The 144,179-nt window shown below is 33.3% G+C and overlaps 2 protein-coding genes across 2 annotated transcripts; both read right to left on the bottom strand.

Moving 5' to 3' along the window:
* Nucleotides 1-52,633: 52,633 nt before the first annotated feature.
* Nucleotides 52,634-107,042, bottom strand: LOC134691297 (uncharacterized). The gene is made up of 11 exons (XM_063551751.1): nt 106,762-107,042; nt 101,256-101,307; nt 88,111-88,368; nt 81,519-81,968; nt 78,600-78,757; nt 76,930-78,153; nt 73,824-73,908; nt 66,572-66,765; nt 60,686-60,770; nt 58,735-59,034; nt 52,634-53,976 (listed from the first exon to the last, which is right to left on the bottom strand). Exons 1-11 carry the CDS (start codon nt 106,774-106,776, stop codon nt 53,753-53,755), a joined length of 3,045 nt encoding a protein of 1,014 aa, XP_063407821.1. The 5' UTR covers nt 106,777-107,042; the 3' UTR covers nt 52,634-53,752.
* A 267-nt stretch (nt 107,043-107,309) lies between these two features.
* Nucleotides 107,310-116,366, bottom strand: LOC134690150 (inversin-like). The gene is made up of 7 exons (XM_063550126.1): nt 116,361-116,366; nt 116,018-116,041; nt 115,035-115,115; nt 109,911-110,009; nt 109,477-109,575; nt 108,446-108,553; nt 107,310-107,351 (listed from the first exon to the last, which is right to left on the bottom strand). The coding sequence occupies exons 1-7, from the start codon at nt 116,364-116,366 to the stop codon at nt 107,310-107,312; spliced, it is 459 nt and encodes a 152-aa protein (XP_063406196.1).
* Between the last annotated feature and the right edge of the window lie 27,813 nt (nt 116,367-144,179).

Below are 144,179 nucleotides of genomic sequence, written 5' to 3'. Positions count from 1 at the left end.
ATCGAACTAACAAAGACGTCTGTCCACCAGAGACATCTGTCCAACAAAGACATCTGACCAACAAAAGAATCTTTCCAACAATGACATCTGTCCTACAAATACATCTGAATAACAAAAACTGAGACATCTGTCCACCAAAGACATGTCCAACTAAGACATGTTCACCAAAACATTCTTACCAACACAGACAAATATCTAATATGACCAACAAAAGACAGCTGTCCAATTGGGTATACACGTAGGTCCATCAAAGACGACATCTGTTCAACAAAATTCTTTTTCTACCAAAGACGTCTGTCTGTCTTAGAAAAATATCTAGTCTGTTCAACAATGACATCTCTTCAACAAAGATATCTGACCAACAAAGATATCTGTCTTACAAAGGCAGCTGACCAACAACAACTTGTAAATCGTAATGTAAACAAGTTGCTTTCTTAAAAAGAAAAAAAATGAAATCATGAATATTAATGCGTCTTTATGAAATTTAAAGATCAGATAATTGTTATACATAAGGATCCATGATTTCACCTGATTTTTGTTTATATAAGATGTATGAAAACTGACGATTCTTAATGAAACTGCTGTCCATCGTTGGGCATAATTGTCTTGTTAAAGTAATCATTTCTCTCTCTCTCAGCCTTCTCTCTTCCGATAAATAACATTACAACATGCTAAATAGGAGGCAACCATGTACTGAAAACAGTCTTTGTTTTGAAGAAGATACATAAAATGAATCATGATTAATATTTGTTTTTGTAGCCGGTTTAAAAATAGTTCAAAACCCTAAGCTATATTCTTATTTGTTTATATAATCCTGAACTAAAACCGTTTTGGAAAACCAATTACACTGGTTTACATGGTTTGGTCATTGACTATCGTATCCAAAATATGTTTGATCTCAATTTATTTTTACCCAAGGCAACAAACTCCAATCGACTTTAACATGTTTAAGAGTAGGAACAGTTTGAGCCTAAACTTAAATCAATTTGTTTAAAAAAATCTCATTTTTTCATTCCATATCTTAACCTTTTGTTAATAAGCCAAAATATAATGACGTGCTGATTTGTTGATTTCTACGATTGTGTGACAGGGTGACCAGGAATGACAGTGAGAATTCAGTCCAGCTCATGTCCTGTTTTTGCAATCGCATGTCCGTTGAATACGGGTGTTTCCTGTTTGAATTGTTTTACACTAGTCATTTTGGGGCCCTTTAGAGCTTGCTGCTCGGTGTGAGCTAATGCTCCGTGTTGAAGGTCGTACTTTGACCTATAATTGTTTTACTTTTTATACATTGTGACTTGGATGAAGAGTTGTCTCATTGGCACTCATACCACATCTTCTTATTTATGTTGATTTTAAGAAAAATAATGTGTTACTAAGTGGTGCTTTTATTTGTTTATGCATACAAACGTTTTTGTGTCGCCTAATTTGTAAAGATATCGTCCTATTTTGTCACAAAAACGCTCTAGGTCTCTGTCAACGGGTGCATTCCATTTGCGCCAATTTTTGAAAAGTGCAATATATTTTTATCTGCATCATTGGCACGCATGAAATGCATCATCGTGGTGTAAATTAAATATGGTTTATGGCACAAATAAAAGATGTTTTTGGTGCAAATAAAATGCCAATTGGCGCAAAAGCAACGCACCGCTGTCAACTAGACCTTCTGAATTAGCTAACGAACTCCTCAAAAACAAAGCGACGTAATGCCCATAAACTATCACTGATTCTTCTTTAGGGGGGACACGAAGTTGTGCACCTGCTACTTCAACTTTTAGTCTGATTGTGTGTGTGTGTACGTTTGGGGAAAGAGAGGGTGGGGTCCACATACCGCGAAGAATAGCACTCAGTTTCATATCTTTATAACTATTTTAAGGACTCAAACGCGTATCGTTATGAAATGGCAACACCCGAAAACTCTTCGGACAATAGATACCAGGATTTACCATAAACAACAAACTTCCCACACCCGATTCTTCAGACAATAGATAACAGGATTAACCATAAACACCCAACTTCCAACACCAAACTTTTCGGACAATAGATAACAAAATTTACAATAAACACCCAACTTCCAAACCCAACTCTTCATACAATAGATACCATGATTTACCATAAACACCCAACTTCCAACATCCAACTCTTTAGACAATATGTAACAGGATTTACCATAAACACCCAACTTCCAACATCTGACTCTTTAGACAAAAGATAACAGGATTTACACGAAACACCCAACTTCCTACACCCGACTCTTTAGACAATATATAACAGGATTTACAATAAACACCCAACTTCCTACACCCGACTCTGTGGACAATAGATAACAGGATTTTCCAGAAACACCCAACTTCCTACACCCGACTCTTTGTACAATAGATAACAGAATTTACCATAAACACTTAACTTCCAACATCAGACTCTTAAGACAATAGCTTACAGGATTTACCATAAACACCCAACTTCCTACATCCGACTCTTTGTACAATAGATAACAGGATTTACCATAAACACCCAACTTCCTACATCCGACTCTTTGTACAATAGATAACAGGATTTATCATAAATACCCAACTTCTAACACCCAACTCTTCATACAATAGATAACAGGATTTACCATAAACACCCAACTTCCAACATCAGACTCTTTAGACAAAAGATAACAGGATTTACCATAAACTACCAACTTCAAACACACGACTCTTAGGACAATAGATAACAGGATTTACCATAAACACCCAACTTCCAACATCCAACTTTTCAAAAAATATGTAACAGGATTGACCATAAACACCCAACCTCCAAATTCTGACTCTTCGGACAATAAATAACAGGATTTACCATAAACACCCAACTTCCAACATCCAACTTTTCAAAAAATATGTAACAGGATTGACCATAAACACCCAACCTCCAAATTCTGACTCTTCGGACAATAAATAACAGGATTTACCATAAACACCCAACTTCCAACATCCAGCTTTTCAAAAAATATGTAACAGGATTGACCATAAACACCCAACCTCCAAATTCTGACTCTTCGGACAATAAATAACAGGATTTACCATAAACACCCAACTTCCAACATCCAACTTTTCAAAAAATATGTAACAGGATTGACCATAAACACCCAACCTCCAAATTCTGACTCTTCGGACAATAGATAACATGATTTACCATAAACACCAAACTTCCTACATCCAACTCTGTAGACATTTAATAGAGGGGGCCTCAGTGGCCGAGTGGTCTAAGTAGTTACTATACTGTAATCACTAGCCAGTCAACACTGAGGTTGTATGTTCGAATCCCGCTCGTGCGCTCGTTCGGATGCACTCGATTCTAATCTTAATTGACTAGGATTGTCAGTTTATTATCGAAGGTCCGTGGTTTTCTCCGGACACTCCGTCTTCCTCCATCAATAAAAACTGGCCGCCATGAAATAGCCCAAAAGCGGTGCTTAAAAGAGACGTTAAACACAAAAAATCAAAAATCAAATCAAATTAGACAATAGATACTAGTAACAGGATTTACCATAAACACCCAACGTCAAACATCCAACTCTTTAGACAATATGTAGCAGGATTTCCCATAAACATCAACCTTCTAACACCCGAATCTTCAGACAATAGATAACATGATTTACCATAAACACTTCAGACAATAGATAACAGAATTTACCATAAACACCCAACTTCCTACACCCAACTCTTCATACAATAGATAACAGGATTTACCATAAACACTAAACTTCCAACATCAGACTCTTCTGACAATAGATAACAGGATTTACCATAAACACCAAACTTCCAACACCCGACTCTTTGTGCAATAGATAACAGGATTTACCATAAACACCCAACTTTCAACACCCGACACTTCAAACAATAGATAACAGGATTTACTATATACACCGAACTTCCTACACCAGTCTCTTCGGGCAATAGATAACAGGATTTCGCATTAACACAAAACTTCCTACACCAGTCTCTTCGGACAATAGATGACAGGATTTTCCATTAACACCAAACTTCCAACAGCCTACTCTTCGGACAAAAGACAACAGGATTTACCATAAACACCTAACTTCCAACACCTGATTCTTCGGACAATAGATAACAGGATTTACCATTAATACACACAAAGATAGCAAACAACGAACAACATATGGTTAACATAGTCTGACTTGGTACAGTAACAACATGTAGTGGGGGTTAAACCAGTTATACAAACAAAGATAAACAACAACGAACAACACATGGTTAACATAGTCTGACTTGGTACAGTAACAACATGTAGTGGGGGTTAAACCAGTTATACAAACAAAGATAAACAACAACGAACAACACATGGTTAACATAGTCTGACTTGGTACAGTAACAACATGTAGTGGGGGTTAAACCAGTTATACAAACAAAGATAAACAACAACGAACAACACATGGTTAACATAGTCTGACTTGGTACAGTAACAACATGTAGTGGGGGTTAAACCAGTTATACAAACAAAGATAAACAACAACGAGCAACACATGGTTAACATAGTCTGACTTGGTACAGTAACAACATGTAGTGGGGGTTAAACCAGTTATACAAACAAAGATAAACAACAACGAACAACACATGGTTAACATAGTCTGACTTGGTACAGTAACAACATGTAGTGGGGGTTAAACTAGTTATACAAACAAAGATAAACAACAACGAACAACACATGGTTAACATAGTCTGACTTTGTACAGAAACATATATGGCAAGCCGCTTTTTCCTTCTATTCTTACTTCAAGATATCTTATATAATATAATATATAAGATATCTTATATAATCTAGCTTTGATAAGATATCATAAGACATCTTCTAAAGTTTAAAAGTTATCTTATAAAGTATTTTAAATATCTTATAAATATTTTTGATATAAGATATCTTATAAATATTTTTGATATAAGATATCTTATAAAGTATTTTAAATATCTTATAAATATTTTTGATATAACATTTCTTATAAATATTTTTGATATAAGATATCTTATAAATATTTTTGATATAAGATATGTAATAAATATTTTTTTTAAAAGTTGGTCTAGTTCTAATCAGAATAATGTGTCAAGATAGCTTGACATGTCTTCCAGTAGACTGTTACCTTGTGAACTACCACTTTAAATGTATGCTTGTCGGTCTATTACTTATCAGAATAATGTGTTCTTATATTAGGACATGTCTACCAGCAGACTGTGAACTAGCACGTAAAAGGTCTGTGCGTGTCGGTCAAGCATTACTCAGTATAATGTTCCAAGAAAGGATAACATGTCTGCCTGCAGACTGTAACCTTGGTAACTAATACGTAAAAAGTATGTGTGTCAGTATAGTACTCATCAGAATAATGTGTTATTATATGATTACATGTCTACCTGCAGACTGTTGCCTTGTGAACTAACATGTTAAAATTCTGTATCTTAGTTCAATATTTATACCAATAAAAATAATTTTCAAAGGTTTAATTGCATTGTTGAATAAGTAACCTTTTAGAATAAGTTTATTTAAAGGATTGATAAGTTAACCGAGATCGTATCTTAATTTCCGGTCTCGGTTAACAACATCGCTTTAAAATTTAAGATGTGCTATTCCGTTTGAAATAAGTTTTCTACAGGTACAGTCAGACTTCTTCTGTTCTTCATTAAACTTTCATAAGACGAAAACAAAATCATCTAAATCGCAACAGAATACTTAGTTGGATATTAACTTTTAGAAATTCTTCAAGGTATGTAAAACTATAGATTTGTTTTTTAAATCATTTTTCGCCTTATCGTAACTGATTGTATCGACAAGTGTTACATTCGTTGTCTGATACACATAAAACCACGTAAGTTAAGATACGTAGTAATCGTAGTACTTATTTGTCGTCGGACATGTAGACAAATCCCTCCGTTCGGAACAAATCTTAACTTAAGCAGCTTTATGCATACGGGCCCAGATCTTTATGAATGGATGATTAATGTCTAATTATCGCCCAGTGGCAAATAGTGCATGCATATTTTGGACTAGCTATATATACGTGAACATGTGAATGAAAAGAGATGAACGCTGAACAATGACCCTTTATCGGTAAAATTCTCTGCAATAGGACAAACTATGTAATATTTGTTAGAATTTAAAAAAAAAAAATGAAAATGGGGAATGTGTCCATGGGACACAGATTGAAGCCCCCGCTTGCATATCATATAAAGTTATAAAGGGACATAACTGAAGAACGGTAAAAGTGACGCTACCCAAATTTGTACTTGATCTGAGTTTTGTGGTAATTAGTATATTGTATAAGTTTCATAAAATTTGGTTGAGGCAAACTTAAGTTAGAGAACGGAAACGAAAAATTCAGCATTTTTTTCATTTGTTAAGGAGCATAACTCTAGGAACAGTAAGAGTGATACCACCAAAATTCAAACTTGATCTGTATTTTGTGGTAATAGGTAATGTGTATAAGTTTCATAACATTTGGTTGAGGCAAACTTAAGTTAGAGAACCGATACGAAAAAATTTAGCAATTTTTCCATTTGTTAAGGGGCATAACTCTAGAACGGTTAAAGTGACGCCACCAAAATTCAAACTTGATCTGTATTTTGGGGTTATAAGCATTGTGTATAAGTTTCACAACAATTGTTTGAGGCAAATTAAAGTTTGAGAACGGAAACGAAAAATTTAGCATTTTTTCCATTTGTAAAGGGGCATAACTCTAGAACGGTTAAAGTGATACCACCAAAATTCAAATTTGATCTGTATTTTGTGGTAATAAGCATTGTGTATAAGTTTCATAACATTTGGTTGAGGCAAACTAAAGTTAAAGAACGGAAACAAAAAATTCAGCAATTTTTCCATTTGTAAAGGGGCATAACTCTAGAACAGTTACGCCACCAAAATTCTAACTTGATCTGTGTGTTATGGTAATAAGAATTGTGTATAAGTTTCATAACATTTGGTTGAGGCAAACTAAAGTTAGAAAACGGAAAACAACTTTGGGACGTACGTACAGACGGACAAGGGTAAAACTGTATGTCCCCTCCGCTACGGCGAGGGTCATAAAAAGTAGGAATAACAACTCTTTTATTTTCTCTTTTGCTGTAAAACTTTTAGTTTTATTATTTTGAAATGTAACGACTATTGTGTTTTGGTTTACTAACGTGAAAAGTCTCAGAACGAATAATGTAAAAGATATCTCAAATTGTAAATGACCATCTGTATGACGGGGCTTCTTACACTTAAACTTCGATTGTTTCTGATAATAAATAGAACTATACATTTTAATTATAGTAAGTGATTCGTAAAATATTATCATTAGCCAAGAGTGCAGTAAGTATAACTATCTTTATCAAATATATCTCCAGTATCAACCATATTATTTGAATAGAACACAGCACATGCCCCTTCTTTAATTGAAATGTGTATTTTATATGCTTAGCTTGGCCTATTAATCATTGTTTTATGAGTTAGTCTGAATTATGGCTTCGTTTGGTCTTCAATTACAGAAGCATGCTTGGCCATTTATAGTTAACGTCTGCATGATTTTTATAATGACTTGTCATTTTATCATTGTTGCCATACGTTTATGTCTCGATTAATTTTATTTCATTTAAGAATTCCATATTTCTTTTGAATACACCCCTCCTTAAAAATGATAATGATAATAGATTACCATCAGTTAGTCCACATTATTCATGAAGAAGTCCCCCCCCCCAACCACCACCACCACCACCCCCTGCCCCTCCTCACCCCCCAAAAAAAATGGTTACATTGACTGAATACATTTGAAACTCGTTAAAGAAACAAAACATTACATTTGAGTAGCAGGTCTTCTGTGGGCTTTATATCAAGGAATTTACTCATCCAGTATTAAGAAGTTTCAACTCTCTGGATTTATTTTCCTTTGACTTTTTAAACATAATATGTTAATAAACATATTAATATAATAAACACAAGAATAACATGTAATATGGAAAGAACTCTTTGATCTAACAAATATTACGGTAGGGGAGACAATACATTTGTGTAAGTGTGAAACGAGTAAAAACCTAAAGTAATCCTGTTAGAAGTCAACGACACTTATATTGTTACTGAAATTACACAGAGATATATAATATTACGCCCATTAAGTAAGCTTTAACATAAACAGAAGTGCTAAGTGGTGTGACATTAATTATACACGAACATGTAACTTAAATCATTCCGTCAGTTTTCACGCTTGAATTGTTTTTTTATTTCTATGTCGGTGCCTGTTAAAGCTTACCATGCGGTATGGCATTTGCTCATTGTTGAAGGCCGTAATATGACCCATACCAGTTGCTAACTTCTACGTCATATGATCTCTTGTGAAGAGTTGTCTCATTGGCAATCATATACCATATCTTCTTATTTTTCTATTACGACTACTATCTTGCGTAAATTTCAATTCGACATTAAGGCTAAGCATACGAGCAATCTGTGTGTGTTCCTTAATCAAAATCAGTTAGAAATAAGAGCTGTAAGATAATTTTATGCGCTTTTGTGTCATATTCATATTTACTGGGATCTTCTGTAACATTTTATGATTTATTAGTTTTTACCTACAAACACATGTGCAGTTAGGTAAATTATTAGTTTTTACCTACAAACACATGTGCAGTTAGGTAAATTATTAGTTTTTACCTACAAACACATGTTCAGTAAGGTAAATTATTAGTTTTTACCTACAAACACATGTGCAGTTAGGTAAATTATTAGTTTTTACCTACAAACACATGTTCAGTAAGGTAAATTATTAGTTTTTACCTACAAACACTTGTGCAGTTAGGTAATTTATTACAAACACGTGACTGTACAGTTAGGTAATTTATTACAAACACGTGACTGTACAGTTAGGTAATTTATTACAAACACGTGACTGTACAGTTAGGTAATTTATTATGTATTTGTCGACATCAATCACAACGATATTGGTTTGTAGTTTTTCTTGCACATCACTTTGATTGATCGTTGTTGGTTAACTAATGCAGTATCGTTGATTAGGGTGTTCGCTGCAAGTGAAAAAAAAGGGGGGGGGGGGTGCACGATGATAGAGAAAGTGATAGAAACTCTTTCTTTATTAATTCATTTATTTTGAAAATAAAAAGGAACATGGTTTCACAAAGTATGCAGTATTTTATATAACTGCAATTAAAGCAAATTATGGAGCATGGTTTCACACAGTATGCCGTATTTTATATAGATGCAATTGTAGCAAATTAGGGAACATGGTTTCACACAGTATGCCGTATTTTATATAACTGCAATCAAAGAAAATTAGGGAACATGGTTTCACACAGTATGTAGTATTTTATATAACTGCAATTACAGCAAATTAGGGAACATGGTTTCACACAGTATGCAGTATTTTATATAACTGCAATGAAAACAAATGAGGGAACATGGTTTCACATAGTATGCAGTATTTTATATAACTGCAATTGAAGCAAATTAGAGAACATGGCTTCACACATTATGCAGTATTTTATATAACTGCAATTAAAGAAAATAAGGGAATATGGTTTAACACAGTAGGCAGTATTTTATATAACTGCAATTGAAGCAAATTAGGGAACATGGTTTCACACAGTATGCAGTATTTTATATAACTGCAATTAAAACAAATGAGGGAACATGGTTTCACATAGTATGCAGTATTGTATATAACTGCAATTAAAGCAAATTAGGAAACATGGTTTCACACAGTATGTAGTATTTTATATAACTGCAATTAAAGCAAATTAGGGAACATGGTTTCACAAAGTATGCAGTATTTTATATAACTGCACTTAAAGCAAATTAGGGAACATGGTTTCACACAGTATGTAGTATTTTATATAACTGCAATTAAAGCAAATTAGGGAACATGGTTTCACACAGTATGTAGTATTTTATATAACTGCAATTGAAGCAAATTAGGGAACATGGTTTCACACAGTATGTAGTATTTTATATAACTGCAATTGAAGCAAATTAGGGAACATGGTTTCACAAAGTATGCCGTATTTTATATAACTGCAATTAAAGCAAATTAGGGAACATGGTTTCACATAGTATGCAGTATTTTATATAACTACAATTAAAGCAAATTAGGGAACATGGTTTCACACAGTATGCAGTATTTTATATAAGTTATAGTTATTGACCAAGCAAGTCGGTATGTGTCATTTAATCTGCACAGCTCAGGTGACCCTTATTAATCCGAACGACGTAGGAGTTCGGGTTAAAGGGTTATCCTGAGCGTGCAGATTAAATTATATATACCGATTTTATTGGCCAATAACTGTTTTAACACATGACGTTATCAATTTACGTGAACATTTGGGGAATATGCAGACGATATTCCGCAATCCACGGCTCGTAGAGAAGTTTCTTGTAGGGTAAAGAAATACGCATTTATGTAGTTAAAGGTTGATACGTATTAAGATATTTTAACCTTTTTTTACATTATTTGTACATGATGTAGAATTGCGATTTAATGGTAGATTTTTTTAATCGTTTCTGTTAAATTTATTCACAATTTTATATAAATTAGTAACGATTTAGAAATTGCCATATTGTGTAGACACCTATCTTTTGTTGAAAAACTATACAACATGTATATGACATATATGTTTCCCTCTAGTAGTCATTAGTTTGTTTGATTGTTGTCTTACATCTCCTTGTTCAGTTTGATGTACTTTTAAATCGGTGTTTGAAAAATCATAACTGAAAGGGTTATTGAATATATATCAATTGCCTTTCTTTCCCTCAATAATATGCTTAGAGGAAGATGAACCGAGGAGAGATGTACCTTAATTTAAAATATGAAGTAAACAGAAAAAATAATGTTTCATTTTTTAATCTTTGACTTCCCCCTTCCTCTCTATTTTTTTCTACTGTAATGATTTTTGAAGACATGTCGCATCTAAACAAATGATCTGCAACTTTTTCCCCCTCTCCCCGCTGTTTTGGTACAAACTTAAATATGATCCTCATTACATTCGATCCCAAATAGTCACTGAAAAGGCATACATATCAAATTAGTCGTAAGACAGTCCAATGAGCACACAACTAATTCAAATCAAATTTTATTTGTTTTGATATTCTAAAATACATTTCTTTTTTGGCAGAAATTACAAAAAATAATCATTATCTGATTTGACCGTGAAACACTGATTTGAGATTTACATTAATGCATTATACACAAAATATTATAATTTTTTTTGCGTCCAACCATTAGATTGGAAAACACATATCATGTTTAGCATAAAATCGTCAAAAATTGTTATAATTGTCGCTATACTCGGTGATATTTTTGTAATTTTAAAGAATAACACCCCTTTCAAAATCCAGGAACCGCCCCTAAAGGTCAGAGTACTGTTGAACTGTGCAGTATAGCTGAGGTAGTTAATGCATACCTTTGCTGTGCAGTATCCAGATTATAGCACAGTAAGAACAAAGAGAATGATTTTACCTGTGTCATGTGTTAACTGCAATTAAAGCAAATTAGCGACAAATCATACATTACTAATCACAGTGACACCTGTCTGTGTTGACATTGTAAGACATAATAGTGTCCTGTGAAGAAGTGTCCACCTGGACAGTTTTTCATAGAATTTTGGTATTTAATAATGTCCATTGCAATGAAATATTGTCCCTCAAGTGGACAGATTTTTACTGCAAAAGTTATGAAATAATGTCCATCCACAGGACAAGTTTTCATAGTAGTTGCTATTAAATTGTGTCTTCCAAGGGAAGTAATATAAAGTCATTAAAAAGTTTTATTATCCTTGAATTTTAATAAAATCTGAACGATTGATTAGAAATTGATTAATATACAAATGTAAACAAACAAATAATGGATGGAAGTGAATATAGAGACAGTTAAGTTCTAAGAAATATCCAGTTATAATGCTAATGACATTGAAAGACGAACACTAAGAAGGAAGTGTGTAAATGTATAAAATCAAATGTGAAGACTTTTACTATATATATTATGAGAAGAAGGGTAACAGAATTGTGGTACTAAATAATGTCCAATTGCCATGAAATATTGTCCCCTAAGTGGACAGCATTTTACAGAAATAGTTATGAAATAAAGTGCACCTACAGGACAATTTTTCGTAGTAATTGTTATTAAAAATTGTGTCCCCCAAGTAAAATAATGCTGAACAGCATCTGTTACTTATTTGAATTTAAATCATTATACATGTATATATATAAAAAATATATATAAATAAGAAGATAAAGATGGTATGAGCGCCAATGAGACAACTCTAGATCAAAGTACAATGTAACAATGTATGCAAGTTCGCAATTATAGGTAAAAACACGTCAAGTAATAACAAGGCAATGGATATCATTTAATACTTTAATCATATCAAAAAAATGTCCTGTGAAAAAATGTCCACCTGGACAGAAGTATGGTATTGAATAATTTCCATGTCCATGGAAACTTTTTTTTTTTTTATAGCTGAGGACATATTTTCATAGGAAATTCTGTCCGGGACACATTTAAATAAGTAAATATTGTCCATGGACAGTATTTAATATGAAATAATGTCCGGTGGACATTATTTCATGGGAGACATTATTTAATCATACAACATCACTAACAATACTGTTATTCTAGTGATTTGTTTGCAGCAGTAAATCAACGACATCCATATTGTCTTAATGTGACACATTTGCAGGATTTCATGTTTCGCCTATATTAAACATGACTTTTCTGTATGCATCAATGTTTACTATATATTTCCATAACATATATAATTTTATAATCGCAGGATTTCGAATTGATAGATTCTTCTAAACTTGAGGCAGATTTTCGCTTATCAAGGATGAAGTTACGTCTAATTAGTTTCAAGTCGTTCCAGAAGTCTAAAAGTAAAAAGAAAAAGACAAAGGAAGCTTCAATTGAGCAACACACTACACCTGTCGATGCCAATGACAACCTCGTAACAGCCGCCGACAGCTGCAAATATTTCGACGTCGCCCAGGACGTATCTCTTCGCTGCTCACTTCGTAGGTATAAGGTAGCACTCCACAGTTAGATGTGTAGTTTCGCATTTTGGCCCCTGTGAATTTTTCAAATATGAGAGCTAGTGTGCAATAAAATTCATTTTTGGATAGCTGAGTATTAAAATAACCTTTGTATTGGGTTTATATGAACATCAAGGTTATGTAATGTATGTAATATAGGCTGTTTTCTGTATGACAGTCCGTATTTGCATGTCCCTACCATACACTGGTGCGGCAATTATTGCAATGTTTTTTTCCAACTTTTTATCGCACCAACTTTGTGATTGGATTTTACGAAAAAATGAGGCGAAAGACACCCATTTTTTATTTGATCATTAGGAAGATTTAGGGAAACAGTTTCTGAAAAGGTATCACTCAAAGGCATTGAAAGTTTAGTTTGATCCAAATTTTTGGGTGAAATGTGACATGTTCACCCCCCTTTTTGCAATATTTTATGGGAAATAAATGCAGAATGTTGCCATGGATACACATAAAAGGAATTAATTTTCACCCTTTTCACTTTTGAAAATCAAATCTATGGAAGATACTGATTACATACATATGCACATGTACAACACAAACAGTTAGGTTAATGTATTAGAAATCCAGGAATAGGAGATGATAAAACATTTTGTGGCTCATTTTTAATTTTATTTTCTAACTGTGGAGTGCTACCTTATGGCACATCAGAAAGTACAGAAATGCACTTTTAAAGATAAAAATTACCACAAATCTTTAGTCTGTTATGTTCTTGTTTTAGTTCTGAAGGTAAAATATCTGCTAGGGAAGCAATTTATGTTTATTTTATTGTTTACTCTCCTTAGCAACCAAATATACACATTTTGACACTTAGACATGTTGCGGTCTTAAATTTGTACTCCATTAGCTTTGCCCTTGTAACCAAAGATTGCGCTTTATATGATATCCTCAGAATGTATCGCTTTATATTTTTGAATGCGAATAAGTCAAATAAACATTTTTAGCAGGATTTTATATAATAATTTGGCATTAATTACATTTAATGATGCCAGTATGGCTAGAAATTTATACCCTGCTTGAGAGCTTCTAAACCACGGTTAGGTATGCTATTTACAGCAAAATTGACCTATAAGTACTTTTAAATACCTAAAAATTGTACACTTTGTCCTCTTTTAAGGTAATTTTATGATTTTAAATAAGATAAAGGGGAAGTTTTTAGAAATTTACCCTAAAATTGAGACAGACTTGCAGTTTTTCACTATGATCCATCATTTATTTTCAAATCACTTTTTGTCGCGTTTCAACATCAACTGCTTACCTTCATAAAATCTTTATTACTGATCCAATTTTTAAAACTAAGGTACCATTTTCATCGTAACAGCTACTAGAACACAGAAAATATAACAAAAATTGAGGCAGGAGGGGAAAAATTTCACCTTAAGGTAGCACTCCACAGTTAGATGTGTAGTTTCGCATTTTGGCCCCTGTGAATTTTTCAAATATGAGAGCTAGTGTGCAATAAAATTCATTTTTGGATAGCTGAGTATTAAAATAACCTTTGTATTGGGTTTATATGAACATCAAGGTTATGTAATGTATGTAATATAGGCTGTTTTCTGTATGACAGTCCGTATTTGCATGTCCCTACCATACACTGGTGCGGCAATTATTGCAATGTTTTTTTCCAACTTTTTATCGCACCAACTTTGTGATTGGATTTTACGAAAAAATGAGGCGAAAGACACCCATTTTTTATTTGATCATTAGGAAGATTTAGGGAAACAGTTTCTGAAAAGGTATCACTCAAAGGCATTGAAAGTTTAGTTTGATCCAAATTTTTGGGTGAAATGTGACATGTTCACCCCCCTTTTTGCAATATTTTATGGGAAATAAATGCAGAATGTTGCCATGGATACACATAAAAGGAATTAATTTTCACCCTTTTCACTTTTGAAAATCAAATCTATGGAAGATACTGATTACATACATATGCACATGTACAACACAAACAGTTAGGTTAATGTATTAGAAATCCAGGAATAGGAGATGATAAAACATTTTGTGGCTCATTTTTAATTTTATTTTCTAACTGTGGAGTGCTACCTTATGGCACATCAGAAAGTACAGAAATGCACTTTTAAAGATAAAAATTACCACAAATCTTTAGTCTGTTATGTTCTTGTTTTAGTTCTGAAGGTAAAATATCTGCTAGGGAAGCAATTTATGTTTATTTTATTGTTTACTCTCCTTAGCAACCAAATATACACATTTTGACACTTAGACATGTTGCGGTCTTAAATTTGTACTCCATTAGCTTTGCCCTTGTAACCAAAGATTGCGCTTTATATGATATCCTCAGAATGTATCGCTTTATATTTTTGAATGCGAATAAGTCAAATAAACATTTTTAGCAGGATTTTATATAATAATTTGGCATTAATTACATTTAATGATGCCAGTATGGCTAGAAATTTATACCCTGCTTGAGAGCTTCTAAACCACGGTTAGGTATGCTATTTACAGCAAAATTGACCTATAAGTACTTTTAAATACCTAAAAATTGTACACTTTGTCCTCTTTTAAGGTAATTTTATGATTTTAAATAAGATAAAGGGGAAGTTTTTAGAAATTTACCCTAAAATTGAGACAGACTTGCAGTTTTTCACTATGATCCATCATTTATTTTCAAATCACTTTTTGTCGCGTTTCAACATCAACTGCTTACCTTCATAAAATCTTTATTACTGATCCAATTTTTAAAACTAAGGTACCATTTTCATCGTAACAGCTACTAGAACACAGAAAATATAACAAAAATTGAGGCAGGAGGGGAAAAATTTCACCTTAAGGTAGCACTCCACAGTTAGATGTGTAGTTTCGCATTTTGGCCCCTGTGAATTTTTCAAATATGAGAGCTAGTGTGCAATAAAATTCATTTTTGGATAGCTGAGTATTAAAATAACCTTTGTATTGGGTTTATATGAACATCAAGGTTATGTAATGTATGTAATATAGGCTGTTTTCTGTATGACAGTCCGTATTTGCATGTCCCTACCATACACTGGTGCGGCAATTATTGCAATGTTTTTTTCCAACTTTTTATCGCACCAACTTTGTGATTGGATTTTACGAAAAAATGAGGCGAAAGACACCCATTTTTTATTTGATCATTAGGAAGATTTAGGGAAACAGTTTCTGAAAAGGTATCACTCAAAGGCATTGAAAGTTTAGTTTGATCCAAATTTTTGGGTGAAATGTGACATGTTCACCCCCCTTTTTGCAATATTTTATGGGAAATAAATGCAGAATGTTGCCATGGATACACATAAAAGGAATTAATTTTCACCCTTTTCACTTTTGAAAATCAAATCTATGGAAGATACTGATTACATACATATGCACATGTACAACACAAACAGTTAGGTTAATGTATTAGAAATCCAGGAATAGGAGATGATAAAACATTTTGTGGCTCATTTTTAATTTTATTTTCTAACTGTGGAGTGCTACCTTATGGCACATCAGAAAGTACAGAAATGCACTTTTAAAGATAAAAATTACCACAAATCTTTAGTCTGTTATGTTCTTGTTTTAGTTCTGAAGGTAAAATATCTGCTAGGGAAGCAATTTATGTTTATTTTATTGTTTACTCTCCTTAGCAACCAAATATACACATTTTGACACTTAGACATGTTGCGGTCTTAAATTTGTACTCCATTAGCTTTGCCCTTGTAACCAAAGATTGCGCTTTATATGATATCCTCAGAATGTATCGCTTTATATTTTTGAATGCGAATAAGTCAAATAAACATTTTTAGCAGGATTTTATATAATAATTTGGCATTAATTACATTTAATGATGCCAGTATGGCTAGAAATTTATACCCTGCTTGAGAGCTTCTAAACCACGGTTAGGTATGCTATTTACAGCAAAATTGACCTATAAGTACTTTTAAATACCTAAAAATTGTACACTTTGTCCTCTTTTAAGGTAATTTTATGATTTTAAATAAGATAAAGGGGAAGTTTTTAGAAATTTACCCTAAAATTGAGACAGACTTGCAGTTTTTCACTATGATCCATCATTTATTTTCAAATCACTTTTTGTCGCGTTTCAACATCAACTGCTTACCTTCATAAAATCTTTATTACTGATCCAATTTTTAAAACTAAGGTACCATTTTCATCGTAACAGCTACTAGAACACAGAAAATATAACAAAAATTGAGGCAGGAGGGGAAAAATTTCACCTTAAGGTAGCACTCCACAGTTAGATGTGTAGTTTCGCATTTTGGCCCCTGTGAATTTTTCAAATATGAGAGCTAGTGTGCAATAAAATTCATTTTTGGATAGCTGAGTATTAAAATAACCTTTGTATTGGGTTTATATGAACATCAAGGTTATGTAATGTATGTAATATAGGCTGTTTTCTGTATGACAGTCCGTATTTGCATGTCCCTACCATACACTGGTGCGGCAATTATTGCAATGTTTTTTTCCAACTTTTTATCGCACCAACTTTGTGATTGGATTTTACGAAAAAATGAGGCGAAAGACACCCATTTTTTATTTGATCATTAGGAAGATTTAGGGAAACAGTTTCTGAAAAGGTATCACTCAAAGGCATTGAAAGTTTAGTTTGATCCAAATTTTTGGGTGAAATGTGACATGTTCACCCCCCTTTTTGCAATATTTTATGGGAAATAAATGCAGAATGTTGCCATGGATACACATAAAAGGAATTAATTTTCACCCTTTTCACTTTTGAAAATCAAATCTATGGAAGATACTGATTACATACATATGCACATGTACAACACAAACAGTTAGGTTAATGTATTAGAAATCCAGGAATAGGAGATGATAAAACATTTTGTGGCTCATTTTTAATTTTATTTTCTAACTGTGGAGTGCTACCTTATGGCACATCAGAAAGTACAGAAATGCACTTTTAAAGATAAAAATTACCACAAATCTTTAGTCTGTTATGTTCTTGTTTTAGTTCTGAAGGTAAAATATCTGCTAGGGAAGCAATTTATGTTTATTTTATTGTTTACTCTCCTTAGCAACCAAATATACACATTTTGACACTTAGACATGTTGCGGTCTTAAATTTGTACTCCATTAGCTTTGCCCTTGTAACCAAAGATTGCGCTTTATATGATATCCTCAGAATGTATCGCTTTATATTTTTGAATGCGAATAAGTCAAATAAACATTTTTAGCAGGATTTTATATAATAATTTGGCATTAATTACATTTAATGATGCCAGTATGGCTAGAAATTTATACCCTGCTTGAGAGCTTCTAAACCACGGTTAGGTATGCTATTTACAGCAAAATTGACCTATAAGTACTTTTAAATACCTAAAAATTGTACACTTTGTCCTCTTTTAAGGTAATTTTATGATTTTAAATAAGATAAAGGGGAAGTTTTTAGAAATTTACCCTAAAATTGAGACAGACTTGCAGTTTTTCACTATGATCCATCATTTATTTTCAAATCACTTTTTGTCGCGTTTCAACATCAACTGCTTACCTTCATAAAATCTTTATTACTGATCCAATTTTTAAAACTAAGGTACCATTTTCATCGTAACAGCTACTAGAACACAGAAAATATAACAAAAATTGAGGCAGGAGGGGAAAAATTTCACCTTAAGGTAGCACTCCACAGTTAGATGTGTAGTTTCGCATTTTGGCCCCTGTGAATTTTTCAAATATGAGAGCTAGTGTGCAATAAAATTCATTTTTGGATAGCTGAGTATTAAAATAACCTTTGTATTGGGTTTATATGAACATCAAGGTTATGTAATGTATGTAATATAGGCTGTTTTCTGTATGACAGTCCGTATTTGCATGTCCCTACCATACACTGGTGCGGCAATTATTGCAATGTTTTTTTCCAACTTTTTATCGCACCAACTTTGTGATTGGATTTTACGAAAAAATGAGGCGAAAGACACCCATTTTTTATTTGATCATTAGGAAGATTTAGGGAAACAGTTTCTGAAAAGGTATCACTCAAAGGCATTGAAAGTTTAGTTTGATCCAAATTTTTGGGTGAAATGTGACATGTTCACCCCCCTTTTTGCAATATTTTATGGGAAATAAATGCAGAATGTTGCCATGGATACACATAAAAGGAATTAATTTTCACCCTTTTCACTTTTGAAAATCAAATCTATGGAAGATACTGATTACATACATATGCACATGTACAACACAAACAGTTAGGTTAATGTATTAGAAATCCAGGAATAGGAGATGATAAAACATTTTGTGGCTCATTTTTAATTTTATTTTCTAACTGTGGAGTGCTACCTTATGGCACATCAGAAAGTACAGAAATGCACTTTTAAAGATAAAAATTACCACAAATCTTTAGTCTGTTATGTTCTTGTTTTAGTTCTGAAGGTAAAATATCTGCTAGGGAAGCAATTTATGTTTATTTTATTGTTTACTCTCCTTAGCAACCAAATATACACATTTTGACACTTAGACATGTTGCGGTCTTAAATTTGTACTCCATTAGCTTTGCCCTTGTAACCAAAGATTGCGCTTTATATGATATCCTCAGAATGTATCGCTTTATATTTTTGAATGCGAATAAGTCAAATAAACATTTTTAGCAGGATTTTATATAATAATTTGGCATTAATTACATTTAATGATGCCAGTATGGCTAGAAATTTATACCCTGCTTGAGAGCTTCTAAACCACGGTTAGGTATGCTATTTACAGCAAAATTGACCTATAAGTACTTTTAAATACCTAAAAATTGTACACTTTGTCCTCTTTTAAGGTAATTTTATGATTTTAAATAAGATAAAGGGGAAGTTTTTAGAAATTTACCCTAAAATTGAGACAGACTTGCAGTTTTTCACTATGATCCATCATTTATTTTCAAATCACTTTTTGTCGCGTTTCAACATCAACTGCTTACCTTCATAAAATCTTTATTACTGATCCAATTTTTAAAACTAAGGTACCATTTTCATCGTAACAGCTACTAGAACACAGAAAATATAACAAAAATTGAGGCAGGAGGGGGAAAATTTCACCTTAAGGTAGCACTCCACAGTTAGATGTGTAGTTTCGCATTTTGGCCCCTGTGAATTTTTCAAATATGAGAGCTAGTGTGCAATAAAATTCATTTTTGGATAGCTGTGTATTAAAATAACCTTTGTATTGGGTTTATATGAACATCAAGGTTATGTAATGTATGTAATATAGGCTGTTTTCTGTATGACAGTCCGTATTTGCATGTCCCTACCATACACTGGTGCGGCAATTATTGCAATGTTTTTTTCCAACTTTTTATCGCACCAACTTTGTGATTGGATTTTACGAAAAAATGAGGCGAAAGACACCCATTTTTTATTTGATCATTAGGAAGATTTAGGGAAACAGTTTCTGAAAAGGTATCACTCAAAGGCATTGAAAGTTTAGTTTGATCCAAATTTTTGGGTGAAATGTGACATGTTCACCCCCCTTTTTGCAATATTTTATGGGAAATAAATGCAGAATGTTGCCATGGATACACATAAAAGGAATTAATTTTCACCCTTTTCACTTTTGAAAATCAAATCTATGGAAGATACTGATTACATACATATGCACATGTACAACACAAACAGTTAGGTTAATGTATTAGAAATCCAGGAATAGGAGATGATAAAACATTTTGTGGCTCATTTTTAATTTTATTTTCTAACTGTGGAGTGCTACCTTATGGCACATCAGAAAGTACAGAAATGCACTTTTAAAGATAAAAATTACCACAAATCTTTAGTCTGTTATGTTCTTGTTTTAGTTCTGAAGGTAAAATATCTGCTAGGGAAGCAATTTATGTTTATTTTATTGTTTACTCTCCTTAGCAACCAAATATACACATTTTGACACTTAGACATGTTGCGGTCTTAAATTTGTACTCCATTAGCTTTGCCCTTGTAACCAAAGATTGCGCTTTATATGATATCCTCAGAATGTATCGCTTTATATTTTTGAATGCGAATAAGTCAAATAAACATTTTTAGCAGGATTTTATATAATAATTTGGCATTAATTACATTTAATGATGCCAGTATGGCTAGAAATTTATACCCTGCTTGAGAGCTTCTAAACCACGGTTAGGTATGCTATTTACAGCAAAATTGACCTATAAGTACTTTTAAATACCTAAAAATTGTACACTTTGTCCTCTTTTAAGGTAATTTTATGATTTTAAATAAGATAAAGGGGAAGTTTTTAGAAATTTACCCTAAAATTGAGACAGACTTGCAGTTTTTCACTATGATCCATCATTTATTTTCAAATCACTTTTTGTCGCGTTTCAACATCAACTGCTTACCTTCATAAAATCTTTATTACTGATCCAATTTTTAAAACTAAGGTACCATTTTCATCGTAACAGCTACTAGAACACAGAAAATATAACAAAAATTGAGGCAGGAGGGGAAAAATTTCACCTTAAGGTAGCACTCCACAGTTAGATGTGTAGTTTCGCATTTTGGCCCCTGTGAATTTTTCAAATATGAGAGCTAGTGTGCAATAAAATTCATTTTTGGATAGCTGAGTATTAAAATAACCTTTGTATTGGGTTTATATGAACATCAAGGTTATGTAATGTATGTAATATAGGCTGTTTTCTGTATGACAGTCCGTATTTGCATGTCCCTACCATACACTGGTGCGGCAATTATTGCAATGTTTTTTTCCAACTTTTTATCGCACCAACTTTGTGATTGGATTTTACGAAAAAATGAGGCGAAAGACACCCATTTTTTATTTGATCATTAGGAAGATTTAGGGAAACAGTTTCTGAAAAGGTATCACTCAAAGGCATTGAAAGTTTAGTTTGATCCAAATTTTTGGGTGAAATGTGACATGTTCACCCCCCTTTTTGCAATATTTTATGGGAAATAAATGCAGAATGTTGCCATGGATACACATAAAAGGAATTAATTTTCACCCTTTTCACTTTTGAAAATCAAATCTATGGAAGATACTGATTACATACATATGCACATGTACAACACAAACAGTTAGGTTAATGTATTAGAAATCCAGGAATAGGAGATGATAAAACATTTTGTGGCTCATTTTTAATTTTATTTTCTAACTGTGGAGTGCTACCTTATGGCACATCAGAAAGTACAGAAATGCACTTTTAAAGATAAAAATTACCACAAATCTTTAGTCTGTTATGTTCTTGTTTTAGTTCTGAAGGTAAAATATCTGCTAGGGAAGCAATTTATGTTTATTTTATTGTTTACTCTCCTTAGCAACCAAATATACACATTTTGACACTTAGACATGTTGCGGTCTTAAATTTGTACTCCATTAGCTTTGCCCTTGTAACCAAAGATTGCGCTTTATATGATATCCTCAGAATGTATCGCTTTATATTTTTGAATGCGAATAAGTCAAATAAACATTTTTAGCAGGATTTTATATAATAATTTGGCATTAATTACATTTAATGATGCCAGTATGGCTAGAAATTTATACCCTGCTTGAGAGCTTCTAAACCACGGTTAGGTATGCTATTTACAGCAAAATTGACCTATAAGTACTTTTAAATACCTAAAAATTGTACACTTTGTCCTCTTTTAAGGTAATTTTATGATTTTAAATAAGATAAAGGGGAAGTTTTTAGAAATTTACCCTAAAATTGAGACAGACTTGCAGTTTTTCACTATGATCCATCATTTATTTTCAAATCACTTTTTGTCGCGTTTCAACATCAACTGCTTACCTTCATAAAATCTTTATTACTGATCCAATTTTTAAAACTAAGGTACCATTTTCATCGTAACAGCTACTAGAACACAGAAAATATAACAAAAATTGAGGCAGGAGGGGAAAAATTTCACCTTAAGGTAGCACTCCACAGTTAGATGTGTAGTTTCGCATTTTGGCCCCTGTGAATTTTTCAAATATGAGAGCTAGTGTGCAATAAAATTCATTTTTGGATAGCTGAGTATTAAAATAACCTTTGTATTGGGTTTATATGAACATCAAGGTTATGTAATGTATGTAATATAGGCTGTTTTCTGTATGACAGTCCGTATTTGCATGTCCCTACCATACACTGGTGCGGCAATTATTGCAATGTTTTTTTCCAACTTTTTATCGCACCAACTTTGTGATTGGATTTTACGAAAAAATGAGGCGAAAGACACCCATTTTTTATTTGATCATTAGGAAGATTTAGGGAAACAGTTTCTGAAAAGGTATCACTCAAAGGCATTGAAAGTTTAGTTTGATCCAAATTTTTGGGTGAAATGTGACATGTTCACCCCCCTTTTTGCAATATTTTATGGGAAATAAATGCAGAATGTTGCCATGGATACACATAAAAGGAATTAATTTTCACCCTTTTCACTTTTGAAAATCAAATCTATGGAAGATACTGATTACATACATATGCACATGTACAACACAAACAGTTAGGTTAATGTATTAGAAATCCAGGAATAGGAGATGATAAAACATTTTGTGGCTCATTTTTAATTTTATTTTCTAACTGTGGAGTGCTACCTTATGGCACATCAGAAAGTACAGAAATGCACTTTTAAAGATAAAAATTACCACAAATCTTTAGTCTGTTATGTTCTTGTTTTAGTTCTGAAGGTAAAATATCTGCTAGGGAAGCAATTTATGTTTATTTTATTGTTTACTCTCCTTAGCAACCAAATATACACATTTTGACACTTAGACATGTTGCGGTCTTAAATTTGTACTCCATTAGCTTTGCCCTTGTAACCAAAGATTGCGCTTTATATGATATCCTCAGAATGTATCGCTTTATATTTTTGAATGCGAATAAGTCAAATAAACATTTTTAGCAGGATTTTATATAATAATTTGGCATTAATTACATTTAATGATGCCAGTATGGCTAGAAATTTATACCCTGCTTGAGAGCTTCTAAACCACGGTTAGGTATGCTATTTACAGCAAAATTGACCTATAAGTACTTTTAAATACCTAAAAATTGTACACTTTGTCCTCTTTTAAGGTAATTTTATGATTTTAAATAAGATAAAGGGGAAGTTTTTAGAAATTTACCCTAAAATTGAGACAGACTTGCAGTTTTTCACTATGATCCATCATTTATTTTCAAATCACTTTTTGTCGCGTTTCAACATCAACTGCTTACCTTCATAAAATCTTTATTACTGATCCAATTTTTAAAACTAAGGTACCATTTTCATCGTAACAGCTACTAGAACACAGAAAATATAACAAAAATTGAGGCAGGAGGGGAAAAATTTCACCTTAAGGTAGCACTCCACAGTTAGATGTGTAGTTTCGCATTTTGGCCCCTGTGAATTTTTCAAATATGAGAGCTAGTGTGCAATAAAATTCATTTTTGGATAGCTGAGTATTAAAATAACCTTTGTATTGGGTTTATATGAACATCAAGGTTATGTAATGTATGTAATATAGGCTGTTTTCTGTATGACAGTCCGTATTTGCATGTCCCTACCATACACTGGTGCGGCAATTATTGCAATGTTTTTTTCCAACTTTTTATCGCACCAACTTTGTGATTGGATTTTACGAAAAAATGAGGCGAAAGACACCCATTTTTTATTTGATCATTAGGAAGATTTAGGGAAACAGTTTCTGAAAAGGTATCACTCAAAGGCATTGAAAGTTTAGTTTGATCCAAATTTTTGGGTGAAATGTGACATGTTCACCCCCCTTTTTGCAATATTTTATGGGAAATAAATGCAGAATGTTGCCATGGATACACATAAAAGGAATTAATTTTCACCCTTTTCACTTTTGAAAATCAAATCTACGGAAGATACTGATTACATACATATGCACATGTACAACACAAACAGTTAGGTTAATGTATTAGAAATCCAGGAATAGGAGATGATAAAACATTTTGTGGCTCATTTTTAATTTTATTTTCTAACTGTGGAGTGCTACCTTATGGCACATCAGAAAGTACAGAAATGCACTTTTAAAGATAAAAATTACCACAAATCTTTAGTCTGTTATGTTCTTGTTTTAGTTCTGAAGGTAAAATATCTGCTAGGGAAGCAATTTATGTTTATTTTATTGTTTACTCTCCTTAGCAACCAAATATACACATTTTGACACTTAGACATGTTGCGGTCTTAAATTTGTACTCCATTAGCTTTGCCCTTGTAACCAAAGATTGCGCTTTATATGATATCCTCAGAATGTATCGCTTTATATTTTTGAATGCGAATAAGTCAAATAAACATTTTTAGCAGGATTTTATATAATAATTTGGCATTAATTACATTTAATGATGCCAGTATGGCTAGAAATTTATACCCTGCTTGAGAGCTTCTAAACCACGGTTAGGTATGCTATTTACAGCAAAATTGACCTATAAGTACTTTTAAATACCTAAAAATTGTACACTTTGTCCTCTTTTAAGGTAATTTTATGATTTTAAATAAGATAAAGGGGAAGTTTTTAGAAATTTACCCTAAAATTGAGACAGACTTGCAGTTTTTCACTATGATCCATCATTTATTTTCAAATCACTTTTTGTCGCGTTTCAACATCAACTGCTTACCTTCATAAAATCTTTATTACTGATCCAATTTTTAAAACTAAGGTACCATTTTCATCGTAACAGCTACTAGAACACAGAAAATATAACAAAAATTGAGGCAGGAGGGGAAAAATTTCACCTTAAGGTAGCACTCCACAGTTAGATGTGTAGTTTCGCATTTTGGCCCCTGTGAATTTTTCAAATATGAGAGCTAGTGTGCAATAAAATTCATTTTTGGATAGCTGAGTATTAAAATAACCTTTGTATTGGGTTTATATGAACATCAAGGTTATGTAATGTATGTAATATAGGCTGTTTTCTGTATGACAGTCCGTATTTGCATGTCCCTACCATACACTGGTGCGGCAATTATTGCAATGTTTTTTTCCAACTTTTTATCGCACCAACTTTGTGATTGGATTTTACGAAAAAATGAGGCGAAAGACACCCATTTTTTATTTGATCATTAGGAAGATTTAGGGAAACAGTTTCTGAAAAGGTATCACTCAAAGGCATTGAAAGTTTAGTTTGATCCAAATTTTTGGGTGAAATGTGACATGTTCACCCCCCTTTTTGCAATATTTTATGGGAAATAAATGCAGAATGTTGCCATGGATACACATAAAAGGAATTAATTTTCACCCTTTTCACTTTTGAAAATCAAATCTATGGAAGATACTGATTACATACATATGCACATGTACAACACAAACAGTTAGGTTAATGTATTAGAAATCCAGGAATAGGAGATGATAAAACATTTTGTGGCTCATTTTTAATTTTATTTTCTAACTGTGGAGTGCTACCTTATGGCACATCAGAAAGTACAGAAATGCACTTTTAAAGATAAAAATTACCACAAATCTTTAGTCTGTTATGTTCTTGTTTTAGTTCTGAAGGTAAAATATCTGCTAGGGAAGCAATTTATGTTTATTTTATTGTTTACTCTCCTTAGCAACCAAATATACACATTTTGACACTTAGACATGTTGCGGTCTTAAATTTGTACTCCATTAGCTTTGCCCTTGTAACCAAAGATTGCGCTTTATATGATATCCTCAGAATGTATCGCTTTATATTTTTGAATGCGAATAAGTCAAATAAACATTTTTAGCAGGATTTTATATAATAATTTGGCATTAATTACATTTAATGATGCCAGTATGGCTAGAAATTTATACCCTGCTTGAGAGCTTCTAAACCACGGTTAGGTATGCTATTTACAGCAAAATTGACCTATAAGTACTTTTAAATACCTAAAAATTGTACACTTTGTCCTCTTTTAAGGTAATTTTATGATTTTAAATAAGATAAAGGGGAAGTTTTTAGAAATTTACCCTAAAATTGAGACAGACTTGCAGTTTTTCACTATGATCCATCATTTATTTTCAAATCACTTTTTGTCGCGTTTCAACATCAACTGCTTACCTTCATAAAATCTTTATTACTGATCCAATTTTTAAAACTAAGGTACCATTTTCATCGTAACAGCTACTAGAACACAGAAAATATAACAAAAATTGAGGCAGGAGGGGAAAAATTTCACCTTAAGGTAGCACTCCACAGTTAGATGTGTAGTTTCGCATTTTGGCCCCTGTGAATTTTTCAAATATGAGAGCTAGTGTGCAATAAAATTCATTTTTGGATAGCTGAGTATTAAAATAACCTTTGTATTGGGTTAATATGAACATCAAGGTTATGTAATGTATGTAATATAGGCTGTTTTCTGTATGACAGTCCGTATTTGCATGTCCCTACCATACACTGGTGCGGCAATTATTGCAATGTTTTTTTCCAACTTTTTATCGCACCAACTTTGTGATTGGATTTTACGAAAAAATGAGGCGAAAGACACCCATTTTTTATTTGATCATTAGGAAGATTTAGGGAAACAGTTTCTGAAAAGGTATCACTCAAAGGCATTGAAAGTTTAGTTTGATCCAAATTTTTGGGTGAAATGTGACATGTTCACCCCCCTTTTTGCAATATTTTATGGGAAATAAATGCAGAATGTTGCCATGGATACACATAAAAGGAATTAATTTTCACCCTTTTCACTTTTGAAAATCAAATCTATGGAAGATACTGATTACATACATATGCACATGTACAACACAAACAGTTAGGTTAATGTATTAGAAATCCAGGAATAGGAGATGATAAAACATTTTGTGGCTCATTTTTAATTTTATTTTCTAACTGTGGAGTGCTACCTTATGGCACATCAGAAAGTACAGAAATGCACTTTTAAAGATAAAAATTACCACAAATCTTTAGTCTGTTATGTTCTTGTTTTAGTTCTGAAGGTAAAATATCTGCTAGGGAAGCAATTTATGTTTATTTTATTGTTTACTCTCCTTAGCAACCAAATATACACATTTTGACACTTAGACATGTTGCGGTCTTAAATTTGTACTCCATTAGCTTTGCCCTTGTAACCAAAGATTGCGCTTTATATGATATCCTCAGAATGTATCGCTTTATATTTTTGAATGCGAATAAGTCAAATAAACATTTTTAGCAGGATTTTATATAATAATTTGGCATTAATTACATTTAATGATGCCAGTATGGCTAGAAATTTATACCCTGCTTGAGAGCTTCTAAACCACGGTTAGGTATGCTATTTACAGCAAAATTGACCTATAAGTACTTTTAAATACCTAAAAATTGTACACTTTGTCCTCTTTTAAGGTAATTTTATGATTTTAAATAAGATAAAGGGGAAGTTTTTAGAAATTTACCCTAAAATTGAGACAGACTTGCAGTTTTTCACTATGATCCATCATTTATTTTCAAATCACTTTTTGTCGCGTTTCAACATCAACTGCTTACCTTCATAAAATCTTTATTACTGATCCAATTTTTAAAACTAAGGTACCATTTTCATCGTAACAGCTACTAGAACACAGAAAATATAACAAAAATTGAGGCAGGAGGGGAAAAATTTCACCTTAAGGTAGCACTCCACAGTTAGATGTGTAGTTTCGCATTTTGGCCCCTGTGAATTTTTCAAATATGAGAGCTAGTGTGCAATAAAATTCATTTTTGGATAGCTGAGTATTAAAATAACCTTTGTATTGGGTTTATATGAACATCAAGGTTATGTAATGTATGTAATATAGGCTGTTTTCTGTATGACAGTCCGTATTTGCATGTCCCTACCATACACTGGTGCGGCAATTATTGCAATGTTTTTTTCCAACTTTTTATCGCACCAACTTTGTGATTGGATTTTACGAAAAAATGAGGCGAAAGACACCCATTTTTTATTTGATCATTAGGAAGATTTAGGGAAACAGTTTCTGAAAAGGTATCACTCAAAGGCATTGAAAGTTTAGTTTGATCCAAATTTTTGGGTGAAATGTGACATGTTCACCCCCCTTTTTGCAATATTTTATGGGAAATAAATGCAGAATGTTGCCATGGATACACATAAAAGGAATTAATTTTCACCCTTTTCACTTTTGAAAATCAAATCTATGGAAGATACTGATTACATACATATGCACATGTACAACACAAACAGTTAGGTTAATGTATTAGAAATCCAGGAATAGGAGATGATAAAACATTTTGTGGCTCATTTTTAATTTTATTTTCTAACTGTGGAGTGCTACCTTATGGCACATCAGAAAGTACAGAAATGCACTTTTAAAGATAAAAATTACCACAAATCTTTAGTCTGTTATGTTCTTGTTTTAGTTCTGAAGGTAAAATATCTGCTAGGGAAGCAATTTATGTTTATTTTATTGTTTACTCTCCTTAGCAACCAAATATACACATTTTGACACTTAGACATGTTGCGGTCTTAAATTTGTACTCCATTAGCTTTGCCCTTGTAACCAAAGATTGCGCTTTATATGATATCCTCAGAATGTATCGCTTTATATTTTTGAATGCGAATAAGTCAAATAAACATTTTTAGCAGGATTTTATATAATAATTTGGCATTAATTACATTTAATGATGCCAGTATGGCTAGAAATTTATACCCTGCTTGAGAGCTTCTAAACCACGGTTAGGTATGCTATTTACAGCAAAATTGACCTATAAGTACTTTTAAATACCTAAAAATTGTACACTTTGTCCTCTTTTAAGGTAATTTTATGATTTTAAATAAGATAAAGGGGAAGTTTTTAGAAATTTACCCTAAAATTGAGACAGACTTGCAGTTTTTCACTATGATCCATCATTTATTTTCAAATCACTTTTTGTCGCGTTTCAACATCAACTGCTTACCTTCATAAAATCTTTATTACTGATCCAATTTTTAAAACTAAGGTACCATTTTCATCGTAACAGCTACTAGAACACAGAAAATATAACAAAAATTGAGGCAGGAGGGGAAAAATTTCACCTTAAGGTAGCACTCCACAGTTAGATGTGTAGTTTCGCATTTTGGCCCCTGTGAATTTTTCAAATATGAGAGCTAGTGTGCAATAAAATTCATTTTTGGATAGCTGAGTATTAAAATAACCTTTGTATTGGGTTTATATGAACATCAAGGTTATGTAATGTATGTAATATAGGCTGTTTTCTGTATGACAGTCCGTATTTGCATGTCCCTACCATACACTGGTGCGGCAATTATTGCAATGTTTTTTTCCAACTTTTTATCGCACCAACTTTGTGATTGGATTTTACGAAAAAATGAGGCGAAAGACACCCATTTTTTATTTGATCATTAGGAAGATTTAGGGAAACAGTTTCTGAAAAGGTATCACTCAAAGGCATTGAAAGTTTAGTTTGATCCAAATTTTTGGGTGAAATGTGACATGTTCACCCCCCTTTTTGCAATATTTTATGGGAAATAAATGCAGAATGTTGCCATGGATACACATAAAAGGAATTAATTTTCACCCTTTTCACTTTTGAAAATCAAATCTATGGAAGATACTGATTACATACATATGCACATGTACAACACAAACAGTTAGGTTAATGTATTAGAAATCCAGGAATAGGAGATGATAAAACATTTTGTGGCTCATTTTTAATTTTATTTTCTAACTGTGGAGTGCTACCTTATGGCACATCAGAAAGTACAGAAATGCACTTTTAAAGATAAAAATTACCACAAATCTTTAGTCTGTTATGTTCTTGTTTTAGTTCTGAAGGTAAAATATCTGCTAGGGAAGCAATTTATGTTTATTTTATTGTTTACTCTCCTTAGCAACCAAATATACACATTTTGACACTTAGACATGTTGCGGTCTTAAATTTGTACTCCATTAGCTTTGCCCTTGTAACCAAAGATTGCGCTTTATATGATATCCTCAGAATGTATCGCTTTATATTTTTGAATGCGAATAAGTCAAATAAACATTTTTAGCAGGATTTTATATAATAATTTGGCATTAATTACATTTAATGATGCCAGTATGGCTAGAAATTTATACCCTGCTTGAGAGCTTCTAAACCACGGTTAGGTATGCTATTTACAGCAAAATTGACCTATAAGTACTTTTAAATACCTAAAAATTGTACACTTTGTCCTCTTTTAAGGTAATTTTATGATTTTAAATAAGATAAAGGGGAAGTTTTTAGAAATTTACCCTAAAATTGAGACAGACTTGCAGTTTTTCACTATGATCCATCATTTATTTTCAAATCACTTTTTGTCGCGTTTCAACATCAACTGCTTACCTTCATAAAATCTTTATTACTGATCCAATTTTTAAAACTAAGGTACCATTTTCATCGTAACAGCTACTAGAACACAGAAAATATAACAAAAATTGAGGCAGGAGGGGAAAAATTTCACCTTAAGGTAGCACTCCACAGTTAGATGTGTAGTTTCGCATTTTGGCCCCTGTGAATTTTTCAAATATGAGAGCTAGTGTGCAATAAAATTCATTTTTGGATAGCTGAGTATTAAAATAACCTTTGTATTGGGTTTATATGAACATCAAGGTTATGTAATGTATGTAATATAGGCTGTTTTCTGTATGACAGTCCGTATTTGCATGTCCCTACCATACACTGGTGCGGCAATTATTGCAATGTTTTTTTCCAACTTTTTATCGCACCAACTTTGTGATTGGATTTTACGAAAAAATGAGGCGAAAGACACCCATTTTTTATTTGATCATTAGGAAGATTTAGGGAAACAGTTTCTGAAAAGGTATCACTCAAAGGCATTGAAAGTTTAGTTTGATCCAAATTTTTGGGTGAAATGTGACATGTTCACCCCCCTTTTTGCAATATTTTATGGGAAATAAATGCAGAATGTTGCCATGGATACACATAAAAGGAATTAATTTTCACCCTTTTCACTTTTGAAAATCAAATCTATGGAAGATACTGATTACATACATATGCACATGTACAACACAAACAGTTAGGTTAATGTATTAGAAATCCAGGAATAGGAGATGATAAAACATTTTGTGGCTCATTTTTAATTTTATTTTCTAACTGTGGAGTGCTACCTTATGGCACATCAGAAAGTACAGAAATGCACTTTTAAAGATAAAAATTACCACAAATCTTTAGTCTGTTATGTTCTTGTTTTAGTTCTGAAGGTAAAATATCTGCTAGGGAAGCAATTTATGTTTATTTTATTGTTTACTCTCCTTAGCAACCAAATATACACATTTTGACACTTAGACATGTTGCGGTCTTAAATTTGTACTCCATTAGCTTTGCCCTTGTAACCAAAGATTGCGCTTTATATGATATCCTCAGAATGTATCGCTTTATATTTTTGAATGCGAATAAGTCAAATAAACATTTTTAGCAGGATTTTATATAATAATTTGGCATTAATTACATTTAATGATGCCAGTATGGCTAGAAATTTATACCCTGCTTGAGAGCTTCTAAACCACGGTTAGGTATGCTATTTACAGCAAAATTGACCTATAAGTACTTTTAAATACCTAAAAATTGTACACTTTGTCCTCTTTTAACGTAATTTTATGATTTTAAATAAGATAAAGGGGAAGTTTTTAGAAATTTACCCTAAAATTGAGACAGACTTGCAGTTTTTCACTATGATCCATCATTTATTTTCAAATCACTTTTTGTCGCGTTTCAACATCAACTGCTTACCTTCATAAAATCTTTATTACTGATCCAATTTTTAAAACTAAGGTACCATTTTCATCGTAACAGCTACTAGAACACAGAAAATATAACAAAAATTGAGGCAGGAGGGGAAAAATTTCACCTTAAGGTAGCACTCCACAGTTAGATGTGTAGTTTCGCATTTTGGCCCCTGTGAATTTTTCAAATATGAGAGCTAGTGTGCAATAAAATTCATTTTTGGATAGCTGAGTATTAAAATAACCTTTGTATTGGGTTTATATGAACATCAAGGTTATGTAATGTATGTAATATAGGCTGTTTTCTGTATGACAGTCCGTATTTGCATGTCCCTACCATACACTGGTGCGGCAATTATTGCAATGTTTTTTTCCAACTTTTTATCGCACCAACTTTGTGATTGGATTTTACGAAAAAATGAGGCGAAAGACACCCATTTTTTATTTGATCATTAGGAAGATTTAGGGAAACAGTTTCTGAAAAGGTATCACTCAAAGGCATTGAAAGTTTAGTTTGATCCAAATTTTTGGGTGAAATGTGACATGTTCACCCCCCTTTTTGCAATATTTTATGGGAAATAAATGCAGAATGTTGCCATGGATACACATAAAAGGAATTAATTTTCACCCTTTTCACTTTTGAAAATCAAATCTATGGAAGATACTGATTACATACATATGCACATGTACAACACAAACAGTTAGGTTAATGTATTAGAAATCCAGGAATAGGAGATGATAAAACATTTTGTGGCTCATTTTTAATTTTATTTTCTAACTGTGGAGTGCTACCTTATGGCACATCAGAAAGTACAGAAATGCACTTTTAAAGATAAAAATTACCACAAATCTTTAGTCTGTTATGTTCTTGTTTTAGTTCTGAAGGTAAAATATCTGCTAGGGAAGCAATTTATGTTTATTTTATTGTTTACTCTCCTTAGCAACCAAATATACACATTTTGACACTTAGACATGTTGCGGTCTTAAATTTGTACTCCATTAGCTTTGCCCTTGTAACCAAAGATTGCGCTTTATATGATATCCTCAGAATGTATCGCTTTATATTTTTGAATGCGAATAAGTCAAATAAACATTTTTAGCAGGATTTTATATAATAATTTGGCATTAATTACATTTAATGATGCCAGTATGGCTAGAAATTTATACCCTGCTTGAGAGCTTCTAAACCACGGTTAGGTATGCTATTTACAGCAAAATTGACCTATAAGTACTTTTAAATACCTAAAAATTGTACACTTTGTCCTCTTTTAAGGTAATTTTATGATTTTAAATAAGATAAAGGGGAAGTTTTTAGAAATTTACCCTAAAATTGAGACAGACTTGCAGTTTTTCACTATGATCCATCATTTATTTTCAAATCACTTTTTGTCGCGTTTCAACATCAACTGCTTACCTTCATAAAATCTTTATTACTGATCCAATTTTTAAAACTAAGGTACCATTTTCATCGTAACAGCTACTAGAACACAGAAAATATAACAAAAATTGAGGCAGGAGGGGAAAAATTTCACCTTAAGGTAGCACTCCACAGTTAGATGTGTAGTTTCGCATTTTGGCCCCTGTGAATTTTTCAAATATGAGAGCTAGTGTGCAATAAAATTCATTTTTGGATAGCTGAATATTAAAATAACCTTTGTATTGGGTTTATATGAACATCAAGGTTATGTAATGTATGTAATATAGGCTGTTTTCTGTATGACAGTCCGTATTTGCATGTCCCTACCATACACTGGTGCGGCAATTATTGCAATGTTTTTTTCCAACTTTTTATCGCACCAACTTTGTGATTGGATTTTACGAAAAAATGAGGCGAAAGACACCCATTTTTTATTTGATCATTAGGAAGATTTAGGGAAACAGTTTCTGAAAAGGTATCACTCAAAGGCATTGAAAGTTTAGTTTGATCCAAATTTTTGGGTGAAATGTGACATGTTCACCCCCCTTTTTGCAATATTTTATGGGAAATAAATGCAGAATGTTGCCATGGATACACATAAAAGGAATTAATTTTCACCCTTTTCACTTTTGAAAATCAAATCTATGGAAGATACTGATTACATACATATGCACATGTACAACACAAACAGTTAGGTTAATGTATTAGAAATCCAGGAATAGGAGATGATAAAACATTTTGTGGCTCATTTTTAATTTTATTTTCTAACTGTGGAGTGCTACCTTATGGCACATCAGAAAGTACAGAAATGCACTTTTAAAGATAAAAATTACCACAAATCTTTAGTCTGTTATGTTCTTGTTTTAGTTCTGAAGGTAAAATATCTGCTAGGGAAGCAATTTATGTTTATTTTATTGTTTACTCTCCTTAGCAACCAAATATACACATTTTGACACTTAGACATGTTGCGGTCTTAAATTTGTACTCCATTAGCTTTGCCCTTGTAACCAAAGATTGCGCTTTATATGATATCCTCAGAATGTATCGCTTTATATTTTTGAATGCGAATAAGTCAAATAAACATTTTTAGCAGGATTTTATATAATAATTTGGCATTAATTACATTTAATGATGCCAGTATGGCTAGAAATTTATACCCTGCTTGAGAGCTTCTAAACCACGGTTAGGTATGCTATTTACAGCAAAATTGACCTATAAGTACTTTTAAATACCTAAAAATTGTACACTTTGTCCTCTTTTAAGGTAATTTTATGATTTTAAATAAGATAAAGGGGAAGTTTTTAGAAATTTACCCTAAAATTGAGACAGACTTGCAGTTTTTCACTATGATCCATCATTTATTTTCAAATCACTTTTTGTCGCGTTTCAACATCAACTGCTTACCTTCATAAAATCTTTATTACTGATCCAATTTTTAAAACTAAGGTACCATTTTCATCGTAACAGCTACTAGAACACAGAAAATATAACAAAAATTGAGGCAGGAGGGGAAAAATTTCACCTTAAGGTAGCACTCCACAGTTAGATGTGTAGTTTCGCATTTTGGCCCCTGTGAATTTTTCAAATATGAGAGCTAGTGTGCAATAAAATTCATTTTTGGATAGCTGAGTATTAAAATAACCTTTGTATTGGGTTTATATGAACATCAAGGTTATGTAATGTATGTAATATAGGCTGTTTTCTGTATGACAGTCCGTATTTGCATGTCCCTACCATACACTGGTGCGGCAATTATTGCAATGTTTTTTTCCAACTTTTTATCGCACCAACTTTGTGATTGGATTTTACGAAAAAATGAGGCGAAAGACACCCATTTTTTATTTGATCATTAGGAAGATTTAGGGAAACAGTTTCTGAAAAGGTATCACTCAAAGGCATTGAAAGTTTAGTTTGATCCAAATTTTTGGGTGAAATGTGACATGTTCACCCCCCTTTTTGCAATATTTTATGGGAAATAAATGCAGAATGTTGCCATGGATACACATAAAAGGAATTAATTTTCACCCTTTTCACTTTTGAAAATCAAATCTATGGAAGATACTGATTACATACATATGCACATGTACAACACAAACAGTTAGGTTAATGTATTAGAAATCCAGGAATAGGAGATGATAAAACATTTTGTGGCTCATTTTTAATTTTATTTTCTAACTGTGGAGTGCTACCTTATGGCACATCAGAAAGTACAGAAATGCACTTTTAAAGATAAAAATTACCACAAATCTTTAGTCTGTTATGTTCTTGTTTTAGTTCTGAAGGTAAAATATCTGCTAGGGAAGCAATTTATGTTTATTTTATTGTTTACTCTCCTTAGCAACCAAATATACACATTTTGACACTTAGACATGTTGCGGTCTTAAATTTGTACTCCATTAGCTTTGCCCTTGTAACCAAAGATTGCGCTTTATATGATATCCTCAGAATGTATCGCTTTATATTTTTGAATGCGAATAAGTCAAATAAACATTTTTAGCAGGATTTTATATAATAATTTGGCATTAATTACATTTAATGATGCCAGTATGGCTAGAAATTTATACCCTGCTTGAGAGCTTCTAAACCACGGTTAGGTATGCTATTTACAGCAAAATTGACCTATAAGTACTTTTAAATACCTAAAAATTGTACACTTTGTCCTCTTTTAAGGTAATTTTATGATTTTAAATAAGATAAAGGGGAAGTTTTTAGAAATTTACCCTAAAATTGAGACAGACTTGCAGTTTTTCACTATGATCCATCATTTATTTTCAAATCACTTTTTGTCGCGTTTCAACATCAACTGCTTACCTTCATAAAATCTTTATTACTGATCCAATTTTTAAAACTAAGGTACCATTTTCATCGTAACAGCTACTAGAACACAGAAAATATAACAAAAATTGAGGCAGGAGGGGAAAAATTTCACCTTAAGGTAGCACTCCACAGTTAGATGTGTAGTTTCGCATTTTGGCCCCTGTGAATTTTTCAAATATGAGAGCTAGTGTGCAATAAAATTTATTTTTGGATAGCTGAGTATTAAAATAACCTTTGTATTGGGTTTATATGAACATCAAGGTTATGTAATGTATGTAATATAGGCTGTTTTCTGTATGACAGTCCGTATTTGCATGTCCCTACCATACACTGGTGCGGCAATTATTGCAATGTTTTTTTCCAACTTTTTATCGCACCAACTTTGTGATTGGATTTTACGAAAAAATGAGGCGAAAGACACCCATTTTTTATTTGATCATTAGGAAGATTTAGGGAAACAGTTTCTGAAAAGGTATCACTCAAAGGCATTGAAATTTTAGTTTGATCCAAATTTTTGGGTGAAATGTGACATGTTCACCCCCCTTTTTGCAATATTTTATGGGAAATAAATGCAGAATGTTGCCATGGATACACATAAAAGGAATTAATTTTCACCCTTTTCACTTTTGAAAATCAAATCTATGGAAGATACTGATTACATACATATGCACATGTACAACACAAACAGTTAGGTTAATGTATTAGAAATCCAGGAATAGGAGATGATAAAACATTTTGTGGCTCATTTTTAATTTTATTTTCTAACTGTGGAGTGCTACCTAAAACATCTGATACTCCACGTAACAAATACATAATCACAAACCGGCGAACAGCCATTTCAGAAGATGAGGAAGAAACCGACAATGGTGTGCTATATGAACTCGACCATATAGACAAGGTTTTGAATTCAGTCCGTAAAGAGCGCACACGCATTAAAACAAATCCTTGGATCTCTCCGCGTAAATCTGTGCACGAAGAAGACTTGATTGATCTTGTACCGGAAGGTGCCAACACTCAGGATTATTTGAACGTTTGTATCCTATCTGAAGAGGTGGGAAAATCTTATAATTCTATAGAATCTACCCTGACAGCAGCCGACACTCCAATGATATCGAAGTGTGTAGAACGACAGCAGCCGACACTCCAATGATATCGAAGTGTGTAGAACGACAACTAAGTTTAACATTTGTTAACTGATCTGAACATTAATTGATGGTCCATTATCTCTGAAGTTGATTTGGATATAGAACTCAATTCTCCTACAATTGAAGAACTGAATGAACGATTTGCAAACATCGGTCAATGATTTATTGGAGGACTATAGTGAGGTACAAATGTATCATCCGATACATCTAACAGTAGCATTGAAATCTCAGACAATACCAGCTGCACTGGCTCATACAGCAGTGAAGGGTCAATAGAAAACCAACTTCCGGTTTTCTCGACAAAGTTTTCAGAACGACCTGACCGAATGGAAGAATCTATTGATGCTGGTTATTCAAGTCTTAGCCGCGACTCACGATTCCCTTCAACATCTGATTCCGATAATGCTGAACATTCCGGTAGTGACTGCGAAGGAGAAACAAATATGACTCTTGTTGATAGCGCATGTGCAGAATGTGATTCCGCCAGAACGATCCCAGACATCAGAAACAGTCTACAAGACAAAGTGAGTCAACTTAGAGCTGAAAAAAAATGATCGCTGGGGAAAAAATCCGCGAAGCGCAAGAAGACGATATAATTCGTCTAAAAGATACTCAGCGATTGCGACGCCATCTACCTGGTTACAAGAAACAGATGTTGTTGAAAACATTGACCAGTCTGAAGGAAAGACTTGAAATCAAAGCCAAATATTACAGAAAAGTTATTCAACAGTGTTATCAATGCAAAGAAGATTTGCTCAGTGACATAATCCGTTTTTCATTGTCCCAAACACAAACTTTAGTTGAGAAAAGTAGTACTATTGCGGATGAATAATTAGTGCTATGTTTGATTGTATGTAAATATGAATAATATTTATTTATTGCTAATGCTCTATAAATGAGGAATTGAGAATACAGAACAAAGTGATCATAAGACTTGGAAAACAACTCGTTGTAAACTTTTCATTTTCTGGACTATTTTCGATATAAATCCTGTGTCTTCTGCAAAGAATGACTGTTGATAATTTGTTGTTACCTTTGAACTAAATTGCAGTTCAAACATTGTTTATGTTGCGTGGTGCTTGTACAAAATTAATTATTTATTGAATCTCTATATAAATGATACTGTATTTTTTTAATATACCTCGCCATGATTAATGGCATTACAACTAAATTTCCTGAATTTGACATATTCCCGTAATTCGCATAAACCGCTATTCTATACCCTGCTCAAATACACACAAAACCGTTATACTATACCCGCTCCAATACACAAAACCGCTATATAATGCCTCGCTCCAATACACAAAACCTCCAATACACACACAATATATAAACTTTACCCCGCTCCAATAAACAAAACCGACTATACTTTACCCCGCTCAAAAAACAAAAAAAAACATACTATACAATACCCCGGCCATTATTATACACAGAACTGCTATACCCCGCTCCAATACACACATAACTGATATACTATACACCGCCCCAATACACAAAACTGCTATACCAGCTCCAATACACAAAACCGATAAAGCCTATACTAAACTTCGCTCAAATACACACAAATGTACAACATAAAAATGAAAAGCAAGCAAACAGAAAACAACCGGTACATATATGAATACCGATGCACGAGTCAAAGAATACGAGTTACAAATGTACTCCGAAAATCAATGTACGTACAAAAGAGGTTATCTTCAATCAATTTCTTCAAAGATAAAATGGTCGGTTAGTCGAATCAGGCCAATGTTGTCACTCCTCAAATCAAGAACACTAGCCACTTGCTCAAACTGTCTGTACAAAAATTGAGAGATATCTGTATTGTATTTCAAACTCCGACGGCATTAATTGATGATTTGATGGTTGCAAATTAAGTTTACTGGCGACGCGTTAGCACATGAAAGACAAGAATGTGTCCATAGTAGACGAATGCCCCACTCGCACTATCTTTTTCTATGTTAGTGGACCGTGAAATTGTGGTAAAAACTGTCATTTGACATTGAGATTAGAAAGATCATATCATAGAAAACATGTGTACTAAGTTTCAAGTTGATTCGACTTCATCTTCATCAACAACTAAATTGACCAAAGTTTAAAAAAAAACACTTTAACCTGAAGCGGGACAGACGTACAAACGGACGGACGGACGGACGAACGGACGCACAGAGCGAAAAACATAATGCCCTTAAATGGGGCATACAAAAATACAATAGATCTGACATGATCAACTTTGAAGGCGTGATATAAATTATCTAAAATTTGAGGTAAACCTATAAGTGGCTCTTTAAGACGATAACTATCTGCTGCAGTATTAGAATGCATGCATCATGTCTGCATATATCATGTGTATTGTTTAAACGATGGCTTATTTTATCTGATTGACGAGACACATTCTGCTTTAGCTGGTGTTCAGATAACAAATCCACGAAATCGGTCATGTCCAGTATTGTGTTATACCTAAGACACGCATTCTTCAATAAGTCGAAACATTGTCAGCAGGTGTCGATGGTTAATTAGATGGCGTCTAGACTAAAATAAACACGAAATGTTGATACATATTATCGAGCCCATGCATTATAAATAGTTTATTTTAGACCTTTTTATAATTTGGATATACGTTTTAGTATGTTATAAATCAAATATGAGAATTTGAGTCAAACCAGTGAAAATGAATCTGACAGCTAATGCCCCTTTAACTGAAATGTACTTATCATATAGAAATGGTCAGTGGTCAATCAAAGTTGCATGCTTTTGAAACGTTCACATGGTTTACAATTATGGCTTTTATCATTACCCCTCCTTCGAAAGCTGATTTGAGCAGTTTCTATTCATATGCATGCCATATTTTATATTGCTCATATAATATGTCTTTTTTTAATAACTATGTTTGTTAAATGAAGAGAATGATAAAATATATGAATGTTCATATAATTCAGCTCATTGATTGGTCTAAAACACAGAACCAGAAAGGTAAGTGCAAATTTAAGCTTTCATAATCTAAAACAATACTCGTTTTCAATTGTAAGCAGACACCAGAAACTTGTTAACTTCCTCTGTTTTGACAAACATCTTTTTTTTTTATCCTTTCCCATTTAACAAAAATCAGGTGAACAATTAAAACCGTTAAGTTTCTTCCAGGGAAAATAAGATCGGGTAAATAAAAGATAACACTTTTATGCTAACCCTGTAGTCGGCAAGTTTATGAACTAAAAAACTCGGTGATTTTCATTTGCATTTCGTACATGTGACATAATATAAAATCATTGTGTTGTTCTGCTACGTCTCACTCATGCAGATATTAACAGATCATATTTTTGTCGTTACCAACTTCAAAGTCAGTTAATCCAGCATAATATTTAAACATTATTTAATATGATATGAAATATAAAAGATAAAGCTCCAGTTCTGTACGTAATGTAAGATTGGAAGCCTTACCATGGACACTAAGAATAATGTTTATCATACTCATTTAGTTTATTAAGCATTGCATTTGTATTGCTTTTCTCTTTTTTTATAATCGTATAACAAATTTACTAACTTAGCAGAACCTGCAGAAAGTCCAGTTTAAAAGATATGTTAACATCTTTACGGTCATACGATTAAACATACCGGTAACACTCTGTGAAATGATTAAACGAAAATCGCATCAGGTAATTTAAGTAATTAAATAAAAAAAAATCCGTTTAAAAAACTAAATTGTACACTTTAAACTAAGCTACATATTAAAGTAATACCAATTATTCGAAGACATTACAATAAGCTACATATTTAAGTAATACCAATTATTCGAAGACATTAAACTAAGCTACATATTTAAGTAATACCAATTATTCGAAGCAACCCGAATTTTCCTTTTTATGTCTACCGGAGTTGATAATTTGCAGAACTTTAAATAAATTATCTATTAGGAGTAAAATAACATTGTAGTTTCAATTGAGAAAAGTTAATTTCTTTGAAAATTTTGAAAAACTTAGTATTCCTATATCTTTTATAATTAATTATAATTAGTGTCGGTATATCTTCCATGTTTTGTTAAAACTAGCATAAAAGAGAGGCGAACAGTACCAGAGGGACATTCAAACTCATAAGTCAAAAATAAACTGACAACGACATGGCAAAAAAAGAAAAAGAGCAGCTGACAAACAATACATCACAAAACACAACATAGGAAACAAAAGACTGAGCAACACGAACCCCACCAAAAACTATAATATATTCATATGCTACCTAACAAACAAAATCATTACGAGAGAGGGAGAGATAAATAAGAATTTGTAAAATGATAGTCATTAATTATTTTTTCACAATCCGGGGATACTCTATATAGGCAGGTTTAACATGATAACATACACATGAATACCTCGTGATCATGACTTTTCCAAGTAGATACCAAAATAAACCAAACAAATATAAGATAAAGAAAGAATAAAACAAAAGAGCAAAGAAAAGTTAAACCTTAACATAGAAATGTTGCATTTTTTCTCTCTGGAAATAATAAAAAGGAGACAGGAATTTCAACTTATGAGAAAGATTGTTGAGAAAAGTGTGGTTGTTTAATTTGTGTTTTGCGCTAAATTGCTCTACGATGTATTTTCATTTGCTCCTGGATAACAGTAAAAAGTAAGAACTATCGAGATCTATTATCGATAACTATCCAGTTCTAACAAAACAATATATAAGCAGGTGCGCAGGATCCCTGTATTTTTTCAGTAAAGGTAACGATGGTTAATATAAGCATCCGATTAAAAAATTAAAAAATACAAGTCAAAGACTCATAATAAGTTAATGATAAAAGAAGGAGTACCAAAAACTTAAGCTATCAAAATTATTAGTTTATATCATGGATGCGGAGAGTATGTATTTCTGGCTTCAGCGGTTTAATATGGAAGCTATAAAAAAGAAAGGAGGCGATTACCCACCTAAATCTCTATATTACATAATGTGTGGTCTACTCAGACACATCAGAGACATGCACGTTAACGACAAAAACTTTCAGGATGAAAAGGATGGTCTCTTTGCTATGTTTAGGCGTGTATTAGATGCCAAGATGAAAGATTTGCTGTTCAAGGGACTAGGAACGAAAACGCGCAAAGCCGATCCAATATCACACGAGGATGAAGAACTCTTGTGGGTTAATGGTGTTTTTGGAAAGAGTAGTGCTACAACTTTACAATACACCGTTTTCTTTTATAACTGCAAGTTATTTGGATTAAGAGGCCGCGACGAGCACAAAAATCTTGATTATTATCAGTTTGAAATTGGTATTGATTCAACAGGAAAGTTTATTAGATTCACCGGGAGAAATAACAAGAAATTTAAAGGTGGACTAGGACACATGCAATTAGCAAATAAAGATATAAAGCACTATCCACAGGGCGGTAAGTTGTTTAATTTACATAAAATAAACACGGAAAATTGTTTCACAAAATTATTCTACGCGTGTATCCGTTTCATATACCTTTTTTCAATTTAAATTTCATTCTGAAAAGAAATATTTTATTCAACCCGATGTCCACAAAAAAAAAATGACCGCCAGGATATGGCCAATAGTGCTGAAAGTGGCATTGAACACCAACAATCAATCAATCATATTGAAATCAAGATCACATACGAAATTATAATATACACGATAAGGTTTTCTGAATATACATGCACTGCTATAATATTTGATTATTTGAATAAATTATTCTACGGATTTATCAGTTACAGTATTATATTCTTTTAAATATCATTTTATTCAACCCGGGTATTTCGACTTCAGTTTCCAATAAAAAATTTAAAAAAACCGGACCACTACTGTATGGCCAATAATGCTGACAGTGGCGTTAAACAGCAACAACTAATCAATCATTTAAAACCAAAAGCTCATATACAAAATTATATAAAAATACACGATTAGTTTTGCAAAATACTACTGCAACTGTTAAAATTTTTCTTTGAATTGAAGCAAGCGGAAAAAAATCTCGATTTTTTTTTTACTTGTAGGTCCAAGATGCATAATTGCTTACTACGACGAGTACTTGAAAGCTGTATGCTCCGGAACATTTTATTGAAAACCACTCAACATAGATGGTAAAGATCGTTTTCGGTTTGGAAAATCAGCACTTGGAGTAAATAAATTACACGGACAAATGCGCGAGATATGTCAAAAAGGTGGACTTTTAGGGAACTACACGAATCATTCCGGAAAACGCACTTGTGCAACCGCCCTATACCATGCAGGTATTGATGAACAAGAACTGGTCACCGCTCCACGGCATCAGTGAGAGCTTACAAAACTAGCAATGGGACCATTCAAACTAGGAGCCTGTGTCGCTCACCTTGGTATATGTGAATATTAAACAAAGGACGCATTTGAATTCATGACAAAATTGTGTTTTGGTGATGGTGATGTGTTTGTACATCTTCCTTTACTGAACATTCTTGCTGCTTACAAACATTCTATCTATATTGAACTTGGCCTAAGAGTTTCAGTCGAAAATGTTAATTAAAATTTACAAATTTTATGAAAATTGTTAAAAATTGACTTTAAAGGGCAATAACTCCTTATGGGGTCATGTTGACCATTTAGGTCATGTTGACTTATTTTTAAGTCTTACTTTGCTGTACATTGTTGCTCTTTACAGTTTATCTCTATCTATAATAATATTCAAGATAATAACAAAAAACGGCGAAATTTCCTTAAAATGACTAATTCAGGGGCATCAACCAAACAGCGGTTTGTCCGATCCATCTGAAAATGGCAGATAGATCTTGACCTGATAAACAATGTAACTCCCTGTTAGATTTGCTCTAAATGCTTTGGTTTTTGAGTTATAAGCCATAAACTGCATTTTACCCCTATGTTCTATTTTTAGCCATGGCGGCCATCTTGGTTGGTTGGCCGGGTCACGCCACATATTTTTTAAACTAGATACCCCAATGATGATTGCGGCCAAGTTTGTTTAAATTTGGCCTGGTAGTTTCAGAGAAGAAGATTTTTGTAAAAGATTACTAAGATTTACGAAAAATGGTTAAAAATTGACTATAAAGGGCAATAACTCCTAAAGGGGTCAACTGACCACTTTGATTATGTTGACTTATTTGTAGATCTTACTTTGCTGAACATTATTGTTGTCAACAGTTTATCTCTATCTATAATAATATTCAAGATAATAACCAAAAACAGCAAAATTTCCCTAAAATTACCAATTCAGGGGCAGCAACCCAACAACAGGTTGTCTGATTCATCTGAAAATTTCAGGGCAGATAGATCTTGACCTGATGAACATTTTTACCCCCATGTCAGATTTGCTCTAAATGCTTTGGTTTTTTAGTTATAAGCCAAAAACTGCATTTTACCCCTATGTTCTATTTTTAGCCGTGGTGGCCATCTTGGTTGGTTGGCTGGGTCACGCCACACAATTTTTAAACTAGATACCCCAATGATGATTATGGCCAAGTTTGGATTAATTTGGCCCAGCAGTTTCAGAGGAGAAGATTTTTGTAAAAGTTAACGACGACGGACGACGGACGCAGGACGACGACGGACGACGACGGACGCCAAGTGATGAGAAAAGCTCACTTGGCCCTTCGGGCCAGGTGAGCTAAAAAATGTGACAAAAATCTTGAACCCACTCGTTCTTTCGAGCGACTGTTTCAAATACAGGTTAATTGGATATCGAGTTTGCAAAGGTGATACGGGGTTCACAGGACATCATTCAGAAGGGATGACAGAGTTTGCGAATGTACTACATGGTTCACTGGACATTGTTCAGAAGGGCGACGGAGTTTTCAAAGTGCTACAGGGTTACAGAACATCGTTCAGAAAGGACGCAGAGTTTGCAAAGGTACTACAGGGTTACAGAACATCGTTCAGAAGGAAGGCAGAGTTTGCAAAGGTACTACAGGGTTACAGAACATCGTTCAGAAGGGACGCAGAGTTTGCAAAGGTACTACAGGGTTACAGAACATCGTTCAGAAGGGACGCAGAGTTTGCAAAGGTGCTACCGGGTTACAGAACATCGTTCAGAAGGAAGGCAGAGTTTGCAAAGGTACTACAGGGTTACAGAACATCGTTCAGAAGGGACGCAGAGTTTGCAAAGGTGCTACAGGGTTACAGAACATCGTTCAGAAGGGACGCAGAGTTTGCAAAGGTACTACAGGGTTACAGAACATCGTTCAGAAGGGACGCAGAGTTTGCAAAGGTACTACAGGGTTACAGAACATCGTTCAGAAGGGACGCAGAGTTTGCAAAGGTACTACAGGGTTACAGAACATCGTTCAGAAGGAAGGCAGAGTTTGCAAAGGTGCTACAGGGTTACAGAACATCGTTCAGAAGGAAGGCAGAGTTTGCAAAGGTGCTACAGGGTTACAGAACATCGTTCAGAAGGAAGGCACAAAGTTGGCAAAGGTACTACAGGGTTACAGAACATCGTTCAGAAGGAAGGCAGAGTTTGTAAAGGTACTACAGGGTTTCAGAACATCGTTCAGAAGGAAGGCAGAGTTTGCAAAGGTGCTACAGGGTTACAGAACATCGTTCATAAGTAAGGCAGAGTTTTCAAAGTGCTACAGGGTTACAGAACATCGTTCAGAAAGGACGCAGAGTTTGCAAAGGTACTACAGGGTTACAGAACATCGTTCAGAAGGAAGGCAGAGTTTGCAAAGGTACTACAGGGTTACAGAACATCGTTCAGAAGGGACGCAGAGTTTGCAAAGGTGCTACAGGGTTACAGAACATCGTTCAGAAGGGACGCAGAGTTTGCAAAGGTGCTACAGGGTTACAACACATCGTTCAGAAGGAAGGCAGAGTTTGCAAAGGTACTACAGGGTTCACTGGATATTGTTCAGAGGGATGACAGAGTTTACATAGGTGCTGCAGGATTCACTTGACATTGTCTAGAAGGATGAACTATAGTTTGAAAATATGTTTTATGGTTCACTTGATATATTCCATAAGAAATTGATAGTTTCAAAGGTCTGACATGGTTCACTGAACATTCGATTCACAATGAGGGCAGTGATTTTTGTTTTTCTTCACTGAACATTGGTCAAAATGGAAAAAGGGGTATAATTAACAAATGTGCTGGATGATTAGACCCAGTAGACAATTATATAACTGTGCCCCTCTACTTGCTGACTTGTTTCTTTATTATTATGAGGCTGACTTCATGCAGGAACTTCTTAGGAAGAAAGATAAGAAGTTAGCAATATCCTTTAACTCTACTTTCCGCTATATAGATGACGTTCTTTCACTAAACAATTCAAAATTTGGTGACTATGTGGATCGCATCTATCCCATCGAATTGGAGATAAAGGATACTACAGATACAGTTAAGTCGGCTTCATATCTTGACTTACATCTAGAAATTGACAATGAGGGTCGGTTGAAGACAAAACTTTACGACAAAAGAGATGATTTCAGCTTTCCAATTGTGAACTTTCCATTTCTAAGTAGCAACATTCCAGCAGCACCTGCATACGGGGTATATATCTCCCAATTGATACGATATTCCCGTGCTTGCATTTCCTATCATGATTTTCTTGATAGAGGGTTACTGCTCACAAGGAAGCTATTAAACCAAGAGTTCCAAATGGTGAAGTTGAAATCATCCCTTCGTAAATTTTACGGACGCCATCACGAGTTGGTTGACCGTTATGGAATAACCGTTTCACAAATGATATCGGATATGTTCCTTACGTCGTAACTACAATCCCCTTCCCTTTCATGAATTTGACCTACCGAATTAGACTATTTACCGGATTTGTAATCACATAAGCAACACGACGGGTGCCGCATGTGGAGCAGGATCTGCTTACCCTTCCGGAGCACCTGAGATCACCCCTAGTTTTTGGTGGGGTTCGTGTTGTTTATTCTTTAGTTTTCTATGTTGTGTCATGTGTACTATTGTTTTTCTGTTTGTCTTTTTTCATTTTTAGCCATGGCGTTGTCAGTTTGTTTTAGATTTACGAGTTTGACTGTCCCTTTGGTGTCTTTCGTCCCTCTTTTATAATGTACAGGTTTAAACAAAACTACCTGTCAATTAGTTTTTACAAGCAGGGTAAATTTGGACAGCATTATGTTCAGATGCTGCATAATCCTGTTAAGTACACCAAGCACACGTGAAGCAAGTAACATCTTGAGCTGTTGGTTAAATTTCATGAGAACAAAGGTTCCTACATTTGTTTTAATAACAGACCACTGTTGCTTCTCATTTTCTTTCGGGTTCATTATGTCGTAGATTTTATTTAACATGGTCTGAATTTATCCCAATTTTGGTAATTACATGTAAGAAAAGTAAAAAAAAATTCACGTTGGATAGTCAGGAAAATATAATCAGGAACTTTTAATGCGAGACTATTAGGAAATAGTCTGACTGGTTTAGTTGTCTGAACAGAAGTATAACAACCAATGTATTACTGATTGCGTATGTACATAATATAAGAAAATTATTTTTCTATACATTTATTTCTCAAGAAAGACTAGCTGCAAATGAAATTTCACAAATGATGACAAATGATAGTTAAACCAACACATAAGTCATTATACATATCATATACATGTAAGGTAAACGAACAATACACTATATATATTTAAAAGATATATAAATTGAAATTAGAATCCTGAATAATTTTACAATATTGATTGTCTCTATAATGTCAGTGCTAAAATATGTCAATTATATGTACAATGATAGTGATAAAATCCGTCTGTTATTATATGTAAAATAAAACAACATGCTAAATTCTTTCAGTTATACATGTATGTACAATCATAGTGATACAATCTGTCAGTTATCTGTACAATTAAGGTGATAACATATGTCAGTTATCTGTATAGTGTCAGTGATAAAATATGTCAGTAATCTGTACAATGACAGTGATAAAATCTTTCAGTTATATGTAAAATGTCAGTTATAAAATATGTCCGTTATCTGTACAATCATAGTGAGCAAATCTGTCAGTTATCTGTTCAATGATAGTGCTTTAACATCTGTTATATGTATAATGTTCTATGCAATGATAGTCCTAAAATCTGTCAATCGACCATTTTCGAGTTCATGCATTTCCATCAAATATTTAGGTTTTAGTTGACATCATTCGTATTGTCACTTCCTTCCCATATTGAGCGGTTGAACAAATATGATCCTATATATATTGCACAAATTGTTCGGCAAATTAAATTCTTATAATTGATTATCAGCACTGCTGTCATTATGGAATTGTGATTAAAAACCTATGGAAAAAACATTATATTTAGTTTATCCTGCATAAAGACAATCCCAAAGATGATTGGTGAACTTGATAGTACAGGGCCCATGTATGTAGTGACGTTTTATATTTCAATGTATTACTAGTAAATTATAATGTCAGAGATTTTGTAACCAAAAATTACTTAAAATATTTCCTACATTTTTCCATAGATACAAAAATTGAGTTTGCAAGTTTGGCTGTACCTGTAGAATACTTATTTCAAACGGAATATTAAATTTTGTCGGTGATGTTGTAAACCGAGCCAGGAAATTAAAAGTAGATACGGTCCAAGTAAACTTATCAATCCTTTAAATAACTTATTCTGAAAGGTTACCAATATCACATTGTAATTAAATCTTTGAATGTTGTTTTTATTGTATAAATATATATGTGTTTATCAGTAAATTAAAACCATACTTAATATTATTGTTATACACATGTTTATTTCACGGTACAATCTGTTGATACCTATATTTTGGCATTGCAGAAGATCATGTTTTTCCCTGACTCTTAATGTCATCTTTACACAATTCAGTGGGTGTTGGGTGTGTACTGAATGATATTTCATTAATTTCAATGTGATATACATGATTTTTCTTATTCGTTGCTATTGACTTTGAATTAATTGTCAGTAACTGGGAGGACTATCAAATCTATAATTAGTGTCTTATTTGTTGTTAGGGATGAGGGATGGATAAATACTCTGCCACGTCCATTTTATATTTTTTTTTCTGCCTGGTATCGATCTGATGAGTTAATTATCCCTCTGAATTTATAGTGTGTTCGTACCATTGTCCCAGGTTAGGGCGTGTTTGGCGCTCATAAATATGAATAACCCTGCCACATAATGTATGTGCCTGTCCCAAATCAGGAGCCTGTAGTTCAGTGGATGTTGTCGGTCCATTGTCTGTCATATTTGTTTTTTTAGTAAATTGTTCTGTTATGAATTAGGCTGTTTTCTAAATTGGAGCGTTTCATATTTTTCATGTCAGAGCCTTTTATGGCCGATTATTTAAGGTATAAGTTTTTCTCATTGTTGATGGGTGTGCGGTTGCCTGAAAGTGCTTACACCCACTTCATTTGAACTTTGGTGGATAGTTGGCAATTATACCACATCCTTTTTTTATAGTGATATATACTAAATGCTAATTTTTTACAATTATTTGTAAATCTGTTAATTCTTTGTGAAATATTATATCTAAAATTTGTCAATTATATGTACAATGGCAGTGCTTAAGTCTGTCAATAATATGTACAATGACATTGTTAAAATATGTCAATTATCTGTACAATGAAAGTTCTAAAATACATCATTTTATATGAACAATGATAGTGCTAAAATATGTCCATTATATGTACAATGATGGTGTTAACATATGTCCATTATATGTACAATGATAGTGTTAAAACATGTCCATTATTTGTACAATGATAGTGATAAAATATGTCCATTATTTGTACAATGATAGTGTTAACATATGTCCATTATTTTTACAATGATAGTGTTAACATATGTCCATTATATGTACAATGATAGTGTTAACATATGTCCATTATAGGTACAATGATAGTGATAAAATATGTCCATTATATGTACAATGATAGTGTTAACATATGTCCATTATATGTACAATGATAGTGATAAAATATGTCCATTATATGTACAATGATAGTGATAAAATATGTCCATTAAATGTACAATGATAGTGATAAAATATGTCCATTATATGTACAATGATAGTGATAAAATATGTCAATTATATGTACAATGATAGTGCTAAAATTTTCCATTATATGTGCAATGATAGTGCTAAAATATGTCCATTATATGTACAATGATAGTGTTAACATATGTCCATTATATTTACAATGATAGTGTTAACATATGTCCATTATATGTACAATGATAGTGTTAACATATGTCCATTATATTTACAATGATAGTGATAAAATATGTCCATTATATGTACAATGATAGTGATGAATCTGTAAGTCATGTGTAAAATGATACATGTAGTGCTAAATTTAGCCAAATATGTGTAACATGAAACTGCTCTATTTAACCCATTTTTCTGACGTCAGTCTATTGTTCTAACAGTGGATTATTTTTCAAGAATCCACTGACCACCATGTTAACTTAAGATAACTTATATTAGAACTTCTAACTTACGATAGTTTATACCCTCAAAAACGGGGGAGAAATGAAAGGTTCGAACTGACGCGTATTTACGACAGTAAAGTCTGTAGTTCATGCATGATACCACTAGACCACGAGTGATGATATAAATTATTAATTAAATATCACTCTTATAGCGTATATCTGTCAATGCATGTCAATACACTGTATTTCTGTCGTTTTGTTATCTAATAAAATATATAAACACTATAAATCAATGAATTATGAATATTACTTATTAGTACAATTCCTAAACATCCATGTACAAGTTACACTTATCACTTTTAAAATACAAGGCCTTTCCCTTTTCATCATAGCAAATGCTTACTTTAAGTTTTATGATTATTATGATATCAAACTATGGTCACTTAGTTTTTCTTTGATTGATTATACATGGTCCAAATATACATCAACATTCAATTGACACTCATATGAATAAAGTGTGATAAGCTACAACTGCAAAAATACTTCTTTGACGGTGAAACCAAAAACAAACTCGTCAACTTTATAGTAAAAATAAAATATATAGATACCTTTAAGATTAAAACAATATGTGAGTAGAGAAAAACATTACAAAAAATATCATCCCGGGTACTAGGCTTGAACTCAGCACTGTTGGTAGTTTTATGTTCTTTCGGTACCAACTACTAGACTAGACTAGACGATCACGGCTATGAACAGCTTGCATGTTATCGTTTACGAATCCACTACTTCTTATCAATTCTCTACTACATAATGATCATACAAACTTGTAAATTCTTAATGAAAGTGAAAAATCTGTAAACTATCTGAATAAAGATAGTGCTAAAATCTGAAACTATCTGAACAATGATAGTGCTAAAATCTGTAAACTATCTGAACAATGATAGTGCTAAAATCTGTAAACTATCTGAACAATGATAGTGCTAAAATATTTCAATTGTTATGTACAATGATAGTGCTAAAATATCTCAATGATATGTACAATGAGTGTGCTATGATCTGAACATCTCATTCATTTGTTAATGAAAAAATTCTATACAAACCAAAAACATCTATCAACAATAATGATTAATTCTTTAAAGATGAACATACTGTATATAAAAAAAAGATTTTAAAACAAGAATGTGTCCAAAGTACAGGAATCCCCCTACCTGCACTATCATTTTCCATGTTCAGTGGACTGTGAAATTGGGGTCAAAACTCTTATTTGGCATTACAATTAGAAAGATCTTATCATAGGAAACATGTGTACTAAGTTTCAATTTGATTGGACTTCAACTTCATAAAAAACTACCTTGATTAAAAGCTTTAACCTGAAGCGGGACAGATGAACGAACAAACGGACGGACGAACAAAAGGACATATAATGCAGAACAAAACAAAGGTATATTAGATGAACTATCGCTCACAAAAGTTTTTCATAATAACACCACTAATGGCGAAAGGAAAGAAAATAAAACTGGACCTCCCACTTCGTATCGAGAACAATTGTTTGTTTTACCATCTAAAACATTGAAATAAACAGTATAACATATATACATGTGGAAGTTTCTCTCAACATCACAGCTACAACTAAAATTGTAGAACAGACAATTTCAATTGAATGAAATTGAATCTGTCTCAATATTAATGTAGCCACAAATTTACCACAATGCAACAAAAGTTTTCAAGTTCAGGTTATCCGTGACTTTAAATCCCGTACGGGGCATGTGCATTTGATTATAATCTTAATTGACTAAGATTGTCAGTTTTCCTACCTAATGTCGTGGTTCTCTCCAGGCACTTCACCTACCTCCACCAACAAAACCTGACCTCCTCAAGGTAGCACAATAGTGTTGAAAGTGGCGTTACACAGCACTCAATTTATCAGTCAATCAATCAATCAATCAATCAATCAAGTAATCGGTAGGATCTTCACAGCACCCCACATCATGGCCAATTACATGTCTTGCATAATAAACAATAATTGGTGCCACATTTGTCAAAACAGACATGCATACGTTATTAATATTACTAGTCCGTATTATCTTTCTCTAATTATACAAACAACTCTGAACATTTTGAACTGCTTCCGATTTCAGACTTTATAGTTATATCTCTCCCCTGTCACAATGCTAACTTAACCAGGTATCTAAATGACAAGCTGATCAACATAGATTATAATCAAACAGACTGGCGTTGATTTTAGTTGACATAGAATAAAGTTGAGACGCTATTTTCAATGTTTGATGAATAAACAAAAAGGTTCCATTTATTCATAAAAAAATGAGGATTTAGTTGCATGAATCCTTGAACTTTGAAAAATATACTTAATTTATGATATAAATGGTTTGATAACAATTTTCCTCCCAAATAAGTTTTATTGAACTGTCATTACAAGAAAAATTTCTTCGTAGATGTAGTCTCCAACATTCCCATCTGACATTTTCCTGCCAAGCTTCCAGATTGTGGTGCATATTCTGGATTCGTAGCTAATTCATTTCTCACATTTCTTAATATCTCCTCGATATGTTCCTCATTGTATTTATTCTTGGCAACAGACAAGAAAGCTCTTATGAAAAATGCTCCTTCATGTATATTTCGAATTGATATATATCCTGTAATTTAAAAGAAAAACTGTAACTTTTATAATTAACTAGTTGTTCCAATATTTTGTTAGATGATGGAATTTTAATTTGTTGTTGTGAAAATAGATCATTCATACTGACCCAAAAGACTGCATCAAACAAATAGAATAGAAGTAAACATGTATCACTTTATATAAATGAAGTATTTCCCACCGTAATAGAAATAAATATTGCATGCATTATCTGCTTATTGAGTCAGCAACATCTACAGAAACAATTTGCAAAATTGTAACTCAGACAAGAGTGCACATGCTGAAATGTCTTGCCTTCTTCACTTATCATTGACATATATAATGTATATAGTCCTAAATATAAAGCTTTACTACAACTATCACATACAATTAACATGATCCAAGAAAATGAGGTCAAGGTCAGATAAACCAAACGAGAAATACATGTACACCTTACAATCATTGACATCACTATATATTAGGGATCTCAACAAGTACTCGATTATCGCTCGGTTCCTCCGAGTATCGAATACCAAAATGATACTCCACTAATCAGTTTCTGTTAGAATGTTGTTGATTGATTAAAGGAAATATTTTCTATCAAGAGCGCCTCCTGTGAAATTAAATATTATTCAAAATAAAGTAAAATACGTTTCGAAAGTTGGCGTTTAATTGTCATTTAAAATTCCCTCGAACAGAGGTAGCTAGCTACGTAGAAGAGGACATTTCCAATGCTTACACTTTTAGCTAATCGTGTCTTATTCATTCCACCACCTCTGTCAGAGCAAATATTTTTTATCAGCAATACTGTTAGTTACGTTAAAAAGTCGAGAAATTGACTCGTCCCAGAAAAGTTGAAAAGATAATATTTCTAAATAAAAACATAAATAAAAAAATATTTTTACAACCCTGTGTCGACCCCCAGAGAATGGTTAAAGCCATTATATGATTAGTAAGTCATAATTATAACACCTTTGATGATCACTTAATGTGTTTTTGCACGATTCACAAATACTGTTGTTTGAGTTTACAATTTTCTAAAGATGTTTATTGATTAATTGATCAGATAATTGTCAGTTTACATAATTAGTGTATGTAGTAAATGAGCTAATTAGGATATACAATTTCTGGGACTATTTAATGAGGACCTACATTTATGTATCTAATAATGATGAGAGTTTAACATCCATTAGACAACGAATAACCAACAATAGGTAACATGGATATAGTTTTGTGTTTCCATTTTGTAAATATTTTACCGAGCCAATACTTGAGTATCACTCGGTAAATCAAACGAGTACCCGATTAATAAAACTTCACCGAGTTCAGAGGCGGATTTAGGGGGGGGGGAGCAGGGGCAGAAAACAATTGGTTGGTTATATAGGAAATCAATGAATCGTGGCGGAATCCCCCCCTTAGGCAGTCAGTGGTCCCCCTCTTATGAAAATTTCTAGATCCACCACTGGAGTTGACATCCCTACTATATATATTTGACCTATTACTTATAGTTACTAAGAAACAGACTTAACCAAGCAAACTTAACATTCATGATTGACCAATGAACCATGATAAAAGTTCAAAGTCAGATGAACCATGCAAGGCAGACATGTACATCTTACAATTCTATATATGCATTAAATATAGTTGACCTATTGCAAATAGTATATAAGAAACAAACGTAACCATGAAAACTTAACATTGACCAATGAACCCCACCAAAATTAGGTCAAGGTCTGATGATACCTGCCAGACAGATATTAACAGCTTACATACAATCCTTCCATACACCAAATATACTAGACATATTGCTTATAGTTAAGAAAAACAGACCAAAACACAAAAGGTGAACAGTAAGTTACGAAACGTGAAAATGAGGTCAACGTCGAATAAACATGATAAAACCTGCGAGACTGACATGTACATAATAAAATATGTCTATACACCAAATATAGTTGACCCATGCATTGCATATAGTGTTAGAAAAAAAGAACAAAACTCAACAAAAACTATACTTTGACCATTGAACCATGAAAATAAGGTCAAAGTCATATGACACCTGCCAGTTGGACATGTATACCTTACAATCAATTCATACACCAAATACATTGTATAGTATACCTATTGCATACAGTATAAGAAAAACCTGACCAAAACACAAAAACTATAACCACTGAAAATGGAGTCAAGGTCAGATGACACTTGCAGTTGGACATTTACACCTTACAACCCTTCCATACACTAGCTATACTAGACCTATTGCATATATAGTATCTGAGATTCGGACTTGACCACCAAAACTTAACCTTGTTCACTGATCCATGAAATGAGGTCAAGGTCAAATGAAAACTGTCTAACGGGCATGAGGACCTTGTAAGGTACGAACATACCAACTATAGTTATCCTATTACTCATAAAAAAAGAGAAATTAACATTACAAGAAATCTTTACTTTTTCCCAAGTAGTCACTGAACACTGAAAATAAGGTCAAGAACAATATACATGTGACAGACGGAATCTTTGTTACATATAGATGCCTCATGTTACAAAGTTTCTGTCTGTCACATGTATATTGTCCTTGGCCTTATTTTCATGGTTCTATATACAAAGTATGCAGCATACAGGTCTTCCACCTTCTTTTAAGAAGCTACTTAACGCCGTCGCAGTCGGATCACTATCCATATGTCGAGCTTTCTGCGACAAAAGTCGCAGGCTCGTCAAAAATCACATTAAATCTCAAGATATTTTGTATTGATGTATTTAATTACACTTTTTAATGGCCTCCAAAAATTCAAAATATAATCCACAAAACCAATATTACCAATGAGGGTATTATATATGAAATCTGATATAACTCCATTTGAGCGTTTTACAATAACATAAGGAATGTTATGACATTTTCTTAAAGAATAAACTAATAAACAAATATCTTGAAGAATAACAAAGACAAAGATCAGCATTGAAACACTGCACTTTTGAAAAATGATTATTTGTTTACTAAGTCTTACCTTCAATATTGCAATATACGATAAAAGAGTCCATATATCAATGAAAACTTCACTTATTTTCATACCGTCCAGCAGTTAAAAAGAGTATATACCCAGTTAATGGGTAGAATGTACTCGAAAAGCAAATCAGCATTTACCCAGAATGCCCTAGACAACGATCATTTGCAGTCTCTTTTTAACTTTTTATAAGATATTAAGACAAATTGTTAACTCCGCTAGAGCATCTTACATTATGTTGATATTAAATACCACTAGTCCTTATAGACTAGACGTTAAAAGTGAGCAGATCACTGATTCAACAGATGGTAGCCTTGAAGTCAAAAGTGACCAGATCACTGTATCAACAGATGGACACCGTGAAGTTAAAAGTGGGCAGACCACTCTATCAACAGATGGAAGCCGTGGAGTTAAAAATGGGCAGTTCATTTTATCAACAGATGGTAGCCTTGAAGTTAAAAACGAGCAGTTCAATCTATCAGCAGATGGTAGCCTTGAAGTTAAAAGTGAGCAGATCACTTTATCTACAGATGGTAGCCTTGAAGTAAAAAGAGAGCAGATCATTCTATCAACAGATGATAGCCTTGAAGTTAAAAGTGAGCAGACCATTCTATCAACAGATGGTAGCCTTGAAGTTAAAAGTGAGCAGATCACTAAATCAACAGATGGTAGCCGTGAAGTTAAAGGTGAGCAGACCATTCTATCAACAGATGGTAGCCTTGAGGTTAAAATTGAGCAGACCATTATATCAATATATGGTAGCCTTGAAGTTAAAAGTGAGCAGATCACTCTATCAACAGATGGTAGCCTTAAAGTTAAAAGTGAGCAGACCATTCTATCTACAGATGGAAGCCTTGAAGTTAAAAGTGAGCAGACCATTCTATCTACAGATGGTAGCCTTAAAATTAAAAGTGAGCAGACCATTCTATCTACAGATGGAAGCCTTGAAGTTAAAAGCGAGCAGACCATCTTATTAACAGATTGTAGCCTTGAAGTTAAAAGCGAGCAGATCACTTTATCAACAGATAGTAGCCTTAAAGTAATAAATGAGCAGACCACTTAATCAACAGATGGTAGCCTTGAAGTTAAAAGTAAGCAGATCACTATATCAACAGATGAACGCCGTGAAATTAAAAGTGAGCAGACCACTCTATCAACAGATGGTAGCCGTGAAGTAATAAATGAGCAGACCACTTAATCAACAGATGGTAGCATTGAAGTTAAAAGCGAGCAGACCACTTAATTAACAGTTGGTAGCCTTAAAGTAATAAATGATCAGACCACTTAATCAACAGACAATCATCGACAAAACGCATAAAGACAGTTGAGATACAGTTGAACACAAGCATTGGCTGGCACTCAATTACCAGTCGATGATGTTGAAAAAAATTACCATTTCACGTTTCGTTCTATTAACAAGAACTACAATGAATCTCATTTAGAATATAATCCCAATGGTCAAGAACCGACCAAAAATCTACTTATAGAAACCTATTTGTATTTGCCTGGCCTGTTCAACAGATTTGAATTTTGACATGTTGAAAGGCATCAACCCATTTCTGCTGAAGCGAGGTTGGAGTCATATCAGTTTTTGTCATCATGTTTTCCCGTTATACTATTGCACTTTGTATTTCTTATCTGGTCTTTTAATGTTGAAAAAAAGTTTTATTTTCCAACCCATCAACATAAACAGCATAACATTTTCACATATCACATGTATCACGTAGAAAAAGTAAGTCAACTTAAACATAAACAAAGTATTAAATACAGTTTACCTGGTGTTGTTGCATATGCTACAATAATGTCAGCATCTGTTGGAACATGTTCAGAATAATAACTATGAGCATCAGTAGATAACACTTCTGATAAGCCAGATGGCTTACCTACAAATCCTGGTTGAAACACAGACATTTCAACAGAATTTCTTCTTTGCCTGTTTCCACATGTTCCAGGAAATTCATCATACCCTTCAACATGTCCAGTATGGATTTCAGTTTCAAAACAATCAGACACAACCACTTTTTCCTGCTCTTCTGTTCCACGACAAGCTTGAATGAGGAATACTTTTGGTTTACCTGAAATTAAATTAAAAAGTTAATAATACTTGACGTTAATTGTCGAAATCAGTTTTATGGAAGGTCGTTCACATTATCCCAACCAGTTGCAATCCTCATTGATGCTTCATTCATGATACAATACTTCAATGACAGTTGTCACTAGTCATACTATTCGAACCAGTTTTACTCCTCAAGTATGTAACTATTCATGATCCAATACTTCAATAAAATTTATTATTGATATTTTAAGAAATTTTCCTTTGATCTTACGGACAGATAATTTCCTATCTCAGCACAGTAGAGTGATATGCAAAATTATCACTAGAAACAAAGAGCGCACGTGCTTGTTGTCAATGAAATTAACAACTATCATAGGTAAAATAGTGATAAACAGATTATCATTGGACATCTCAACTTGATTAGTTTTCTCACATTCTGGCTCAAGCGAGAAAATCAATCTCGTTGAGATGACAAACGATGATCTATAATCACTAGTCATACTATTCCAACCAGTTGTACTTCTCATACATGTAACCATTCATGGTACAATACTTCAATCAAAATTGTCACTTGTCACGTAATGTGATGAACATACTTAGCATCTAAGGAAGTAACGTTGACAAGCAAAACAAAAAATAAATGTGTAACTAAGAAGGTTGTATTAAAGGACGTCAGTTAAACCATAATTATCTGCTTTATTTCAAGTTACTGTTTGAAAAAAAAAGATATCTGTCAATACTTTGAATAGTTCTTAAAGTACATTGACAATATATGGAAACAATTAAATAAGTTTTGATAAAATACCCGTTTGCACTTTTGTCTAATGTTTTGATCATAACTTTTTGTGCAGACTTGACTGCCATTTGATGTCAGAGTGTCTTTCAAGTTTCATCAATGCAATCTTTACCACATCCGATACAATACTTGCTCATGAATACCATTTTCAAAAGCACAGACGAAAACAGACTTTATTGTTAAGTTTGACCTCGTTTAATATAAATTGAAAATCCACACATCTTTAATAAGGAAGGTAGAAAAATTCACAAAATTTGTTTGAAAGCCTTAATGTCAAAATCTGTCAACTAGTCAGGTACATGTTCATATCAAACATAAATATCCTGTTTGGAACACCGTCTAATGCATTTATAACTGCAGAACAGAAATTCAGAAGAACTAACAGGCCGCATATTTACCAATTAAGACATCACAAAACCAGTTATAATTGAGTAAACAAAGAATGGAAAAAATTCAGTAATTCATGGACTGCAGACGGTTGAACATGTTTTTAAAAGATAGCATCAACTGTGATATGATTTCGAAAATCAATTCTAGGATATGTCGACACATTGGTTGATTGATGGTGTTTTAACGCCACTTTTCGGCTATTTCGTGACGACCAGTTTCTATTGGTGGAGGAAGCCGGACTCCCAGGAAAAAACCACCGACCTTTGATTGGAAAACTGATATCCCTAGTCAATAAAGCATGCAGTCGAGTGCACACTCGCAAACAGGGTTCGAACTCACAACTTCAGTGTTGACTGGCTAGTGTTTACAGTAGTAAAACTACTCAGACAACTTGGCCACCGAGACCCCGGTGACACATTTATGTAAAAGGAATGATGTCAAATGACCATTTTCAATTACAGTGTAAATAGAGGTTAACACTTACCATTAAATTTGCCTCCGGTTTTGTTTTTGAATGGCTTTTTTATTTCTTCCACTGTTATTAATCCATTTGTTGTAAGAATTCCATCCTGAAATATTTCACAAACAGTTAAAATGTAAATGTCTCCTTGTATGAACTATTGTTTACAATATCCCAGCTCCATGTAGTTCTGCTCCCAACAAAACATATTCATTGTCAACCATAATAAAATAATATATGCTTATGGTTGTGAACTGTTTATACTCTTATAATTGTGCACCGTTATCTATTTCTTGCATGTAAAGATATGTCTTGTATCACAATGCACGGGGGAGTGTGTACGAAAACTGTGTTCATTTGATTGGCTAATCCAGCATCATGAGACAATATAAAGACCCATTTGCTATTTATAAGGTCATCAGCTAGTCATTGGTGGCAGGAACTTAAATTGTAAACAATTAATAATAAACAGCTTAGCCATGACCCCATGATACGCTCGTCGCTTTTTCTAAACAAAGGTCAATAACTTCTCAATGTCATATCAAAATTCATAAACAACTAAAGTGAGGTTATCGTAATAGATATAAACCAGTTACCAAAATTTCATGATATAAACTGCTCAAAGCATTGTCCGAAAACTTGGAAATCCACCCTTTTTAATGAATAAAATCACATAAATAACTTCTCAATGTCTAAAAGCTCACGTCAATAGATAGAAATAATTCATGAAAACTGCAGAAAGCATTTTGAGTTTAAATGTTGGACATATGTAAAAATAAAACAACCTTTGTTAATGAATAAACCCCCCAATGGCCATAACTCGGAACACGTAAAATCTAAAAATTATAAAACTCGAAAGGGAGCCCATGTCAATAGATATAAACTATTAACCAAAGTTTCTTGCAAATTGGTGAAAGTGTTTTTGATTAATTGTCCGAAAACTGGAAAATCCCACTTTTTTATGAAAAAAACCCCTCAAAACTCGGTAATTTGATATCTAAAATTTATAAAAAATGAAAGGCAGCTCACGTCAAAAAATATAAATTATTCACCAATTGAAAGTTTCATGAAAACTGCAGAAGGCATGTTTGAGTTTAATTGTTCGAAATATGGAATAAATAGTCCGGCGGCTTTGTGAAAAATTGTGCACATCCTGTTACAAGCATGAAATTTGGCATAGACCTCCCTCAACTATTACTCTTTTATTTCAGATAGGGAGGCATTTGAAAAAAATGTCTCACTTCCGGTAAAATCCAAAATGGCAGACGTCATACTTAAATCAGCCCAATATCCAAGGCTAGGGTGTAAAAATGTGTTATTATCATGCTACTATCATAATATTTGGTACACACCTTTGTTTTTTACTACTTTTGGATAAATTAAATAGATAAGGTGTCTTCAGAAACCCCACTTCCGGTTAAATTTCCAACATGGCGGACATTGTACTTAAATAAGCTCATTTTTAAGGGAGGGTAATTGAAAAGTGTTTTAACGTATTGCTACTATCATTACATTGTGTAGGAACCTTTCTTTGGTGCTTCTGATGGCTAGAATGTATAAGACATATGTCTTAAAACCTTTACTTCCGGTAATAACCAAAATGGGGGACATAAAAATATATTTTTTTTTATTCAAATTTCAACTGTTTTCAAAATGTTAAGAAAATGATTTTATTTTGTGTTGGTCATTAAACTTTTGGCTTAAAGTTATTCCCAAAACCACTTATTCTAGCATGTTGTAAATGTTTAGATATAAAGTTGACACTTCCGGTAAACATATGACGTAAATTTTCAACATTAAAAATAACCACGGTATCCTTTCTTACATCCACAATGTACAAGATTCTGACAAAATGATGAGGTCTCAAAAAGAGTTTTTAAAAAGCTATCCTCTTTGTCCTCGCCTTGAGTGGGTAGTATGACAGTCAATCCCAAGCTCGTCTCCCTAAACACCTACCTAAGTATATTGCATGATTTACATGCTGGAAAAGACATGACCAAGTTGAGGGACAGCATCAAAAAGCCTTCCCTTTTGCGCAAATAGTTATTTTCTTGCTTCGTTTACAATGTTATACCCATCTGTTAAGTTTGTGCGATCTTACAGTAATCTGATTAAATCACTCATTGCCTAGTGCATTTGAAAGGCCATTGATAGATATTCATCCAAAGTCTTTTGCCCTCCCAAACACAATCCATAGTTCGTCTACCCCTATGTGACAGAATAGCGAAACAGTAGTGACAGCATCATCATTAACGACTGTTCGAATCATGACTCGTTTAAGTTCGTGTTTGACTGCATCAGACAATACCCAATCAGCATACTCGTTAGGCCGCAATTCACTATCGGATAGCTGATTTCCAACATTTACAAAGACTGTGGTATTGTTTCTCACATCGTTAAATTCCAAAAACACATATTTTCTTGCCTTGTTAACCAAATCTGTTTCTTTTTTTCGATCTTACAACAAAACCACATATCGTTTTCAATGACATTAAACTTATCAAATCCATATTGTGATGTTGGCTGGTCAATCATCATTCTAAATGCTATAGTCACATCTTCAAACTCCCTTTATGTCACCCACGCAGTTCCTTTTCCAGCAAACGTGTTATCTTTTAATGCCTAGTGCATTTGAAAGGTCATTGAATGATATATATCTTATATTTTTTCCCTTCCAAATGCAAACCAAAGTTTGTCTGCCCCTATGGCACGGAATATCAAAACAGCAATGACATCAGTATCTGTATGAGTCATGACTCATTTAAGTCTGTGTTTCACATCAGACACATCGATCTTGATTCTTGTGTCAGCCTCTTCGTGTAAACATGGTGCTAAACTTGAAACATCATCAAGTGTTGGATAACACTGAACATCCTGAGCATTTGTTGCTTTAACTACCATGTACTCAAAATTGTATTGAGCAAGCTGCTGTGAATGAAAACTTAAAAGTTCTTTCTTACTGGCGTCATCTCTCAGAATACTTTGCCAATTTTGAGGATGTTTTTAATCCTGGATTCGTCCGTGTATTCCTTTTCCCCCAAATGTTGCTCTTGCTTCTTTTAGCAGCTTTTAAACTACCAGTATTGCCTATGTTCACATCCGACACTACATCCACTGTTGTTACAGTTAAAAGTGTTTCCGAACGAGTATGATGATTGGGTATTATGTCCTTACCTTAATAAAATACCTTTAAACTGTAACAAGAGTGGATGAAGTCTTTGATGAGTAAGGTAGTTGTAGCAACAAATGCTCAGGATATTCTATCTTATCCACCACGTGATGTATTTTAAGGGTAGCACCATGTTCACATAAAGAGACTGACACTTAAATCATGGTGCATGTGTCTGGTGCAGTGAAACACGAACTTAAACGAGTCATGATTAACAGTCACTGATGAGGCTGTCAATACTATTTCGCTATTCCGTGACATAGGGGCAGACAAACTATGGATGTGTTTTGGGAGGCAAAAATCTTTGGATTAATATCTATCAATGGCCTTTCAAATGCACTAGCCAATAAGTGATCACACACACTTATTTCTTACCATACCTTTACCGGTTGTGATACGGTTCTCTCTTTGCTTTAAAAGGAAAAAAGACTGCGTGGGAGACATTGATGGTATTTAAAGATTTGACTTTAACATAAAGAATGATGATTGATCAGCCTTAATCACCGGGCTTTTACTGTAAGATCGCACAATTTTATCAGATGGAGCTAACATGATTAACGAAGCAAGAAAGTCAATTTTTGCACAAAATGGAAAGCTCATTATAAGTGAGGCTATTCCCACGACTTGGCTTAGTCTTTTCAAGCATGTAAAACGTGCAATATACTAATGCAGGTGTTAAGTGAGACGAGCTTGGGAATGACTCTTATGCTACCTAGTCTAGTCATTAATGGATCGCGAAGGGATAAAAAGGGTCCCTTTAAAAAAACTATTTCTGAGACCTAATCATTTTTTCAGAAGCTTGTACATTATGGATGTAAGAAAGGATGCCGCAGTTATTTTTAATGTGGAAAACCGGGTATTCAGTGCACTGCGATGTGTGCATGTGGTGGTGACTATGAATAAACATGTATGCTTGGCCAAATAGTAGTAATTTTAAATATATTTTAATACTATAGTGATTTTATTTTGTTTTAATCAATCCATCCAAAACTCTACATCGAAGAAATAGATTGAGGACTCATCTTTGAAATTTACGTCATATTTTACCGAAAGTGTCAACTTTATATCTAAACATTTACAACATGCTAGAATAAGTGGTTTTGGGGATTACTTTAAGCCAAAAGTTTAATGACCAGCACAAAATAAAATTATTTTCTTTACATTTTGAAAAAAGTTGAAAATTTGAATAAAAAATTTAATTTTTATGTCCGCCATTTTGGATATTTAAAGAAGTAAGGGGTTTTAAGACATAAGTCTTATACATTGTATCTATCAGAAGCACGAAAGAAAGAATCCTTCACAATGTAATGATAGTAGCAATACGTTAAAACACATTTCAATTACCCTCCCGAAAAAACAAGCTTATTTCAGTACAATGTCCGCCATGTTGGATTTCAACCGGAAGTGGGGTTTCTGAAGACATCTTATCTATTTAATTTATCCAAAAGTAGTAAAAAACAAAGGTCTGTACCAAATATTATGATAGTAGCATGATAATAACACATTTTTACACGCTAGCCTTCGATATTTGGCTGTTTTATGTATGACGTCCGACATTTTCGATTTTACCGGAAGTGAGACATTTTTTTCAAATGCCTCCCTATCTGAAAAAAAAGAGTAATAATTGAGGAAGATCTATGCCAAATTTCATGCTTGTAACAGGATGTGCACAATTCGTCTGAAATATGCTTGTAGCCGCCGGACTAAAAGACCTTTGTTAATGAATAAACCCCCCATAACTCGGAACAAGTAAAATCTAAAATTTATAAAACTTGAAAGGGCGCTCATGTCAATAGATATAAACTATTCACCAAAGTATTTTGCAAATTGGTAAAAGTGTTTTTGATTTATTGTCTGAAAACTGGAAAATCCCAAGTTTTTAATGAAAAAACAACCCTCAAAACTCGGTAACTTGAAATCTTAAATTTATAATATAAGATATAAACAATTCACCAAAGTTTCGTGCGAATTGGTTCAAGCGTTTCTGAGTTATTGTCCGACAAGTTGACGACGGACAGATGAACGGACGGACGGACAACGGTATACCATAATACGTCCCGTAAACGGGCGTATAACAATAGAAATATAAAACTTCTTGTTATTCAACATAGTATATAACAAAACAAATAAATAAAAGTGCCAGTGAGCTGGTGCGTTTGGACCTACTTCGACGCATGCAATGTATTGATGTACACATGTAATGTAACATCTGTATTGTATACTGAAAAGGCTATATTGACAGTTGCTGCACAGCAGATGAGCAATCTCACAATCAAGAAAACATTCACAGAATTTTGTTTTGAAAAATGCGATACAGATATGTCATAGCTTCTAACCAAATCATGTGTTTGTCAACCTATAAAAACAATGACTTCAAATTAACAACATTTTCCTGGTATACAGAACACTTCATCCAAATAAACTCAAGCCCTGAACTATTGCATCATCTGGTTGCATTCATAATGCAGGTACTGGTTCAACTGGTGTAATGGAAAGATTTACAGTTGGAAATTTGAAAATGGTGGGGAAAAGCTCATACCAGCACTACATTTCTTGTTTGAGGTTTGTTGTGACTTTGACTTAACTGTCTTATATTGGCTAATATCCATTATTGCTATCAATAGGATTTGGAAAAAAAACATTTGTTTTTTCGTTGAATGGATTGTGTCTGTATCGAAAAGACAAGGCAGTATACTGAGAGCAATGAAGATAATTTTTTAGTATTTAAATTCAATACATACCTCTTTTCCATGACTCATAATTACACAGATAAAGGAATGATAATCCTTTGACTTCTCTGTTAAATATGTTCTGGCAATTTCTTGGAAATAATCCTGTAACTCAAACTTTGTCATATCTCTTGTTGTACATTCCACCTGATACTTTAGTTCTTCTTTAAAGAAATTTGTGAGATTCTTGCAATCCACATCAGAACCTTGAAAACAATTACAAATCATGATAAACATAAATAATTAAAAAAGACCATGATATCGATTTATAAACATGACAAAGAAATTTAATCAAAATGCATAATAACTTCTACAGGCATGCTTGAGAGTTGTGGGAAAAATAAAACGAAATGCACCAAAACCATTTGGGTTACACACTACATTGTACAACTAAAACACCAAACATCATGAATATATATATTGATCATTGAACAAAAATTTGAGGTCAAGATCAGTTGAAAGCCATAAGACAAACATGCACTTCATACATACAATCATTATAATAAAATACATCGCTGGGAGCAGCTTGATACGACCGCATATGACGAACCCTGAACAGTTTGGACAACATTTACATTTAAGGTAAAACACAACATTTAAGGCAAAAATAGCTCTGAATTTGGATTTTTGATTGAATATTTGACACAGCATAGGTTTGTGCAAGATAAATTTGGTAAAAAAAGTAAAACATTTGAAACCGGACATTTATGGTCCAATATCCAAAATCTAAATACATGGTTACAATCAGAATATCAAGGAACCACACAAGTTCAACTTTTTATGAAATCAACCAAAATTTAATTTTAAGACCCTAAGGACATCATTGTGGACCAATTTGATAACGGAGCCCAAAATCCAAAATATTAATACACGGTTAGAGTCAGCATTTCAAAGAACACTATACATTCATTTTTTGTTGAAATCAAACAAAGTATAATTTTGGATGATTTGGACGAACTTGAAAACTGGCCCCAAAATCAAAAATACAAATAATGTTTATCAAAAGACTAAGATTATAAGCTGAGTTTTTAAAAAAGTTTGCTTCATCATAAAAAAAAATGAATAATAAATAGCATTAAGAAAATTAGTTTATACAGAATAATAAACAAACCTACCACAAAATTCTTCAAGAAAATAAAAGAACAGAGTTCCAATATTCCCTGCGTTGCACATATTTTATCCATCAAAGGTACAAGGCCAATAACTTTTTTTTTGTTCTTAAAACTTTTTATCATTATCTTAGAGAAATGAAGATTTCAGACCAAATGCAATGTGATTGCCATTATAATTTTATAAAATCTGGCCAGGTTTGTACACGTGAGAGCGCTAACAAGACCGGACGGAAAAAAAAACAGACGGACTCCTGGTATTTATATGTCCTCCCAACGCGTTGCACGAGGGACACAAATAATTTAAAAAACATCATTTGTCATTAATATAATGTTCAATAAATTAGGAATGTGTTCATCAGACACAGATGATGCTCCCGCTTGCATATAGCATTATAAAGGAACATAACTCAAGAAAGTTACAGGTGATTTAGCCACAATTCGTACTAGATACGAGTTTTGTTGTAATTAGCATTGTGTATAAGTGTCATAACATTTGTTGAGGCAAATTTAAGTAAGAGAACGGAAACAAAAAATTCAGCAATTTTTCCATTTGTAAAGGGACATAACTCTAGAAAATTCATTATAAACTTTCCTTCATTCTTTTTAATGTGCAAATCCTATTATATGGTTATTAAGATGTTACATGTAGATATTATTTAAAATATCTCATAATGTAGAGTAAATTTCAAACTACATGTATATCTATACATAATTTCTTCTCTAAAATTAGATGTTACTGCTGATTTTCATCCATGACTCAATCTAAAATTTCGAATAATTGCGAAGTACATTTCTAAATTTAGATTATGATTTAATATTTGATATAGCATAGTGCATGTAGTGTCTAAATACTTAAATAATTTAACAAGTGTGGACATGCTGAAATGTTTCGCCTTCTTTACTAACCATTGATATTATATTGATAGTCCTAAACATAAAGCGTTATACTACAACTATCACATAAACTTAACATGATCCAAGAAAATGAGGTCAAGGTCAGATAAACCAAATGAGAAATACATGTACACTTTACAATCATTCAATACACTAAAAATAGTTGACCTGTTGCTTATAGTTTCTAAGAAACAGACTTAACCAAAAGTAAACATTCATGGTTGACCAATGAACAATAAAATGAGGTCAAGGTCAGATGAACCATGCCAAGCAGACATGTATAACTTACAATATATCTATGCATTAAATATAGTTGACCTTATGCTTATAGTATCTAAGAAAGAAACTTAACCATGAAAACTTAACATTGACCAATGAACCACCAAAATGAAGTCAAGGTCAGATGAAACCTGCTAGCCATACCTATACAGCTTACAATCTATAGCGGACCTATTGCTTATAGTTTAAGAAAAACAAACCAAAACACAAAAACTTTACTATAACCACTAAACCATGAAAATGAGGTCAAGGTGAGATGACACCTGCCAGTTGGACATACCCTTCCATACACCAAATATACTAGACCTATTGCTTATAGTATCTGAGATATGGACTTGACCACCAAAACTTAACCTTGTTAACTGATCAATGAAATGAGGTAAAGGTCAAGTGAAAACTGTCTGACAGGCACAAGGACCTTGCAAGGTACAAACATACCAAATATAGTTATCCTATTACTCATTATAAGAGAGAAATTAACATTACAAAAAATCTAAACTTTTTTTCAAGTAGTCACTGAACCATGAAAATGAGGTCAAGGACAATGGACATGTGACAGACGGAAATTTCAAAACATAAGGCATCTATATACAAAATATGAAGCATCCAGGTCTTCCACCTTCTAAAATATAAAGCTTTTAAGAAGTAAGTTAACGCCCCCCGCCAACGATGACTATCTCTATGTTGAGTTCTCTGCGACAAAAGTCGTAGGCTCGACAAAAAAGGACATTTACCAACATGACCAATTATGGTCCAATATCCAAAGTATAAATATATGGTTGTATTCAGAATATTAAAGAACCCCAAGAATTCAACAAAGTTTAATTTTGGATAATTTGGACCTTAAAGTGAACCAATTTGATAACAGGACTCAAAATCCAAAATCTAAAGACACACTTTTCCAGCATATCAAAGAACCCCATGTATTTAATTTCTGTCAAAATTAAATCAAATTTAATTTTGGACATCAATTTCATGCAACTTAAAACTGTGCCTATTTAAATGCTGATTAAGGAATATTAATTTTAAGTTTCTGTGGGTGTTACATTTTAATGTTGTGTTTCTGTTGTGTCGTAGTTCTCCTCTTATATTTGATGTGTTTCCCTAATTTGTTTTTTTCTCACTCGACTTATGAATGTACGGTATACTTCTGTTGTCTTTATTTATTAGACATGATTATGTATGGCAGTTTCTATTTTAAGACTTTTATGATGTATCTTTAAATGGTTAATTTTGGTTGCAACCTCCATTGGAAATTTGAATTGAGAAAATTACCATATTTTGTTAAAAAATAGGGGAGGGGGGAAACATTTTTTTTTTTGGGGGGGGGTCAATTCAAAACAGCAAAGTGTATTGCACAAAAGCAAAAAATTGAAGATAAATTTAAATTATATAACAAGTTCTAAGTTCTTTGACTACAATTATTCTGTTTCAGAAACCTATTATGTGTCAAATATCTAATTACAATCCAAATTCAGACCTTTATCAAACGCGAATATTGTGTCCATTTTTGCCCCAAATGTTTAGGGTTTGACCTCTTCGGTCGTATCCAGCTGCGCTCGACGAGGCAAATTTATTCCATTTGTAAAGGGGCATAACTCTAGAACGGTTAAAGTGACTCCACCAAAATTAAAACTTGATTTGACATTTAACACCAACATCAATCAGATAATCATGAATTCAAATAGTTGTTCACAGTAACTTGTTTTTCTCATTTATATAAACATATATATTTATTGAATTTGTTTTTCTCATTTATATAAACAATGATAAACATATATATTTATTGATAAATGCTTAATATATATATAAATCCAATGCAGGTTTGTCTCAGGTCAGGGATTGGGTTTTGAGTATTTGTTAACATTTCAAACCTATTCATTTTCTGTATGTGCTTGACCCAAATCGTGAACCACTAATTTACTGCTGTTAATCATATTTGTTTTACATTTAATATTTTTTACATAAAAGTACAGCTGGGTAGTAATGTCCTTTTCTGTCAGGCGTCAAACGGTCATTTTCTTAAATGTTTTATCAGACCGAGACATATAATACATATTGTCTATGGTTTCATGAATGATTGACGGCAACAAATTATTGGGTTCCGTACTCGAGGGTCATAATGGTGGAACCTTATGACGAAAAATGGTAAACAGCTGGACTATTTATACAAGTTAAATGTTTAACTCCTTTTTTGATCACTTAAAACTTTGAAGACTAAGGCAATACAGGTAATCATTGGGCATGTTGGGGACATTCTAACAATGACTGACATGAACACTACATACTTTTGATATGGATTCCGTCAACTGAAATAAGTTCGTACATTGATATTTATGTCAACTGACAGTGCATCGTTTGAAGCGTAACGCAGGAGCAGGTTAACGTGTGCTTTTGACTCTTTCTTATCGCAATAACATACTGAAATACTCAAACTTTCATTTTTTTTAAAAACGCATGTTTTATAAAACTGGAATATGACTGATATGCTTTAAAGATTTGAATACAGACGGAACAACTAAATCTGTGTATTTTTGTCAAGAATCATTGAGTTGAAGTCGTACTCTCCGGGTAAATACATGAAATTAACATAAGATGCATTGTTTGAATTAATGAAAATTCAGATTATCATTTTCTTGAAACTTTCGGATGCACAAATAAATTTCCCATAAAGTTGCAGTTGAAGGTAAGTCCTTCAGAAGTTCTTTGTACTTTATTCTAACAACGAACATTTGTTGATAGGGAATATAAGTAAGGGGGAAAGAAACAAATTTTTGTTCTTAAAAGGTATTTCCGCCGTTATATTTATATCGGAGCACTCCCGCTTTGGGTAAATAGGTTTCATGCTAAAACAAATATAATCACAGATATTTACACAGTGTGGTGGGGTGCATTTATGTTTAAAATCGTCATATACAGGTTAAACTGTGATTTTAAAAACATATGTTGATATCTTTTTATAATATTTACCAAAAAAACGGTGCGGGAAATGGACATGATTACATTTCCGGATGCGGGAAGCGGGAATATAAAAAAAAATAAAAAAAATCTGTTTTGAAAAAAATAGGTGCGGGCGGGTCCGTCGAACAAGGAATCAAATTGGTGTGGCCTTAATAAAAATAGATTATTATCTTTCACTTCATATTTTTTTCTATGTATATAGCAGAAAATTAGTTTATACAAAATAAAAAAACAATACTCCAAATTGACAACAACACTTCAATTGGTCTGCAGGCTTCATCAGGACAATTTTTATACAGAAATTGAGCCCCTGAAGTACTCAAAGTGGTGCATTGAACTTGACGTCGTCATGGTGAGTAAAATAAAAAACAATTAAAACAATTAACCAGAGAATGTCTTTAAAAAAATGAGTTATCTCTCTTAGAAATATGGTTTAACATTCAAAATGTAGTACTGTAACATCAGATATGAACCATGATAACTCTAGACTAAATCATCAAACCAGAACGAAGACAAAAGTGTGGAAAGCTGATTTGACGGACTGACGGATGAACAGACAGACAAACAGACAGACGGAAGGAGTGCAAACCTAAAGTCCCATTCAATTTTGGTAGGGGACTAAAAAAATCCAGTTACAAGTAAATAAATATCGTACATGTAAGATGAGATGAAATCTTATAATTGACATAATAAAAAGGTAGATCATTATTAAAACATTAAAACACGAGAAATTATAACACTAACGGTAGTGATGGGTTTTTTTCAAATCTAGCTGTACATTTGCATCATAAAATCATAAAAATGATGCAGATGTTATTTGACAAATTTGAAACCGATCATGTATAAACATTGATGTCAAGATATGACACGGAGGTTATAAAATAGTAAAGCACAGTAAAGGATACGGCAACACTACTAGTGACGCTGTAATGATTTTAAAGCCGGCAGTATAGGATTTCAGAAGAATTCAAAGTCTTCTTCCACCAAAAACTGGGGATGATCTCAGGTGCTTCGGAATGGTAAGCAGATCCTGCTTAACATGTGACACCCGTCGTGTTGCTTATGCTATTAAAGACGACGACTGAAGATATCAACTATGTTGAATTATTTGTAGAGATTCTAGTCTGATGATAATTTTTGCCTGAACAGTTTCTTGATAAATGTAACACACCAAATTACTTCGAAACCTGCATTATCAAAAATTACTAAACTGAAAAAGTGAGTATCAACTCTGTCAATTATGAAACAAATACCAAGACTTCAATACTTTATTTTGTTTAATATTGTGGCTTATCAGATATTTACAATTTCAGACAGGTATTGTATATTGATTTTTGTCGAGCCTGTGACTTCTGTCGCAAAAGCGAGACGAAGCGATCCTACATTCGGTTATCAGTGGCAACTACAATTATTCACTCTGTGGTTAGAAGTTTTGGAAATTTTAATAATTTTCACAAACTATAATGGATTTCAACCAAACTTGGACAGGAGCTTGCAAAACAATATCCTGTTTATCCGCATTTTACTTATAAATGGACTTAGTTTTTTCTGCCAGTTAACATAACATTCACTGTGGTTAAAGTGTGAAAATTTTTAATAACTTACTGAAACTATCCTGTATTTGTACCAAACTTGGAAAGAATCTTGTTTATGATCAAATGCTAATATCTTGAAGGAAATTTAATTCCTTTTCTTTTCGTATATTACTACGAAATGGACTAAGTTTTTATTCCAGTTAACATTACATACAGTCTGCAGTTAAAGTTTTTAAAACATTTATTAGATTCATAAAGTAGGCGAGACACTGGGTTCCGCGGAACCCTTATGATTGTTTTCTGTCTTTCAGACCATAATGAAATGCAACCTGAACTCCTTTTCACAGAACATAAATATGAGAAATCAAAATTCATATTGTCAAAGAAAAAAAATGATGATTGTTATGTTTTATCTCATTCTATCAATTTGACTTATTACTGAATGGAACATGATTTAATGAATAAATTTTGATTTTAAATTACCTTTTCTCTCAGTTGTCCCACCATGGAACATGAAGTTAACAATCAGGGCAAGTCCTCTCTGCCCCGGTTTCTTCTCATACTTATCCTGAAAGATGAATTATTCTAAATAATAAGGATGTTCTTATCCCAGGCTGAAAACCCTAGACCTATTGGGCACAACTTTTTGGAACTTTTGGTCCTCAGTGCTCTTCAACTTTGTACTTTTTTTGGCTTTCGAACTTTTTTCATCCGAGCGTCACTGGTTAGTCTTGTGTGGACGAAACGCAAGTCTGGCGTATTAAATTTTAAACCTGGTACCTTTTGTTAGCCATTATTCGTGTGTTTCTCTGTCCTATATGTTCTCCCATTTATTTGTATTGTAGTCTTGTCAACTCAATGTAATATTTAACATTGCCATAAAAGCTGAAGGTTTGGCATCCCACAAAACCAGGTTCAACCCACCATATTTTTCTTAAAATGTCCAGTACCAAGTCAGGAAAATGGCCATTGCTATGTTATAGTTCGTTTCTGTGTGTGTTAAATTTTAATGTTGTGTTTCTGTTGTGTCGTTGTTCTACTCTTATATTTGATGTGTTTCCCTCAGTTTTAGTTTGTAACCCGGCTTCGTTTTATTCTCTATCGATTTATGAGTTTCGAACAGCGGTATACTACTGTTGCCTTTATTCATTATTATATTAATGTTGACCATGTTTTGTTATTTATAGTTTCTCTTAAAAATGTATTTAATGTAAACTTATTTGTATCTCATGTATATCTTGCTCTGTTGATGATTTTTGTATGAAGAGTAACTCTCTGTCTACTATAGCTTTTGTAAAACACAAATAAGGGGCAACAATTGTTTTTCAAGCTTTCTTATCTTATAAAGAGACAACTGACTATATAGTTTTCAAGATGATACCCAAAATCAACCAAAATTGGTAAAACATTAATTGGGCAATAACTCGTAAAAGGAGTCATCTGACAGTTTGATTTAAAATGGTATGATGGTATAACCTAAAATCTAAAGCTTTTCTGCCCTTTTCATGGATTGATGTTGAACTCCACTTTCAACACTATTTTGCTAATTCGTGGCAGTCAGTATATTTACTGGTGGAGAAGGCAGGAGCACCCGGAAAGAACCACCGACCCTAGTCTACCTCTGTTATATCATATATCTTTTATGGTTTACCTAAAGGGAAGTGTGCTATAATACATTTATGATTTCAATTACTCAAACAGATTTCTTTAACTTTATGGGACCCTGAACGTAAAAAAAAGTTTCAGATTTGGTTTAAGGGTTAGGTTAGAGTTCTGTAGGTTTGAAATAGGGCTAGTGTTCATGTTAGATTTTGTTTTAGGGTAGGGATTAGTTCACAAAATGTAGTTCAGACATATATGTTTCCTAAAGTACCGCTACTAATGCTTATAAAAGTAAATGTGACGATGGAACACAGATTTCTCTGCTTATACATATTCAGCAATATCCTTAATTTGTTTTAATTTACAAAGGGAAACTCAAGAAATGCAAAAGCGACTCTTCCATACTTCAACTTGATCTGTACTTAGTGGTAATAAGTATTGTGTATATGTTCTATAACATTCAATTGAAGCAAAATAAAGTTAGATTGCAGAAATAGCAAATTTGAAAAATTGTTCACTTATAAGACCCTTATCAAGGGACATAATTAGAGAACGGTATCAGTGACCTAATCGAAATTCAAACTTGATCTGTGTTTGGTGGAAATAAGCATTGTCTATAAACCTCATAACATTTTGTTGAAACAAACAAAAGTAAGACAGATGGCCGCAGACCACAATTAAATTCTCTATTAGTTCTTTACAACATTTTGTTTCATTAAAAAAATTGCACCTCATCTTTTTGTCAAATTTTCTGTGTGTGTAAAGTACAGTTCTAATCCAATAATATATCCAAAATTCAGAAAGATTGCTCCTCTGTATTTTACAAATTTAGCCAATACACATCCATACCTCTATGGACAAGTCAAGAGATGTTCCGAAAACTGAAATATCACCTTTTTGGCCACAGACCACAATTAAATTCTCTATTAGTTCTTTACAACGTTTTGTTTCATTAAAAAAATTGCACCTAATCTTTTTGTCAAATTTTCTGTGTGTGTAAAGTACAGTTCTAGTCCAAAAATATATCCAAAATTCAGAAAGTTTGCTCCTCTGTATTTTACAAATTTAGCCAATACACATCCATACCCCTATGGACAAGTCAAGAGATGTTCCGAAAACTGTAAATATCACCTTTTTGCACATGGCCTAATCACTCTTTCCATATCAAAGTCAGTTAAAATAAAACATCCAAAAGTTTATTTCAGCTCTCTTCTTTCATTTCCACCCCAGAAAAACTAATAAATGTATGAGAATGGGAAAGAAAAAAAATAAAGAAAATATACATTATAATTAAAGGGAACTATATTCGTGGACAACGAAAAGCGGGATCATTAATTGTGGTCTTGGCCATGGGCCAGATAGACTAAATTTGGGATGGAGAGACAGACGTACAAACAGATAAACAGTCTAACAAGGGTAAAACTTAATGCCTACTTCATATATACACAGCAGCATCAACATCGATATAAGATGTTATATTGCAATCATTATATGTTAATTTATGACATTAATGTACCAGGTTTGTCATGCACCTAGTACTTTTTGTTGAACATGTGAAGTCTAATCTTCCATATATATAGTCTTCGTAATTTTTCATAATTATATTTATCATTTCAGCCAAAATTAATTATAATGTTGGCTACAATACGATTTCTTAAAGATGAAAACATGTATAAAAAATATCTATTTCGGTAGAGTTTTTGAATAATATCTATGTTGGCAAAAACCGTCAGGAAGTCAAAAAGTCATGTCTCCTTATTTGTGCATTTTCATGGCGTTGTAGCAAAATCACATTTCTGCACTTAAGTCTCAAGGTTATACCAGACTGCTCATTTATTAATAAAGATAAAGCTATTATAACCTTGCTTTGCAAAGCATACACATTTTGTAATTTTTGTTTGAAAAAATAACAAACATTTCTAGCTTTCCGTGACTTTTCATGAAAATACTTAAATCCAATAAAATAATGTAATATGTTAACACTTACAGACAGAGCTTTACTTTCTATCTCTGACCATTCGCCATCGAATGTGTGGGGTGTTTTACATGTCCCGCAAAAATATTCTGTAATCTGCTCCTCACTTAATTCAATGGATCCTGTCACCAATTCAGGTTTGGTATGTCCACATTCAATTTTTTTCTCGAATTCTAAAATGGACATCTTGAATCGTGTATGTATTATCTTCTCTAACTCATCTGTTACGAAGTCCCCAACGTCTTTGAACAAACCTCTTTTGATGATTGAATCTTTCCCGAATTCCAAAACCTGAACCTGAATAAAATTTGGAGATGTCATTACAAGCAATTTTCTTAAATGTGTTTTCTTCTGTAACTCAAAGACTGCAATACCTCCGAAAAGAGCAACTGACTTTTTCTTTTGATTTGGAACAACCACTTCTGCAATTTCATACTTCCGGCTCAGTGACGCAATCAAATGGTTCATTAGATGTGGTGGCTTGAATTTAAATTTGAAACATAACCAAGCTGATTTTTTACAGGTACAGTCTGTCACATTAAATATTTCATAAATGTCACAGTGTGATTCTGTTTTAATCAGGCAAGGTACATAGTAGCAAGGCTTCTCGTCAGCAGTCTCTGACGTGTTTGGACGTATAATGATATCAAATCTCTCCATTACATTCAGAATATGGTCCTTGTGTGTGGAAAACATGTTATCCCTTTTTTTAAATATGTCTTCTAAAACCTCACTATGTAATGTGCCTCTACTGTACAATTCATCCCATTTTTTTCTATTTTTGATACTTATGGCTCTAAATTTCTTTGCAGTAACTATATATCTAAAAGCGTCAGATAACCACTGGGTATCTAAAATAATATAAGAAGGAAGATCTTTGAAATAAACTAAAGCTCTGATCTCGTGGTGAAATTCAAGGAACAATCTTAGTTCTTCATCATTTAGTGGCTTAGGTGTATCACTAGCGATATTCTGAATTTCCTGAAGGGAAATAATAGGTAACTCCTTCTTCTTTTCTTGAAGTTTTGTTTCCAGCTGAATGAATTTTAAAGGATAATCTTTGTTCCATGTTTTCATTTTTCTGGCTAAGTTAAGGATGTCTTCTCGTATTTGCTGGAAAACACTAGGATCATCTTCTGTGTTGGAGATAAAGTATTCTTGCCTTATATGTCTTAGTTCATCTTCTGACATATTCTCCGTATACTTTAATATACTTTCCCTGCATGCATCATCAATCTAAAAGAAAAAATTAAGTGTGTTTGCTTTCTCTTTGCAAAACAAAACATTGAAACACTAAAAAATTATCAATCTATATAATGATATTCAAAATTATGGATCGTCAAAGCTATTCCCCTTTGTACCTTATTTTTGCCTTTTAATTATTTTTATTAGAACATCATTTATGAATTGTGTAGAAGAAACACCGTCTGGCAAACAAAATTTCAATCATTGTTTCTATAACGAGTTAATTGTACTCTTTTTTCAGATATTATTGAAAGATCTAAGTTTCTGTAAACTACTAGAAAATATTGTTATCCTTTAAACACTTTAAACCTTAAAATCTGATAAAGTTATTTTGTTTGAATATTGTCAATATGTTGGTCTAGTATAATATAAATCAGTTCACCATGGTCCTGTACAAATAAACACTAACATCTGACAAAATTGGCAATTTTCAATACCTCTTGTACATCAGAGATCAAAGCATCTTTCCAAGTGCCAACAATAACTATCGGTGGATCAAGATCATCTGATGTTTTCTCGTTAACATCAGATTTATGTCCATCCTTTTCCAGTCTACTGTAACAATGTATAGAATCCATCCACAATTGGAATAAATCTACAAAGAAATGCGTATAAGAATTCTTATCACCATTCATTAAAGTCTTATGTGGTATGATTGATAATAAGACAACAATTCACCAAAGAACAACTGACCAGAAGACTAGTCATCCAGGTTTTCAGATAACAAGAATGTAGAAAAGATATACAATTCACAAAATAATAGTTATTACAAGATAACAAACTGCCTGGCTAAACCAACTTTTCTCAACTTTTAAAATGATCTGTGTCAATCATTTCCATCTATCAATTGATTATTGACCTTTTTATTTAAGTATAATTTAATTTTGGATGTAACACATCTTCTGATTGGCTGACGTTGTTTTGTTTATCAGTTCATAGACATAATTTTGTCATGAGACAGTGATGTCATCAACGGTTTTTCATGATTTACTCCAGTTTAAAATGGAATTAAGAATTAAATTATAAGAAACAACTGTACTATTTTGTCTGCCTATTCGAAATAACATAAAAAAATGTGGAGCACACTTTAAAATAACCCGATACGCCGGTTATTCAGCGTGCACCACATTTTTGATGTTATTTCTGCATCTAGACAAAGAAAATATTTCAGTCATTCCTTAAATGAATGAAAGACCCCTGTCAATCAGATCTTCCAATGAGTCAATAAACAATATAAAACTGAACTCTCACTAACAGTGAATAGCAAGATTATCTGGATAGTAGAAACCTTCTGTGAACAACTGACGTTTAAATTATCCGCCTTTAAATGAAATACAGACATTTTAATTTTACTATATATATATATATCATCAAAATCATTGTCAAAAATAATTATTTCAAATGTAATTAAAGTCCATTGTTCAATCATGGTTTTCTGGCAGATTGGCAGTTAATTGCATTTTTCCATGATGGCAAACAAGTTATGTATATATACTGTCTCTTTTTGTCTGAAAATGTCTTAATTCTTTTGAGTTTGTCTTACTGATTTGGTGTGTCTGAGACACTTTTGTAGATACACATGATTAACCTTCATCAGGAATGCTCAAATTCCAAGATTTGAATGCCAAAGATGTTTTAGATCTAAACATGTTCAGAGCTAAAAGGCACATAATAAATAGAAAATTTCATCAAAGGTGAACTTTGATTGATGAAAATGGAACCTTAATAAATTCTTAATTTATCAAAACACTTAGGAAAGTTATAAATCATGTTTTACATCAAGTTTAATTCATAATTTTTGAAAATGTCTCATTTTTTCTGAATGTGTTAGAACTATGTTCCAGAATTGATGTAAGACATATAGAATTTCGTCATTAACACTATAAAGTCTAAAGTATCTGAACAATTTTAGAAAAATTGCTAAAATACATCAATTCAATAAAAAGAAGATTTCGAAAACATTTGATTTGCGTTATTAGCAAAGGTATTTACAAAACTTTGTATATCACAATTGACATGATTGCAAAAAGTTAATTTAAAATAAGATTTCAAATTTTGTAACACAATTAAGTTAGAATTTTTAATTCCCTGTCAACCCTGAAATTCACACAAAAAACAGTTTCAGTTCAATGGTTTTTAACACTCAACATTATCTAATTTATAAACAAATCATGATTTGGACGTGTAATCATACATTACAATCCATAAATACCATACTCTGAGAAAACTTGATAAGACATTTAATGTGAGTACAAATTTGTCAATGCCATCATTTATAATTTATGACTTATTAGTTTGAATGTCCTTTTTGACCCATGGCGCGGTGCCCTTCTTTTCTGGGCTAACGAGACCACTGAAGTTAATATCTTCAGGCATGATGAAAAAAGATGCGGAAACTGATTTATTTGGGTCAATTTTCCTAAGGACCATAACTCTGCACAAATCATCAGACCAGAACAAACAAGTCCAAGGACCATAACCTGCACAAAATCATCAGATCCGAACAAAATTCACAGTTGATCTGATCATGATAACATTGTATACCAATTATCAATTTAATATCTTCAAAAAGAAAAAAAGAAGCGGAAAACTGAATATTTGAGTGAATGGACAAAATCATCAGAACAGAACAAAGTTTGAACTTGATCTGTAACTTATCATGATGAAAATATATACCAAATATCAAATCAATATCTTCAAGCATGGTCGGTCGGACCGATGGAAGGACGGACGGACGGATAGACAAACAGACAGACATAATGCAAACCTTTAGTCCCTTTCGACTTCGTCAGTATGGGACTAATAACTATGCATTTGGCAGAACCATCAATGATAACAGAACAGGCAAAACCTACTTCAGCTAAGGTAACCATTAAACCTGGCATTCTCGTCGTACCAGACGAAAACTTTAAACCATAAGTCATTTGTGTACAAGATTTGGATTGTCCAACTGGTCTATAGATATAGCTACCTTATGGAAGATATAGAATCACTGACCAGTATCATATACATATAACAGATGTGGGACTGATACATTTGTTCTTTAAACAAAAGCTTAAATTAGCTCTTTAACGTTTGAATTAGGTTTTGGATTTTCAAAATTTTTTCATCAAGCATCACCATCATCACCGAAGAGACATTCGTTGTTGAAGGAATGCATATTTGGATTTGCATTGGTACAGTAAATCAAATTTATTGACTGATTGTTTTACATGTTTTCTTCTGTACTCATATTACTTGGAGCGAAAGTGGGTATATAGTTCTTGACATCTATTTGAATCTTAAGCTAAGTAAAAATAAAATGAAATGTTAAACATTTTAATTCTCACTTATCGTATCTATATATGAAATTTTACCTTGTGCTTCTTTGTCGCCAGCCTCATTGAGTTTTGTAACAACAAGATAAATTGCATCTGGGGATAAAAAGGTTTGATGTGTATGGTAAAATTCTTCATCTCCTGCAAAATCCCACAAAAATAATGTGGCATACTTCTGTTTGTCATGTAAATCTACATTAGATTTAAGCATGGTTTCAATATCCTTTTTTGCCTGTTCTAATGATTGGTTTGGTTGCTGCGAGGTTACTGGAGGTTCAACTTGAGATTCAGTGGTTACTAGAGGTGTCATTATTTTAGGCTGCTGATATACTGTCCCTGATTTCTTTGATTCATCAAAACTTGTTGCTGGTGTGTTGTCCTTAATAGCAATGTGGGATGCTACTGGTTGCTCTATTGTTCCTTTGTCCTGAAGTTTTTCCTCGTATTCTTTCAATAGTCTTGCATGAATTTCAGTTTCTTCATAGTTTCCTATCAATAGAAAATAAAATAATTAGCTTTTTTCCCTTCTTTCTGATATTGTGTCTAAGGGAGATCGGGTGTAGAAAACAACTGGTCTACATCTTTATTGAAATATGCGATTTTGAGATACTATAGTAATTCATTTGTAGGATTTTTCACCTAAAAATGTGTTTTATCTTATAATTAAAACTGTTTCAACATATAATCAAAGTGCTGGAAAGCACCGGTGGAAAGTTTGCAACGGTAGATTGTAATATTTCAAATAGGTTGTAAATGTGTAGATTGCGTGGTTAACTTCTTTTCCTACTTAAAAAAAACCCCAACTTTATACAAGAAATAAGTGTAACAGGATGCTGCTACGAAGTCTCCATCCAAACAAAGCTCTCAAAATTAGTCATTCCCATGGTCGCCTGACATTGGGCAAAGTCCAATACAAATTGGTCTGGTCTAGTAAAGTGATATTCACAAGTGACGTCTAGGTATTACATTTGTAAGTCATTCAAATCTTCTTTAAATCATGTACAGTAATATTCATGATTTAGGGGTGGGGATCTAGACAGTTTACAAGTTCTCGAACATGCAGGAGGTTACTAAGGGGTAAGAGTGACCCTAGGGGACTAGACTTTGATTTCATCTGATTTGTTTTATTATTCCGTACAAGAATATATGTTTTCAGTGTGGGGGTGTGGGGATTTTGACAGTTTTCAAGTTTCGAAAAGAAGGGGTGGATCTTGACTGTTTACAATTTCTCAAAACAGGATGGGGTGGGGTGACACCGAGGGACTCTCCTAATATTTCATTTTATTCGTTTTATTGTCCAATACAAGAATATATATGGTTTAGGGATGGGGATCTCAACCGTTTACAAGTTCTAAAACATGAGGGGGTGGGGATGACCCAGAGGGACTCCCACTATATTTCATTTGATTTGTTTTGTTGCCACATACAAAAATATATATGGTTTAGGGGTGGGGATTTCAACCATTTACAAGTTTTCAAAAAGAAAGGGGTGGGGTGACTGACCCTCTGGAGGTCCTCTATATTTCAATTGATTTATTTCATTGTCCTATACAAAAATATATATGTTTTATGGATGGGGATCTCAACTGTTAGCAAGTTCTCAAACAGCAAGGGGTTGGGAGTGACGGCAGGGGACTCGCCTTTTATTTCATTTGATTTGTTTTATTGTACTGTATAAGAGTATATATGGTTTAGGGGTGGAGATCTTGACTGTTTTTAAGTTCTCAAACATGAGGGGTTGGTTGGGGTGACCCCATGGATTCAACTTAAAATTTAATTTGATTTATGGTCCTGTGATCATTACTGAAAACCATGTGTGTCTGTCACTTATTGTTTTCAAGTTAAAGTCATTTGAAAATTTATTAAAAAAATCCAAAAAAAATGCCATAGGGTTCTATAGTTTATTCATCCCTTCTGTTGGCCACTGAAAATACACCTTGATAGACCACAAGAAAAAAAGCAATAAGAACTGAGCAAAAACTTTGTTTAGGAGTCTTAATTGCAAGTAGTATAAGTACGAATTTTGTTATGGTCCGATTTTCTAATGCCGAATATGTAAAAGACCGAGTTTGTTGTGGGCCGAGATGAGATGAGATACATGAGATACCATGATACTTTCGATACTCTCGGGATTTTATGTTTAATGTATTCATTAAACATTTGTAAAAATCGTAGTCAGCGTCGAAAAATGTTCATTCATGCAATATTTTAAACACAGTATTAATTTTCAATTCAACCGTAGAAAAGGTAGGAAACCTTTGAAACCGGGATTAGGTGTAACACCACTAATTCAGGCCCGGCCAGAAAGCACATACCAGAAAGTAGTACATATTTAACACAAAATAGTTCCTACGCATGAGTGTAACTTTCAAAATATGTAGAATATTTAGGTATTTTTGGTATCAAATGAAAGCTGAAGGACTTGTGATCATTGTAGAACACTTTTGGACTTTTAGTTTTGAATATTAAAAGAACTGCACCAAATTTTAAAAAGAGGGTACATTTTGTCTGTTTGTCAGATCTGAAGTACCTGTTTTGGTACATCTGAACTTCCGGGAACCAGTTCTTTCTTATATGCCATGCAAGGTATGTTGATTTTTTCAGTACAAGACACCATAAAGTGTTGCTTTGAAATGCAATGATTGCCACTTTATTTGAACTTAAAATAAAAGAGGTGTGCCTTTTTGAAACGGAGGAATTTAACATAGAAAGCAATGGGACCATGAATTAGGGGTGTACTTCCTATTACAGAGAATCACCAGAAATCCAATTTTTAGAAGTTGTACCTATTCCAATGAAAATTAGTCAAATATAATGTTAGTAATCATGTTTAATCATCTTTTTTTGGTCAACCAACTGCTTATGGGAAATTTAAGCTCTTAAATTGGCATACTCAAGTATGTTAGCCTTTTATGGTCATACAACATGCATGCAGTCAGGAATTGACTCCAAGTTCTGATTTTTGCATTTTTTTCTGATTGAAATCCATAAAACATGTATTTTATGACTTGTATAAGGAACAGAAAAGCTCTTGGTCAAAATGATTTTCTGATTTTCAAGATTATTTTTTTTTCTTATGGTAGCCTTTTACAATCTAGGCAAATGGTATATACTCATATAAGAATTCTAAAACCTCACTGTGCATGCAATTTTGAACCAGTTTAGCAAGTTATATAGCTGAGGGATGTATGAATTGCTCTTATTCATCTATGTTTTCCCACAGAATTTATGGTTTATACAAAAAAAAGCCTTTTTTGAATTTCAAGAAAAAAGGGGGGATAATTTGTCATCTATGTCCTAGGTTTGGACTAATATATTTTTATTTGATGAAGAACTTCTGATAAAAATATGACTATTAGTAAGCGCATAGCTTTCCTAATAGAAATTAATAAATAAAACAATGATATTGAGAATAAAAAAAGTATATTGGTCACTGGTAATATACATATGCAGTTTTCTTTGAATAACCCATATGTTACTACCAGTCCAATTTGAGCTTTGAAGTAATAAAATAGTCTTTGGACTAAAGCTTTATATGTTTTTTATTGCTTGAAATAGATCATAGAATGAAAAAAAGTAATGCTCAAGTCAATATAGCAACTTTGGTTCTGTTATAGGTGTAACACCACTAATTCAGGCCCGGCCAGAAAGCACATACCAGAAAGTAGTACATATTTAACACAAAATAGTTCCTACGCATGAGTGTAACTTTCAAAATATGTAGAATATTTAGGTATTTTTGGTATCAAATGAAAGCTGAAGGACTTGTGATCATTGTAGAACACTTTTGGACTTTTAGTTTTGAATATTAAAAGAACTGCACCAAATTTTAAAAAGAGGGTACATTTTGTCTGTTTGTCAGATCTGAAGTACCTGTTTTGGTACATCTGAACTTCCGGGAACCAGTTCTTTCTTATATGCCATGCAAGGTATGTTGATTTTTTCAGTACAAGACACCATAAAGTGTTGCTTTGAAATGCAATGATTGCCACTTTATTTGAACTTAAAATAAAAGAGGTGTGCCTTTTTGAAACGGAGGAATTTAACATAGAAAGCAATGGGACCATGAATTAGGGGTGTACTTCCATTATAGTACTCCTGTTGGGAGGCACACATATATGGATCTGACGCATGTCTGGAGAATACCGATAAAAACATAACGTAGAAAATGCTGTTTTGTGTGTATATTGATTTTACTGTCCGCGTAGCCCAGATCCGCGTAGTAATATTTGTGGTTGTCATTTTCAAAACGAAGTTGAACTATTTGATTTATCAATGAAAATTCATTTACATTTTAATTCAAGCTGTATGCTATCAAAATAGAAGAGAGCAAAGTTTCAAAAGCATCTTTCTATTATTAGTTTTCAAACAACAATAATACATTATCTAGAAGTAGGACACACTTCCTAAAGTAAAATAGTCTTTCTCTCGATCTTTACATATTTTGTTTGGTAGCAAGAAAACAAGTTCTGCCACCAAAATTTTTCATTTTATTTTAAAAATTTCTATCGTCTAGTTTACTTTCTATCATTCAAAATTAGTTTTCACTGTTTTTAAAATCTGTAGAAAATCCGACAATTTTGTTCAACCTGAAGCTTGAAAAAAAGTCCTGTGACCTATACTTTCTATTAAAATTTTGAAAAAAAGCATGATAATGATAAAACTACATTTTGGCTACTAATTTAAAAAATCCATCGAATTTAATTTAGACCCTTATCACCCCAAAGAAAACTGTTTATTTAGTGAAAGGTATAAAATAAGCAATAAACAGTTACAGAATAAAATTTTGGCATGTTGTTCCACATTGAAACAGCTGTTCTTACAAATAAGGTAATAATTTTCAAAAAAATGAAGATCCAAATTTCTGGAAGGATCAGGCCTGTGTCTGACAGAAAGAAATTCAGTTTAACAAACTATGTATAGGGGTCTAGGTAAGGGACAGATGAACTTGAAAGATTGCATACACTAAAATGTCAAGCCTGTGTCTGACAGAAAGAAATTCAGTTTAACAAAGTATGTATAGGGGTCAAGGTTAGGGACAGTTGAACTTAAAAGATTGCATATACTGAAATGACTAGGCTATGTAACTGATATGATTGAATTTGATATTGAATGTCTTTAAGATTTATAACTGATTGATTGTTGTATGTTTAGGACGAGAACAAATTAACAAGAAATGTTACCTTCTAACAGGTCACATACAGACCCATTAAAGTGTTGTTACAATGTTAATGTACAGAGGGCTTTGAATTCTCTCTACAAGAACTATTTGAATTAACGTCACCATTCTGACTGGTCAGGCTGCAAAGGAGTAGGTCCGGCAAGGCCCCTTTTTGGCCCCAAAATATAGCAGTTTTACATAATTGTTAAAATGTAAACTTATAGTTATCTATTGGACAGTAAAATGTTTCTGCTACATAAATATGAGCTGTTTTTGACCATACAATACACAAATATCGGGTAATAGCACCATTAAGTCATACTAAACTACTGAAAACTTCACAATTATATCATTTCAGTTAAATTTTAGACAGTTTTCGTGTAAAACAAAAGTGGCCGCATTCGTTTTTATCCTTAATATTGAAATGTAAGTTGTATTTTATGATAACACATAACATATATAAAGGTTGAGGATTAACACGGATGCGGCCACTTTCATTTTTGACAAATACCATCTGCAAAGTGACATTTTTCAGCATATTTGGTAGATTTTTCATATTTCAGCTTGAATCGGTGTGTTTTTTATGACTAAATCAGTTAAAATATTTCACAAAACTGATTGGTTCAAATAAAATAGACAAGTAAGTGTTTAAAAAGTGGTCAAAATCTTTCGTAAGATGAACTTGAAATTTGAGGCGAAAAATGGTCCTTACCGGACCTTCTCCTTTATTCATTCCACATAGCCGAACGGACAACCCACTTTGGCATGGGTTTCAATGCCCGTCAGATGTAGACAAATTTTAGAGATTACCTTATTTCTATACCCCAGTCATTTCTAGGGTTAATGTCCTAATACAGGTATAAAATAAGCTTTGCACAATAAATGATACATGAAAATTAGGTCAAAGTCAAATAAACCCATTCAGATGGACATGTACCCTTGCAATTGTTCTATACACCACGTATAGTTGACTCATTACTTAAAGTATCTAAACATAGATCTAATCATGAAAAGGTATGTGACCCAAAGAAAAGGAGGTCAAGCTTAGTTGAACCCTACCAAAAAGAAGATGACATGGTACCTTTAGTATCTCAGAAAAGGAAATAATCAGGAAACTACAGAGCCTAAAACAACATATATATTCCAGACTGAAATCTCAGATGATTAGGCATCAGTGAACCAGATAATGACAAACCAGCCCTTTATTCTTTTGAAATCTAGAGCTTTATAAAAGAGTTAATATGGCCACTGCCGCTCGGAAAGCATCCTTCTGTCTTAGGAGGTACAATAAGACATTCACCTGACATAAGACTTGCAAAGGCCTGTTGTTTTCAATTGCATCCACAGGTGTTCATATTTAAAGTTACATTTTGTCAATACAGATCTGATCGTAAAATGAAGTATGTTGGAATTGATTGATTCATAGTTTCAAAACTTTTGTTATATTTGTTTTAACTTTTAACATCATACCATCTAATTTATTCCATATTCCATCATCAGACATTGCTTTGCATTTTATTTTATGAATTTCTATTCCATTTGTACTGGTAACATCTGTATTATCTTCACCAAACAATCTTTTAATCAATGAAGTCTTTCCCGCCCCTTTCTTTCCAACTACTACTAAACGTATGTCTCTCTTTTTCTCAGAGCCTGACTCAAGTAATTTAAGGTACAATTCGACAGATCTCTTGTCTGTCATTAATCTTATTTCAGTTGGGACTTCATCTACAAAGTCAAAGATATAAAGTTATTTTAATGAAAAAAATACTATTTTACACAATTTATTATAATCAAGTATTTTCTATTATCATGATTATGCACCTTTTTCATTGTTTGTAAATATTAAATATTTAGTTTTTAGCAAAATTAGATGATTAAATAAATAATTAAGGGCCCTTTTGAACCTGAGTAACAGTCAGGTGAGGATTTTTGTTGAAGGCTTCATTGTGACTTTGTCGATTATGTCCTTTTCAAAAGTAATTTACTGTAAAGTTATCTAACATGTATTTTTATGGATCTCGAAGTGACCACAATTTTAAAATGGCTTTCCCATTTTACAGTGAAAATGTGTGGCAATTCATGATTATCATAGTATTTGTAAAATTACTATGCCAAATATATTTCATAATTTGTTGATATGAATACAAGCATAAAGCGTTTATATAAAGTAAAACAGTTGCATAGATTACTTTAGTCATATTTGGCACAACTTTTTAGAACTTTGGATCCTCAATGCTCTTCAACTTTGTACTTGTTTGGATTTATAAATATTTTAATTTGAGCGTCACAGATGAGTCTTATGTAGAGATAGTTATGAAAGGTACTATGATTATAATTTAGTACGCCAGACGCGCGTTTCGTCTACATAAGACTCATCAGTGACGCTCATATCAAAATATTTGTAAATCCAAACAAGTACAAAGTTGAAGAGCATTGAGGATCCAAAATTCCAAAAAGTTGTGAGAAGGATACAACATTTGTATATGCATATTAAAATGGTTGAAAGAATAAAATGAAAAACTATAGTCATTGAATAAAAATTTGTAAGGGTTCCGCGGAACCCAGTGTCTCGCCTACTTTTGCTGAAATTCAAAGGCTCAACAAAATGAGGAAAAAAATCAATAAAAATATTCCTCTTGATACTATCTTTTGATTTTATGAAGCTTCTGTCCAAGTTTAGTAAAAATCCAGGATAGTTTATGAATCTAATAAATGTTTAAAAACTTTAACTGCAGACTGTATGTTATGTTAACTGGAAGAAAACTTAGTCCATTTATAAGTAAAATACAGATATACAGGTACAAAATATTATCAAAATTTCCTTCTAAATACTAGCTTATGATCTTAAACAAGCTTCTGTCTAAGTTTGGTACAAATTAAAAGTAGCAAAAGAAAGTATTTATTTTTTTTAAATTTAACCACAGAGTGAACATGTTATTTCCTGGCAGAAAATCTAAGTCCATTTAAAAGTAAAATACGGAAAAAATGGATATACTTTTTTACAAAATTTCCTTATGCATATTATTTTTTTATCATAAACTAGCTTCTGTCTAAGTTTGGTACACTCCCAGGATAGTTTAAGAAAATTATTAAAATTTAAAAAACTTGAACCACAGAGTGAATGTACTATGTTTCCCTGCAGAAAAACTAAGTCAATGTATAAGTAAAATACGGATAAAATGGAATTTTATTTTTACAAAATTAACATTTGGATACTATATTATGATCATAAACAAGCTTCTGTCCACGTTAAGAAGTAATCCAGTATAGTTTATGAAAGTTATTAAAATTTCAAAAACTTTAATCACAGAGTGAATATAATGTTTCCCTGCAGAAAAACTAAGTCCATTTATAAGTAAAATACGGAAAAATGGAATTTTATTTTTACAAAATTTAATTCTGGATACTATCTTATGATCATAAACAAGCTTCTGTCCACGTTTGGAAGTAATCCAGTATAGTTTAAGAAAGTTATTAAAATTTCAAAAACTTTAACCACAGGGTGAATATTTGTGGACGCCGCCGACGCCGACGCCGACGGAATGTAGGATCGCTTAGGCTCGCTTTTTCGACAAAAGTCGAAGGCTCGACAAAAATCAGTTAAAATAAAAGTGCATATAGTCTCCCTAATTCCAACAACCTTGTAAATGAAATAAAAACTTTACATATTTATGATCCAACCCGCTTTCATGAATTTACCTTCCTCAGCTAGCGCAATGATTAAGTAAAGTGTAAACATGGTAAAGAGTTAATTGATCCTAGCATAGTGATTTAAATCACAGGTATATTCTTTTCTATATATTAGGCCAATTAAAATTAATTGCTAGATTTTCATCCCCGCCCGCCCCTCTGAAATCGTCCCGCGCCGATTTTTTTTATTTAACAAAAATATGATTTCCGGATTTTGTTCATGTCCGTTACTGGGAACCATCGATAATTTCATTTCATTCAAAACTTCCTGTTTCAAATTTCTTTTTTGTATTTCTTCGAGTAATCTAACGAAAATGATTAAGTCGACACATTCTGCTGCTCTATGATGACAATATCATCTACCGAGAGTAGAGATTGATAACGAGAAGGGCATGAAATATTCGAGTTACAAGTAAAACGCCTTGTCTTTGAAAGCAAATTGCGGTAGTCACAAGTGAATCAAAAAACGGTGTTTTTTTTTTTTATTTATTATTTACACAATGACTTTGTGTCAGGAAATTTGGACTGTGAATGATACCCAGAGCGCAAGAATCATAGAACAAATTGGTACAAAACACATGACTGGATTAAAGAAATTGACACAAGCACTAACTTGTTTGATTTATGACCTTATATTGAGAAAAAAGTCGATAAACACACCGCTGATTTTAATTATAAAAAGCCCTTATATTTACCCATGGCTGTTGTTTTTGTTAACAAACAGCAAACACCCATTGTAAATGTCCCAACACCTTCAATTTAGTCATTAAACTACTACTTTTTGGTTAAGGTCATGTTTTGCATCATATTAATTACTTTCAACACTGAGTTTACATTTTATTCTGTACTCATAATACTTGTGTTGCATACAATTGTACCAATACATTTTATTGGTTTTATGGGGACTACAAATCATTCTTAGAAAGAAAAATAAATTTGGTATAGGTACAATGTATAGTCCAACTAAAGAGAGCATTTCTCTTCTTTTTGATGTATACTATAAATAGGTTTCTGAAGCGGCAATTACATGTATAACAGTGGTTGTCAATCAGGGATTTTTATTTAAAAGTTTAAAAAATAGTGTAGGATTCCTTATACAGCCTGTATAAATATTAGACAAGCTGGTTTTGCACTAGCATATATACCCCGCGGTATGAAGAACTCGTGACAAGGGTTTCATATGAAATAAAATTTAAAAAATAAAATCCTCCCACCTGCCCCATTTTTTTCAAAAAATCTACTAATTAATTTTAGTTGGCCTTAGAATAATTACAACAGACAGACTAGTAAAGACATGAAGCTTATTTCTAAATTACAATAGTCACAAGTAAACGCAATAGGGTCTATACACATTATACATTGTTTTATTTACGATTCATGGACCTTGTCAGACAAGAAACAAAAACAGCCTATATATAAGGGTGTGGATGGAGTATACAGAATAGAGAACAATGGCCAAAAAAAATAGAGAAAAATAGGCAAAAACTACAGAATAATTGGGCCAACATTAAAAATATCTTTGTTTCCCCTCCCCGACTGAGGTTATCAGGGTATGGGTAGGTAGGTAGGCAAATTATTTTATTTTATTTCTTTATATATTATTTTTCTATATTGAACTTTTACAAAATTCAACAGGTAAAATAAGTCAAGAAAGTGGGGTATTCCCTGTATTCAATGTACATTCAAATTTTCTGGTGTTAAAAACAGTATACAGGGACCTCCTTTTTTCCTATTTATTTTATGGTATGCAATCTTCAAAAGCACACATTCTTCATGTGATAACAATGTTTAATGAAAGCAAGTGTTTAATTAGTTAAAAATCAAGCTTATCTCAAGTCTAATTTGATGCATAACTCACATGAACAAAACAATTCCTGTGTTCACCAATCCATACCTTGATCATCAATTATGAGATGACAAAAAGATATGTTTATAATGACTTGGGAATTAAAATTCAATGAATAAAAATTTTCAATAGAAGTGAACATAATTCAGTTATGTTCAGTTACACCTGGATCATGCAGCTTGGTCAATTAATTCCTAAACAAAAGATTTGTATGTGTTTTCGAGTTCTAGAAAAAAACAAGGCTTCACTTATTCATGTTTTGTTGTTCCTAGAATACTTTGAGTATTTACAAATTCAACTGATGCAGTTATAACGTAAAACGTGCCCTTTTGTAAATTTCATGCCATAAATTGAAAAATAAAAACACATTTAAACTGGTCATGTTTACACCAGAACGCAGGGAATTCACGTATCCAACATTTGAATTGTGCCTAAATTGTTTGAAGTCGAAGACAAAGTAGATTGATTTAAAATCACGATTCAGACCATTTTTACTCAAAGATTTTACCCTTTAAACAAGAACTGAGGTAAAACACAAAGCCAATCAATATGCACTCAGTGGGATGAAAGATTCTTCAGATTTTTTATTTTCAAATATCACCCTTGCACACAACACAAATCGTGTGACAAGGCATTATGTTTGTTTTCCTTGATTCCGAATCATATAGACGCTTCAATGCAAAAATGTCTTGATTTAAAACGCTTGTTGACTACATCGGAAAGGTATGACAAAAAAAACAACGCACGTTTACTACCATTCGGCAATCCTCGGTATAATCCGCTACTCTCCTTCTCGACCGAGTTGAGACGAATGGTTTACTACAGCATCGGAAAGATATCACCAATCAAAGCGCTGTAAGCACTGTATGCAGTTAACCAAAAACCAAGGCAAACATAATTAAAAATAAAAAACTGTGGCAATGTTGCTTCAACTTTTTTTAAAGATTTAAAAGAACAAACATTAAACATTCATATATAATTGTACATTTATGTTCATTTGATGAATTAATCATTAAGGCAAATAATTCATATTTTATCAAGGTTTTCAATAGCAGAGGCCCCACGAACTCCACCTATATTTCATATGATTTGTTATATTATCCCATACATGAATATATATGGTTTAGGGGAACTTGACCGTTACCAAGTTTAGGTATTTTTTGTCTCTTGTGGATAGTTGTCTCATTGGCAATCATACCACATCTTTTTTTTTTATATAAGAAACTTCCAGCTATTTTAACTGACCTATCAAAATTGAGAAGAAAACAAGAAGTACTGTTACGAAGTCTCCCAAACAAAGCTCCCATAACTCGCCATTCATATGGTCCCATGTTCATTTGATTTGATTTTTTGTCCCATACAAGAATATATATGGCTTACGGGTTGGGATCTCCACCATTTACAAGTATTCAAACAAGAGGGGGAGGGGATGACCCCAGTGACTTTACCTATATTTCATTTGATTTGTTTTATTGTCCCCTACAAGAATATATATGGATTAGGGGTGGGGATGTTGACCATTTGCAAGTTTTCAAACAAGAGGGGGTGGGGTGACCCCCTCAGGACTTCCCTTTTATATCATTTCATTTGTTTTATTATCCCCTACAAGAATATATATGGTTTAGGGGTGGGGATCTGGACCGTTTACAAGATAAAAACATATTCTCAAATTGAACAGAGTGGGGGCAACCCCAAGGAACTTCCCTTTAACTTCATTTGATTAGCCAAATCATCCCATACAAGAATATATATGGTTTAGGGGTAGGGATGTTGACCGTTTAAAAGTTTTCAGACAAGAGGGGGTGGGGCGACCCCCTAGGGACTTCCCTTTTATTTCATTTCATTTGTTTTATTGTCCCCACAAGAATATATATATGGTTTAAGGGTGGGGATCTAGACCGTTTACAAGATTTCAAACAAGAGGGGTGACCCCCTCAGGACTTCCCTTTTATTTCATTTTCATTTGTTTTATTGTCCCCTACAAGAATATATATGGTTTAGGGTGGGGATCGCTTACAAGATAAAAGTACATTCTCAAATTAAACGGGGTGGGGGTGACCCCCAGGAACTTCCATTTCATTTCATTTAATTAGTTTTATTGTACCATTATTATTAGCCAAATTGTCCCATACAAGAATATATATGGTTTAGGGGTAGGGATGTTGACCGTTTACAAGTTTTCAGGCAAGAGGGGGAGGGGCTACCCCCTAGGGACTTCCCTTTTATTTCATTTCATTTGTTTTATTGTCCCCCACAAGAATATTTATGGTTTAGGGGTGGGGATATTGACCGTTTACAAGTTTCCAAACAAGAGGGGGTGAGGTGACCCCCCACAGACTTCCCTTTTATTTCATTTCATTTGTTTTAATGTCCCCTACAAGAATATATATGGTTTAGGGGTGGGGATCTGGACCGTTTACAAGATAATAGCATGTTCCCAAATTGAAGGGGGTGGGGATGACCGCAAGGGACTCCCCCTATATTTTATGTGATTTGTTTGATTGTCCTATAATCATTTCTGAAGACTACATGTATCTATCACTTACAGTTTTCAAGTTATATTCATTAAAAAAATTTAGAAAATAAAATACCATAGGGTTCTTAGTAAACCCCACCCTTCTTTCTGCCCCCCAAAATACCCCTTAATAGACCCCAATGCACAAACAAAAGATTGATGGCTCACCTAGACATATTAGTCTAACATTCTATGAAAGCTTAAGTTAAACTTTGTTTGGGATACTTGAAAATACCCCTTGAAATTGCAGTAATATGTTCAACTTGAAAAGCATTTAACATGCATTACCAACATTTATCACTGATAAAAAAAATTATACTGTTACCAGGATCATATATATATTGTTAGATAAACTGTTCCCAGCTGTAACAATGTATTGGATTTTCACATTAAAATTGGTGTACAAAATATTTTCTGCTTTTTCTTTCTTTTTAATATATGTCTTTTGGTTTTCAATTCTAGTGTTTGTATTTATTTACCATGCATAGATGTATTTTGTCACCTGTCTGGATTTTTTTAGAAGCCAAATCCGGGATTACCCTTATCCGCTTCCGGAATCGAATCCGATATTGTAATATCGTGGCCATTTTGGTTTCAATGTTGTTTTTGACACATAGTGAGATACGATTTTACTCGGATTTACACATTACTTCTCGGCGATTTTATATATAAAGCTAGCGGTTGAACAAATTGAACATCGCTGTCATGAATAGTAAATGATTAAAAAAAAATTTGAGATCGTTTATTAGGAAACTTTGGTAAAAGTGTTTGCAAGGTTATTTTTCATATTCTTTCAAGGTCCGTCGGGCATGTGCGTAGCTAGTTACCAAGTAGAAAGTCCGACTGCAAAAGTGGAAGGTCACAGACCTCGCTAATTTGAACTTCTGCGTCCAAATTATAAAGATAAGAAAATTTCGTCTACTTTTAAAATCAAAATTGCCGCCAACAGCGTGATCAGTTGAACTTATATACGTAGTTGATTACGTATTGACGACACACAATATTCCTACGACTTTTGCAATTAGGGAAATCTTAACTACTCTTCTTTAGAGATTTTTGGCGATTAGATATTTCATACATTTGTTCTTTGACATCTTAGTCAAAAGCTCAGGGGATAATAAACAACATAAGGATTACTAATGTGCTCTACTTCCTATGTGCAACTTCAAAACTTTTGGGAAAATCGACGATCATTTAAGGTTTTTCTGGTCATTTTTTTTGTAATCCAGAATGAAAAGTATAAAAAAAACTGTCCAATAAGTTACAAATAATATATAGTAGCCAGCTAGATGATAACAATGGCACGTATTTCAGCATTTATTGGGTAGCACACAAATCAAGGGCGCTTAAGGCAGCTTAACTGCCTAAAAACCAACATAGCAACAACAAAAAATTTTGGACAAGAATGGCCGATAAAATTTTTCGAGTCGCGGCAATTTTACCGGGTCAGTAGTGGGAGGGGAAACAAATAATATTTTATTTTTGGCCTTGGGATTACAAATAGAAAGAATAAGTATGGAACATAAATGAGTTAGGTAAAACAATGCGGATTACCAAAATAAATGAACAGAATAAAAGAAATCTAATTACAAAAAGTTGAACTTTAAAATCATTTTAACGAGAAATGTAAACTAGAGGCTCTAAAGAGCCTGTGTCACTCACCTTGGTCTATGTGAATATTAAACAAAGGAAGCAGATGGATTCATGACAAAATTGTGTTTTTTTTTATGGTGATGTGTTTGTACATCTTACTTTACTAAACAGTCTTGCTGCTTACAATTATCTCTATCTATAATGAACTTGGCCAAGTAGTTTCAGTGGAAAATGTTAATAAAAATTTACAAATTTTATGAAAATTGTTAAAAATTTACTATAAAGGACAATAACTTCTTAGGGGGTCAATTGACCAACGGGTTGTCCGATTCATCTGAAAATTTCAGGGCAGATAGATCTTGACCTGATAAACAATTTTACCCCCATGTCAGATTTGCTCTAACTGCTTTGGTTTTTGAGTTATAAGCCAAAAACTGCATTTTACCCCTATGTTCTATTTTTAGCCGTGGCGGCCATTTTGATTTGATGGCCCGGTCACCAGACACATTTTTTAAACTAGATACTCCAAAGATGATTGTGGCCAAGTTTGGATTAATTTGGCTTAGTAGTTTCAGAGGAGAAGATTTTTGTAAAAGATAACTAAGATTTACGAAAAATGGTTAAAAATTGACTATAAAGGGCAATAACTCCTAAAGGGGTCAACTGACCATTTCGGTCATGTTCTCATATTTGTAAATCTTACTTTGCTGAACATTATTGCTGTTTACAGTTTATCTCTATCTATAATAATATTCAAGATAATAACCAAAAACAGCAAAATTTCCTTATATTACCAAATCAGGGGCAGCAACCCAACAACGGGTTGTCCGATTCATCTCAAAATTTCAGGGCAGATAGATCTTGACCTGATAAACAACTTAACCCATGTCAGATTTGCTCTAAATGCTTTGGTTTTTGAGTTATAAGCCAAAAACTGCATTTTACGCCTATGTTCTATTTTTAGCCATGGTGGCCATCTTGGTTGGTTTGCAGGGTCAACGGACACATTTTTTAAACTTAATACCCCAATGATGATTGAGGCCAAGTTTGGATTACTTTGGCCCAGTAGTTTCAGAGGAGAAGATTATTGTAAAATTTAACGATGGACGACGGACGCAAAGTGATGGGAAAAGCTCACTTGGCCCTTCGGGTGAGCTAAAAAAGAGCGTTATTTGTATTAGACAAAGAAAATTTCGTTGTTCACGAATATAGTCCCTAGTGTTGACAGTGGGTTACTTGCCATTAATTTTTATACTCCTTCCAAATTTATGTCTCCATGTTTAATGCCTCAAATTGCAAGAAGGGGGGTGAAATTACACTGTAAAAAAATTGGGTCCAGAATTTTAAAGGAAAGTAGTGATTTGGTTCAGCTGAAAAAGGTTAAAAATTAGCACTTCGGAAGCTGTCAAAAGATTTCAAGAAGCCCTCAACATAAAATTGTCCATATTTTGAGTTAGAGCCGAAGAAGTTTTCTATAATTTTGATATAATTTGTCCCAAAAGTAGTACAACACACTGTTAAAATTTCATTGGGAAAGCGCTGGTGGGATTTTTTAAATTTTCATTTACGTTCTAAAAGAAATGCACTGCAAATTAATTGTGGTCTCGGACCATATATGTCCTCAACAAAAGTTGTATTGTGTAGTCTAGACTAGTGTAAACATTTAATTCTAGTATAAAGATGGGTTGTCAGGTTGGCAGGTATTTACTCAGGTGATTGACAGATAACAAATCAAACATGATTTCTTATTTTCATTTACCTGATTATAATATGACGTATTTTATTCCATAGTTGATGTTTTTCTAAAATTGTTTAACATTCCACAGCGGTTTTATACTTTTACTTTAATCCTCACTTATTTTTATAAACTATGGAGTTACATTGTATCACAGATCAAATGTATTCGTTCATTGCATGTAAATTTGTGTTACTTTGTTTCTTGATTGAGTTAAGTAATGCCAATTGATATGTTTTAGTGTGTCTTTCTATGTTGCGATATTACACATGTATTATACTATTCTTTAAACCAGATGCTCCGCAGGGCGTAGCTTTATACGACCGCAGAGGTTGAACCCTGAACGGTTGGGGCAAGTATGGACACAACATTCAAGCTGGATTCAGCTCTAAATTTGGATTGTGATTAAATAGTTGACACAGCATAGGTTTCTGACACAGAATGAATGTATTCAAATGAACTTAAAATTTTTGTTTTCTCTTAGAGCAATTCACTATGGTGTTGAATATTAATCCTCTCAAAAAAATGTTTGAAGAAATTTTCTTTTAATTTATGAAATTTCAAATGAGAAAAATTGAACCCAATTTTTTAATCACATCCCCCTTTCCCTTATTCCAAAACTAATTTTAATTAAAATATTCTAATGGAGTTTGCAACAATTACTACTCATTTAAATACATCATAAAATATTAAGATGTAAAAAAACTGCTTGTTATCACTGAATGGTAAAGATTATTTAAATTTATCAGTTGGTAGTAAAAAGTGAATATACATTGTATATTGTATATAACAAAGATTTAAGTTGATTCTGGACAAAGAAAGATAACTCCAATTAAAAAAAAATATTGCAGATATTTCTTGCTTACTATACTGGACAAAGAAAGATAACTCTTAATTAAAAAAAAAATTTGCTATTTCACAATATTGTGAAATTAGATATTTCTTGCCATTGCACAATACTGTGCAATTGAAAAGACTTGTTATTGCACAATACTAAATATAATAATTTTAGATCCTGATTTGGACCAACTTGAAAACTGGGCCCATAATCAAAAATCTAAGTACATGTTTAGATTCAGCATATCAAAGAGGTCCAAGAATTTAATTTTTGTTAAAATCAAACTTAGTTTAATTTTGGACCCTTTGCACTTTAATTTAGACCAATTTTAAAACTGGACCAAAAATTAAGAATCTACATACACAGTTAGATTTGGCATATCAAAGAACCCCAATTATTCAATTTTTGGTGAAATCAAACAATGTTTAATTTTGGACCTCGATTTGGGCCAACTTGAAAGCTGGGCCAATAATCAAAAATCTAAGTACATTTTTAGATTCAGCATATCAAAGAACTCCAAGGTTTCATTTTTTGTTAAAATCAAACTAAGTTTAATTTTGGACCCTTTGGACCTTAATGTAGACCAATTTGAAAACGGGACCAAAAATTAAGAATCTACATACACAGTTAGATTCGGCATATTAAAGAACCCCAATTATTCAATTTTGATGAAATCAAACAAAGTTTAATTTTGGACCCTTTGGGCCCCTTTTTCCTTAACTGTTGGGACCAAAACTCCCAAAATCAATACCAACCTTCCTTTAATAGTCAAAAACCTTGTGTTTAAATTTCATAGATTTCTATTTACTTATACTAACGCTATGGTGCGAAAACCAAGAAAAATGCTTATTTGGGTCCCTTTTTGGCCCCTAATTCCTAAACTGTTGGGACCGAAACTCCCAAAATCAATACCAACCTTCCTTTTGTGGTCATAAACATTGTGTTTAAATTTCATTGATTTCTATTAACTTTAACTAAAGCTATTGTGCGAAAACCAAGAATAATGCTTATTTGGGCCCTTTTTTGGCCCCTAATTCCTAAACTGTTGAAACAAAAACTCCCAAAATCAATCCCAACCTTTCTTTTGTGGTCATAAACATTGAGTAAAAATTTCATAGATTTCTATTAACTTAAACTAAAGTTGTAGTGCGAAAACCAAGAAAATGCTTATTTGGGCCCTTTTTGGCCCCTAATTCCTAAAATGTTGGGACCAAAACTCCCAAAATCAATACCAGTCTTCCTTTTATGGTCATAAACCTTGTGTTAAAAGTTCATAGATTTCTATTCACTTTTACTAAAGTTAGAGTGCGAAAACTAAAAGTATTCGGACGACGACGACGACGACGACAACGACGACGACGACGCCAACGTGATAGCAATATACGACGAAAATTTTTTCAAAATTTGCGGTCGTATAAAAACGGGAGAAGGTTTGGTACCATTGATTGTTTTCACCTGTCCTAAGTCAGCAATCTAATGACAGACAGCCGGACAGACAGACGGACAGAGTACACACGTTAAATCCCCTTCGACTTCATGCAGGAAATTTATAAAAATGACCCAATTATTGATATTCTTGTCATAACCGAAGTGTTGACTACTGTCTGGGCTGGTGATAACCTAGGGGACGAAACATCCATCAGCAGTGGCATCGACCCAGTGGTGTAAATAGTTATCAAAGGTACCAGGATTACGATTTAGTGAGATGAATCCTGCCAAACAGACTTGTTCACCCTACCATCATCACGAAAACCAAATATAGTTGACCTATAATGTATTGCTTACAGGATCCGGGAAACGGACGAAAACAAAACTCAACATTTACCAATGAACCATGAAGATGATATCAAGGTCAGATTAAGGCTGCCAGACAGACATGTTTATCTTACAATAATTCTATACATCAAATATAGTTTACATTTTGTTTATAGTAACTTAGAAACGGACTTGTCAACAAAAGCTTTACCTTGATGACTGATGCATGACATGATTGGAGTGTTATGTCTTACTTTCTATGACTTGGGTCGCAGGTGAGACAAAAATAAATGTTTTCTAACAGCTATTATGTCAGCGTATTGTCTGTACAATGGCTACCTTTTTCCTTGGGGAAATAATTCAAGCAAAGTAGAATATTGCTTGCAACTACAAAGTATGTATGAACATGTATTATAGCATCCTATAGAAGACCATATATTTGAGGGTACTTACTATGTGGTGTATTTCATATAATGGAAAGCTGCTTACACTATATAGCACCATAGTTTGTTATTATCTATTCTATAGTGATAAATCTCATCAATACATTGCATTTAATTGCATGACGTCGTACAAAAAAAAAGTTGTTATTTTGCAATTCCTAGCTAGAGTATTATTAATAATAAACTAATAAAAATACCTTCTATTCCTATTCCAGCATTCACGCCTGAAGATTTCTCTGACATGACAGTCTGAAAAATAAGGAATATGCACTCTGAATATATCTTTACTCATGTCACTAGTTGCACTATAAACATTCTAAAATATCAACCCCCCAAAATATACTTTATAAAACAAATGTTTCACATTATATAATATTTATATCGAACAAATTTTCATATTTTTCAGGAAAAAGGGTAGCCCAGAGTGATAGAGATATATAGTTTAAAGTGTAAAGGTGGTTTTTGAATTTGGAACATTCCCTTGTAGACATAATCTCGCTTCATGTTGATTTGCAAATGCATTTTGAATGCACCTTTAAATTGAAAATTGTTCCAACTGTAGAATATCCCAATATTCCGCAGTGATCTCACACTTGTTATCATTTGTCTTGATACAATTTATCCGTTCACTTTTGGATAACCTCCATTTTAAGCATATGTAAAATCGAGCAAATCAAGTATCTAAAATTGTTCCATCATATAAAAAAAATTGTCCTTTAACATAGTATTTAGGGTATAAACCAGCTAGAGGCTCGAAGGTGTCTGGATATCCCTCATCTATCATGTTTGCCCCAAAAACTATACAATGCAATTAGGCATTTTGCCAAAACAAAATTAGATTGATTGATTTTTGGTGTTTTAAAACATCTAAATCCCAGCCTGCCCTTTGATATATGGAAGCTTAGGGTACAATTTCAGAGAGATCCATACACTTACACACAAGATATTATCCAGAAACTACAAAAATGCTTGTTTTTGGCCCCTATTTGACCCCTTATTCCTAAACTGTTAGTACCATAACCCCAAAATCAATCCCAGCCTTCCTTTTGTGGTATTGAACTTTCTGGTAAAATTTCATAGAGAACCATTCACTTAAACTAAAGTTATTGTCCGGAAACCAAAAATGTCTTTGGACGACAACCACGACATGATAGTATTATAAGAACGCATTTTTTTGGCGGTCGTGTAAAAACCTGTACCATAAAGTCAGCTATAAAAGGCCATGACATGAAAAATATGAAATATTCAATTGAGAAAACTAACAGCCTTACTTAAATAAATATGACAGACATTCGTTTCAGAGGAGATGATCTTTGAAAAATTATAAGATGGACAAAGAAAATTGGTCAAAAATCATTGTTTAAGGTTGTTACCATGATTACTGCTTTTAAAGGAGTTATCCAATTGTTTTGTTAGTATTGACATCTTTGTGGATCTTGCATGCCTGATTTTTTCAAATAACATTTTCTATCTATCTAAAATAGTTTTCAAGATAATAGACAACAAGAATGTGTCCATAGTAAATGGATGCCTCACTCACACTATCATTTTCTATGTTTAATGGACCATGAAATTGGAGTCAAAACTCTTATTTGGCATTAAAATTAGAAAGATCCTATCATAGGGAACATGTATTAAGTTGCAAGTTGATTGGACTTCAACTTCATCAAAAACTACCTTGACCAAAAAATTTAACCTGAGGCGGGAAACAAATGGACAAACAGACGGATGGACGTACGGATGGACGTACGGATGGACGTACGGACGGACGTATGTACAGACGGACAAGGCTTAAACTTAATGCCCCCTCCTGATCAGCTACGGCGGTGGCATAAAAAGGGTCAAATAAAGTACAAAGTTGAAAAGTATGGAGGACCCAAAATTCAAAGAGTTTTAGCCAAATACAGCTAGAACTATCTTTTCCTGTGGTAGAAAATTCTTAGTATTCATCAAAACTGAAAGTTTTGTAAACAGCTAATTTGTAATTATGACCATAATTATAATACCAATAATAATTCATGTCAACACAAACATGCTTACTAATCACTTGGCTTCCGTCCTGATAAACTTATCAGCTGTACATGATCTACAAAAATGTCAATATGACAAAAAGCAATAAACAACAGGGGTTATTGACCTTTAAAAATAACAAATTTTGACTTATAATAGTGTTCATTTGTCTGTGTGTCGGTTCGTCTGTTTGTCCATCCGTTCATTCCTCCGTCCGTCTGTCCGTTCGTCCACCCGTACATCCCAAATTAAGTTTCCGGCCTCAACCAAATGTTATAAAACTTATACACAATGCTTATTACCACAAAATATATACAGATCAAGTTTGAATTTTGGTGGCATCACTTTAAGAGTTATACTCCTTTACAAATGGAATAAAATGCTTCACTGAGCGCAGCCTGATACCACCGCAGAGGTCGAACCCTGAACAATTGGTGCAAGTTTGGACACAATATTCAAGCTTGATACTTTCTGAATTTTGGATTGTGATCAAATTTTTTGACATAATATAGGTTTCTGACACAAAATAAATGTGGTGAATTATCTAAAAAAGTTTAAATGGTTTAAAAATTTGTATTAAATTTCAAGTGAAGATTTCTTTCTATTGCGCAATACTGTGAAAAAGAAGATTTCTTGCTATTGCCCAATACTGTACAATTGAATATTTATTGCAGTTGCGCAATACTGTGCAATTCAATATTTCTTGCTACTGCGCAATATTGTGAAATTGAAGATTTCTTGCTATTGCGCAATATTGTGCTATTGGATATATTTCTTGCTATTGCGCAATACTGTGCAATTGAAAATTTCTTGCTATTGCGCAATACTATGCAATTGAAGATTTCTTGCTATTGCGCAATACTGTGCTATTGGATATTTCTTGCTATTGCACAATACTGTGCAATTGAAAATTTCTTGCTATTGGGCACATATTCACCTTACAATCATTCCATACACCAAATATAGTTGGCCTATTGCCTATAGTATCCAAGAAAGAAACTTAACCATGAGAACTTAATATTGACCAATCAAAAATGAAAATGAGGTCAAGGTCAGGTGATACCTACAAGACAGACATATACAACTTACAATCATTTGATACACCAAATATAGTTGACCTACTGATTACAGTTCAAAAGAAATAGACCAAAACACTTAACACTGAGCAATGAACCGTGAAAATGAGGTCAAGGTCAAATAAACCAGAACTAACCTACACGTTTGTGATCAGACGTCACCAATCTTATTGTAGAGATTTGACCAGGAACCCCACATGCAATTCCTAGGATCTATCTGCTACCTAGTTACTCCATATATACATATAAAGACTACTCAGAAGATTATTTCTTGGAACAAACCACAACAATATGTTATTAAGAAATGTATATTTACATGTAGTGCTGTTATAAGTGGTTTCTAATTTATGAACATTTTTGTTTTGCAAAGTAATCAAATTGTTAAAATATTGTAGAAAAACGTGAATGTATATTCTATTCTTTTTAGTTTCAGCAAATTAAGTGCTATACTTATGATAAAATATATATACACTAGAACACACCCGCGAAATCGCGAAAGCCCTCTCCCTTTTTCCAAAGTCCGATATTTGTTTCCTTTCTGTTAAATAAAATTATTTTCATGTTTCTGGCCTCAGACCACAATTATTCTTCTCCTTTGCTAAAATGCAACTTTTGGTAAAAGTCAAATTAAGTTAAAAATTTGCACCACTTCAACTGAACATGAAATAAATGTAACTGCTTATATATAGACCATTATTAGTCTAATAAAATATGCTTCTAGGACAATCCATCAGTGGTTTTTCTTTTGAGAGCCTTATTAACATGCCAATGGTAGAATATGAATCTTGTATAAATGACTAAGACCGACTGAGGCTTATTTGAGGGGTGGTCGGAGGGGTCCTGATCCCAAAATCCCAGGCATAAAAAAATGAAATCCTGAGATGCAGAATTTAAAGAAATTCATATCCCGAAATCATAAAATATGTTCCCGGATCCTGTAAGGATCAATACCCAAATTCTGAGCTTAAAAACACCCGATCCCGACGTCCCGAAAAAGGTCCTGCCTCCCTCTAATATCTACCCTACTTTCATTTTTGCCAAATCACCACTTTCACCAATATATTTTTATGCCCCATTTATGAGCATTATGTTTTCAAGTCTAGTCGGTGCATCCGTGCGTTCGTTTGTTCGTTCGTCCATCTGTCTGTCCCGCTTCAGATTTAAGTTTGTGGTCGAGGTAGTTTTTGATGAAGTTGAAGTCCAGTCAACTTCAGTAGTAAATATAGTGCCGATGTGGCACCTGTGTACTATGGACACATTCTTGTTTCCACATGTTTTACTTATTTTAATATATATGCAACTGGTATGATCCCTTAAATAGTAATCATTTCAAAGAAATCAGTAGACAGAATACAGAGATGCTCTATTTATCAATTGAAGGTAGTATAATCATATAATCGTAGTTTACATGTAGATAAACACGAAAAATAATTGTCCACTACTTTAAAGGAGGTGGTTCTTGCGACCTAAACACCATGATATGTGATATGGAGAACGCTCTGATTAGCTTATTTATTTTTCAGGTTTGTTATCTATCATACGATTGGTTGTACTTGTGCATGTTTCAAACCGGAAGTCTTTCCTATGACTAAAAAAAAGGTCAAATAAACCTGCCAGACTGACATGTACATCGTAATTTACTTCCATACACCAAATATAGTTGACCTTTTGCATATAATACTAGAAAAAAAGAACAACACAAAAAATCAAATTACACCACTGAACCATGAAAATGAGGTGAAGGTCAGATGACACCTGTCAGTTGTACACCTTACAATCATTTCATACACCAATTATAGTAGACTTTTGGATTATTGTGTCTGATATATAGACTTGACCATGAAGACTTAGCCTTGTTCACTGAACAATGAAATAAGATTGAGGTCAAATGAAAACTGTCTGACAGACATGGGGACCTTACAAGGTATGCACATACTAAATAAAGTTATCCTATTTATTTAAAATGAATAAAAATAGGTTTATCCAAGACATGAAATATTTTATTTTTTCATATTGAAAATTAAGGCAATTTTAGAATTTTTCATCAATTTAATCAGAAGTAATACATTGTGTAATAAAAATAAGGATTAAAAGATATTTTGCAAAGTAATTGATTAAATTAAGTGATTTGTAATTTTTGGTTGATTAATGATTACAATGATTACTCAAATTTTTTTAATAAATTATAACCGACTAATGCTTACAATTCCAATTACCCCAAACCTGATCTGAGATAAGACAAGTTAACCATGAAAATGAGGTTATAAACAGACTGTCGGTGTAAGAATCTCAAATAGAGTTTTGCAAAGCTTGTTTTCGCCTTAAACACTCTTGAATGTAATAAAAGACATCTACTTATTGTGTTTATTATTGAAGAAATCACAAACCAATAATTTCCTGAATTCAAAAAGTGCCTTAGCTTTGTGAAAGGCCGGTAAAGCGTTGAATTTAGCGTCTCAAATATATGATTTTGTCCAATCAAAATCGTAATAACAAATAAATTGCATTCGAATTTGAAATTTTTAATTCAAGACATAAAGAATGTCCCCTGTAGTATCCTGGTTTTGTACCTGATTTATTCTAAGTGTAAGCATTTGTAATTTAAAAGTATGTGTACCTGTAAGTATTCCATCACTTCTTTATGCGGGCCGAATACTCCTGCTGCTGCCAGATCGTATGGAGTCTTACCCTGAAATACAAATCTTTATATTGCCTTTATCTGATTATTACAAAGAAGACTTTTGTTACACATATCATACAATAAACAAGACCAGTAGCAGCTGAGTGATGTCTTATTTTGTTTTTACAGGTGCTAACCATATTATGTTCATTTATAAAATATAACTCATGAACAACATTCTGATTATTTTTATAACTTTTTCTGTAGCCTTTAAGAAGAATTTTACCTTTTTTTTCTGAAAGCATTTGAAATAATTTAAGTCTGTCAGCATTTGGTCTTTGTAATTTTTTTTCGCGTTTTTTTTAAATCGGTTAATGCATCCTTATGTCTAGATGGGGGTTATAGGATTTGGGGGTCTTTTTAACTTTTTATTTTTAAATTTTAGCACCCCATTTTTCTTTATTCTTTATATTTTTTTTCACCCCATTATTTTCTATTCATCATCTTTTTGCCCAATTCTCTCTTTTCCTGAAGTTTTTTTTCTATCATTCATGATTTTCTACTCTGTATACCCTATCCATATCCTCCTATAACTATATATTGTTATTGTACAGATTTCATAGTTTTTAGTTTTATCACTGACACCGTATCAATAAGGAAATACATGAATTATGGCACAGATGAGAGATTTTTTGCAACTATTCCAACTAGATAGCTTAAATACAAAAATATGAAGAACTTTGCAGTCTTGAGGAGGCTGGGGTGTCCTCTATCTTGGATTTTGAAAAAACAGACAACAAACAGTCTAAATCTTTAGTGAAATGTGCAAATTTCGAAAGTTGAAAGTAATTTATGTGTAAGACTTTTCATGTTGATATAGAAAATTATGTGTTTTATCATATTTACGGCTATATTTTACCAAAAAAAACAGATTAGTGTTGTTTTAATAATTTATTTAAAACTTTGCCATATAAGGGGGAGATAACTCAGAGAAAGTAACTTTTACAATTGAATGATTTTTTAATTAATATGTAATTATCAATATACGATGAACTTATTTTAATGTATTGCTTAAGACTATTTTGATACTATCTAATAACTTTGTTATCATTGTCACAACAACAGATTGGTGTGTGTGTCTTTTGACAGTTTGTTTGTTTACATTTGGGTTTAATGACAACAAGTGTCATATTCAGGATATTGCGAGGTCTAATTTTGAATCAATACAAATGATTATTTTTTATATCAAAAACTATTTTATCCATTTACTTATAGGTTATTACTATTGCTTCTTTTCCCTAAAACTGAGATATTCATATAATTTGGCTAAAAAATTATGGAATTATAAAATTATCTCCTTTTAGTATAACTAATTACCCAAAAAGTGTTAGTGGTCTATAAACAAAATCGTTTTATTTTTGAAGATTTTGAAAACAAATACTGGATTTCTTTTATATGATCATCTATGTTCACGTGTTTTATAGTAAAACTAAGCCATCCAAGTCTATAAAACACTTTAATATTTTTTGTCCAATTTAAAGGATCATATGACATATGTGTAACTATAACCTTGAGAAAAAAATTCCATTTGACCAAAAATATCTTAAACATCATTTTAGTGATGCATTATTTACTACATGTAGCAATAGTTGAATATTAGGCATTTACTATATAATATTACCTGATGTGTTTTAACCAAGGGACTGATGCCTCCTTGTTCTACTAGACATCTTGTGACCTGTAGATATCCCCACTCAGCACCCAGATGTAAAGCTGTTCTTCCATCTCTCTATAATATAACCAAATAGCATGTAAATATTATGGATAATACTTTGTTATCAATATCAATAATATACAACATATCCTACAACTGACATTAAAACTTGTCTGATAATCTGGATAATGTTGTGTAATAAATATAAACAAAATATATCTCACATGAATCAGTGGTCAAAACTGAACAAAATGACCAGTCACACTTGTATTCATATTGTACATAAACAACAAATAAACAACAAGTTTTTTTGTGGGATGTCAGACCTTCCATCAGAAATGTCATGTTAACAAAATAAAATATTTTTCATGAAATGCATTAAATATTTATATCAATGGATTCAGTGTAATGCACAGAGATAAATGAGATCTCACTTTATATAATTCTAGCAAGTATTTGTTGATATAATAATGAAATCTGTCTGATCAACATGGTTCAGAATAATTATCAATTTAAAAAAAAATAACTTTTTAAAAGAAATATGAAAAATAGTTACATTTCCTGATTAAGTACGAGGAGACAAGTAAAATGAGACCCCACTTAATATGATTCTGACAAATATTTGTTGTCCATTAAACCTGTCTAATTAACAACATGATTTTGTGTGGAATAATACAACTGACATCAAAACTTGTCTGATAAACTTGACAATGTTGTGTAATAAATATAAACAGAAATAAACTGTCGCATTAATTAAAACTGTCTGATTAACAACAGGATTTAGTGTAGATTCAGATTAATCATTAATTCTAATAAAATAATTTTTTTAAAGAAAAATTAAAAAAAGTTGTATTTTCTGATTCAGAACAATACTATGAGTAAAATGAGACCCCACTTTATATAATTATAACAAATATTTGTCCATTAAAACTGTCTAATTAACAACATGATTTTGTGTTGATTGAAAGTAATGTAATCAGATTTAGTAGATAACATACATCTGTGATATCTTTGTTACATCTGTTCTCCAGGAGAAGTCGACACACTTCCACATGTCCTTTACAGGCTGCCCACATTAATGCTGTCCATCCATCCCACTGGAATAATACAACTGACATCAAAACTTGTCTGATAAACTGGACAATGTTGTGTAATAAATATAAACAAAAATAAGTAGTTACATCAATTCAAACTGTCTGATTAACAACAGGATTTAGTGTAGATTCAGTATGATCATTAATTCTAATAAAATCATTTTTTTTTTAGAAAAATGAAAAAAAGTTGTATTTTCTGATTCAGAACAATACTATGAGTAAAATGAGACCCCACTTTATATAATTATAACAAACATTTGTCCATTAAAACTGTCTAATTAACAACATGATTTTGTGTTGATTAAAAGTAATGTGATCAGATTTAGTAGATAACATACATCTGTGATATCTTTGTTACACCTGTTCTCCAGGAGAAGTTGACACACTTCCACATGTCCTCCACTGGCAGCAAACATTAATGCTGTCCTTCCATTAACCTGGAATAATACAACTGACATCAAAACTTGTCTGATAAACTGGACAATGTTGTGTAATAAATATTAACAAAAATGACCAGTCACATCAATTAAAACTGTCTGATTAACAACAGGATTTTGTATTGATTCAGTTTAGTCATAAATTTTAAGAAAATATTTTTTTTAAAGAAAAATGAAAAAAAGTTGTATTTTCTGATTCAGAACAATACTATAAGTAAAATGAGACCCCACTTTATGTGATTCTAACAAATATTTGTTGTCCATTAAACCTGTATAATTAACATGTTTTTGTGGTGATAAAAAGTAATGTGATCAGATTTAGTAGACCATGTGTTGTGTGTTGTTATATTTGTTTGTTTATTTACTCTGAGTAGTCAGGTGAAGACCATGTGTTTTGTGTTAACAGGATTTAGTGTAGATTCAGTTTAATCATTAATTTTAATAAAATAAATTATTCAAAAAAGAATGATAAAAGTTTTATTTCCTGATTTAGTACAACACAAAGAAAATGAGACCCTCTTTAAAAAAAAGATTATTATTATTATCATTATTATTATTATTATTATTATTATTATCATTATTCATACAAGCATTTATTGTCCATTAAACATGTCTAATTAACAACAGGATTTAGTGCAGATTCAGTATAATCATTAATTTTTAAAAAAAATCAAAGAAAAGTTAAAAAGAGTAGTATTTCCAGATTCAGAACAATTATATGATTAAATGGAATTACATTTTATATGAATCTAACGACTATTTGTCCTTTTTACAAGATGTTTCTACATTAGATCTTTATACATATCACTATCTGACCAAAGTTGTTAACACAACATCAAGAAAAACATAAGTGTAAAAAATTGTTTCATGTCAAGAAGCGAAATAAGAACTTCACCATCCATAACTCAAACAAAAAGAGAAATATTTTAAAATCAAACCATGCATGTATTTTTCCATTAAAACTCTAATTAAATTCAGAATTTTGATTTAATGTTGATTCAGTATAATGACTAAGTATCAGTTAACATACATACCAATGGTATTTGAACAGTTCAGGTTTTATTATTGTGTGTTTTATTATTAATACCAATGGTCTAGATAGGCCAAGGGGGAATCATAAAAAAACACATATGGTTTAACCCCTCCACATTTTGTGTGTGTACCAAATCAGACAACCTGGACCATGTGTTGTTTGTTGTTATATTTGTTTGTCTATTTACTGAGCAGGTCAGGTCTGGGCCATGTGTTGTGTGTTGTTATATTTGTTTGTCTATATACTATGAGTAGTCAGGTCCAGACCATGTGTTGTTAGTTGTTATATTTGTTTTGTCTATTTACTCTCAGTAGTCAGGTCCAGACCATGTGTTGTGTGTTGTTATATTTGTTTGTCTATATACTATGAGTAGTCAGGTCCAGACCATGAGTTGTAAGTTGTTGTATTTGTTTGTCTATTTACTCTGAGTAGTCAGCAGGGTTTCCCCTGGGTCAATTATTTTTTTCGCCACCTCTTTCGCCAAAACAATATTTTTTTCGCCACTTTATTTTTTTTTCGCCAAGTAACACAAATATATTTTTCTTTTAAAAGTTTCCTTTTTTTTCTCCAGCCACCCTCCCCCTAAATAAGAAGTGGTTTTTACAACAAAACGAAGCATCTTATCACTTGGAATTGATCCCTTGTGTAAGTGAAGTCAATTCATTGAAGGGTTACTTTCATGCCAACCTTTTGAATAGATTTCTTCATATCGACAGTTTTCTTTTCTAGACCATCGTAAATAAGTAAAACTATACATGCTATATGCTTGAAACACGTGTGTCACTGAACACTGATACGATTTTGAAAGTACACACTGAAATCAATGATCTATATGAAAGTTAAATGATAAAATTTTAAATCAGAGACTGTTCTTTCTTTTGAACATTTTTCGTCATAACAACAATTTTCTTTTCTAGACTATCATTAAAAGAAGGAGAGGAAGCTTAAAAATTTTGCAAACACGTGCGTCGCAAAGTTGCTAATAAATCCCTTTTGTGACATGTAACAGAAGCCATATTATTTTGTCATATCATAAAATCAACACCTTTATTAATTAGTCCTTTGATGTCGATAGCTATGAAAGCAATCAGCTGATTATTGATTTTCTGTCAAAATCTTAACGAGTTCAAGGTGAATTCCGAGTATTGTCTGATAGGTAAAGTAAGAGAAACCCGGAAAAAGTAAATAAACAAGATGGCTGAAAATAAATCGTTATATATATTTCTTTCGACAAATTCTTTCGCCAATGACGAATTTTAATCGCCACAATAATTATTTTTTCGCAAATTGCGAAAAATGGCGACCGCCAGCGGAAACCCTGGTAGTCAGGTCCAGACCCTGTGTTGTTTGTTGTTGTATTTGTTTGTCTATTTACTCTGAGTAGTCAGGTCCAGACCATGTGTTGTTAGTTGTTGTATTTATTGTCTATTTACTCTGAGTTGTCAGGTCCAGACCATGTGTTGTTAGTTGTTATATTTGTTTGTCTATTTACTCTGAGTAGTCAGGTCCAGATCATATGTTGTGTGTTGTTATATTTGTTTGTCTATTTACTCTGAGTAGTCAGGTCCAGATCATGTGTTGTGTGTTGTTGTATTTGTTTGTCTATTTACTCTGAGTAGTCAGGTCCAGACCATGTGTTGTCTGTTGTTATATTTGTTTGTCTATTTACTCTGAGTAGTCAGGTCCAGACCATGTGTTGTTTGTTGTTGTGTTTGTATGTCTATTTACTCTCAGTAGTCAGGTCCAGACCATGTGTTGTTTGTTGTTGTATTTATTTGTCTATTACTCTGAGTAGTCAGGTCCAGACCATGTGTTGTTAGTTGTTATATTTGTTTGTCTATTTACTCTGAGCAGTCAGGTCCAGACCATGTGTTGTTAGCTGTTATATTTGTTTGTCTATTTACTCTGAGCTGTCAGGTCCAGACCATGTGTTGTTAGTTGTTATATTTGTTTGTCTATTTACTCTGAGCAGTCAGGTCCAGACCATGTGTTGTTAGTTGTTATATTTGTTTGTCTATTTACTCTGAGTAGTCAGGTCCAGACCATGTGTTGTTTGTTGTTGTGTTTGTATGTCTATTTACTCTCAGTAGTCAGGTCCAGACCATGTGTTGTAAGTTGTTGTATTTATTTGTCTATTACTCTAGAGTAGTCAGGTCCAGACCATGCGTTGTTAGTTGTTATATTTGTTTGTCTATTTACTCTGAGCAGTCAGGTCCAGACCATGTGTTGTTAGTTATTGTATTTGTTTGTCTATTTACTCTGAGTAGTCAGGTCCAGATCATGTGTTATTAGTTATTGTATTTGTTTGTCTATTTACCCTGAGTAGTCAGGTCCAGACCATGTGTTGTTAGTTGTTATATTTGTTTGTCTATTTACTCTGAGTAGTCAGGTCCAGACCATGTGTTGTTTGTTGTTGTGTTTGTATGTCTATTTACTCTCAGTAGTCAGGTCCAGACCATGTGTTGTAAGTTGTTGTATTTATTTGTCTATTTACTCTGAGCAGTCAGGTCCAGACCATGTGTTGTAAGTTGTTGTATTTATTTGTCTATTTACTCTGAGTAGTCAGGTCCAGACCATGTGTTTGGTTGTTATACTTGTTTGTCTATTACTCTGAGTAGTCAGGTCCAGACCATGTGTTGTTAGTTGTTATATTTGTTTGTCTATTTACTCTGAGCAGTCAGGTCCAGACCATGTGTTGTAAGTTGTTGTATTTATTTGTCTATTTACTCTGAGTAGTCAGGTCCAGACCATGTGTTTGGTTGTTATACTTGTTTGTCTATTACTCTGAGTAGTCAGGTCCAGACCATGTGTTGTTAGTTGTTATATATTTGTTTGTCTATTTACTCTGAGCAGTCAGGTCCAGACCATGTGTTGTAAGTTGTTGTATTTATTTGTCTATTTACTCTGAGTAGTCAGGTCCAGACCATGTGTTTGGTTGTTATACTTGTTTGTCTATTACTCTGAGTAGTCAGGTCCAGACCATGTGTTGTTAGTTGTTATATTTGATTGTCTATTTACTCTGAGCAGTCAGGTCCAGACCATGTGTTGTAAGTTGTTGTATTTATTTGTCTATTTACTCTGAGTAGTCAGGTCCAGACCATATGTTGTTAGTTGTTATATTTGTTTGTCTATTTACTCTGAGCAGTCAGGTCCAGACCATGAGTTGTTAGTTGATGTATTTGTTTGTCTATTTACCCTGAGTAGTCAGGTCCAGACCATGTGTTGTTAGTTGTTATATTTGTATGTCTATTACTCTGAGTAGTCAGGTCCAGACAATGTGTTGTGTGTTGTTATATTTGTCTATTTACTCTTAGTAGTTAGGTCCAGACCATGTGTTGTAAGTTGTTGTATTTATTTGTCTATTACTCTGAGTAGTCAGGTCCAGACCATGTGTTGTTTGTTGTTGTATTTGTTTGTCTATTTACTCTGAGTAGTCAGGTCCAGATCATGTGTTATTAGTTATTGTATTTGTTTGTCTATTTTCCCTGAGTAGTCAGGTCCGGACCATGTGTTGTTAGTTGTTGTATTTGTATGTCTATTTACTCTCAGTAGTCAGGTCCAGACCATGTGTTGTTAGTTGTTGTATTTGTATGTCTATTTACCCTGAGTAGTCAGGTCCAGACAATGTGTTGTTTGTTGTTGAATTTGTATGTCTATTACTCTCAGTAGTCAGGTCCAGACCATGTGTTGTTAGTTGTTGTATTTATATGTCTATTTACTCTGAGTAGTCAGGTCCAGACCATGTGTTGTTAGTTGTTGTATTTGTATGTCTATTTACCCTGAGTAGTCAGGTCCAGACCATGTGTTGTTAATTGTTGTATTTGAGTCACTGAGTTTTCAATATTTGTGGCAATTCATATAAACCATTTTTATGAACTATCAAGAATATTACTTTTTCATAAGTAAAACTGATTTACATATATAGTGTTGAGTTTTGATATTCAATGTTACAAGTTTACCTTTTTAATATTCAATGTTACAAGTTTACCTACTTGATTATCAATGTTAGCTCCATTTGCTAGGCAAAGCTTCAAGTCCTCTACGCTCCCATTTTCAGCAGCTTCATAAAGTTTCTGTAAGTAAGAAATAGAGATTACATTTAGCAGAATGTGAAGAGTTAAGTTACTTAAATGGTTTTAACTCTAACACCAGAGAATAATTATCAAACACTTTCAAATTACAGATTTTTATTGGTAAATACATATAGACATTTAACTCTATCCAATTTCTCAACTGGAGACATCTTTTTGAATGTCACTTTTTCGTGCAGACCAAATAAACATCAATACTTTAAAAGACAACAAACTGAATTTACATCAATAATTTCAAAGATAATGCTCATTTTGGCCTCACTCCTTTTTCATAGTCTGTCAACATCAAAAAGACATCTTGATTCAACATTGTTATTTTTCTAATAACTGTAACAATGTTATGTACATGACGTCATAGTCAAGTACTTTCAATTTACAATTTAAAAGACAATAATCACAAACATATCAGCACAATAAATTAAATTACACTTAGCTGAGAGGGTAATAGAGCAAATTGTAACCCGTTGAAAGAACCGGAATTTTTTAAATAAAACCAAACTGCTGAAAATTACAGATGTTATATACTTTCAATTGAAACCAAAAACCACTTGGTCGTTTTGTGGTAGCGTGTTCTCCTCTATAGCAGAATTGATTGGGTTCGTTCCCAAGACGGGTCTAAACCAAAGACTAGAAAATTGTTTTAGCTGCATTTATATCTGCTAAGCAACATTTCAGTCTACAAAAGATTGGTGACTGATAAATCCAATTATTCACTGAGCATGCTGAGGGATATCAAAGAGTGTGGCCCTTGTGGGGGTGTCCAATTAATCACAAAATCACAAATTTTTAAAACATCCCTACATATTATAACATGCTTATATTTTCTATCAGATAAACAATAAAAACACTTGACAGTTTTGACTTTAAAGAAGAAAAAAGCTTACGTAATTCCACACTTCCATTATCTCCTAAAATAGAAAAAAAAAACATATTTATAAACTGTTGAGTAATTATTGTTACTGCTTCATGCAACTGAAAAAAAATATACTGTTTTTGGACTTATAAATACTGACCTATGTACGTATTCAGATATACACAACTAAATCTTTGTATCAACTAATAGCTCTATAGTGATCATCTACCTAAATATTGAAGGGACATAACTCTGGAAGAATAAATGCAAAAGGAATGTAACCAAGGCTATGTTTAAACTTTAAAAAAAAAAGCAGTTTGCTATAAAAAGCCACGAAATAACAATTGTCAAACAATTCAAACTAGCAAACTAACTGCCATATTTATGTACAAACAATCAAAATTAAAAGAAATATGATACAGAAACAATAAACAACCACTGAATAACAGGCTCCTGACTTTGGACATGTTCATTCATTACATCATAAGAATGAAGCTTCTAAAGTAAACATAACTAGATATCATTGAGATGGGAGCCATCTCTGTGGGCCCCGCTGTCAATAATGTGGGGTAAACAAGTTGTATGGATAATCTGATATGAAGCATTATTTGAAGTTATTACATAGTCTCACGTGTGATTTTAATCTAAGATTTTAAGTTAAAACTGATAAATATTCTCAACTTACTTTCATAGTATAAAAGTGATATGACTGCATGATGTGAACTCATTGTTGACTACTCTAAGGTGACTTCTGGATATATGGATTGATGTTTGAACAATATGTTTAAAGGTGCTGCCCAATTGATATTTGTCACATATTTTTAGAATTATGCCTTCCATGTATTATGACCCACCAAGTATAAAGTATGAAATATTAACGGTTCTCGAGAGGTAGAGCGGACACAATTTGTTAAGAACAACGAACGGATGGACAGACCGACGGACTGACCTTTGACTTAGGATGCATACATTATGACACATTCTCTGGTGTTGGTTAATATATATGTTAAGTTGAAAATGTTTGTCAGGTATAAAGTATGAAATAATAACAGCTGTCCTCTCAAAATATAGTGTGGATCAAATTTGTTAGCGATGGACAGACCAACAGACAGACAGACCTTTGACCTAGGAAGTGGTACATACATCATGACACACCCTCTGGTGTTGGTTAAAATGGATGTCAAGTATACTATTTGAAATCATAACGGTTCTCAAGATATAGAGCGGACACAATCTTCACAACAGGACACGGGGTTGTCAACTGAAACCAATTTTTTTTTTTACATTGACCTTTGACCTAGGAAGTTGTACATACATCATGACACGCCCTCTGGTGGTGGTAAAAATGGATGTCAAGTATAAACTTTGAAATCATAACGGTTATCTAGATATGGAGCGGACACGATCTTCACCACAGGACACGGGGTTGTCAACTGAAACCAAAGTTTTTGACCTTGACCTTTGACCTAGATAGTTGTACAAACATCATGACACACCCTCTGGTGTTGGTTAATAATCATGTTAAGTATTAAGTATAAAGTCATAACGGTTATCTAGATATGGAGCGGACACAATCTTCACAAAAGGACACAGGGTTGTCAACTGAAACCAAAGTTTTGACCTTGACCTTTGACCTAGGAAGTTGTACATACATCATGACACACCCTCTGGTGTTGGTTAAAATGGATGTCAAGTATAAACTTTGAAATCATAATGGTTCTCAAGATATAGAGCGGACACGATCTTCACCACAGGATACAGGGTTGTCATCTGAAACCAAAGTTTTTTTACCTTGACCTTTGACCTAGGAAGTTGTACACACATCATGACACGCCCTCTGGTGGTGGTTAATATACATGTAAAGTATAAAGTATGAAATCATAATGGTTCTCTAGATATGGAGCGGACACGAAAGTGTTACGGACGGACAGACGGACGGACAGACTGATCATTATAGGGTGACCCGCCTAAAGGCGGGGCCCTAATTAATGAACGTGCTACTATTGCATAATCACTATATATAAACCTTTGAAGCATAGCTTCAAATGCATCAAATAAAAACAATTGACCAAGCATTTTTGAGTTATTGTCCGAAAACTGGAAAACCCCATTTCTCGGAAACGTAAAATCTAAAATTTATGAAAAACGAAATGGAGCTCACAGCAATAGATATATACCATCCACTAAAGTTTTATACAAATTGGGTAAAGCGTTTTGAGTTGATTTCCGACATGTTGACGACGGACAGATGGACGGACGGACAGAGGTATACCATAATATGTCCTGTAAACAGGCGTATAAAAAAACTGCACTGTAATGTACAATAAATCATTTCAACCACAGTTTTATTTGTTGGCTATTCTTTTCACACTCATTAAAGTCTGAATCAAATTGAGAAGACAACATTCTAATAGCTAAAAATTGAAATAATTTCTACAGCATTTAGTATTGATATAGTTAAACCAAACTTCTATCATATCAGATTTTAAACCGAAGCTTGAATAAGTGACATACATTAAATTAGCATCACATATCTGAATTTATACCATTATTATTGTCCGTTCAAATTATGAATCAAATGCAGAATTATAATATAATGTTTAACCTCATTTTGGTGACAAGAGATCATGCATCACATTCACTTTTCTGATAGAAAGTTGTCTTATTGGCAATCATACCACATATTCCTGTTTTTGAATCAATATCAAATTCAAAATGTAAAGATAAAACATTACAATAGTATAAATAAGAATTCTACAACAAAGGGAATTTACATATCCAATAAAAAGAGTGAAATAGCTAGTGAGGAGATTTCAATGCAAGAGTATATATACTAATAAATTTCTAGATCAAACCAGTGTGATCACTGAAGTGTAAAAATACATGTTTCACTGCTTTGCTTATTAAAAAAATAATTTAAGTCTTAAATAAACCCTACTTACCTAACATAAAAAGACATTAAATATGTACTTACCAAAAATAAAGTGAAATAAAAATCTGCTGAACTTTTCAACCACTCTTTATAAATTTTCAAACAAAATAATTGCAAAAAAATTTTTTAATATTTATAGGTACTAGTAATTGCACTGAACATTAATCTATATTTATTAGCATAAGTAAAATAAATAAATGGGGAATGTGTCCAAGGGACACAGATGATGCCCCTGCTTGCATACAATATTATAAGGGACAGAACTCAATAATGGTAAAACATGTAAAAGTGATGCCACCAAAATTGAAACTTTATCTGTGTTTTGCGGTAATATGCATTGTGTACAAGTTTAATAACATTTGGTTGAAGGACACTTAAGTTAGTGAACGGAAACCAATTTCGGGAAGTACAGAAGTACGGGCCGACAGACAGACAAGGGTAAAACTTAATGCCCCCTCTGCTAAGGTGTGGGCATAAAAAAGGAATACATATATGAATCACATTATCATTTCGTGTAATAATTGACTATCCCCCTGCTGACCCCTTTCCCTCCTCAAACACACACTACTGTGAATAAAACAAGAATGCTGCTGCACATGCTGAAATGTCCTGCCTGCTTTACTTTTATGATTTACTTTATGTTGAAAGTGACAAAAAGACGAATGAAGCTGATTTGAACTTATCATTATCAATGATCCATGCAAATGAGTTCAAGGTCAGAGAAACCAAGCCAGACAGACATATGTACATTCTACACTCATTACATACACCAAATATAGTTGATCTATTGCCATAGTATACAAGAAACAGACACAACCATGAAACTAAATATTGACAAATGTACCATGGAAATGAAGTCACAGTCAGATGAACACTGCCTTACAGACATGTACACCTTACAATCATTCTATACATCAAATATAGTAAACCTAATTGCTTATAGTATCTGAGAAACAGAACTAACCAGGGAAACTTATCACTGACCAATGAACCATGAAAATGAGCTTAAGGTCAGATGAACCCTGCCAGACCGACGTGTACACCTTTAATTAATTTCGTACACCAAATATAGCTGACATATTGCTTGTAGTATTTCAGAAAAGGACTTTACTACTGAAACTTAATATTGAACCTTCTGAAATATAAGGCTTAATACAAATAGTTTATGGCACTGACGCGTAATAGGCATTTTACACCTATGTTCTATTTTCAGCCGTGTTGCCCATGTTGGTTGGCAGGCCGGGTCATGTGACACCTTTTTTAAACAAGATACTCTAATGATTTTTTTTTTTTTATGGCCAGCATCATGAAAATCTAGACCTTGTCATTTGAAGATATTTTGTATTTATTGACTATATATTGACCTCTACATATTTCTGTTCTTGCTTTGTTGGGTTGCCTTCTCATCGATATATACTGTTGACATATTGCGGGAGTTATAATGTTGTGTTGTACCTGTTTAATATCATGAATATACGGTTGATATCAGTGTGCTGTACACAATGTAGCCTTAGCACTCAATTTTTTTTTCTATCCTTAACCCAAAGTTCACACATAAGTTTAACCTATCTATTTTGAAGAAAAAACAATTTTGCAATGATTTCATGTTCGTGTGTGTCTCATTTACTATAAAATATTGGTCTTGGGTATTATGAATGTTAAAACAATTTAGTTAATTATCTCCCCTTATAGAGTTTGAATATTTTACATTTGAAACAAATTTCAGTATTAAAATGATCCTATATAGTTCACATATGATGTACTTACCTACAACAACAGCCTGCCTGAACAGGAATCAAATCCACTGGACAAGGTTCAACTCCACTGGACAAGGATCAACTAAACTGGACAAGGATCAACTAAACTGGACAGGGATCAAATCGACTGGACAGGGATTGACTCGACTGGACAGGGATCAAACAAATACTGATGATATATGTTTAAAATGAGAATATGAATGTTTCTATTTCATGTTGAAATATAATTATAACATATTATAAAGATGCTTGCTTATATTGTTTGATACAAATTTGGTTGCTGTCTCATTGATATAGAACTCTAAACCTTCATTTTTACAAGATATTTTTGGGGTCTTGTTTATTACATTAAAAAAAACTATTGTTGATATTTTGAATGTAAAATATATCTGTTAATTATCTCCCCCTGTCAGAGTAAAAATTCTACATTTGCCTCTTTTTTTTAAACAAATTTCAGTAGTAAATCATTCTATCTAGTTCACATACAATTAAGCTTACCTATAATAGGAAGTCAACTGGAGAAGAATAACATTGACTGGACAATGGTATCACGGACTGGACAATGATCACAAGGACTGGACAATTATCAAATAAAAATGAATAATAGACATGATAGATGTTCAAACTGAAAATATAAATGAAATAAAAACAACACTTTATAGAGACACTTGTCTATTTTTAAATAAAATGTTGACCTGTTTTGTTGATCGGTTGCTGTCTCAATGACATTGGTCTTGGGTATTTTGAATGTTGAAACAATTTGTTGATTATCTCCCCTTTAACAACAGCCTGACTGGACAGGTATCAAATCAACTGGACAAGGTTCAACTTGACTGGACAGGGATCAACTTGACTCCACTGGACAAGGATCAACTTGACAGGACAACTCCGACAAGGAATAACTTGACTGGACAGGGATCAAATCGACTGGACAGGGATTGACTTGACTGGACAGGGATCAAATGAATACTGATGATATATGTTTAAAATGAGAACATGAATGTTTCTATTTCAGGTTGAAATATAATTATAACATATTATAAAGATGCTTGATACAAATTTGACCTCTTGTATTGATTGGTTGCTGTCTCATTGATATAGACCTCTAAACCTTCACTTTTACAAGATGTTATAGAGTCTTGTTTATTACATAAAAAAACCACTAGTCAGATTGATTGTTTAGTCTTAGATGCATGATTTTTTTTATTAGTTGTTAGTGGCTTTGAACTAGCTGTCAGATAACTGTGAGTACTCTCAGGTCTGTTCATTGTGTGTTTTTGTGTCGGGATGTATAAGTACCTGGCCACGTCCACTTGTATTTTTTGTATTTTTTGTCTATCTGATGAGTTAAGCCTTTTTCAATTGATTTTTACAGTTTGTTCTTATGTTGTACTGTTATACCACTGTCCAATGTTAGGGGGGGGGGATCCCACTCACATGTTTAACCCCGCCACATTATTTATGTATGTGCCTGTCCCAAGTCAGGAGCCTGTAATTCAGTGGTTGTCGTTTATTTATGTGTTACATATTTGTTTTTAGTTCATTTTTTTACATAAATAAGGTCGTTAGTTTTCTCGTTTGAATTGTTTTACATTGTCTTATCGGTGCCTTTTATAGCTGACTATGCGGTATGGGCTTTGCTCATTGTTGAAGGCCGTACGGTTACCTATAGTTGTCAATGTTTGTGTCATTTTGGTCTTTTGTGGATAATTGTCTCATTGGCAATAATACCACATCTTCTTTTTTATATAGTGTTGTGATATTTTGAAGTTAAAATATATCTGTTTATTATCTCCCCCTGTCAGAGTTAAAATTCTACATTCACCTCTTTTTTTTAAACAAATTTCGGTTGTAAATGATTCTATTTAGTTCACATACAATTAAACCTACCTATAATAGGAAGTCAACTGGACAAGGATCACATAGACTGGACAATGGTCACATGGACCAGACAATAAACACAAGGACTGGACAATTATCAAATAAAAAACAATAATAGACATAATAGATGTTCTAACTGAAAATATAAATGAAATAAAACCAACAAGTTATAGAGACACTTATCTATTTTTAAATAAAATGTTGACCTCTTTTGTTGATTGGTTGCTGTCTCATTGACCATGTTGACATAGACCTCCCATCTTGCATTTAAAAAGCACAACTTGAATGTACATGTTCTAAGTTAACAACTCTATTAGTAATTCTTGCAATGTTTAATTAGTTTCAACTTCCAAGTACAATTAATTTTGCAATTGTGTCATTTTATTTTTTGTATCCCGTCACAAAGGTTGCTAAGTGCAATTTTTAAACTTGTTCTAAAAGAATAAAAACAAACAAACACTGGTCTAATGCTATTTAGAATGAATCCTAAAGCTCTGGATTATCTCCCCTTTAATACAAACACTGGTCTAATGCTATTTAGAATGAATGCTATAGCCCTGGATTATCTCCCCTTTAATACAAACACTGGTCTAATGCTATTTAGAATGAATCCTAAAGCTCTGGATTATCTCCCCTTTAATACAAACACTGGTCTAATGCAATTTAGAATGAATGCTATAGCCCTGGATTATCTCCCCTTTAATACAAACACTGGTCTAATGCTATTTAGAATGAATCCTATAGCTCTGGATTATTTCCCCTTTAATTCACATTTACAATTTCAATATATTTCTGATTTTCATTTGATAAAAAAATCATTAAACGTTCCAATACAATATAAATGTAATATACACTTACCTACTAACTTGACTGGACCTTGAATCAATAAATACAAATAGTAGATCTTTAATCTGAAAATATAAAAAAATACATGTAGCTTAATTTCAATTTGTTTCACGTTGATATAAATACTGGTAAAACTTTCCCTGAAAATTAATGTACCTGTCATGAATTAAAAAAAGAAAAGGTACATGTACCATACAATGCTAATTAGTGGAAAAGTTTTTAGGACATATTCATTATAGCATGAAGTCATTCTGTTTCCTGCTTATCTAACATTAATACATGTAGTTAACCTTTTAAATTGGAATATTAATAAAATTGAGAATGGAAATGGGGAATGTATCAAAGAGACAACAACCCGATAAGTCTTTATATATGTGTAGTTTCACAAAGAGAAACTTCGATTGCATCTTCCTCACTTGCTATCAATCGGTCAAGTATATTTATTCCTTTTGTGAAAAACTACCAACTAAATATAAATAAATATTAAGAAATCTAAGCATAATCCGTTGTGTTTGTGTGCCTTAAAATAGACAATCAAAACTGACCTTGAAACATTGCTGACGCAAATAATTTTGCGAAACGAAACCTATGTTAAAAGCCCATTACCGTAAGTTTGTTTTTCTTTTGTTTCATAATTCCAATGAAATGGACCCGTCTAAATGTGAAAGACGTAAATTTAAAAGTAACAAATATCCATAAACAATTTGGAATGCTATTGTTCATAGATTGAATTTTATTTTTCGTTTGTTTGGATTTCAAAAGCGGGATTGCCTGCCAAAGGATGATATCCATTAGACAGTCTACTTCGTTTATGACATGGATGGTCAAGTTTTATTTTTCGTTAGCATGTTTGCAACTTTTATCTTACGTGTTTTCATGCTTAAACATGAGCTTATTAATATGTTTTCTGAAAGTTGATAAAAAGCAAACAGAAGATTGTCTTTTATTTCTTTGTTCGTGAAATGACCAATTATTTCCTGATTGTCCGTGGACATGCATTGTTTGTTTAAAACAGCTGCACAATAATGTTTGGAACTGAAAATTAAGATGCAGCGTACTAAAATTATTGAAATACTTATCAAATTTGTGCATATTTTTCTGTCTTGTAAGAATTTTGTTTCTTTTTTGTTCTGACCGTCACCGACAAACCTGACATTTTCACATGAAAAATCCGTAAACCAACAAATTACACAACCCTGTCCTAAGAATACATCATTATTCTAAATAGTTTATTGTAATATAGCCACATTTTAGCTGAGTGCAGTAAAGATCTTTACTAAATGTAAACAAGAATGTGTCCATAGTACACAAATGCCCCACTCGCACTATCATTTTCTTAATTCTATGTTCAGTGGACCATGAAATTTTCTAATTTGGCATTTAAATTGGAAAGATCATAGCATAGGGAACACATGTATTAAGTTTCAAGTTGGTTGGACTTCAACTTCATCAAAAACTACCTTGACCAAAAACTACCTTTACCAAAAACTTTAACCTAAAGAGGGACAGACAGACGGACGGGATGGACTGGAACGGAGGTACAGATCAAAGTGGGGCATAATAAGTGAGGCATAAAAATGGCACAAACATATGCTGTAAGACTCCAACTTTGAAATTATTTTTTTTTTTTTCAATAAAAGGCTTCCCTGAGCGCAACCTGATACGACCGCAGAGGTCGAACCCTGAACAGTTTGTGCAAGTTTGGACACAATACTCAAGTCTGATACCGTCTGAATTTGGAATTTGATCTAATTTTTTTTTACATCATATAGGATTCTGACACAAAATTAATTTGGTGAAAGATCTTAAAAATTTGAAATGAGTTAAAATATTTGTATTTATTTTCAATTGAAGGTTTCTTGCTATTGTGCAATACTGTGATATTGTGCATTACTGTGATATTGTCCAATTCTGTGAAATTGTGCAATATTGTGATACTGCGCAAAAATGTGCAAACAGAGATTTCTTGCTATTTCACACTACTGTGCAATTAGATATTTCTTGCTATTGTACAATACTGTGCAATTAGATATTTCTTGCCAAAGTTAAGTACAGTTAATTAGTGAATGTACTCAAAACAGTTAATATGTTTTTTGTCTTTTGCCTATAAAATGCATTTAGTAATTCGTCACATTTACAGTTTCTCTACTATGAGTTTACAGCTACAGTGTATGAATATTTCAACAACATGGATATGAAATAGCGTATTGCTTTATGCTCGACACAAAACTTAATTATAGCTAATAGATTTATCATTAAAAATGTTTTGCATGGTCAAAGGCTTAAATAGTTTTTATATATGCCACTTAGATCACTTTTCTCTGATCTGTAGTAAATTAAATCATTAATGGCTGATTTCATTATAAATTAATACTGTTTATATAAACACATGATAAAGGTTCATAATACTCTGAATTAACTGCACAATTTACCTGAATCACTTTCCTCCTTTCTATATAACAGATCTATGTAGGCCGTATGTATATATCTAACAGGACACAATTTACCTGAATCACTTTCCTCTTTTCTATATAGAAGATCTATGTAGGCCGTATGTATATATCTAACAGGACACAATTTACCTGAATCACTTTCCTCCTTTCTATATAACAGATCTATGTAGGCCACATGTATATATCTAACAGGACACAATTTACCTTAATCACTTTCCTCCTTTCTATATAACAGATCTATGTAGGCCACATATATATATCTAACAGGACACAATTTACCTGAATCACTTTCCTCCTTTCTATATAACAGATCTATGTAGGCCACATGTATATATCTAACAGGACACAATTTACCTGAATCACTTTCCTCCTTTCTATATAACAGATCTATGAAGGCCACATGTATATATCTAACAGGACACAATTTACCTGAATCACTTTCCTCCTTTCTATATAACAGATTTATGTAGGCCACATGTATATATCTAACAGGACACAATTTACCTGAATCACTTTCCTCCTTTCTATATAACAGATCTATGTAGGCCACATGTATATATCTAACAGGACACAATTTACCTGAATCTCTTTCCTCCTTTCTATATAACAGATCTATGTAGGCCACATGTATATATCTAACAGGACACAATTTACCTGAATCACTTTCCTTCTTTCTATATAACAGATTTATGTAGGCCACATGTATATATCTAACAGGACACAATTTACCTGAATCACTTTCCTCCTTTCTATATAACAGATCTATGTAGGCTGTATGTATATATCTAACAGGACACAATTTACCTGAATCACTTTTCTCCTTTCTATATAACAGATCTATGTAGGCCACATGTATATATATCTAACAGGACACAATTTACCTGAATCACTTTCCTCCTTTCTATATAACAGATCTATGTAGGCCGTATGTATATATATCTAACAGGACACAATTTACCTGAATCACTTTCCTCCTTTCTATATAACAGATCTATGTAGGCCACATGTATATATCTAACAGGACACAATTTACCTGAATCACTTTCCTCCTTTCTATATAACAGATCTATGTAGGCCACGTGTATATATGTAACAGGACATTATTGTTTTTATGTTTCTGTTCTCTTTTCTTCAGCGTTCACTACTTTTTAGACCTAAAAAAAAAGAGTATATTGAGTTGAGTATAAATAACATTTTGTTTGTGCTGAAAAAAAAATACAGTCCCAGTTTCAATTCTAATATAAAATAGTTACCCCTTTATTAACACATTAGACATGTGTCTGTTTCAAGTCAAGAAGATTTATGCATGTTGCGGGGCCAAATATTCTCCATGAAAATGAGATGTGCTAATCCTTGTATATCATGTATATATGCATACCAATTAACATTGGCCTACCACTTGTGGGTACGCTTGAACTGACCAAATCACAAAGAAATACATGTAAATGAAGCAAAAGTTTTAACGTCAATAGACCATTACTGAGGGGGCAGGGCCAAATAATCTCCATGGAATCTGTGTTTTGTAGCGATAAGTCATGTAAGTATTGTAAAATTGAGAATGTTAATGGGGAATGTGTCAAAGAGACAACCTGACCATAGATAAGACAACAGCAGAAGGTCACCAACAGGTCTTGAATTCCTGCACCCGGAGGCGTCCTTCAGCTGGCCCAAAAACAAATATATACTAGTTCAGTGATAATGAACGCCGTCTACACTCCAAATTGTACACAAGAAACTAAAATTAACTAGAGGCTCTAAAGAGCATTTGTCGCTCACCTTGGTCTATGTGAATATTAAACAAAGGACGCAGATGGATTCATGACAAAATTGTGTTTTGGTGATGGTGATGTGTTTGTAAATCTGAATTTACTAAACATTCTAGCTGCTTACAATTATCTCTATCTATAATTAACATGGCCCAGTAGTTTCAGAGGAGAAGATTTTTGTAAAAGATTACTAAGATTTACGAAAAAATGGTTAAAACTTGACTATAACAAATGTATAAAGGGCAATAACTCCTAAAGGGGTCAACTAACAATTTCGGTCATGTTGACTTATTTATAAATCTTACTTTGCCAACATTTATTGTATTTTAAAGTTATCTCTTTCTATAATAATATTCAAGATAATAACCAAAAGCAGCAAAATTTCCTTAAAATTACCAGTCCATGAGCACAACCCAACAACAGGTTGTCCGAATCATCTGAAAATTTCAGGGCAGATAGATTTTGACCTGATTTGGTTTTTGAGTTATAAGCCAAAAACTGAATTTTACCCCTATGTTCTATTTTTAGCCGTGGTGGCCATCTTGGTTGGTTGACCGGGTCACGCCACACATTTTTAAACTAGATACCCAAATGATGATTGTGGCCAAGTTTGGTTTAATTTGGCCACGTAGTATCAGAGAAGATTTTTGTAAAAGATTACTAAGATTACTAAGATTTACGAAAAAATGTAAAAAATTGACTATAAAGGACAATAACTCCTAAAGGGGTCAACTGAGCATTTCCGCATTGTTGACTTATTTGTAAATCTTACTTTGCTGAACATTATTGCTGTGTACAGTTTATCTCTATCTATAATAATATTCAAGATAATAACCAAAAACAGCTTTGCTCTAAATGCTTTAGTTTTTGAGTTATAAGCCAAAAAATATTAAACTGCATTTTACCCCTGTGTTCTATTTTTAGCCATGGCCGCCATCTTGGTTGGTATGGCTGGTCACCGGACACAATTTTTAAACTAGATACCCTAATAATGATGTTTAATGCAATGTTTAATTAAATTTGGCCTAGCAGTTTCAGAGGAGAAGATTTTTGTAAAAGTTAACGACGACGGACGTCGGGCCAGGTGAGCTAAAAATAATACAAGACTAACAAAGTCCAGAAGCTCCTTGTGTATACATTGTAAGTTTCATAACATTTGGTTGAGGCAAACTTAACCTCCTATGTGCCATAGGGCTGATTTGTCTGATCTTGTTATGATTCCTTTGAGTGCCAAAGATCGGCCCAGCCAAATGTTTGAATTTGGTTTATCGTCACAAAGTATGTGACGTCACAGCCAAACATACGGCAAGCGACGCTGTCAAAAATGGCCGCACTGGGAAATCAGCCCATTTGGTTCCGTGTGTTTCCACCAGAGGCAGAGCAGAACACGCCATTTCACGGAGACGCATCTGGACCAATCAGGATGCCAGCGAGAGAAATTCACTTCCTATTCTGCACGTTTATCTACTCTTTTCATTGGACCTGATGAAAGAATTTGTGAAGCAAACAAACTACAAATTTTGAAAGATTTTTATTCAGAGAATTTATTCTTATTATTAAGCTTTCACCGATTTTTCGTTTAGGAACCAAAGGGAACGTTTTTTGCAGGAAAAATGATCGATTATTTTTAATTATTGAAAATTTAAAAAAAAATCACAAACACAAGGTCTGAGTCAATGAAAACAAAAGTTTTTTCACGGGAAGAACGAGTGATAATATTCCGATAAATTGAATAAAATATGTTTTTGGATGGGTTTTCACTTATATGACAACATAGAATAATTTGTGTCAGCTTAATTTTTTCTTTCATCAAATATTCCTTTTGAAGGACATAAAACTTGGCAAACGGGAAAGACGGTTGACATTAGGATTATTACCTCCGGTAATACATGTAGGCTTAAAAAGGTGCTTTTTCTAAACAATATTTTTACTTAATTGAATATAAACTCTCAATTACAATCATTACAATTTTCAGATATGCTTCAGACCTGTATGACAGAACTAGACTCCAGACTGGTAGATTTCCAGGAAATGTCAGTGGAGAAAAGAAGGAAAGCTAATAATTTCCGAGTTCAAGGATTTTTTAGGACTCCTTTTCAATATGGGATTAAATAGGAAAAGTTCCATAAAAGAGTATTGGAATAGAAAAAACATGTCAATCTACGCCATGGTTAAGAATGATTTTTGACCCCATTCACTTTCAAAATGTTTTGAGATTCTTACATATTGTAGACTGTAAAAAGATCCCGGCAAAAATAACCAAAACTACAATCCGGCTTCAAGAATTAAACCATTAATTGACTTTGTAAATCGTAAATTTCTGTATTACTATACAGGAGTTGTCAGTCGACGAGACGTTGGTCGGAACAAAGGGTAAAACGGCAATGTTGCAATACATTCCGAGCAAAAGATCCCGCTTCGGAATAAAATTCTGGGTTCTCGCGGAAGCTGTTACAGGGTACGTTTTACAAATGCACATTTATCTCGGCAAAACTTTTGAACCCACTCTCCCAGCTGGTATATTACAAGGAACAAAAGTGGTTATTAAATTGTTACAATCTGCTGATCTGCTAAATAAATGGTATCATGTTTTTACGAACAATTTCTTCTCGTCCTTAAATCTTGCAAGAACACTCCTTGTTCAGAGAACCCACCTTACAGGCACTTTACGAAAAAATCGACACATGCCTAACATGATTAAGAATGCTAATCCCGATCTCGGACAGACAACTTATGCTAGACAGGGAAAAAACTGTTGTGCTCTCTCTGAGACCAGAATCGACGTACTAGTGTCTACGTATTATAGCGCTGCCCGGGCAATGAATGCAAAACCACTTATCGTTAACGCGTATAACAACTTCATGGGCGGTGTAGACCTTTCGGATCAAATGATGGCATTTTATAACGATTACAGAAAACAAACCAAAGTCTGGAAAAAAAAATATATTACACATGTTTCACAGAATACTGCTTAACTCTCACATCATGTATTATCAGCACACATCCCATAACCCAATATTATCAACATTTGAATTCGTGAAACAAGTCATCGAAGGGCTCACTGAGGAACATCTATCATATAGACAACAGAATCCTGGACAAAGACAAAAAATACGAAAGGAAAGAAAAAGACTGTACTGTGTGTTCCGACAGGAAAAACGGCAGACGAAGAAGAGTAAGGACCGAGTGTTCACGTTGCGCGAAGGGACTGCACAAGTTGTGTTATCGTAGACACGAATGTTAATATTAAAGGAATTATGACTTTCTTAAAATTGTTTTGTGAATTATGATAAAAATTATTCTTGTAAAAAAAAATATGAATGCATTAAAAGTTGTATTTTATTTTCAAACGACAAGGTTTTGTCTTTCCTTTACTTATGGAACGACCATTTTAAACTCAGAGGAAGAAGTGCATGTTGGTTTTTTTCGGAAATAAATTATTTGATTCTACCCTTGAAAAAAATATATCTGTCATTCAAGGGAAGAACACAATCTGAAAGAGAATTTTTAACAGTCCAAATTCCGTTTCGTAGATATTTAGCCTCATGTTTAGCACAAATGTATAGCGATTTTACGAATAACCATCTTATGAATTTTTATGATAAGTATCAACGCTTTGGAAACGCTTTTATACATGTACTTGACAGCATAGTCGTGTACGGCAGGAATGATTACACGACATTGGTGCAATTAAAACTTTATATAACGTAATTTAGCGCCATACTTACAGATGTAGTAAAAAAATAAAGGTATATGGCTTTTATTGAAAAAACAAGCACATGGACCCATATTTTTTTTCTTTTGCAATCAATCAAGTACTGTTTCAAGAACACTCCGCCAAAATTTCAAGAAAAAATCAACGATCAAATTTTTTCTGCACTTCCGAAAAGACGCAAAAATATGGTCAATTTCTTTATTTCGCATATATATCAATCTAAATCCGGAAAATGATAATTTGATTTAACCTTAAACTTGTCTCAGCATTTAGATGCCATGGATCAAAGGAACGTTTTACAAAAAAAACGGTTAAGTTATGACTTTTTGTTCAAAAGTATTGTTACTTAAGTTTCTTTAAAAGTCTTTATTTATGAATTTTCTGGGATTTTCTTCCAAATATGCAAATTTCGAACCAAATTATCTCAAAAAGTAAGTCATGAAGGTACTTTTTTCTTTCCATATTTAGAAAGTACACATTGAAATTGACCTACATCAAAATTTTAGAAAACTAGAGGCTCTAAAGAGCCTGTCAGTCAGGGGTACTACTTGTACAAGTGTATTTTATTTACTTAAAGAAGTGAAAAAAAATATACACATATAAGTAAATAAATAATGTTTGAATAATCTCCCCTTAATTTTCGAAAAAATTTACTTGTATAAGTAAATTTTTCTTACAATCCAACAAAAATCCTCAAGTTTCAAGATATAAAATCATGCCTTTCAAATTTTTTCCCAGGTTTGCTCAAATTTTTTCATTAAAGTTCAATGTTTCATCTCATTATTTCATCAAAGAAACTGATTGAGCAAAGATCTTGTATATTTGCGCAAGGCCTTCAAAAATTGCTCCTTTGGGGCTTGTAAATGAGCAGTGTTAAGAAGATAACAAACAAATGGGACTTTCATTGTCCATGAAATTACACTTAAATGATTAGTAAAGACATCTGTAAAGGGTACACAATTTAAAATTCTATTAGAGCAAAGAAATCTTAAGAATTCAAGAAAAGAAGAAAGGATGATTTTTTTACTTGTACAAGTAAAAAATTCTGAATGCTTAAGGTGGTATGGGAGTCTAAAATAAAAATGATAGAATTTGTTCATACTTTGTCAAAATGTAGTATCTATTGATACATGATCAAAAATATTATAAAAATGATAGGTCACCGTGCATTTTCTCAAGCTACAGGTTGTGACAAAATGACAAATTTTGTATGGATAATACAGGGAAAAACACCATTTTGTGAATAAAAACTAAACAAAATGATAGAATTGTAAAATAAATTAGGAAAAGATTGCTTTCAGACAATGGTTTGAGAATATCAAAAGAAAAGATAGGGTCACAGTACGTTTTTTCCGGCTAAAAGACAAAATAGGAAAAATTTATGTATAGTCCTTCAGAAAATGCACTGTTATAGAGTTACCTCCCCTTAAAATGCCAATTTGAAAAATATTCAAAAACAACCAAAATTAATCTACACTTGTAAAAATATTAATATTTCGAAGTTATATTCTTATAAATTGGTTCTTTTAAATGAAAATTCACATTGAATTCTGCATTCCTGCATCAAATTTTGATAACTTGATAGAAAATATGGACCTTAGATCTCTGTTTTTTACAATCCAAGATGGCGAAAGACACCCATACCACCTTAAGGGACATAACTAAGCCAGTTTTTTTTATACCTATACAAGTAAATAAAATTCACTTGTTTAAGTATCCTACAAATTTACTTATATGTGTATATTTTTTTTTACTTCTTCAAGTAAATAAAATACACTTGTACAAGTAGTACCCCTGACTGCCTGTGTCGCTCACCTTAGTCTATGTGAATATTAAACAAAGGACGCAGATGGATTCATGACAAAATTGTGTTTTGGTGATGGTGATGTGTTTGTACATCTTAATTTACTGAACATTCTAGCTGCTTACAGTTACCTCTATCTATAATTCACTTGGCCCAGTAGTTTCAGAGGAGAAGATTTTTGTAAAAGATTACTAAGATTTATGAAAAAATGGTTAAAACATGACTATGAAGGACAATAACTCCTAAAGGGGTCAAATGACAATTTTGGTCATGTTGACCTATTTGTAGATCTTACTTTGCCAACATGTATTGTTTTTACAGTTTATCTCTATCTATAATAATATTCAAGATAATAACCAAAAACAGCAAAATTTCCTTAAAATTACCAATTCAGGGGGCAGCAACCCAACAACCTGTTGTCCGATTCATCTGAAAATTTCAGGACAGATAGATTTTGACCTGATGAACAATTTAACCGCTGTCAGATTTGCTCTAAATGCTTTGGTTTTTGACTTATAAGCCAAAAACTGCATTTTACCCCCATGTTCTATTTTTAGCTGTTGCGGCCATTTTGGTTGGTTGACCAGGTCACCGGACACATTTTATAAACTAGATACCCCAATGATGATTGTGGCCAAGTTTGGTTAAATTTGGCCCAGTAGTTTCAGAGAAGAAGATTTTTGTAAAAGTTAACGCCGGACGACAACGGACGCTGGACACCAAGTGATGGGAAAAGCTCACTTGGCCCTTCAGGCCAGGTGAGCTAAAAAAATCAATGAAGGATCTCTACTGTATCGTATGCCCTTAAGTAAGAGAATGGAAACGAAAAATTCAGCAATTTTTCCCTTTGTAAAGGGGCATAACTCTAGAACAGTAAAAGTGACACCACCAAAAATCAATCTTGATCTGTATTTTGTGGTTATAAGCATTGTGTATAAGTTTCATAACACTTGGTTGAGGCAAACTTAAGTTAGAGAACAGAAACAAAAAATTCAGCTTTTGTAAAGGGGCATTACTCTAGAACGGTTAAACTGACATCACCAAAATTCAACTAGATCTGTATTTTGTGGTAATAAGCATTCATAACATTTGGTTGAGGCAAACTTAATCTAGAGAATGGAAACCAACTTTGAGACGTACTGCATGATGTACATACGTATGGACGGACAAGGGTAAAGCTTAATGCCCCCTCTGCTATGACAGGGGCATAAAAACAGAGAGGGAGAAATACAGAGAATATGGAAAAATTAAAAAGAGAATTTGATTGATTGATTGATGGTTGCCTAACGTCCAGTGGCAAATATTTCATGCATATTCAGGACGAATGAGAATTTGAAAAGTCATGCTTAACAGATTTCCCCTGCCCTTGACTCTCCAGTAAACATATGGTAAAGAAACTTTTGAAATGAATTAAATTTTTGCACAATTTGTAGAAAACACCCACATCTTGCTAATTAAAAGTATATATAAATTATTATTACAATGTATTAATTTGTTGTCAATTTAATAGATAAAAGGGAGACTTAATCATTTATTATAAATACGTGTATTAGTCATTTCTTCGCTCGTTTCAAACTTATAAAATGTCATGGATCTATCTATACCATGTATACTGGCTATCCTTCAAAAAATATTGCAAAATTGCCCTTCAGATGTCTTTTGGTTGTTTTGCTGTTGGGTTTCTGTCTTATTGAAGTTAACCATATACATCATTTATTCATACACATAAACAAATATCCCAAACATACTTTTTTTTGTGATAGTTAAAAATTAAGAATCATACAAGCTTACAATAAATTACTTCAATATTTATTGGGAAATTCAGGACAAGTAGCTTTTTTCTCGACAAGTAAAATTTAGTTTTACTTGCCTAGGGACAAGTTCTCACAACAAATATTTCCACAACCCTGTTCATTTCTGTCAATCATATTTGTTTTTCATCAATTGTTTTGTTATAATTCAGGCCGTTTGTTTTCTCCTTTGAATTTATTGTTCCACATGTTTGCTGACATCCCCTTCATATGGGTTGTTTCATTGGCATTCAAACTACATCTTATTTTCATATTATGACATTATCCTTTTATAAAAAAACCTCAACATTCCCTATTTAATATGATATTGCATAACTCAATCAGTAAGTCTACGTTTAAATCTCCAGTTAAGGGAACGACCATTTAAATTCAAGGGGGGGGGAGGGGCTTATGGTTTTTTCCTAGATCCCCAATTTGATGAAAAAAAATTATTCTGTTCAAGCAGATGACAAACAAATTATTCTGAATCCAGATTTTCCCCATACCTTATAGTGTTAAATTTTGAAAAAGATAATTTGATTGATAGCGTTGACATGAAAAACTAAATAAAATTGTTCAGGCTTTCCTCGAAAGGACTCAGACAAAAACCCATACCCCCCCCTTTTTTTTAAAGTTGAATGGTTGCTCCCATACATTTTTAAACAACACCACTTTAAAGAATGACTTTAATGCATGTTTCTTGATAATTTATTTACCCTCTATTTGTTTGCTTCTTTTTTCTTGGTGCTACATTAACGAGAAAACAGTCCAATGGTTTAAGTTAAGTGGAGACAACTCGTAAAGTTTAATTATTGATATGAAAACTTCTATGCGATCACAATTTTTAGAAAAAGTAAACAAAACTAGTTTATTTCTTTTCATAACCATAGTAAATATGTCGTTACATTGTATATACTGGTGTTGTGACCCCGAGTATATCTCGAGACCGATAAATACCTTGGATGGTCGTTCCTGCAGTCAGGAACGGCCGATTGCTCTTCTAGTGAATATTAGCGTCTGTAGCCATTAGTAGTTTCAACCGGAAGAGGATGCTTTCTGGGTAGTTCTTCGGACATCTCTCGATGGTCTGTCTGGTGACCTAAAACTAACCCTACGAATACTACACTCCCCCCAGTTTTATTAATAAGGCCCCCTCTAATGATGGGGGCCCTGTGTTTTTCGCCCAAAATCAATAAAATACTGAAATAATACCAAATTTTGAAAAAATAAGCATCGATTTTAAAGTATACACCCTAACAATTTTTAAAAAGTATAAAACCTATCCCCCAAAACGACCCTTTGTATCCATGGGTCTACTGATTAACTAAAATTTAGTACAATGGGTTCCCTACAAATTGGGAACCCAGAAAACTGTGAATTGTTCTAGTCTGGACCGTATGCCAACTTTTCACCATCTTTATACCAACTAGAAACAGGCCATTTAGAAGCTGCGTGTCCACTACATAGTTGGACCCAGGAGGTTGTGCTGATCCATTCTCCGTCGTGAAGAGTCTTGTTTCATTTTTCCTCACTTGCAATGAATTTATACCTTTGTTTGGGTAGGGAATTCCAGGATCCCATTGTCTTCTGTTGGGACCCGATCTAACTGTGCTCACACAAAAGGCTGATGTCCCACTGTCTACTGGTGGTGGCTGCTGCAGATTGAAATACCTAGTGCCAACATTATCTGTTTTAAAAAGTAGCCCTAATCCCGAATCAGGGCTTTCTGGATTAATGTATACAGATTCCTGGTTGACAGATGATTTGAAAGTTATAACTTTTTCATTGTTGAGCCAACTGTTGCTTTCTGTTGCGACTTTTCTGTCAGTTCCTCCTGTTGAGGAAGGGTCATCAAAAGTGAGGGATGTATGACTGTTTTCAGTATTGTCAGTCATTCCTCCGTCAACAACAGGAGTAGGGAAAACTGTGACTATCTTCTCATTACTGGCCCCTTCTACCAAAGTGGTAGGAGCCTCACCGTCGGAGGTGGAGTCCCAACTTTCTTGGGCCTCCGCATCACTTACCAACGTTGTCTCTGTTGGGACAGCAACCTTTTGAATGTCACTATTATTCTCAATGGCCAAAATAGCAGCTCCTATGGATTTTCTAATTATATTGGCCACTGAACCCTCTTGGTCCGATGTGAGCAATGCTGGAGCAACTAAATTGCCTTGGGGCACCTCATATTTCTCTACTGATGGTGTAGCTGGGATATCCACCATCAAGGAATACCCCTGGTTGACCCTTATTTTCCAACAGTCACTGTCTGTGTCCTTTATTAAAGTGAACCTACTGTCCACATCAACCTTAATCAGTTGATGAATATCAAGTAAGGAGTACTTCGCAAAGCCTGGGTCCCTTTTAAGGATTTCCTCAACCAACAAATACCCACCTGGAAGAAAGCTGTGGTTAAACTCTGGTGCACAATGCCTCAATATGTTCGTGAGACATCTTAATAAGTAGCAGTCCAAGCCGCCTGCAGGAGTTGCCTCTTTGTCAGAATCGGAGCACTGCTCTGACTCAATCTTTGCTTTAACCTGTACCGACACACGGGGTTCTCTGTTTCCCTCTCTGTTTCTTGCACATACCCCTGGGCTCCCTATAGCTACCTCCACTACTCTGCCTTGGGGTACAGACTCAACTACCGAGAGGCCTAACTTCATTTGCGGGGACTCACTCTGGCCTCCTGAGTAGTCCCGTTTAAGTTTAATGGTACTGTTGCAGTTCTGCTTGACTGATTTATGAAGGAAACAGTTTTATTCCTCCCCTGTAAATAAAGACAGTCCTTCCTAACATGTCCAGGCTTTAAACCGTGGTAGCACACTCTCTCCAATGGAGGCCCTCTATCAGTGGAGGGACTCCCTGAGACGGACTTGCCTCTTAAGTTTGGGCATTCCATTTTGGAATGGCCCCTCTCCCCACAGTGGTGGCAACTTTCTGTCCCTGACTGTCTGCCAGGTGAACAACTTCCTGCAATGGGGCTTGTAAGGAGTTGCTTGAATTGGTCCATCATGTCGTCTAATTTTTCGTTGACTTGACTAAGTTTGTTTTCAAACTTCTTATTAGACTTTTCTAACTCCACTTTCCATGTACTGGCTGGGGCCCCCTCGATGGCCATTGTATCCCTTACATGGGGCCCCTGATACTCGTGGAAGGCCTCATGGTGAGCTTCATACTGCCCATCAGTTACTTGCCTAACCTCACGCCTGTTTGGCTTGCCATATATTGCCTGTGTGTTGTGTTGGAACAGCCGTATTTTATCTACGGCCTCCTCAATACTTTGGGGCTGAAGGTTAGAGACTTGCACTCCCAACTGTTTGTTTTCAATACCCTGGCACAGCCGCATTACGGCTTGCTCATACATATAGTCATCAGGGAGGTTTCTAAATGCCCTGGTTGCCAAGGATAACACCCGATCAGCCCAGTCCTCAAGAGACTCCTCAGGGGCTTGCCGAGCATTGTTAAACTGAACCCGGGCGGTCTCGGGGAGTGCCTTGAAACCAAAGCGCTTGTGAAGCTTTTCCACAAGCTCCCTATAACTTACCTCCCTGTCCCTTTCCGTTATGAGGGCATAATATTCGCTGGCCTTCCCCTCAAGGCACCAGCAAAGTTGGTCTTTACATTCCTGGGGACCCCATTCACAAACCTCTGCGTATCTAGCAAATTTTGTGAAAAAGGCCTGCCAGTTACCCTTTCCGTCATACTTAATATTTTTTGGGGCACTGGTAACTCTAGAGACGCCACCTAAAGTTCCGTGTGCCCCATCTCTGTTGTCAGGTGCCCTTGGGTTTTTTATAGGCCTGTCCTCATTATATGGTACTGGGTAGGCCTGTTGTCCATAGCTCACCCCTGCGGTGACCCCTTGTGGGGGCACCGCTGTATATCCTTGATTATACTGGTTATTGGGTTGCCTATCCCCATACTCATGAGATGGGGTCTGCCTTGTGTCTGCACCCCTATTGTCTTGTCTCTTGCCATACTTACTACAGGCCATCTCATACTGTCCCCCACCAGTGTAAGCTGGTTGGGTACAGGGTGCTGACCCCTGACCTGCATAGTTGCATGCGTGACCCATGGGTTGTGAAGGTGTGCCCCAATAGTTTGGGGTACGTTTGTCCCACACACTGTTTTTACCTGGCCAATCAGGCTTGTTCCCAATACTACCCCTGTACATGTGGTGAGGGGGACTACCTTGGTTTGGGTCACCAATATCATGGGGACTCCATTTTTTTTTCTGTAACGGTTCCCTGTAGCCCTCATCCCAATTCCCTGTGGGTTCAGGTCTAGCATTAGCATCCCCAGGATATGGACTATATTCAAGGAAGGTAGAGTCCCTCTGGCTGGGCCCTTCCAAGGGCCCGGGACTTTGCCCCTGGTGCCATGCTTCTTGCCTAAATGCAGATTGGCCTTGTACTTGGGATGGTGTGCCCTGTGGGGCAATGTGTGCCATGTTTAACATCTCACCATGCCTGACTTGGGACTGAGGTGGTGGCCGAATATTTGGGCCACCTTCATTTGGTCTGAAGTCCAGCCTTGATAAGAGACCCCTTGTTACTCGAAGTTGGGAGATCGTATCCAAGTCTGACTCGGTCATATAGCCCTTGCTCTCCCTAATGTCCATTATTTGCTCCCCAGTTTGTATGCCTATACCTGGGAGCTGGAGTAACTCTTGAAAGCTACAAGTGTTTAGGTTTACAACTGACATTTGTTTTTGTAAATCACTGAACAACAATTTATAGCAAAGTTTATTTATTTAAAGAATAAACAACACACTAAAACCACAATTTATATATTGACTAACACAAATACTTCTGCTTCGGGTAACCCGTCCTTCTGGTCTGCGGTTATCGGAGTAAACAAAATAATAACAATACGACTGGTAACCCGTCCTTCTGGTCTGCAGTTATCAGAGGTAAACAAAACAATAACAACACGACTGGTAACCTAAACAAAACAATAACTTGTCGACTGCTACCCAGCTGTCCCTCCAGGATCAGCAAGGTAACCTGACGTCTACTTGCACAATCCTTTCTCCTAAACAACCGTGAAGTATTCCTCCAAAATACTCCACGAGTGCCTGAAATGACTTATTCCCGCGCTGGAATAAACCAAATCACCTTTCCCCCTCCTGCCTTACTATTTTTTGCCGTTCGCAACCTGAACGGCAAAAACATAAAAAATATCACTTCAAGCAATTACACTGTCCGCTAATTGCTCGCAGCGCCAATGTTGTGACCCCGAGTATATCTCGAGACCGATAAATACCTTGGATGGTCGTTCCTGCAGTCAGGAACGGCCGATTGCTCTTCTAGTGAATATTAGCGTCTGTAGCCATTAGTAGTTTCAACCGGAAGAGGATGCTTTCTGGGTAGTTCTTCGGACATCTCTCGATGGTCTGTCTGATGACCTAAAACTAACCCTACGAATACTACACTGGTAACGATAAAAATTCATATATTTTTGCATGTCGACTGTCGTTCTAGAAGAACCAACTTTTGTTCGATTGAAGTCTGTTTTATTTTCAGTTACCTTTCTGTGTTCTCACAATATCTTGGTTATATCTTAAAGTATTTCTTGACAAAATCAGCTGTTTTTCGATTTCTTTCACAATTACAGGAAACAGACTTTTGACAGGGGGCGCGAAATCTGGTGCGCATATATTGTACAACTCGTTTCAGGACTTATTTCTCCGGAAAATCTCATGATAAATATATCGGACAAAGGTGGAATCGCAGTGGCGGATCCAGGTTGACGTAGAGATCGTACACTCCCCCCTTTGAACGAAAAAAAAAAGAGTTCTCAAGTTACTCACGATTTATATGTTTTTTACAATAAGTTGTCCAAAAAAAATCGGCTCGATCCGCTCGACGATATATAAATTCCGTTTTGGGGAAAAAAAACTCAGTTTCAAAAATCCTGGATCCACCCCTGAGTCTAGTATACTAACTGCTTTTAAATAGTATTAGATATTGAACAGCTGATCTTTAAAAAAAAAAATGCATCATGGACAGGAGGAGGCTGAGAAGTTGGATGAGCCGGTCTTTCATTTCTAAAGTCTTTAATTTTTCCTACTTTTTGTCCATGTTTTGCTATTCTTTATATTTAAGCACCTAATTATTCTATATCCTTTTTGTCTATTATTCTCTATTCTGTTAACCCCATCCACGTGACCCTCCTACAGATGGGTGCACTCCTAACCTGTACAGCAAGTTAACTTGATAACCAGTCATTTGGACTGGTCAAAGTTAACCTGTGACCGAATATAGGACTGCTCTGACCAGTCCTAGGACCAAAATCTAGTTAACTTGAAAAGCGGACTTGGTCCTAGGACTGTTTTTATGTCTGCCAAAAAGTTAACTTGGAAACAGGTCCGCTATTGATATAAGTTAACTTCGAACAGGGACGTATCCAGTCCTGTCATAAGTTAACATAAGTTAACTTCGGAACCAGTCCTGTCATAAAGTTAACATAAGTTAACTTAGAAACCGGTCCTGCCACAAAGTTAACTTCTGCTTGGACAAATCCGATCAAAACCAGACCTGTTCTCATGTTAACTTTTGACTGGTCTGCTCAACACTAAGTTAACTTGTAACCAGGACCGCTCTTCGCTGATTTAAAAAAAATAAAAAATAATATCTTTGTTTCGTAGTATAAACATCGAAAATAAAGTAATTTGAAAATTAATACTTCCGTTTTATGAACAGGATTAAATACAAATATTTGAAAATAAGTATGCACAGAACATAACACAAATTTATCTGTGATCTGACAATCTATCTATTATAAAAACGATTACAATGATAACAGGCACTGAATATCTATATATTCCGAGATCAAATTCAATCGTATTATGTATATTTTTGAAAAGAAGTATATTTGATGTTAGGTGTATACATCCTTGTTAGTTATACATCCTTGAACAATGCAGCCACAATCAGCAATAATTTAATTCATTTAAATAATGACTACAAATTTTTGTTCGCCTAAATTAAGGGTGCCAGCATGTCCTCTTTTTACTCAAAATACTGATACGTAACAAAATTTCAGTAGTTTTGATGCCTCCAGTTGACTTGTACAACAAAATTATTTGACCGCATCCACCAAATCTGACCATATATGCACTTTAATTTGTAAATCTATATACCTGCATAGTAAATCAGCCATATTTTTTATGTCAGGATTCAATGTATAATACAATCATGACAATGGACAGCAAAATTGCAATATAATAACAAAAAATTTTGGTTTGCATAAATTTAGGATACCAGCATATCCTCATTTTATTCAAAATATTGATACGTAACAAAATTTCAGTAGTTTTGATACCTCCAGCTGACTTGTATAACAAAATTATTTGACCGCATTACCAAAACTGACCATATGTGAACTTTAAATTGTAAATCTATATACCAGCACAGTAAATCAGCCATATTTTTAATGTCAGGATTCAATGTATAATACAATCATGATAATGGACAGCAATATTGCAATATAATAACAACAAATTTTTGTTCGCCTAAATTAAGGGTGCCAGCATGTCCTCTTTTTACTTAAAATACTGTTACGTAACAAAATTTCAGTAGTTTTGATGCCTCCAGTTGACTTGTACAACAAAATTATTTGACCGCATCCACCAAAACTGACCACATATGCACTTTAATTTGTAAATCTATATACCTGCATAGTAAATCAGCCATATTTTTTATGTCAGGATTCAATGTATAATACAATCATGACAATGGACAGCAATATTGCAATAATATCACAACAAATTTTTGTTGGCATAAATTTAGGATACCAGCATGTCCTCATTTTATTCAAAATATTGATACGTAACAAAATTTCAGTAGTTTTGATACCTCCAGTTGACAAGTACAACAAAATTATTTGACCGCATCCACCAAAACTGACCATATGTGCACTTTAATTTGTAAATCTATATACCCACATAGTGAATCAGCCATATTTTTTATATCAGGATTTGATGTATAATACAATCATGACAATGGACAGCAATATTGCAATAATATAACAACAAATTTTTGTTGGCATAAATTTAGGATACCAGCATGTCCTCATTTTATTCAAAATATTGATACGTAACAAAATTTCAGTAGTTTTGATACCTCCAGTTGACAAGTACAACAAAATTATTTGACCGCATCCACCAAAACTGACCATATGTGCACTTTAATTTGTAAATCTATATACCCACATAGTAAATCAGCCATATTTTTTATATCAGGATTCAATGTATAATACAATCATGACAATGGACAGCAAAATTGCAATATAATAACAAAAAATGTTGGTTCGCATCAATTTAGGATACCAGCATGTGCTCATTTTATTCAAAATATTGATACGTAACAAAATTTCAGTAGTTTTTATACCTCCTGCTGACAAGTACAACAAAATTATTTGACCGCATCCACCAAAACTGACCATATGTGATCTTTAAATTGTAAATCTATATACCAGCAAAGTAAATCAGCCTTATTTTTAATGTCAGGATTCAATGTATAATACAATCATGACAATGGACAGCAATATTGCAATATAATAACGACAAATTTTTGTTCGCCTAAATTAAGGGTGCCAGCATGTCCTCTTTTTACTTAAAATACTGATACGTAACAAAATTTCAGTAGTTTTGATGCCTCCAGTTGACTTGTACAACAAAATTATTTGACCGCATCCACCAAAACTGACCACATATGCACTTTAATTTGTAAATCTATATACCTGCATAGTAAATCAGCCATATTTTTTATGTCAGGATTCAATGTATAATACAATCATGACAATGGACAGCAATATTGCAATAATATCACAACAAATTTTTGTTGGCATAAATTTAGGATACCAGCATGTCCTCATTTTATTCAAAATATTGATACGTAACAAAATTTCAGTAGTTTTGATACCTCCAGTTGACAAGTACAACAAAATTATTTGACCGCATCCACCAAAACTGACCATATGTGCACTTTAATTTGTAAATCTATATACCCACATAGTAAATCAGCCATATTTTTTATATCAGGATTTGATGTATAATACAATCATGACAATGGACAGCAATATTGCAATAATATAACAACAAATTTTTGTTGGCATAAATTTAGGATACCAGCATGTCCTCATTTTATTCAAAATATTGATACGTAACAAAATTTCAGTAGTTTTGATACCTCCAGTTGACAAGTACAACAAAATTATTTGACCGCATCCACCAAAACTGACCAT

The sequence above is a fragment of the Mytilus trossulus genome, chromosome 11 (genome assembly GCF_036588685.1).
Source record: "Mytilus trossulus isolate FHL-02 chromosome 11, PNRI_Mtr1.1.1.hap1, whole genome shotgun sequence".
Taxonomy (NCBI): domain Eukaryota; kingdom Metazoa; phylum Mollusca; class Bivalvia; order Mytilida; family Mytilidae; genus Mytilus; species Mytilus trossulus.
The sequence above is the reverse complement of the archived record's forward strand: the minus strand, read 5'-3'. Positions and strand labels throughout refer to the sequence as shown.

Bases quoted from the DNA above. Each gene is read 5' to 3' on its own strand.
- LOC134691297 (XM_063551751.1), bottom strand. The intron at 66,766-73,823 runs GTAATTTAAAAT...ATTGTTTTCAAG, and splicing joins TGGGACAACTGAGAGAAAAG to GTTCTGATGTGGATTGCAAG. The intron at 53,977-58,734 runs GTAAACTGTATT...TTTAAATTACAG, and splicing joins AGCATATGCAACAACACCAG to GATATATATCAATTCGAAAT.
- LOC134690150 (XM_063550126.1), bottom strand. The intron at 110,010-115,034 runs GTAGGTAAACTT...GTATTATTCCAG, and splicing joins GAGCTAACATTGATAATCAA to GTTAATGGAAGGACAGCATT. The intron at 109,576-109,910 runs GTATGTTATCTA...GTATTATTCCAG, and splicing joins GTAACAAAGATATCACAGAT to TGGGATGGATGGACAGCATT.